The sequence below is a fragment of the Saccostrea cucullata genome, unplaced genomic scaffold (assembly GCF_032062105.1).
Source record: "Saccostrea cucullata isolate Sc308-1 unplaced genomic scaffold, CSIRO_AGI_Scuc_v1 ctg15, whole genome shotgun sequence".
Lineage (NCBI taxonomy): Eukaryota > Metazoa > Mollusca > Bivalvia > Ostreida > Ostreidae > Saccostrea > Saccostrea cuccullata.
Window position 1 is genome coordinate 646,100 of NW_026938676.1, and position 123,901 is coordinate 770,000.

At 33.2% G+C, this 123,901-nt stretch overlaps 9 protein-coding genes across 11 annotated transcripts in view; 4 read left to right on the forward strand and 5 right to left on the reverse strand.

Annotated features, from left to right (window-relative positions):
- Nucleotides 1-11,539, forward strand: part of LOC134250854 (uncharacterized) — an 11,850-nt gene extending 311 nt beyond the window's left edge. Inside the window, exons 1-3 of one of the 2 annotated variants that reach the window (XM_062733195.1) lie at nucleotides 2,543-2,636; nucleotides 2,986-3,226; nucleotides 10,507-11,539. In XM_062733195.1, the coding sequence (XP_062589179.1) occupies nucleotides 2,597-2,636; nucleotides 2,986-3,226; nucleotides 10,507-10,546 (321 nt within the window). In that variant the 5' untranslated portion in view covers nucleotides 2,543-2,596 and the 3' untranslated portion in view covers nucleotides 10,547-11,539. Of the gene's footprint in view, nucleotides 1-2,542; nucleotides 2,637-2,985; nucleotides 3,227-10,506 lie in introns of those variants that run through there. The other variant, XR_009988618.1, reaches the window with a different exon arrangement.
- A 1,743-nt stretch (nucleotides 11,540-13,282) lies between these two features.
- Nucleotides 13,283-16,947, forward strand: LOC134250888 (uncharacterized). Its single transcript, XM_062733247.1, has 4 exons — nucleotides 13,283-13,561; nucleotides 14,198-14,411; nucleotides 14,529-14,662; nucleotides 16,177-16,947. The coding sequence occupies exons 1-4, from the start codon at nucleotides 13,501-13,503 to the stop codon at nucleotides 16,470-16,472; spliced, it is 705 nt and encodes a 234-aa protein (XP_062589231.1). The 5' UTR covers nucleotides 13,283-13,500; the 3' UTR covers nucleotides 16,473-16,947.
- A 9,431-nt stretch (nucleotides 16,948-26,378) lies between these two features.
- On the reverse strand, nucleotides 26,379-87,551 carry LOC134250873 (universal stress protein in QAH/OAS sulfhydrylase 3'region-like). Of its 2 annotated transcripts, XM_062733224.1 has the most exons (5): nucleotides 87,393-87,550; nucleotides 87,001-87,084; nucleotides 86,263-86,354; nucleotides 83,963-84,168; nucleotides 26,379-26,388 (listed from the first exon to the last, which is right to left on the reverse strand). In XM_062733224.1, exons 1-4 carry the CDS (start codon nucleotides 87,505-87,507, stop codon nucleotides 83,968-83,970), a joined length of 492 nt encoding a protein of 163 aa, XP_062589208.1. In that variant the 5' UTR covers nucleotides 87,508-87,550; the 3' UTR covers nucleotides 26,379-26,388; nucleotides 83,963-83,967. The 2 variants fall into 2 exon arrangements, with proteins under 2 accessions (XP_062589208.1, XP_062589207.1); XM_062733223.1 differs by lacking the exon at nucleotides 26,379-26,388 and having other exon boundaries at nucleotides 82,969-84,168; nucleotides 87,393-87,551.
- Nucleotides 33,080-33,910, forward strand: LOC134250856 (uncharacterized). The gene is made up of 2 exons (XM_062733197.1): nucleotides 33,080-33,233; nucleotides 33,594-33,910. The coding sequence occupies exons 1-2, from the start codon at nucleotides 33,080-33,082 to the stop codon at nucleotides 33,857-33,859; spliced, it is 420 nt and encodes a 139-aa protein (XP_062589181.1). The 3' UTR covers nucleotides 33,860-33,910.
- On the forward strand, nucleotides 45,454-63,044 carry LOC134250869 (plasminogen-like). The gene is made up of 6 exons (XM_062733216.1): nucleotides 45,454-45,552; nucleotides 54,425-54,664; nucleotides 57,690-57,929; nucleotides 58,264-58,491; nucleotides 61,172-61,273; nucleotides 61,543-63,044. Exons 1-6 carry the CDS (start codon nucleotides 45,498-45,500, stop codon nucleotides 61,806-61,808), a joined length of 1,131 nt encoding a protein of 376 aa, XP_062589200.1. The 5' UTR covers nucleotides 45,454-45,497; the 3' UTR covers nucleotides 61,809-63,044.
- LOC134250870 (fibropellin-3-like) lies at nucleotides 70,660-74,348 on the reverse strand. The gene is made up of 9 exons (XM_062733217.1): nucleotides 74,328-74,348; nucleotides 74,062-74,176; nucleotides 73,413-73,532; nucleotides 72,822-72,935; nucleotides 72,303-72,413; nucleotides 71,415-71,525; nucleotides 71,139-71,249; nucleotides 70,947-71,037; nucleotides 70,660-70,837 (listed from the first exon to the last, which is right to left on the reverse strand). The coding sequence occupies exons 1-9, from the start codon at nucleotides 74,346-74,348 to the stop codon at nucleotides 70,660-70,662; spliced, it is 972 nt and encodes a 323-aa protein (XP_062589201.1).
- Nucleotides 87,552-91,439: 3,888 nt separating the features above from the next.
- Nucleotides 91,440-95,461, reverse strand: LOC134250875 (universal stress protein MSMEG_3950/MSMEI_3859-like). Its single transcript, XM_062733225.1, has 4 exons — nucleotides 95,311-95,461; nucleotides 93,482-93,592; nucleotides 92,858-92,949; nucleotides 91,440-92,013 (listed from the first exon to the last, which is right to left on the reverse strand). Exons 1-4 carry the CDS (start codon nucleotides 95,366-95,368, stop codon nucleotides 91,810-91,812), a joined length of 465 nt encoding a protein of 154 aa, XP_062589209.1. The 5' UTR covers nucleotides 95,369-95,461; the 3' UTR covers nucleotides 91,440-91,809.
- Nucleotides 95,462-96,731: 1,270 nt separating this feature from the next.
- LOC134250882 (universal stress protein in QAH/OAS sulfhydrylase 3'region-like) lies at nucleotides 96,732-99,742 on the reverse strand. Its single transcript, XM_062733239.1, has 4 exons — nucleotides 99,553-99,742; nucleotides 98,372-98,455; nucleotides 97,964-98,055; nucleotides 96,732-97,840 (listed from the first exon to the last, which is right to left on the reverse strand). Exons 1-4 carry the CDS (start codon nucleotides 99,608-99,610, stop codon nucleotides 97,631-97,633), a joined length of 444 nt encoding a protein of 147 aa, XP_062589223.1. The 5' UTR covers nucleotides 99,611-99,742; the 3' UTR covers nucleotides 96,732-97,630.
- Nucleotides 99,743-110,459: 10,717 nt separating this feature from the next.
- Nucleotides 110,460-116,917, reverse strand: LOC134250883 (uncharacterized). Its single transcript, XM_062733240.1, has 4 exons — nucleotides 116,761-116,917; nucleotides 114,051-114,131; nucleotides 112,468-112,559; nucleotides 110,460-111,160 (listed from the first exon to the last, which is right to left on the reverse strand). Exons 1-4 carry the CDS (start codon nucleotides 116,816-116,818, stop codon nucleotides 110,963-110,965), a joined length of 429 nt encoding a protein of 142 aa, XP_062589224.1. The 5' UTR covers nucleotides 116,819-116,917; the 3' UTR covers nucleotides 110,460-110,962.
- Nucleotides 116,918-123,901: the final 6,984 nt, after the last annotated feature.

Sequence of the window (123,901 nt, forward strand, 5' to 3'; positions counted from 1 at the left end):
TTTAATGCAAATATTTTTAGAAAATATTTTATATTACTAAGAGTCAAATAAAAAAACCCAAAGAACCACAAGAAGACTTCTTCTCAAGGGTCATGTTGCAGATTTTTATTAGACTGAATATTCCACACATAGCGGCGCATGATAGCCTAGAAAAGCGGGAGGGTATTTACTATTTATATAATAGTGTTGCATTATGCATGTACTATGCCTAAATAGTAGGCAGGGTTTGACACATGGTGCACGAGCCGGAGGCGAGTGCACTATGTGTCAAACCCTGCCTACTATTTAGGCATAGTACATGCATAATGCAACACTATTGTTATTATTATGCTGACTGTTGTTATTATTTATGCGGCAATCCATTTGATTTTTTCCAGAAAATAATGGTGGTAACACAGCGCACTTGCAAAAACTCATTCAAAATCTTCATGCTTAAATTAGTTGTATGCTTAGTTATTTTGGTTACTAGTATTTTCTCTAAATAAGTCAGATATTTTCTGTCCCAAAGATACTCATCTTTATTTTCCGTTTTGTTAGTAAGACTGATTTGTTTACAGACGTGGATTCTCATTGATAATTTTCTTTTACATCCTTCAATCAAGCGCTATATAAAAAAGCGTTTTAATGACCCCATGATATCAATTCATCTAACGATCTGTATGTAATTAGTTTGAAACTTTGTTGTACACATTTATCTAAGATTCCTTAGAATAAATATAACTGTTTTCAAATAATATTTGTCTATTTTCTCCTTCTTCTGTCAATTGTGTAAATTAAGTTTATATATTTAATAAAATTCTCCCAATCAGTGATCGTCTCTGTGGCGTAATCAATAAGGCATCGGACTGGCAACCTCATGGTCGTGAGTTCGATTCCTGGTGTGTGCAATGAAGAATTTTATTCAGAAAAGAAGACCGTGCACTATTTCGGCATAGTATGCTTACGCTATATAAATCCTTAGACCACTATGCGAGAATAGTAGGGTATGGGTTATATAGAGACAAACTGACAGGAAGCATAATAATCATTTATATTTACATATGCATTATAATATCTGTTAAAGCACCAAATGATGCGCTAAATAAATCTGGCCCCGAGGTTATAAAACTTTTTGGAGTTCAAATTCGTACTCAAACTCAAACTCCGTACTCCAAATTCATACTCATACTCCAAAGTCGAGGTTATAAAAAATCATTATACTCGTACTTAAACTCCAACGGAGTACAAACTCAAGAATTTTCAAGTATGCTCCAAACCAACCTCAGAGTCAATCTCAAATGTCATGTATAGGGTTATTTCACCCTATCTACCGGCTTGCATGATCCGTTTGCACCATGATTCTTTTTCGCCATACAGATTACCCCATCATAAATATTCTATGTCTACATTATCATTGGATTTAAGTTTTTTCTTCTTTTTTAATTAATATAAGTTATTGAAATGATATATGAACATGTAGGTTTAACTGTTTAGTTCAGTCGTTTGAGCAGTTGCGAATTGAACCACAGGCCTGACGAATGGGTGATGTAACCCCCCCCCCCCCTTCCCCCCGAACCTGAGAATAGGGTCAATCTCCAAATCTTACCAGAAGCGTAAAATGATAGCAGATATTGAAATATAAGAATGATAGAGTAGGAAATCATGCATTTTCGATAAGGTTTTGTAACGTGTATAAAAAAATTCAGAAGCTGGGGGAGTGGGGTGGGTGGGGGTGTTACACCATCCATTTGTTAGGTGCCTGTGTTCTAAACAGGGAACCGATTTGGCGATGCATTAGATATATGATGACATTATTTCAAAATCTATGTTGCAGCCTTTGTCAAAGGGTTTTTTTTTAAAGAATATTTTACTCTCACTTTGATCTCATATTTATAAATTAAATTACTTAAAAATTGTTTATAAATAAGAGTATCACATCGATTACTTTACTGGTGTTTTCTTTTATTTATACTGAATGTCAGTGAATGGTAAAGTACTGTATAAGAAATTAAAATACATGTATAAACAAAAAATCTTGAAATTCAATAAAATAAAAGAAGTCGACCGTGCATACAGTTTTCAATGAGTGAACTTAAAAAAGAATATTTTAATGATTTCGTATATTAAAAATATGCATGAAAGAAAATTATTAATGTTTTTTATGTGTTTCTTTCCATTTGTGAATGACAGAATGAAGCAGGTGTTTATTTACATAAATTGCCCTCATATGGCGTATACTGCGTACTAGCGAGTGCATGTACCCTCATTTTAATATGTAAGTTTACATAATTTCTACCTCCAAAAGCTAAAGATTTCCTTTTCCAGAGTTTGAGTTTGTACTCCAAATCCGTTGAGTTTGACTCAGTGGAGATTGCACTCCAAATATTTATAACCTCAAATTTAGAAACGTACTCAGTGGAGTTCATACTTGGAGTTTGGAGATTGAGTTGGATTATGAGTACAGTAAAAGTTTTATAACCTTGGGGCCTGGAAACGTAATTAATCTTGCATACAGTTTGATGTGAAACGTTCAAGATCCTTATTTGAATGAAACTTAGAGGTACTTCGTCAGTACGGGAGCCCTGTATTGCAGTAAACTAATATTTTTCCCGATGTGATGGAATACTTATCTGGAGTGATGGCTTTGTTTTCATTAGGTATGTTTCGTTGAAACGTGATTTTTTTGTAGTCAAATTTCTTGCATGGATTCTTTAAAATGATATTTGATATCAGTTACAGTGAAATCTCAAATAATAATTAAAAAAAAGAACCACAAGCTATATAGAAGACTATTTTTCAACGGTCATGTTGCAGATTTTTATTTGACTGAATATTTCACACAGATCGTATTGTAATCAATTTCAGAGAACAAAGAATATTTTAAATTTCTTTCAAATACACTGATTAAGGTCTTTTGGAGTTATTTTATCGTAAATGCCAACTTAAAAACTGATATAAAAACTAAGTAAACACATCTCTATACCCTAATTCAGCAATTGGATTCAGTTTTTGTAGATGCAGAATACTGCCTGTATTACACGAAGTCCTTGGATTGGACCAGCTTGTTATCAGATGAGAACAACACCTCCCTCTCTCCTCGATACAAATCTAAGTCGTTCACAGTCTACTGTAGCTATGGCGAGTACTGCTGTGGAAAGGCCTGCTGTAGGAACAAAACTAACAACAATTATTATATCAGCACTGACTATGACGATACTCACTACACGAGATCGCACGAGGACGGACTGTAAGGCATACTTTTTTAAAAAAAATCTTAAATTCAATAGGAAGGTCTCGTAGGAAGATTGTTTTCAAAGTCATTCACATGTAAAGGTATTAATGAAAAATGGAAATCAGACATTTTGTTGTCACTGTATATAGGAGACTTTATAGATGCAATATGATATATCAATTAATTAGCGTCGATATAAAAAAATATTTTTAGTTAAGAAAAGAGGACAATTAGAATTGCAGAGTTGGTAATTGTGCACATTAGTAATTTCAAGATAATGCTGTATATAAAGTACTGGCTAGCATATTGTCAAATTAAATGTTATACTTCTCTCTTTTCTGTATATAGGTCCACCGGTGGCACGTTTGGTTTGGTGTTTGCTCTCGTTTTGGCAATTTTAGTCTGTGCTTTATGTTGCAATGCTTGCTGCAAACAAAACGGAAACGCAGACTCACCCTTACCAGTCAGATATGTGCCGGTGTAACGACGAAAAGTGACCCACGTAGAATATTGACCGGGGGTCATTTTTCTACGTAGAAATTTGACCCCCTGGTCAATATTCTACGTAGAAAAATGACCCCTTTTTCTGTAGAAATCATGGCCTAGGGGTCAGTTTTCTCCGGGTGCATTGTAGAAAAACGACCCGTAGAATAATGACCCCTTGTCATTTTTTGATGTAAAAACAATTCGTTTTAAAAGTAATATTCTTGTTTGGCGAATGCATACGGGTAATTTCAAGCTGCCTTTTGCAATGTGTTAATTTCTGAAAGCTTTGAAGCTAAAATAACGAAATCAAAGCTATAAAATACCTTACTTTAATGATACATACAGTTTTATCCCCACTAAAGGAAAACGATATCAAAATGTTCTAACTAAAGGCTATACGAGGGTTGTCCCGTAAAATCGTGGACAAAGCGTATTTCTCGAAAAATAATGGACGTATTAAGCTGAAATTTTCAGTGAATGTTTATTTATCATATTTAAGTTAATTATAAAGTTTTGGATAAAATATACACAAAAATATAGACTTTATAATGCTTGAATGTGCACAGGGTAAGGCCCTACGGCGCACGGTCAAAAAACGAAGGTTTTATAAGAGAATACAGGAATATTGATTTGAAACAAAATATTTAAATAGATAAGATTAGGGTAAAAATTATCCTTATTCAATTCCACAATTTATTTTGTTTTCTTCTTAAAATTTTCAATGCATTTGGTCAATTTTTGACAGTTTCCTGGGCATTTGAAATGGGAAAGTGGTAAACACAACATACGAAAAATGGTGACGTTTGGTGACGTTACGGCGCACCGGAGATCAGTTCGCTATGATTTAGATGGTGTAATAACGCCGTATAAAACTTTAAATGAATACAGAAGAAAAAAAATCCCCCAAAATTTCCAGATCTTTAGTATATAAATGAAATGGGAGTTTTCTGAATAAAGTCTTTCTTGATGGAGTACCGAGGTAGTACAAGACATACAGACAAACTAAAATTGTAATAGCTAAAGACGCTGTCAATGTTGACCGCGTCAATATAAGATTGTTTATTAGTTGAATGATGTTGGAATATTGTCCCTATCTTACTAATAAATCATCAGAAGATCGTACATTTGTGCCAGATTGGTTCCTCAATTGTTTATGGAAACTTAAGTATGTGCTTCAATGAAATTTCGAAATTTAAAAGGGACTTATCCAACTTTATTTTTAGCGCAAAGATGAAATTTGAGGTACCTGACGCTGTTTTAGGCACTTTGTCGTTATCATCCGTGCGCCGTAAGACGATACAATACATAAATAAATATAAAATCTCATAATTCGTTTATTTATGCATACATCTATTTGAAATTTTCTATATTTATTAAGAAAATATGTACTAAGAAGTACTGAAAAGGTTCATTCTCTATAAGGCCATTTTCCGGCCTACGATAAAATCATTTTAAAATGTGATTTTATATTACCTTAATCATTCTTGTTCATGATTTTGATGTTTGTTTTTCAACATCGATCATCTAAGTCACGTGATTTAGAGATAAAAAATGGCCGTCAGTGAAAGAAAAATTGAGGGTAGGTGTATTTAAATCAAGCTTTTATGCATGTTTCTGGATGTAAATAATCAAAAATTGTTTATTTATGTCGGAAATACATCAGACCAAAGTAATAAATTCAAAGATTTTTTAAATTTAAGGTTTAAGATACTTTTTATGACAAGAATTCCCATGCATCCACATTTTGCATATTTTGAACGTAAATCTTTACAAAATTCACACTGAATACTGCTGAAAAAGTTTGATTTGCAATTTATTGAAAAGTATTATATCATATATAATTATATTGTAATTGTATATCATTTCTATAGATGTGGTACTTATTTTACGCATAAAATAACCATGTTAGAAATGAGGTTTCTAATGTTCTTTTGAACTCTAAGAGTTATGTATCAAATGTTGAAAGAACTGAATGGATTTTGATTGTGATTAAATAAAACTGAAGTAGTAATTAAGAAAAGAAATTCAACAATTGCCAAAAAATAAAGAATTAACAGCATAAGAATATCAGTACAAGTACATGTTGACTATCCATACACATGTAAATAGTCAATACATATAGCAGTTGCATTAAAATATACATCTCTAAGCTAAATGAAATAACGTTGTGAAAAATGGCTTTGCTTTTATTTAATTACTCGTGTTGCCATTATATTCAATTAAAAATGCCATCTAAACTTTATGTATTTACATGCATAAAAGTTGAGACCCCCCCCCCCCTTTGGTCTAACGGCACAGCATAAAATGGAGCAGAATTTTAACAGTTCCTTCAACTGTGCATATCTGATTCTGAAGTTTTAATTTCGTATATACTAGTGTACGGACTTAAGAGTTCTACAACATCACAGGTACAAAATGGACCTTTGGGGTTTTATTCTCCTTTCCCACTCTTGAAACCTGTTTGGTTGAATTCAGCCTCTTTCCCAGTGCAGCGTCAAAAACTTGTTTAGCACGGATAGTGACAGTGCCATACCTTTAGTCATTAGCATTAAAATTAAATATCATCGGTCTTTTGGATATAATCTTCTTTTTTTAAAAAAAAAAAAAAGGGCCCATCCCTTCGGTTATTGGTTATTAATGCAACTATGCATTTATAAACACTTGACCTTAAGTGGATGATTTCTTTATCTGATTGAAAAATCCTTAAATGGGGTAAAGCAACATTCAATTATATCGATCACATATTACATTTAGGAATCCCTCTCCTCTTTACCAGTTTATTATACCCCCCGCTTGAAAAGCGGGAGGGTATATAGTAATCGGTATTTCCGTCCGTCTGTACGTCTGTCCGTCCGTCCGTCTGTCTGTCCGTCCGTCCGTCCGTCTGTTACGCTTTGGGGTACCCATCTCTTATCCGCAACTCCTCTCATACCACTGAAGGAAATTTAATGAAACTTTCACAGAATCTTTATAACATATTCCGTGTACACCTCCTATTTTACTTTTTGATCTGACATATATTTTGGATTTTCCAGAGCAAAACATGGATACTGCCAATATATTCATATGGGAGGCGGGGGGTATCATTTAGTGAGCTCATCGCTCACAGTACCTCTAGTTTTCTAAGACAGGACTATCGTAACTTATATATCGATGCAAAAAATTGAACCTTGTCCATAACTTTAGACTGGGTAGGACTATGACTTTCATATTCACAGGTGAATTTGTGTGACAAGACCTTTTTTATGTACAATCAATTTTGACCTTTTGACATTGACCTTGGAGTTTGACACACCTTTACACAAGAAGGATATGGAGATACGAACAGTAGTCAATATCAAAGTCCATAAAACAATACAAAATAGGAGCAGAGCAAACACGGACCTCTGAAACTTCAGAGCTGGGATCAGGTGCGATGGAGGAGTGATCATCCCCTGCTGACCGGTCACACCGGTCGTGTACTCTTTGACATGATCAAGAAATAACGGAAAAATCCGCCGTCAATTCAGTATATAAATAATGAACTAACAATTATCATGAAAAACGTCAGTCAGCATTTGACCCAGTGATAAATTGTATTTGCTTACAAGGTCATTGTATCGACCATAGAACTTACAAAATGATTACTTTATACGAAACTGCTGATATTCTTGTTTCATCAACTTGCTTGTCAATAATTTACCTCGTTTTAGAAATTGTTCATACGTAGAGCATGCTATGGCATATCGAATCAACTGAGATATACCGGTATACATTCCATATGCAGGTGATGTAGGTATATCGCTGCATAAGCAAGGGAATTTGTCGATAGAAAAGTTATCACATTTATCATATAGCTTGGTTGTTAGATTACCATTAATGTCTTTTTCAAGAAAAATATCTAAGAATGAAAAAGATGTGTCAGATTCTGTGTTATCTTTCCTCTCATGCTCACCAGGATATATCGTATCGACGTAGGAATGAAATTACCATTGTTAATTGACAATACGTTGTCGATAAATTTAAATGTTGAGTTGAAGGCCACAGCAAGTGTTTTCTTCTTTTCATGCATTAGAATTGCACAAATTCGGCTTCATATAAATATAAAAAGAGATCTGCTAATAACAAAGCATAATTGCTACCCATGGGAATTCCAATAGATTGTTGAACTACCTTGTCTTCAAAAACCACATAGATATTGTCAATCAGTAACTCAAGCATCTCTTTCATGTCAACTGCAGAGTACTTGTGTGTGTAATAAGAATGGGTTTTAACTAAATAATTTTGCAAATGCCCAATGACCAGGTAAATAAATTTAAGAGTTCCGTTTTTATTTAAAAAAAAAGCAGCTGTCAATGATGTAAAAAAAATCCTGGTTCACACCACTTTTTGAATATATTGTTGCGCAGTACTCTTGAAGTTTTTCCTTAACTACTGTCAATATTTTAGTGAGGAATAACGAAAGAGGTTTGGTTGAACATTTACTGGAACCCGCAATGTGTCTTTGTTTGGAATCCAATATATATATAGGATATTTCAAATTCATTTTGGCTCTTTGGAATATTAAAAATATTTAAAACTGACATATAATTTTGAAGAATTTCTTCCTTAGAAAGGGATGTATGAGTATAAGTAAAATTACCACTTGTAAATTAAGTCCAAGTTCTTCTAAAATACAATTTAATGAGCCTTACGAATGAAGACAATGTTGTTACCTGGTTTGGCGGCAGGGACCAGTAGGTACTGATCATGTAATCTTTCTAATCTTTTTTCACTTCTGGATTATGTAACACAACATAGGTGGTTTCATATTACCCTCAATCTTTTAATACGCGGCTTTAACATGGATCTGATACATTTAATACATTCTGGAAAAAATCTACAATTCCACACTTTTACTTTTGCATTAACTTTTAGACGATTTGTGCTAGGACTGTGGAAGTAATGGCATGACTAAGACTTCCTTAATAATTTGCAAAGGTAGTGTCTATAAAATCTCAGAAGAAAGGGGATGTAACAGCAACTTCTTTTTTTTAATTTATGGATATCACTGAAGGTTGAACTATTATTGACTCAGATGTATTTTTTGTGTGTGCCAGTTTTGGAGGAATTTTTAATATCATTATAAGAACGTTCTCTATGAGTATGATATTTCCTATATATACAGGAGAAGTAAAGTACTATATGTAAAGTTGTTAAAAGTGTATATTTTAAAGCAGAATTAATGCATACAGATGTATATGTTTTAAGGTAAGAGCTACGAAAATTGGATTTATATAGTTAAATAACGTTACTTTTCTTGCTTCTGTGCTACGTTTTTGGATTTGTAAAAATTTTCAAAGTTTATAGTTATCAGAAACATATGTCATTTTTCGGAATAAAACCTTTGAATGATAAAAAAACACCCAAAATATAATCATAAATTTATGCTCCTTAATGAATAAATATTCATTGGGATTCTGCAAGCCAAAAATAAATCCATACCAGATAAATTGATTGTGATGCTACTTTTAAGATATGCAATTGAATGTATGTTGGAAAGGATTAAAGTACATAACAAAATTCCCCTTACTTGCATTTGAACGTATGAAAATATCAGGAGACACATATACAAGGTTTTATTGTATAAAAAAAATAGGGGGTCGAATTTCTATGGGGGTCATTCTTCAACGTGTGTGGAGTCGTAGAATCACTGGTCTGGAATGTTTTTCTACAGTCGAAAAATGACCCTACTTGCCGTAGAATATTGACCCAGGGTCATTTTTCTACGTAGGTCAATATTCTACGGGGGTCACTTTTCGTCGTTACACCGGCCATTGCTGCTTTTTCTTCGAGTACGTGAAACATGCTTTTATTTTGAAGAGTTATCTTGTGTGTTCATTATCATTGATTAAAAAACAAGCAAAACTGGAAATATCAAAACTAGATTTAATTTTATGGTTCCCCTCATTCTGACTAAAATGGTTCTCAAAACTTTCATTAAACTTCAAGGAAACACTATTTTTCTCCGTATATTTACCTACTGATACATTTTTAAATCTGGAATGTGTTTACTTAGTTTTGATATCAGTTTTTAAGTTGGCGTTTGCCAACATAAACGTTTGTTGCACCAATGCATGAACTAGAGTCGGCATGTCGCCTGTACAGATTTCTTGATCAGTGGCTGTTCCATCAATGAAATGCATAAAGACGTTTGCATCATTAATACAATAATTAATCTTTTTAATCCTACTTTATATGATTATTTAAATAGATATAAATATAAACAATAAAATGTCTTTCTTTGTTTTATTGTTTAAAGGTCATCATGAAATTGCTGGTATTAATGATGCAAACGTCTTTATGCATTTCATTGATGGAACATCCACTGATCAAGAAATCTGTACAGGCGACATGCCGACTCTAGTTCATGCATTGGTTAACGCAATGGGTTTTCTTAAGAAATAAAGGAGAAAATATTCAGCGGATGTAAATATAATTAAAGTTCAATTTCAATTTTAAGATAACGGTTGCAACACTCAGTATATTAATTACTTGTTACAGTGTTATGTATACATGTGAAAAACGTTGTGTTTTCTCATAACAAAAATTTGGACCAAGTTATGACAGACAAACAGACAGGCTAAATGACAAATGAATGAGATGAATTGTAACATTACATTTGCAAAACCAGGGGAGAAAATGGTCAATATATACTCTCAAATAACTTTGATTTTACAAATTGATATTGCAAAATGAGAAATCGGTTATACTCTCAGAGTTATCTAAGGCTATATAACTAATGAAAATTCATAACACCATGGTGTTTATTTGTTAACTTTTATTTGTAGACAATGGAACAGTGATCGTACAACAATCGCCAGTAAATGATGGAAACTGAATCAGGTTAACGACTACCTCAGACAGAGGACCGGGGCATTCCGCACCATCCACGGGGCGAATACTTAGTCATACACATCCCTCACCATCCACGGGGCGACTGCTTAGTCATACACATTCTTCACAAGAAATTCAAACTTCACGGTTTCCTATAGATTCAAATAAATATAAACAATGTTTAGATCTTACAGCTCCCCCGCCATCTTATGATGACGTCATTTCACAAAATTATCCTATATTGAATGAAAGTGAAACTTACACATCAGTCAGCTGATATTACTTGCCACATATTATGTTTATATAATGCAAAATATCAGCAGTCTCGTTTAAAGTCATTATTTCGTAGGTTCTGTGGTTCTTCAGTGACCTTGTCAGCAAATGCAAACGCAGTTTATCATTGAGTCAAATGCTGACTGACGTTTTTCATACTAATTGTTAGTCCATTATTTATATACTGAATTGACGACAGATTTTCAGATTTAACTTATTTCCCCGATCATGACAAGGAGCACACGGCGGGTGTGACCGGTCGGTAAGGGATGCTTACTCCTCCATGGCACCTAATCTCACCTCTGACGTTTTTGAGGTCCATGTTTGCTCTGCTCCTGTTTTGTATTGTTTTATGGACTTTTGATCTTGAAAACTGTTCGTTATCTCCATATATTTCATCCAATAAATTCTTTTGTAAAACAAAATGATAACAATATTTGAAGTTTAAACTTTGAAGTAAATAATTATGAATAGATAATTTTATCAAATAATTGGTTGGATTGCATATACATATATTTGTACATGTATACTCAGTATGATTTTATTGATATCTTTTGACAGACGTCAAGCGGAGATATACATTATTTAAAATTCTATCAATTAATCAGTAAATAAAATTGTGAAGTCTACAACCTGTCTGTTTAATGTTTTTAAAAGTAAATTTAGCTGTTAGATAGTTGACAGATAAATAATCATTTGATATGCTAAGTATTAGTTTTTTTGCTATGCTCGCACAATCAAAGATTTTTGGGAATTTAGTTTTTGCCCTGTCTGTCTAGCTGTCTTTTTGTCTGTCTGTCAGCGATATCTACAATCTTGCGCTATGAAATGATCGAGGCAGTGACTTTCATAATTCACATGACTTTGTGTTTTTCTTGTGACCTCTTGATCTTGAAATTAAACCCATTTTACCAAAATTAACCATGGTCATGATTATTGAAAAGTTTGTATTAGGGCTTGCATAAGTCAATTCCAACTATTCCAACTAACAATTGGACTTATAGTTCTTAGGCTTTCATGTTTTACAAATGGATTTGTTGTGATAAGACTTTGTCGTGCATACCGGCAGTTTTGACCATTTGACCTTTCCATGAAGGATGATAATTTTTTTAACCTTGGCAATAACTTTCAAACCGTTGGTTCTACGACTTCCATATTTCACGCTGTTTCTCCTATATATGTTAAGGTCTTCCTCTCTAAAAACAGTTTTGACCTTTGGCTCCTCACCCCAAAGTTTGACCTACTTTACAAAAACATTACTCTTGTTCAAAACTTTTGAACAGTTGGCACTGAAGCTTTCATACATGCATTTCATGTGTGTATTTTTGGCGACAAAAACGTTTTTGGTACTATTAAATTTGACGGTTTGGCTTTTACGTATTACTTAGTTTTGAAAAAAATAACTTTTCAACAGTTGGTATTTAGCTTTTAGTATATTTTCGAAAAAAATAAAACTACATTTCATGATATCACGATGTTTAAATTGGTGATATCACCTTTTCTATTTTAATTCGAGAGATGTCTTACAACATTAAACAAGAAAACATTGATGTAACCATCAATTGTCGCCCGGGAAATATATAAAGTAAACAATGAAAATGAGTCTTGATCATCAAACCGCTTCAATATGTGTGAAAAGGCATACGTCCAATTGATGGAGACGATGGTCGCGAATATTTTGAAAAGTTGTAGTCGGATAAAAATCAATCAAAAACGATACCACTTTAAACTTGATCAAGTCCTCAAGTAAATCTTGGCTGCATAAAATATAAATTGAAGTTAGACACACGCATCACCTATATCTAAAATGTATCAATTTTCAATTTTAGAATATGAAACACGAACTGTGCAGAGTACGTTTTTATCCGAGAAGTAAAATTCGATGTTCTAAAAAAGGGGACCTGTCGTTTTTTCGATAGTAAATGATAAGCAACTTTATGTATTAAATATGAAAAACATATATATTTTTACAGATTCATTTTATTGAAGTATATATATTATTCATTTCGTAATTTATAAATTGAAAGAACATTATGATTAACAATCTTTTCAATGTTTAGAAAACCTTTAATTCTAAATAACTACTCCCACCCAAATCCCCATACACCAACACTTAAACATTAAATAATAACGAATAATTCCTTCCTAAAGATAATCTAGCTTAAATTCAAAATCATGGATGAAATATCAAATGAGTTTTAAAGAGCAATTTTTATAGCATTGATTTTTAGACTTTTTTCTACTCATGCGGTACAGAAAACGTTTATCCTAAACTCTTAAAGAAGATTCAATAAACTGATACTTTAACAAATTAATATCGGAGGGGAAGAATAAAGCAATTGCAGTATCACAGAATGTATTTCCTGAAAAGTCTTGCTGCCATGAATGTGCATCAAAACAAAACATTAAGCTGTATGCGTTTTATGAATATTTGTCGGCTATAGCGCGCCATAAAACTTGACTACATAATGAATGTGAATTGTGTGTATAACTGTATTATTATAAGAGGTCAAGAGGTAATTTTTAGTGATTGAAAATCCTTATGTTACGATGTACGAAGAAAAAAGAACTAGTTTTAAATACTATAGGTTCACGGACTTATCAATCTCAATGGGAAATTCTGAGATATGATACTTAATTGATACAACTCACTGTGACTAAAAGGTCAAAGAAGTATGGGAGCCGTAAACTGCTATTATATATTGGTGTGGTGGATATTTTTCATTCCTCTGCTTGGTAAGCATTGATCTGTATAATTTGTACTGATACTATTTATAATGATGTTAATAAAACTTTATCAGTAAACTTTTATTCATGAATACCGTATAACGAGTATTTTCTGCGGTAGGATAATTTTGCGGACTTTTGCTGATTAAAAAAAGTCGCAAAAATTACAATCGGAAAAAAGAGAAAAAGATTCTTTAGTATTTTTAAAGATATTTTATATTTGTATTTTATGCATGTTAGTCTATTAAGTGGCGTAAAAGTCAGTGAACGTATTAAGTAGTTTAATATTATTTGACTTCTTTCTTAAAACGTGTATTAATTATGTAGTACAAAAAAGAAGTATGCTTAAGAATGTTATATGAAATGGATTTAAAAAGAGATTACGATACACTAAAAAGTAAAATATTTCGTACTAACATCAACATTTCTTCAAATTAATTCATAAAACGTAAACACCCTTAGAAACTGGTCCTGTTAATAAATTTTGCGGTGTAATGCAACTGCAAAAAGTGAAAAACTGAATAAAAATCATTCAAAACACAAATTAAACAGTGCTTTACTCAGTGGAGTTAATAAAAACATACTATTATTTATTTCACATACCTACAAAACTGTTAATATTTATACATGTATTTGTATTTTTAGATGCTGAAACGTGTTACTTCTACGAAAAAGTCATGGATAAAAATTTGAATAGTTGGAGTACTTTCTATTCTATGAATGAGAAAGATTCCAGAGTTCGTTATAAAATTCAGCAATCCTCGTTTTATTGCTCCTTTAACCAATATTGCTGTTGGAAGGACTGCTGCTACAAATACCAAAACGAACCAGAGGAAGACAGCGAAGATAACACAGCCTTGTAAGTGTGTATGATTAATTAATTACGTTTGATCCTTGTACGTGTGTATGATAAAGCAAGTGTTTTTTTTTCTTTTTGTTCTCTGTGAAGAAATTAAATAACTTTTCTTTTAATCAGATCTACGGCCTCTGTATGGGGCATTATTATCGGTGTCGGGATGGGAACATGTGTGTGTTTATTCTGTTGTGTTCAGTTATGTAAAAGTGACAACGCAGCTCAAACATCTATACCGATGACTGTCGCTCGTTCTGGTAAGTCACTACATTGTTCTCTTACAAAAAGTAATATTTAAATATTACTGGTTGAATTGGCATTTTTTTTGTTCACAAATAGAAAATTTATTATAAATAAGACAAATTGTACATTGAACAGACAGTTCTTTTGATAATAAATGTGATATTATTTGAATTTTACTTGTAATTTAACTGGCTTTTAATGTCATTTCTAGTTGATGTAGAACAAGATTTTTGACTTGGAAGACATCATAATTTAGACTTAATTTGAAATTTGAATTCTTATTTTCTATTTTTTAATGTATGACGAAAGGTTTAGTATCCTTGCGTGTACAGTAGTCGTGGACAATTTTAAGGTCTATCCACCCTCACAATTTTAATGGTTTAAAAATTGATTTTTTTTTTATTTAATAAAGTTTAAATTTACCAATTATTGTCAAAAATGTAAAGGTTGCCATATTATTTAAGATGGGAGACGTAAATAAACAGAAGCATATGTCAACATAAAAAATCGTTCATTTGTTGTAAACAGTATCATAAATATTATGTAAAAACTGATTCAAATGCATAATTCTGATGCTGAAAGTTCCTAAATATTTGCTACTTATAAGATATTTTTGAATTGTGAATATCAGGAAAACTATTTTGCATTAGGAGTACAATAAAAAAATGCCCGAATGAAGCTATCTGAGCAGGAGTTATTGCCCTTGTCAACATTTTTTAAAAGATTGATTAATTGATTAAATAATTAAAGAAAATATGTATAATTTTTTAAAATCATTTTACTTGACAATATTTATCATAACACATATGGAATATCATTCTTCCAAAATATATTGTTCTTTTGGGTATAAATTTAATTTAATAACAGTTTTTGCAAAAACCTATGACATTATAGGGTTTCTTGCCGTACAAATGCCTGGTTCACGTATTTCAAAGTTATTTTACATGTAAATAAGATTGATTGTCAAAATCAAGATTGAAGAGTTTGCTCTTCAACAAAGTTTTAGTAAGCTAAGTTATGCCTAGGAACTTGAATAACATACATTTATACCTACGATAGACCTAGGCATAAATATTTCTAGAGTTTTACCACAACATTGTGAAACGTTACGAGCCAATGGCTAGCATAATAATAAGTAAAATTCACTAGCTATTTTAATTGTATAACTGGACCAGGCATTATAAAAGATAACTTTATGTTGAATTGATATTCCTTAAACTGCATGGAAGACATCATTATTACGTAGGAATACAATTGCAAAGAAACTGATCATTTTAACTGAATAGAAAAGACGTAAGCACTGTTAGTTTGAATATGAGATGGAATTACCTGGATAAGCTCATTTAACTGTAATATTTAGCAATTTTCTTGAATCCCTAATCGTTATATGTGTAAAAGAAATAAAGTCTGACTTAGTAAGAAGTAAAAAAAAATTAGAAGTTGAAGTTCATAACTGGGAAGAAGTGATTTACAAATTACACAATAGCATCTCAATAAGGTATTTCTCAGTAATTTGTTATAATTGTAGACAATGGAACAGTTGTTGTCCGTCAGAGAAATCCGGAGGAATCTGATGCTGCACCTTTAACGCTTCTCTTTCCCGACGGCCAAAACATAGAGCCACCCACGCGATCAAGTCTGGAGCCTGAGCGTGGAGTTCCTGGCAATCAGACAGACCTTGGATCGACTTCATCTCCAAATGAATATAATAATAGTTCACCTCATACCATAGACTATACACTACCCCCACCATCATACGAATACGTCATGTCACATAATTTTCCTGGTAGTGAGAGTGTGCATTTGAATAAGCAAGCAGATTAAATGGGAATATGCATGATTTATATTAATGGTTACTTTCATTCATATGTCGATTCGATATATCCTAGTGAACTTGATATGAACATACATGTAGTCTGTTTCATATTTGGATATTTCATTGATTAATGACAGTAAGAGCAAACATACAGCTAAATTGTTTGACAAACGAGATGATTTCAATTTTTCTTATTTACAGTAAATAGATATTTCGCTATCACCTGCATATAGTGTAAACATATTCTAATGTATTCGATACTCAAGAGTATGGACTGAGTACGATTAGCTTATTTAGAGTGAAACAGACTTCTGCATAATGTTATAGAAATTCCAACACCCGGTTAAAATCGTCATTCAAACATTCTGTGGTCGCAACAATTAATAGCCTGTTAGCAAATATAATACAAGAGGCCCATGGGCCACATCACTCACCTGAGCACTAAGGGTAGGAAAAAGTAGAAAATAGCTTTTTAATTGTAAAGTTTAAATCCAAAAGTAGTCCCATGACCAATCATGGATTTGCTATTTTTTAGAAAATGAATTTTAAAGAATTTTCCTATATATATCTTTAAAAACTTTGGTTGGCCATTTTGGCCCCGCCCTACCCTTGGGGGTCATGATTTGTTCAAATTTGAATCTACACTACTTGAGCATGCTTCCATATAAATATGATGAATTATGGCTTTGTCATTCTTGAGAAGAAGATGTTTAAAGAATTTTCCTATATATTTCTATGTAAAAGTTTGGTCGTCCATTTTGGCCCCGCCCTACCCCCGGGGGTCATGATTTGAACAAACTTGAATCTACACTACCTGAGCATGATTCCATATAAATATGATGAATTATGGCTTTGTCATTCTTGAGAAGAAGATTTTTAAAGAATTTTCCTATATATTTCTATGTAAAACTTTGGTCGGCCATTTTGGCCCCGCCCTACGCCGCTTCCATATAAATATGGGGGTCATGATTTGAACAATACTTGAATCTACACTACCTGAACATGCTTCCATATAAATATGATGAATTATGGCTTTGAGCATGCTTTCAGATAAATATGATGAATTATGGCTTTGTCATTCTTGAGAAGAAGATTTTTAAAGAATTTTCCTATATATTTCTATGTAAAAGTTTGGTCGGCCATTTTGGCCCCACCCTTCCCCGGGGGGTCATGATTTGAACAAACTTGAAACTACACTATATATTTTTAAAGAATTTTCCTATATATTTCTATGTAAAAGTTTTTTGGCCCCGCCCTACCCCCGGGGGTCATGATTTGAACAAACTTGAATCTACAATACCTGAGCATGCTTCCATATAAATATGATGAATTATGGCTTTGCTCCCATATAAATATGATGAATTATGGCTTTGTCATTCTTGAGAAGAAGATTTTTAAAGAATTTTCCTATATATTTCTATGTAAAAGTTTGGTCGGCCAATTTGGCCCCGCCCTACCCCCGGGGGTAATGATTTGAACAAACTTGAATCTACACTACCTGAGGATGTTTCCCCATAAGTTTCATCTTTCCTGGCACAGTGGTTCTTGAGAAGAAGATTTTTAAAATATTCCACTAAATTTTCATTAATTCCCAATTATCTCCCCTTGAATGAGGGCGTGGCCCTTCATTTGAACAAATTTGAATCCCCTTTACCCAAGGATACTTTGTGGCAAGTTTGGTAGAAATTGGCCCAGCGGTTCTTGAGAAGAAGTCGAAAATGTAGAAAGTTTACAGACAGACAGACAGACAGACGAACAGACGGACAGACGGATGCCGGACAAAATGTGATCAGAAAAGCTCACTTGAGCCTTCGGCTCAGGTGAGCTAATAAATATGAATATTGTTTTTAGCTAAAACGTCGGGGATATGTATTTGGAATTGAATATCATATACTTCTTTTCAAGTATAATGTTTTAAAACATTCGCATATTACGGGGCAAAATAAGAACCCATTGATTAACAAAAATGTTTGAAGATCAGTCCTCCGTTTACCATCTAAATGAAAGCTTCAGCTTCTCTTAAATATCAGCCTTTAAATAATTGTGTATAAAATCATAATGTTTCTATTATCAAAATAAGACTGCAATGACAAGGTATGCAAATAAACCGGTTCTATTTCAGGTGAAATGCAGATACATGTATATATGTATGATATTATTAGTGTCTTACATGTATTTTTTTACGATCTATTGTGGAAATTGTTGTTAAATATATTTAAAAAAATTTGATTGCCGCTGATTCTAAAAGAATCTGGGTGGATTAGGCGAGTCATATGCCTACGCACGGGCAGGTAAAATATCGATTAAAAAAATTCTTGCAAATTCCACTTTTTGTTAAGTTTGGGAGTTATTTATAACCATATACATACAGTAAAGATAAAACCTGATTCAAATTACTTACAAAGTGATTGTAATTCACCCAACAAAATGGTAACACGCTTTAGTAACCATAAAAATGACAGAAATTGAATGTTAAAAATGTGTTTTTTATATAGAGTGGGTCTTCGTACCATTTTTTTGTAAACAAATATTGAAAGGGTATGGATGGATGTATCTCTCGCCATTTTCAAAAAATGGTACGAAGACCCACTCTATATTAAAAAGTTAGTTTTCCTACTTAAATTTCGCATCATATTCTCAAAAACCCCAAGTCCAATTGTGCGTTTGCTATACATATAGAACTATTTGCTATTTAAAGGGCAATGTATGTGCGACTTCGTGGCTCAGTAGTCATAGCGGCGGTGTTGAAACACCCAGTTATTTGTCGCGAGTGTTCGAATCACGAGGTTTTTAACGTTCAGGTTGAAATTTAGATAAATTTATTTTTTCACTAAAACAGAATGAAAAGATAAGATGATGAATTTGTTTACGGTCAATTAATATATTTCCTTTAATAAACAAGTTTTCAAGCTACATGTGTATATAACATTTTGAATGCGTTCAGTTGAAGACTACATTACACGATTGAAATGTAAACAGTCAGGGGTAGACCAGCGCGATATGGCTGTTCTGTATGCAAAAACAGTTGAAAGGAAATTAAGGTAAAGCGTACTATATCTCCCAAACCCTGAAAACATATTTGAAATAACAACTAAGACGCAATATGAAAAGCATCAAGTTTAAAAATACTGTAACGATAACCGCAAGGTTTAAAAAATAGATATTGTCATTTGGACAGCGCTGTACAAAGTTTAAATGTTTCAATAAATCGTACAACTGTGAAATTTCCGAAATGCTTACAGAGCGACAAAATCCGTGTGGGCATATGACTCGCCTTATCCCCCCAGATTCTTTTATTCTTTTATTTTCTAAGGTGTTTTTGAGTTATTTAGCAACCGTATCTGGTTAACACCGTTTCTCAAATAAACTTATTTTTTGTACAATACTCTTAATGTTTCTCCTTCACTGCTGTTAATATTTTCGAGTAGCGTTAATAAAGAGGATTGGCAGATTTATATATACTCAGAATCTGTTTGTTGTTGGGAATTAAAGATATTTGAAACTAAAAAATGATTTACGATTTGCATGTGTTATTATTGAAAAATATATATTTATAAGGTTTCAACAGGATAAAGTCCTTGGATCAAATGCAGTTAGTACGCCTCTACTAACCCCCCCCCCCCCCCATTGAATCGCTTTTTAAGAGTTAATCAGTATATTTCATTGTTACCTAATCTACTATATAAATTGTAATAAGCCATTATAAACTGTTTCCTGACTCATTGTAATGTTTTTGCATATCATGCAACAGTTAAAACTAACTGTTTACCAGGCCCCAAGACCATAAACTGAGAACAGACCTGAGTCAAAATTTCAAAACAGTATAACTTTTGAAACAATTTTGATAATGAAACAAAGTTTTCATCAAATCTTCAAATCTGAGTGTTATACAAAATTGCAAACTTTAAAGCAAATACTTTAAATAAAACTCAAAAATCAAAATTTTGGCTTAAGTCTGTTCTCCTTTATGGTCGTGGGGCCTGGTCACAGTTTACACTTATCGACATTCAATTTGAAATTATCATCTTAAAAGTAATTCCAAATACCCATACAAATATTATTCAATTACATTTTATTTAAAAAGGAGGCCAAGAACACCTTTTCTGAGGGTTATTAAGGAGGAAAGTAGGCCCCTTTCACTCATTATAGACTGTGAAGAGGTTGTTTTATTTTCTGTATATATTACTTTAATTTTATTCTAATGGGTTTCCACACTTTTGAGACTGTTTGGTCACTAGTATATAAAGGGACCGGTTTTGTTAGTTTGGTGAGAGCTAGTCTGGTGTCCGGTAGCGTGACCAGCCGGAGGTGTGCCACGTTTGCAGTTTCCCCGGCATGACTTATACAAATGGCGATTATTTTTCGGTGATATATAGAACCGAATGTTAACGGGTAGCCACATAACCTGCCAGGAGGATTATTGCAGCGTGTTTGTACAGTTATAGCCGGTAAGAGTGTTCGGATAATATATTCGTTGGTTTGCTGTTATATATTTCTGGTTTCAGTTGTATTTTAGGTTAGGTTTTTGTAAATATAAATTAATTTCTGTGCGTAAGGGGCTTGGAGACGAGTTATTGATCTATGGGCGTACCGAGGGTCGGTTGGCGAGGTTTGAGGCTTATTGACGAGTGTTGTATCGAGGGCCACGTGCGTCATATCCAATGTTGACACTGTTAAGGGCGTGGTAGGATAACCGGAGCGGGAGGCTAAGACCCGGTGCTCTGCGGATAAGGAACTACTATTTGTGGACCACGGAACTTGGTGTGACGTAGACGTACTTGTATGGCGAGAGCGCAGTGGTGCATTTTCTAGAACACGTGTAGCTGACCTCAATTTGTGAATTTTGCAAACTTTCAGTAACTTTCAGTAGCAAATAGCAAAACACGTTTAAGTTTTGAATATATATTTTATCCTTTTTGGAAGTCAATTGAGCTTTTTCTAAATATCAATTTTTAAAGACAAAAGTCGGTGAATTATTATTGGATTTAAGATCTGATACTAACTGAATTAACTTTGTTGCTTATAATATTAAACGTTGTTATGTAAAGTATCAGATTTGGTTAAAACTGAGTTAACAGTTCATATCTATTTCATTTCTGGTATGTGAGCTGGTATGTGAGAGTGAGTGAGTGTTATTGAATATAATTTGTTTTGTTTTATTTGTGTTAATAAACTTATTTGTTATTTCTGATTGATAATTGTTTTCCTTCTCAAACATACAAAATCTAAAACTCATGACATAGACCTTTGCCTTAAACATCCACTTAGAGTGTTATATTCAAACCTTCAATATGTTTTGTGAGAATTTGATTAATTTAAATCTTGTTTAGTTTGGTTTCAAAAGATTTATACACTTTTGTCGATATATTTTAAAATCTATTGATAATAATTTTAGGATGTCTATTTCATTATTTTAAGAAATTATACAGTAGGTTAGGTGATAAAATACTTATTTCATGACAACTCGGGAAACTTTTGCCTTCAATAATGGGGAAGTCTTTGGAAACTGCTGCCCTTGGCCTTCTGCCTCTGGCAACAGTTTCTCGGGGCTTTCCCATTACCTTGGAACAATAGTTTGACTGTTTCCCTCGTTAGTCATGAAATAAGTGTATACATAGCAGATTCCCTGATAGCAAACGTAAAAAACTTAAGTGCTAGTTTAAAGAAATTATGAAACCAACCCCTAAGTATTATAAAAAATTCAAATTTGATAAAAAATATTTTTCATGCTTCAATCTCGCTTATAAAGAAGTGCCTTTACAAACTTGTCACGATTAGACTTCCATTTGATCTTTTAGTGCACTTTCGACTTCTAATATTGCCAACAGTCACTGTCGTACTTTTTCACTAACTTGCTCCAAAGCAAAAATATGTAAGTCATGTTCGCCTTTTCTCTTTGCAGAAATAGATAATAGTGCAGGTTAGCATATCTATTGATAGACGAACTGTTTGTAACACCATTAGATATATTGATTATTACATCCTTGAAGCAGATGAAGTCTTAATTATTGCAGTAATATTTTCTATTGTGGTGAATTAGCAATATGTTCCAATTTCTTGCTAGGATCAATGTATACATGTATGTTAAATAAAAATAATTTCTATTTCTTGAAGAATTTTATTCCAACATAAACGTAATTGATATGCCATTGTTGTCTTATGTGAAAGAAAATGACCTATATAATTTAAGCTAATCTTGGAGAAAAATGAAAAGAAAATGTCAAGTGGACTTTTCTACCTTAGATATTGATGCTGAAACATGGAACTGTCCTTCAAAAGCATATGTCATCACAATAAGCAAACGATTGTCTTCTCTGTTCCTATCGCTCGTATTATTTCATTTCCTGAGAAGTCATTTGAATAGCTGTCAAAATTTCGGAGACTTGTTTTATTTATCAATTATGAATAAATGTAAATAAATTGCCCACGAAGCAGTAGTATCTTAATTGCAAATTACAATTTAATTTGATAACTATAAACGAGCACTAGTGTAATATTATGACTTTATAAGACTGCGCAAAAATAATTGAACAATTAATATTAACAGAATTATCATGAAATGAACTACATTGCTTATAATATTTGTAATTTTAACTTACTTGTAAAACATGTTTTTAAAAGTCCCTTTTCTTTTTGTGTTACAACCATTGCTAGATATCTTAATATAAACGAGCATCGTACAGATAAGCCTTGACAGCTTATTGGGTGAAACATATGGAGATAACGAACAGTATAATTCAAGATCAGAAGTCCATAAAACAATACAATATATGGAGCAGAGCAAACACAGACCTTCAAAATATGAGAGGTGGGGTCAGGTTCCATGGAGAAGTGAGCATCCACTGACGACCGGTCACACCAGCCGTGTGCTCCTTGTCATGTTTGGGAAATAACGGAAAAATCCGTTATCAACCCAGTGTAATAATGGACTAACGATTACTATGAAAAAAGTCAGTCAGTATTTGACTTGATGATAAAATGTATTTTTTTTTTTCTGACAAGATCATTGTGTCGACCATAGAACTTTGGGTACAACCTAAAATAATCTCTAAAAAGAGTGAAACTAATACAAACACAAATTGCTTTAAAATTCCCATTGAGGTTGTCGCTGTTACGTAGTTGCCGTTCAATCCTTTCCAATCCCAGTAATCAACAGTTAATTTCCATGAAGTAAACGGCAGGTCGTGTCTTACTCTGTGACATGCATTGATTATTTCTTATGGCCTTGGGTAACAATGTACGGTTATACACAATGGCACAAATTAAGGTCACATTGTTATAATGCAAAATTGTGTAACGTGACAACAAGATATATCTTTAAAATGATTCTTAAGTTAATTTTGATCATATTTCTTTACTTTAAACAAAATTCACACATAATTGTTAGGATTTTTATATGCTCTTGGATGATATATTATGAGAGTTTCCAAATGGTTTTTTCATGGTTTCTCGTCAAATGCAACCGTCTTTGTATTCGTTCATTATAAATTAAAGCATACTTTTGCCTTGCCTTCATATAGAAACAGTGCAGTTCATTTAACTTCTGTATTTTCTGTACATGAATATGACAGTAATGCGCAAGATGATAGAAGTATTTCTCATCTGTTCGACTGCTTTCCATGTTAAAAAGGTGGCATTTTTTCAGGTTACCTTCCTGAAATCTAGCATCACGAATGGTGCCTTCCAACGCAAAATTTCAAAGTTTCAGACCATAAATGTAAAAGAGTTTCCTTTTTAATGTTTTCAATTTACTATGTTGAAAGATAAACAATACTTTATTATCCTATCCTTTCACATGATTTCTTTATTCAGTTTTGTCATTTTTCGGCGCTGCAAAAACCATGACAAGTATGGAAAATGTGCATTGTGCCTGGAAAAATACTCATCTGTAAGAAGTAAATTTGAACATTTCAACCAAATAGTGTCAAAGAAAGTTCGATTAATTAATTTGTAAATACCTATGATATAATCTTATACATTTTGTTATCATACAATTTATCAAAAAAAATTCCCTTTTAGAACATTGACTTTTAAAACTAAGATAATGATTTAAGAGAATATGCACATTTAACATGAAATATTTAATAATATAATGGTTATGTCTCATACTGAAACTCGATAATTTTAAGTTTTGTTGCAAGAAAAATGTGGCTTTTATTTGTGCGAAAAACCATGTGAATTTAAAAAGTGCGTTGAGCTGTATATACGTACATATTTGGTTTGTATGAAATGAATTGAATAATTTACTACTGGAAAGATAAATGTCTTTTTTTTTTGAGAAACTTGATTCTTGTAGCTATAAAATTATTGAAATGTCAATTTATTCGTCACTGAAGAATGAATACCCTTCCCCTAACATTGCTTGAAAAAAATGCTTAGAAGAAACGAAAATTGAATTTTAGACATATAAATGCTTTACAAATAAACATTGATGCGGTTGCGATTTTTAATTCATAAAAATATAACAAAGAAAATTCTCATGTGTTATATACATACTGAGTGTATCATATATCCAGATTATTACTTATATATAAATGAATATATAATTGAACAGGTATATATAACAGTTTTCATATTTCACTGGCCTTTGACGTTTTCTGTCAGTGATAAGTGACTGGAAATCGATAGATGCAATGAGATATAGCCATTGAACAAAATTGCTATAGTACCTTCTGGTTTGTGACAAATCGTGTTGTTAACACTGGCGCTTCTATTTATTATTACAATAGCACTGTACTATGTAGGGACAGACAAAATCCTATGTCAATGCTGGCTTTCAAAGGACATGAGGTTAAATTCTGACTATGTAAGTATATGATTTTGAAATGTATAATGTGTATGGTTGGCTAATACTCTAGTTTGAACATTGAGGAGAAAATTCTCCGAGTTTAAAGGAGTTCAAGAATTGTCCTTTCTTGAAACCTCATCACTAGAAGTTTTTATTATTGAAATTTCTTTTTTAAAAAATGTGTTTTTTTTAATCTGTATATCAAAAAGTTTGTTTTTTATCTATATTAGGTAGAACATTTTTCATTTGCTGAGAAGACGTTTTTGTTTCAGCTATTTCATTGAGAGACCCTTTAATATTAATTCTGTTTAATTCATTTGAATTTAAAACACATATATTGAATAACAATTTATACCATCACATGATTAAATAAACCACTTTACCTGGTTTTTCTTAAGCTCTATAAAATACGAGCAATACATACATATATTGCTCTTGAAGATTTATACACTCAATGAGGTCCTTCGTTTTATTTTTTTTTAATTCATCATCGCTTCTCATTTTAACGACCTTCACCTTGACTAGTATAATCTTTTTTATTTTAAAAAAGATCTTCCCTTTTCCAATGCAGAAAACATTATGAAGTTCACTTATCATTTGTCAAGCCAATTTCTTCAATTATCAGAAGCAGAAAGATCATTTCATTGCTTTATTTAGAAGACCTTCATTACTAAAGTCTCTTCATTTAGTTGGCTTCATCGGATTTGGAAGAGAGGTCGATATCCTTGCAAAACATGAATATAGATATACAAAAACGAGTATGAGATATACAAGGGGAATAAAATATGCAAATCTTTGCTGTTGTATTCATTAAACATTAAAATAATGTTTACAAATGAAGGTCCTTTTGTAAAGCTTGTGTCACTTTACCCTTTGCTTCTCTATATTTACATTCTTGATTGAGTCATTATTTACAAACGAAGCTTCTTTTGTAAGTCTGTGTCACTCCAGTCTTTATTTCTCTATGTTCAATTCTTGATTGAGTTAGTATTTACAAATTAAGCTTCTTTTGTAGGGCAACCTAATAATAACATATTTCTCGTACCGTTCTTGATTGAGTTCATATTTACAAATGAAGCTCATTTTGCAGGGCCTGGGTCGCCCTTATCTTTGGGTTAATTATCGCCGTTGGAGTCTGCTTGATATGCCTCTTGGTCTTTTTTTGTATGCGATGTTCGAATGATAATACTGGGAGGGAACAAAAAGAGCGGGAAATCTCTATAAATACGTCACAAACAACGATAGCCTTCCTAGCCACAACAAGTAAATTAACAACAATTCATTATTTTTAAATACCAAATTAAGGTCAGACGAGACGTTCCTCAAAATCTGTTTTGTATATCTTCGTAATGTATGAAAAATATTCAAAATTTGAGTTACATTCTGTTTTCTAAACCAGTTTCTAAACGTCTTTAAAGAATCCAAACACTTAAACGTTTGAAACTGGAAAATTATTTTTCCTCCCAAAAGGATTATATAAGAAAAACTACCCCTGGTATCTTGCAGAAATGCCTGGTAAGGTACCTCAAATTTTTGTGAGTAAACATGTTAAAGTAGCAATACTTCAATGACAAAATCTTGGAAAATTTTATCTATTATTAAGGAACGTCTCGTCTGTCCTTAACCTGCTATTATTCATTAACACTTTGAAAAGTATTTATGAAATAGTTACTTTGTAATTAATAAATTAAAGATAGGAGTGGTTTCCATACTGTGTATATTGTAGTTGATTGTAATGGCTTTTTTCTTATATACCGACTGTTCATGTACTTATTTATACATAATTTTTATTCACAAAAAGTAAATGGAATTGAGCAGTAGGCATAGCCTATTTCAGTTCTTTCCCTAATACTCTATTGTCAAGATGGTACAATATTACAAATAATTATATGCACTCTAATTACAGGTCACAAAACCTTTCTTTTCGATGATTCCCTGTTTGCTTTGTCCATCCTTCCTAATGCTGGTAATAAAAATGAAGACAATGATTATTCTGACTATGAGGATAACGATATAAACAAAGAAAACGGCGTCCCATAGTTTTAAACATAATATTAGATTTTGAAATCTTCATATTTATTTCTTTTGGGTTTTTCATATACATATTTTATAAATAGATCTAAAGTTATTAAATTTATTTTATTTGTATTTTTTTGTATAATTATACATGTATATTTTTTGTATGTAACTAGGTAGATAGATATTTACAATATATTTGAGTAACAGTACATTAAATAATGAAAGTGTCAATGTTTTGAACTATTTGTCTATGAAGAAATAATAAGGCATACTTAGACTATATGTGTTCTTTGAGTGGTTAATTATATATACATATATACATGTGCAGAAAACAAATTACTCTTTATATTGAAGAATAGATTACTTCCATGGAGTTTGGAGACTGATCAAACTCTACATAAGCGGAAGTATATTTTCTCACAGTATTTCTATTACGATTATCCTCTTGTATCACCTCACCACAAGATCTTTTTGTTTGAAAAAAAATCTTGCACTTTACTTTCTTTATTTCAAAACTGAAGAAATAATAGTTAACTTAATAGATACTGAGGCATACAAACTGTGTTTAATAAAGACAATGTGGTTATACGTGTACACAATATACGAGAGCAAATAAATATCAGTATTTCTGAGAAAAATCCAATAAGCAAAATAAGTAAGGTCCATTTTTTGTAAATGACTTCTTATTAAATTTAAAGTGTTATAAATTTCAGATAGCGATAGACATTATTGTTAAGGATATCCGATGCTCAGCCAGGTAGATTAACTCCAAAAATTAATATTTAATTTGAAATGCATCAAAATGAAGCTTGAAAATGAATTTTTTTCATAAAACAATTTTCATTTTATTCATCTTTTTAAGATTCAAGGTTTTTGTAAGTCTTATAAAAGGTCTCATAAACGTTGACATTTGTACCTTATAAAAGGAAAAAAAATTAATACATTAATACAGTATTAGAGAAATACGATTATTTTTAAATCCAGCCTTAGATACCAATGTTTATTAGCATGATATGAAATAAGAAGTGATTTGTGGTGTTTTGCAGTGATAGCAAATGTATTACAGAATACATGTCGGAAATAGAAGACAAAAAATACCAAATAAGTATAAAAATCATGACAATTTCTCTGAATGCCTGGATACCTATCGTTTTTTAAACCTAAAATATAATAGTTGATCAATTTGCAATTAGAAATGCATTGCTGATATTCCAATTCGCTTTTTCTGCAAAAATATTGGAGATTTGACAATTTTCCCTATATAATATGATTAACTATAATCTTAACTTTAAAGAAATACTGTGGATACATTTACATAACTTTGTGGATTCAGAGATACTTTTATGAGTATGTTTGATTACTTAACTGATAATTTTATAAACCTGAGGATCGGACTACCTTAAAGAAGAGACCTATTCTGATAAGTCTCAATACGGCTTATTTTGTCACTATCATTACCTAGGTTACCATTCGATCTTCTTCACAGCCTGGTAATTGACGTCCGTATTCCAAAGCTCGGAATCCAATTTATATTATCCATAAATTGATTCATATTTTTCTTTGTGAAAGAAACACTTTATTTGTTATCATCAACTGCTACAATATGAATGTTCTCCTGCATATGGTTTCCCTTCTTTGTGATGGAAGAAATTGAATCTCATATCATGACCAAACTCTACATCAAAGGAGTAATTAAAACTAAATATAATTGTATCTTTTAATTTCTTGAAAATGTTTATAAAAATATTAATACATATATTTATCATGGGTCGACTTTTTCCGGAAATTAAGGTTTTAAAGCTTTATTTTCTCATTCCCTATACATGTAAATAGTTTTGTTCAACTTTTTCAACCTAACTTGTTAAAACCTACAACATTGGACTATGATTTGAACGGATAGAAATCAGTACCGACAGGCGATGGTTGATTTTTATATTATAAAATTTGACAAATTTTGTTCCCGGATAAGACGTATTAAAATTGTTTTGCTCTATATTCTCGTGTAAAACATTGATCTCCCATAATTGTACCCCTCTTCCGATCATGGTTTGAAATTCGTATTACTGATTAGTTTGCGATGCTTTTGCATTCATATACTTAATCCTTGCTATTTTTTATTGTTTAGAAGAAAGTTTTTAACGTTCTCCCCAAAATAATCCCATTTGAAACATTGATTTCCTTTTGGGGACCCGTCTTATCCCAGCAGACAATAAATCTACGTCAGAGAAAGGTTACTTTTTCATCTGTTCCAGCCCTTTTTTTTATTAAAAAAATCAACAATCTGCCCGTCTTGATTTCTAGAATTCCCTGTAAGAGAAAAACAAGGATCACAAATTAAACATTTGTAAATGTTCTCCCTCAAAAGAAACCTTGTGGTAAGGTCTGTTTTGTGGTTCCGGAGGTTTGTTAAATAAATGGACAGGCAAAAGACGCTTGATCACGTGAGTTTTCAATCCAGGTGGGCTAAAGTGTCAATTTTGGAATTATTATAGCCATCTTTTTATGTAGTTCTACCATCTATTAATTTTTCTTTGAACATAAATCGATATACCTACAATGAAGCTATTGAGAGCTTGTTTGTCGTACGTAGCGAAATCTTCTCCAGTCAATATTCTGTGTATTGTCAGAAATTTCGGTTGAATAGGAGAAAATACCCAAAATCTCCCAAAGGAAAATTTTCCGGTATATATATTATTTTTCTATATCCTTGTTAGTTTCGATGTACAAAACATGTCTTCCAAAAGAGTGCTTACTTTCGACTTGAAATTTTCTGACGACTCCAATATTTCAGATAAGGGGTAATATGATGTATACATTTTTCATGCTATTTACCGGTAAGTCCTTTTTATGAACATATGGATTTCTTACAGATTTTATTCTCATGATTTTCTTTTTATTATTTTTAAGAATAAACAATTGATAGATTATTGTACAAAGGGTATAATTGTTATTACAATGCCTATCAAGAAATATAAATATTTTCTTCAATAATTCGAAAATGATAATTATTACTTTATCAAGTGTGTTTTTTTAATCAAAAAAGTGAGATCTGTTTAAATAACCAAATTTATATTTGACCAACTCATATAGATTAGCAAAATACCGGATAAATATATACCGTATAAATTAAAAAGTCCAATGCGACGTTTGGAAAGTTTAAGAGATATGAAGTTGTGATATGTTAGGTTTCTAGAAGCATTTTCACGAGCTTCTTCTTAAATTTTACCGTTCACGGTAGCCTAGTGGTAGAGCGTTCGCTTCGTGATCGGGAGGTCCGGGTTCGATTCTCGTTCCCGGCGCCGCGTCAAACCTAAGACGTAAAAATAGGTAGTGACTGTTCCTTCGCCAAGCGCTCGGCACCAGAAGTGAAAGTCACGGGTCTTTCGGATATGACCTTAAAAACGTAGGTCCCGTGTCACGGTAGGCGCTGGCACGATAAAGAACCCTCACTGCTCAATGGCCCTGAGTGCCGAGTATAAATATAAATTTGAAGCCCAAAACCGGCATACGGTGACGTCTCCATATGAGTGAAAAATTCTCAAGAGGGACGTTAAACAATATACAATCAATCAATCAATCAATCTTAAATTTTAATTAATTTAAATTTTCCGAAATAGATGCCAATAGAAAGAACCCACTTTGTATTGAAGATCAGAGAACTGGATCGTGATTTATCTCTTCATTTTGTTTATGATTGTAAAAGGGGAAGATAACGAAAATCGACCCCACCCCCAACCCCAACCCCCCCCCAGTGTGTAAAAAAAAAAAAACTATAAACAATACAAATATATTATAAGAGGACACAAAGCACAGCAACTGAAAATACCACAGGTAGGAAGAGTAATTGAAATGCCGTATATGGAGATAACGAACACTATTCCAGCTCATAAGTCCATTTAAACTAAGCAAATCAGGTGCAGAGCAAACACGGTCATCTTAAACTTCAGAGGTGGGATCAGGTGTCGTGGAAGAGTGAGCTTCCCCTGTCGATCTGTCACACATGCAATGAGCTCTTTTTCATGATCAGAAAATTACGGAAAATTCGCAAACAATTCACTGTGTAATAATGGCCTAACAGTTACTGTAAAATCATTTATTTTCATGAGGTTATAATCAACAATTTTTTTAAGTTTGAGAAAGAAATATTGGTTTGTGGGTACTTGATTTCAAAGTTAGAGAAGTATTGAGTAATAATGCATAATTATGAAATTTTACATTTCGAGGTAATCATGAATTCGACGGTTTCTCCATACCTCGAAAACAAAGATAATTAAACTCCCACGAAAATTGTGATTTCAAATTAATATGAAAAACGTCAGTTAGCAATGGACCTAATGATAGATTGTGTCTGTTGGTAAGGACATTGTATTAACCATAGACCTTACGATAACTTTAAACGAGACTGTTGATAATCCTGTTTCATCAAATTGTTTGTCAATAACTTACCTCACTTTAGAAATTTTTCATACGTAGAGCATACTCTAGTGTATCTAATTAATGCGAGATGTCAACCTCGTATGTATATGATAAGGATATATTGCTGCATGACTGCTGAAAAATTAAAGTCATTCCGTTCATCATAAAGCTTGTTTCTTGGATAACCATTCACGTCATTTTCTTATAAAATTACAAACAATGGAAAGCATTCAATAGTAATTAAAATTTTAGTGTTTACTATATAGCTAAGTATGTTGTATTTTCCTTCTTTCCTAAAATTCTGTCATCATTTTTCTAAAACATGAAAACTTGAATAATGTATACTGGTGATCCCATGCCCTTCATTTTATTATACATATAAACAAAGGAACGCTTATTATGGCTTCATTATAATTTTAAAATTTAAAAATTAATATGATGTAAAATATATCAATAAAAATATAAATCTAACATTTTGTTATTTGCCTTATGTAGAGAAATTTAGCATTCTTTTGTATATTTTGGAAGACAAAAGTTTCAGCAAGGACTGTGAGTGGTATGAAAGAAAAGGCTACTACGATAGATACCAGGGCAGAGTGGTATATGAAATTTACAAGAACACCAAAGAATGTATTGATAGATACACCTGTTGTTCACCTAGCGGGAAATACTGCTGTATGGAGTTTGATGAAGGGCCCTACGTTTTCAGCTCAGATGTGGAAGACGACGAAAGAGCGTAAGATTGGGCTGTCTTCTCTTTAGTTTATTTTAATATATAATGATATGGTAAGTGCACTGTCTTTTCTTGTCCATCATCCAAATTACCCCACGTTTTCGACTACCGTTGATGCCCTGTCATACTCTACTAACTAGACTGATTCCTTATTTTCAAGATTTCATTTCACTCTATTTATATACGATGATGAAAATAAAAATATTAGCACTTGTTTTATAGGGGAAACCTGTTCTTATTCTCAAATCACATCAAAATTATAACCCATTCAATTGTGAAATATAGTTAAAGGAACTGGAAGTTCCTTTTTAAACCGTTTGCATTGTCCAAAACGACAAAATTGACAAAAAATTATTTTTCTAAAATCCAAACTCATCCATTTATGTACCAATAGTGTTTCTAATAATTAAAAGATATACGGAAAATTAAGCTTAAAGGGTTATGAATCAGTCGTTCAAAATTAAATTTTCAAACAGACTAGACTCTTACAGCTTTTTTGTAGGTATTATTAAAACAAATTAACAATAAGTTGTCATTATCCGTCAGCAGATTAATGCTGAGTTTTGTTAAAAATCCCAGCTTTTTAAACAGTCATATTATTCTGATTATGAATCTACTACTGGATATAATACACAATATTTTTGAACTTTCGTAGCACTATGGGCCTTATCGTTGGAATCACGCTTTCCATTGCTGCTGTGCTATTTATGTGCAGTGTGTTCGGAAGAAAGCTATGCAGGAAAGTACATGCATCTGCAAACAGTAGCAACACTTCCGGTAGTGACCAAGGACTTGTGACAAGCAGTGATAGAGGTTCCAATATTTTTGTATAAGCTACATATTTATAGAATACAACCCACACCTGAAATTCGAGGATTCTTCTTATTATTTAAATCACAAACTTGACTAAAATTATTAGCTTAAGATATTCCCTTGCATTAATGTTAGTAAGGTTGCTTTATCAATCCTTACAAGATGTACGTTTACAAAACTTTTTTTCATATAAACAATAAATACCTCTCAATAATAAATTCAGAGAGCATACATTGAACAATATTCCAGAAGTTTTTATAGATGTTCAAATAATATAGTACAATATTTCCTGGCTAATTTCATATAATACAATACATTCTGACTTATAACATATAGTACACTATTTCCTGACTATTTCAGATCATGGCAGTTTTATTCTACAGACCTCGCCGTCTGTGTCATCAGATTCATCGGTTTCTGATGACGTCGGATCTCTAACAAGCAGTGGTAAATCTCTATTACATACACACGATGACTGCAAGACATTTCTCACTCTACTGCATGCAAGACGATACTACCCTAGTGAGCCACCTCCAGCTTACCATTATGTGATGAGAAACTCAGAAAAATATCCACTGCGCGAAGATATGTGTCAGTCTTTTGGGAAGTCTTATGATAATTTATAGACTTCTGGAGCAACAATCGTACAGTTATTGATTAATTGTTTCTAAAAGTACGTGATCGAATGAATGGAAAGTCGTAAATAGACTTGCCTGATCAACAAATGGAAAAGTGCAACATTTAATATTGTATTATTAAATATATGCCTTTTTGATATTGAACTAGTCGCCGTCTCACGATAGATTAAGGTGGCTCATTACATCCACAGTTTATTTTAGATTTCAATACAGCACCACTTATAATGTAGATGTCAAATATCCAGATGGGGGTATTGATATCATAAATATTTTTATAGAATTTTTTAGTTTTTGTTTTATTTTAGTGAAATGTTTTATTTCAGGTTTATTATTCACAGAATTTCAGAACTTTCAGTGTCAAATGATGGGCATCTTCTTAAGACAAGTACACAAAATGAAAATACCTCATAATACCTAATAATAATTTTATTAGAAAAAATAATTTTCTCCTAGAAAACAATTAATGTCATTATCTTTTTAATCTATGCATAAAACATTTTAAAAATGTGTTCTGAAGAGACAAGGAATGTATTTCAATGAATTACATGTGTCAAATTGAATGAAGAAAGTTTAAACGAAATAAAAAATCCAATTTAAAAAATATTTGGTATAAAAAGTCCACTTTTAAGAGTTATCTTTCCTAATTAGCAAAGACTCAAAACTATATGGAACGTTTGACATTACATCTAAAATTCAGAATAAAGCTTTAAATTGCCAGAGTATACATTTAAATCAATAAAACAAATATATAAATTAACACCAACACAGTAAATAGCGCAATTAAATAAACTTTTAATTTCAACAAGGTTGTAGATTTTAACTCGAATTTCCTCCATACATACATGTCAGTGAATGATAGAGTTCACTGCATGCATGGCTATGAAATTGACATTACTTGTTTAGCGAAGATTTGACTGTTGCTTTCTTTTGTTTCTGCCTAAAAGCAATTCTTCTTGGTTTGTGCATAATGAATCCTTTACTTTGTTTTCACTGTTTACAACACCGCATGTTTCATCTATTTTTAAAGTGTTTTAAAGGTCAGGGTCATATTATAGAGGTACCTACACAACTCGTCTCCTGAGCAAACCGGTCGACACAATGGAGGATTTTTTTTTGTGTAGTACGTCATCAAAAAGTGGTGTAATGAGCCTCCTTAATTTCTTTTTTCCGAAAACAGAAAAAAATAATTTTACTCTTTTCTTTATACAGAATGTCTTGGAATACATTTTTTATCAGATGTTTATTAAATATAACTTACAGTCATTATCGATAATACATCGTTTTCAAATGCAAGCAAGTAAAAAAATTATTTATTTCAGTACTATGTGTTATACAATACAATAGGAAACATTCAATGCAAATTTAATATTCAAACACTCTAACCATGTAGCCTATATGTCACGTTTGCAAAAATAAATGAACAACACTAACATTACATAAAGGAATCCATTTAATGTTACTTCATCACCCTCACGCAAATTCCATTGTGTCATACAAACTGTGGGATGTTAAGCATTTGCACGTTTACGTCTACTTGTTCATGTAAACCTAGAAGTGATTTTACACGTACGCGTAGCTATCATCGTGTTCTGTTTAACAAATTGCAAGTGCACCGGTACGTGTAAAACGTCAGTCCAGCAAGGCACTTTACAATTTATTTGTATCAAATAAATCTATGACTTGTAATAAAAGAAATACATTGGGTGTACGAAACAAATTCTCAACTTCATACGAAACACCGGCTGAAAAAGATATATTCTGTAGTTTGGGATTAAAGGTGAACACGATTCGTTAAAGGAATGTGTCGGCCATTTTTGTTCGGAGAATCGCTATGCCTGCAGACCCATATATAAAGGGCATGACTTATTCTCTTTTCAGTGTAATCAGTCGACACAGGTGTAGACGTGCGTATGCTATACAGCACTCGGTAGCGACAATAATATCGTAATACTTTGTATAATGCAGAAAAGTAAAGGAACTTACAATTTTAGTTGTACAGGTCAGTGCAGTATACAAACAGACACGTTTACACGTAACTGCAATAAAATGCGAACAAAGGTAATGCAAGATAACCAGCTCGAACATTGGTCGCTATTCCACACCGATATTCGTGACAATAAAGCAGTCAGGTGTGTAAAATCTGAAAAGTATACCCTGGTGTTGATGTATCGTAGATAATGGTATCGAAAATGGCGTATGCCTATTTACGAGTCGTGTTAAGCTTTAGGAAGCTACAAGTTCTCACTTTCGTGTAATTACGAATTTAAACGTAGTGTACAACTTGTAGAAGTACACAGTATGCAATACTGATGACGTAAATCGCATCAAATTAGGGGATTTCCCTAGCTACATGTACACATAGATGTATACGGTCATCTTCCTAACATCTCATTTAATTATACCCGCACTTTCTAAAGAAAGTTCGGGTATATTGTTGTTACTCATGTCCGTCCGTCCGTCCGTCCGTCCGTCCGTCCGTCCGTCTGTCACACTTTGCTTCCCTGAACTCCTCTTACATTTTACACAGTAGCCTAATCATCTTTGGGGAGATGGTTTGTGGTGTCATGTAGATGTGCAGTAAGGTTTCGGAATTTTGATTTTGCCCCAGGGGGTCAAATGGGGGTCGAAAAATGACGTTTTTTTATGCAAAAAGCCCCGTCTTCCCTGAACTCCCCTTACATTTTACAGAGTAGCTTAATCATCTTTGGGGAGATGGTTTGTGGTGTCATGTAGATGTGCAGTAAGGATTCGGAATTTTTATTTTGCCCCGGGGGGTCAAATGGGGGTCGAAAAATGACGTTTTTTATGCAAAAAGCCCCCTCTTCCCTGAACTCCTCTTACATTTTACACAGTAGCCTAATCATCTTTGGGGATATGGTTGATGGTGTCATGTAGATGTGCAGTAAGGTTTCGGAATTTTGATTTTTCCCCGGGGGGTCAAATGGGGGTCGAAAAATGACGTTTTTTATGCAAAAAGCCCCGTCTTCCCTGAACTCCTCTTACATTTTACAGAGTAGCCTAATCATCTTTGGGGAGATGGTTTGTGGTGTCATGTAGATGTGCAGTAAGGTTTCGGAATTTTGATTTTGCCCCGGGGGGTCAAATGGGGGTCGAAAAATGATGTTTTTTATGCAAAAAGCCCCGTCTTCCCTGAACTCCTCTTACATTTTACACAGTAGCCTAATCATCTTTGGGGAGATGGTTGGTGGTGTCATGTAGATGTGCAATAAGGTTTCGGAATGTTGATTTTGCCCCAGGGGATCAAATGGGGGTCGAAAAATGACGTTTTTTTTGCAGAAAGCCCCGTCTTCCCTGAACTCCCCTTACATTTTACACAGTAGTCTAATCATCTTTGAGGAGATGGTTGGTGCCAGGTGTCATGTAGATGTGCAGTAAGGTTTTGGAATGTTTAATGTCTAATTGTGGCCTGACCTAGCCTTTGAGGTTATGATTTGAAAAACTAGAAATATGTCTATAGGACATGAATGTCCCACTGGATGTATATTACTCATGCTACAGGAAAATTTGTATTAGCGTATTAAGTTTGTTGAAAATATCTTGAACAGTTTCTTTAGAATTGAAACTAAAATCTAAATAAATTTGATATAGATTATAAATCCTCACCAAATTATGTATTATAAGTGCATGCTAAACATAAAAATGTCTTAAATTATTTCTTTAAAACTAAGCGAAATACAAATTAAAAAGGATGGAGGTCAAGGTCAGAGGAGTGTGCAAGGTTAAGTTTTTGATGAAGTTATCAGCATATTATGTTTGATAAAAATATCTTGAATGATTTAATGAAACTGACCTCAACACTTTTTCTAAGAAAAGAGAGGTCAAAGGAAAGGTTAGGGCCAAAATGTTAATTGTTGCAGTTGAAAAGCTTACATCAGTATGAATTTACTATTAGCATATGAAGTTTGATAAAACTATAATTAATGGTTTATTTAAAACTTAGATAAACACATATTTTAAAAAGTGAGGTCAAGGTCAAAGGAAAATTCAAGGTCAAAATAAGTTGATGTATTAATAGCTATAAGCAGTATGTATCAGCATATGAAGTTTGATAAATATATTTTGAATTGTTTACTCAAAACTGATTTAGACATTAATTTTAGAAAAGTGAAGTCAAGGTCACAGGAAAGGTCAAGGTAAAAAAGAGTGAAGTATTGTAAAGCTTACATAAGTATGTATTATCATGTAAAGTTTCATTACACAACTTGAATGGTTTCTTTAAAATAAAGCTAAACAGTAATTTAAGGAGGCTAGGGGGTCAACAAATTATTTTTTTATTAACCACCGGTTATAACTTAAATTTGGGGATATGATATCTTAAGCCATCAACTATCATTTGGCAAAAAAAAAATTCATAAACTTTTGTTTTAAAATTTGATCATTTTATCATTTTTATTATATCTTTATATGGAGCTCTTCTTCTAAAGGAGATCAAAATAGTCTAAAAATGGCTGCAACCACCCAGCCTCTTTAAAGAAAAGTTACGTGAAGGTCAAAGGAAAAGTCAAAGTCAAAAAATATTGCTGCAGTTGGATATTTACATCAGTATGCATCAACATATGAACTTTGATAAAAATATCTAGAAAGTTTCTTTGAGCCCAATGGAAAGACAGATGGAAGGGTGGAGGACGGACATGACAAAAACTATACATGTATTCCTAATCATGGTGTGGCATAAAAAACTTGAATCTACATTATATGAGGATGTTTCCATCTATCAAGATTATACATTAGCAAATTCAAAGAATTGTGGTCCTCTGCTTTCTGTGATTTAGTGAATGGGATGCCATAATTTATGGCATATTATGTCATTGAATATGCACCCATATCATATATCAATTTTTGAAAATTAGGTCAAAGGGGTAAAATCATAGCATGTTCTGAAACATTTTGTTGCAGGTAATGTACATGTCAAATATAAAAGTCATATCTCTTTTGAATCAAAATTTATATATACAATATAATATTTTTGAAAAGTAGGTTAAACTTCTAGGTCAAGGTCACAGAGTCAAAAGTAATGTTATATTTAGAAAAGTCTTTTCACATGTAATAAACATGTATAATTTGAATGCCCTTTCTTTTCTCTTTCAAATTGATCAATTTAAAATGTTATTTTTTGGAAAGTAGGTAAAACTTTAAGGTCAAGGTCTCACTTGGGTTAAAAAATCATAGTATATTTAGAAAGTTTTGTGGTAATGTACATGTGAAATAGGAAAGCAGTATCTCTTATTATTCAAAAGTTATTACCAAGGTTAAATTTATTGTGACAGATGCACATACTAGCTGTCAATAAAATGGACAAACTGACAGACAAATGAGATTTAACGTCCCCTCCCTTTCCCCAAAACGGGGGACAATAATGCCCTTGCTGTTCTTGAGAAGAAGATTTATGATGGAAAAAATCCCCTGCATATTTCTTAACGCAAATCAATATTGTGTTTTTATGTCATTTTGTTTGTTATTAAACATCCCTCTCAGGAATTTTTCACTCATATGGAGACACCACCACTTGAAAAATAATGAGGACAAGTTAGATTTGAGGTCAACATTCATTTTAGGAGTTTCCAACCATTAAGACATAAAGAAATATTAACTCGATCCTTCCCCTCACCCCTTCCCAGACCCCTGTTTGTTTATGTATGCAAACTACTACTTGTATTACATTAAAAAAAAATTATACAAATAGTTTAATGTGGTCCATCTCTGAATGATTTTCATTCCTATTCTAGGCCGCCGCCAGAAGATAAGTTGACACAAATTCATGAATAAAATGTCAAGTAATCTTATCATTGATGCACTTTTATTTAATTTAATGCAGTCATATTGTGAACATTTCCAGCTCATTAGGAGTGGGAATGACCTCCAGGGGTTCATAACCTTTATACCATTTAATTTACATAACATAATAACACAAGAAACAAAATTATGGAGAGTCAAATGGAAAAACTTTCCAACTGTTTAGGAGTCACATAATCATTTGTCATTACAGGGACAGGGAGTGGATTGGCTGATCGCCATCTCAACCTCCCCCTCCCCCCCCCCCCCCCTTGGAATTTGCAGGACTATAATATATACTGGAGGAAATAAAAATGACTTTGTATGCCCTAAGTGTCCCTCCACCTTAGAAAACAGACCCAAACATAACTTCTTTTTTTTTTAGCTTCTCAGGAAATTCTGGTCTGGAAACCCCCCTCCCTCCCAGTCCCAGAAAAAAATTCTGGATCTTGTAACTGAATGTAACGTTGATAACGGGGGATAACTCTTCAGAATGTCAAAGCATCGGATGACCTTTGATCCTTTAAACTTGAACCTAGAACCGTTTGCATTTCAGACTATTTTACCCAAATCTATACCAAAATTTTGTACTTACCGATTGTCATTATTTAGGTCCTGTAATCTTCATGAAATATAATCCAATTAAAACACAAAATGAAATAATTCCTATATGCAATGATGTGTATACCACATTAGTAGCCTACTGCACGTGCAGTGAAATCTAAAAATGATAATGCCAATGGTAAAACTAGTACTTAAGTTGGGTACGTGACGGAAGCCCAATGTGATGCAGGTGTTCAAATACATGTATAGTGCAAGAACAAATTGAAAATTATAATTTACGAAAGATGTTTTATCTTAACTTTCCATCTAGGCCTATTTCCAAAAACAGGCAAATTAGGTGTGTTTGTGTGTGTGTGTGTGTTGATGGGAGAGGGGTGGGGGTTGACTAAATTGATTGTGTATATATGGCAGATTTCAAGAAGTTTAGAACTGCCTTGTCAAATATAAATAAACTTTGCACATTTTGAAAAATTCATCAAAAACTCTTTACACTAATTTGAATAATATTATTTGTTGATTTACAGATATGAGGAAATAGATTTAAAAAGTTCCAATTATGTGCCAAAAATTTATAACCCCCCCCCTTTATCAAACCTTCTTTACATCATTAATTAGTTGTGTTGTTTATTTCAGACTAGTGATGAATTAAGGATATGAAATACTTATTAGATGGAGGCCCATGGGTCACATGGTCACCTGAGCATATTATGCTCAATTTGATAAAACATGTAATATGTAAATTATTGAATTATATTGACTTTTTCCTTGGTAAAGCCCAATATGAAGAAGTGTGCATTTAGAGGCAAACACCTTAGTGCGGGTATTACTGTCTCATGACAGCATCTAGTTGTAAAATTCTGTCTTTAATGTTCAGTAACATTAATACTTAGCTACCTTCTAACTTAACACGATGGCACATTGCATGCAAAAAGAAATTACCCTTCTAATGACCCCTACATCAATTATCATGTCATACATATGAGAACTAAGTTGAAGGACAATGTCTCTTAGTTTTTGCATTTGACCAATTGTACGTTTAAACTGATATAGAAGGGCATTTCAGAGACCCTGTTGACATTCAGCTTTCTGTAAATTTTTTGATCGCTCAATGATCTAATTAGCAGTAATAAACCATCACTCGGTCACGTTTTGGATGTTGTTTTTCGTCACAGTTGTTTCGCTTTTGTTTCTATACCAAAGAATGGGTGGACTTAACTGGCCAGAAAAAATGCTGTAAATTTAAGTTTCATAAAATGTTTATTTTTTTTTCCATCATATAAACCCCCGATATCTTAACTGTGTATTCCTGGTACGGATGTGAATTTAAAGCACCCTTTTCGAGGTAAACTAAATAAATATCGAAAGCATGGTGCCTGAAGATTTCTTGAATATCAATAGATAATCAGGGTCACGCGTTTTACATCGTCTGAATACATAGTCAGCACATGTTTATCGGCTGTTCTTAAGAAAACTGTAGTTGTATATTGAACAAAATAATGTTATATTAAAAGGAGAAGAGCCGACAAAAGTGTGCTCATACTTAATTTAACAAAAAACATGTTCAAAACAAACTTCTCGCCTCCATTGAAATGTCTTCGATTGACCTGTTAAATATTACAATTCGTCACGTGATGACCACCTGCGCGTGTACTCGTGAAAACAGTTACATTGTATTCTTCAACCTGACCTCGATCTAAATCATGTCTTTGAGCGTGTTTTATTGCCATTTTCAGAATTTAGCAAATTAAATATTGTTTTAATTTTTCGTGTCATCACATTTTAAAAATAATTTCATATTGACATCGCTGTAATATGCTAAACACGTATTCGAATTTTTGGAAAGACAGTTAGATAGAGAGAGAGAGATGTCAACAATGACACCGATCGATAGCCCTGCCTCCTATAAATATTGATTGTGTGACATAAAAACCAGTCCGGGTACATGTCGAATTCCGGAAGACGACACTCATGTATTGTTGCTTCAATTTTGATACACGACAACAAGGCATTGTTTTTGCACAAATGTTCCTAATATAACCAAGTATATGTTGCTCTTTCCATTGCTCATAATTTATTTTGGATTCACTTCATTTACAGATTGTTCGAGGAGTCGCAAAAAGATCCAAAATAGGGCGTTAAGTCCACCCATTCTTTTCTCAACCTTACTACGGTTAGACGTTACCGCTCGACAGGGAATGCTTACTCATTTGCGGCACTTGATTTTAACTTTGGAATTTTCTGACATAGGATGTTTGTTTTATGTCATGTTCCAAGCATTATCAAAATATCAAATTTCTCAAAAAAAAAAAAAAAAAAAAAAAAAAAAAAAATCAAATTCAGAGTAATTGAATGTATAGAGTCAAATGATTTTTATCGTAGTAATTTGGTCATGGTCAAAAATGTAGACTTGTTTCGTGTGCAACAAACTTTGTTGATAAAAACATGTTTTAGACAACGAAATCTATTTCATTGACTACTCTTTGAATGTTCATAAATATTCACAAATAACCTAAATTTGATATATATTTTAGTTTAGTGAAATAAGTAAATTAAATTACAAAAGAAATTAAAGATGATTCAATTTATGATGCAAGGAATAATTAGTTACATGATTAAGTTGGAATCTTATGTTTAAAAACATATGGAGATGAGGAACAGTATTCGAAATAAAAAGTCCATAAACAATACAGAATAGGAGCAGAGCAAACACGGACGCCAAAAATCAGAGGTGGGATGAGGTGCCAAAGAGGAGTGAACATCCCTGCCTACTGATCATACCCGCTGTGTTCTCCTTGTCATTACCGGTAAATCCGTCGTCAATTCAGTGTATAAATAATGGACTAACAATACGTATAAAAACCGTCAGTCAGCTCAATGATAAATTATACTTGCTGATAAGGTCATTGTATTGACCATTAAACGTACGAAATGATGACCTTAAACGAGACTGCTGGTATTCTTTTTTCATGAACTTGTTATTTAATAATTTGCCTTGTTTTAGAAATTATTCATACGTAGAGAATGATATTGTGTATCGAATCAACTGAGATGTGTAAACCTCCTATACAGTTGATGAAGGTATATTGCTGCATAAGTAAGGGAAGCTGACGATGGTTAAAGTCATCCCGTTTTTCATAAAGCTTGGTTGTTAAATTACCATTAACGTCATCTTGAACTAAAATATCTTAATATTAAACAGATGTGTCAGACTCTGTGGTATCTTATCTCAAGCTCACCAGGATATATCGTATCGACATAAGAATGAAAATTACCATTGTTAATTAACAGTACTTTTGGTATGAAAGAATTGCTACCAACCACATTCCATCTTGATACTAAATATAAATTTACTACGTTTGACCTGTCAAAATATATCAGACCACAAAGGTTATAATAATATATTGTTTTGATCCGTTGCAGATAACCGTTGTCTTAATAAATCAAATATTTTTTTCTATCCAAAACCCAATCATCGTTATGTTTTTGATAGTGTGCCTATAAATAAATGCTAACATCACTGATATTTAACATGTTCGAAAAATGACTTATTAAGTTAAATACGAAATATGTCCGACATTTTCGATCGGACTCTCGCTATATCTGAGGACCTCAATATAAAGAGGTTGTCTTAGTCATTGTTCAATGTAATCAGTCGTCACCGATGTAGACGGATGTATGCTATACAGAACTCGATAACGAAAAAAGAACCTATATGTACTTCTTCTAATGCAGGAAAGTAAATTTTCAAAGAAATGTAAAATAGTTGCACGGGTCAGTGCAATGTAGAAACAAACAAAAATAAACGTAAATGCATTAAAATGTAAAGAAGGGGAAGGCAAGAAAATAGCTATTCCACGGCATTCCATGCCAGTGATATTAAAGGAATCAGGTGTATCGAATACGAAGAGTGTACCCTGATGCTGATAGTGATATTGAAAATGAAGTCGACGTTTTCTTAATTAGTGTTCAGCTTTAAGTGGAAGAAATAAGAACCACAACTTTAAATTAAGAGTGAATTTTGAAATTCATTTCCGGTAGTTGAGTGTGGTTGCTATAATACTACATGACCAATATTTTCAATAAATTAATCTATTAATGATTTAGATTCCAATGTTCAGAGATAAACAACTAGAGGTACTGTGAGCAATGAGCTCACTAAATGATATCCCCACCTCCCATAATGTCCATGTTTTGCTATATATTGTTTTACGGTAATGTGTAAAGAGGAATAACTCGCCGTATCAAATGTTATTTAGAAGCCGCCATATGTGACGTCATAGGTAAGAATATAGTGGCAATGTCTATGTTTTGCTATGGGAAACCTAAAATACGTGTCGAATAAAAATAGTAAAATGGGAGGTGCACAATGGCAATATGTAATAAAGATTCTGTGAAAGTTTCATCAAATTTCACTCAGTAGTATAAGAGGAGTTGCGGATAAGAGATGGGTACCCCAAAGCGTAACAGACGAACGGACGGACGGACATAACGATTACTATATACCCTCCCACTTTTCAAGCGCCGGGTATAATAACTAGACGTTTCAAACCGTACGCTCACCAACACTCTCAGTGCATCGTCACAGTCTTTAATATTTTAATATATTTTACGCTGTGATAGTTGGGCTAAGCGCAGGTATACCATTAAATACACAGTTGAAACATTGAACAGCTACTTCAAACATCAAGTGGCTCGATACATGTCTACTAGCTGTGACGTCAAGTGAACTCGTCAGAGCTCGTCGGACCTTACGGTGTCTTGTTGAAACTATAGACCTAGTTAGGCTTGTTCAAAATTTGACGAAAGATATTGTAGAGCATTTTCTTTTTGTTTCTAATATTTCTACAAACAGAAAGCCTTTTATTTTTTTATGTATTCATTCGCCATTATCACATGGAATCCTGGTAGCTTAGGAATTCTGGGAAGGTTTTACACAAAAATTTGCCTAACGTACATGTATATACAAAGTGCATTCCGAATTTTCTCTGCTCTTACACGTTGGTCTTTTGCGCTCGCCTCATATGCGTGTAACACTCGCTGCGCTCGCTTATCTTCTTTTTGTTTGAGAAAAATAGACCCCTTTTGTCCTGAGCGCAATCATATAACGCTTCCTATTCCTGAAATGGTTACAACAAACATTCTTCTTTATTCACCACATGAGTCGATCATGTGACACCCTACAATTACATCTTTAAATATACAAGCATTCTGTTTAAGCATCAAAAACACCCTTGTTTTTTCTGAAGACAGGATAAAAGAATCATTCAATATGGCAACAATAATCAGGATAATAATGTTTCTTTCAATGGGGCACCTGTCCTTGGGTAGGTAAAATACAGTGATATTGTTACTTAATTTTCAAGCTACAAACTGAAAAATTGATAGCAGTTGAAAATTCATCATGTCTATTATAAAGCTTTTTCTTAAATTACCACTTCATGTCAAAATCCCTAAAAGCCAATACGAGGGTTGATCCAAAAGTAATCATTATGTCACAGTCTCCATATCTATTGTATTTGGTGTCATATTTTCAAATACAATATACCAAAACAAGCACATATATAAATATAATTAACATTGAAACTTTTGTCTAATAATGTTAATATTGTTTTAAAGCAACTATTTTCACTTGATTAATAAAATTAAACAAATTTTAGAAAGAACAGGCTTACAAAATGTAATTACAATTTTATAGAACTGATTTTTTAACCGATTTTGAAATTGATATGTAGGTTGACGTCGTTATTGTGTGTTTTTGACGTTATGTTAAACTGCAGCTCTTAAGAAATGGATAATAAAAATGTTATTAAAGAAAAAGTAATTAATATACGCTCTTGAAATTTAAAACATAAAAATTTAAGAATATCTCCAATATTTTTATTATGCTTTCATAGAAATCTCTTGTGCCCGTTATATTTTGTAGTACATTTTTTTTTTTGCATTTTGAGATGCCCCCTCTGGTAACAAGACGGTAGAATTTTGTGTATCTTACATATAATGCACAATATAGTATTACTCATCATACATAATAGTTTTAACAAAAAGTCTATTGTAATATTTGTATAATTTGCTTTAAAGTGCTAAAAATTGGCTTTTTCCTGTATATAATCCTATTGTAAATGTACCTGTATTTTGAGACCTGTCCCTTAAGACTACCTGGACGGTAGATTTTTCCCAAACTTGGCATGTACGCTGAAGTTAATGTAAGTTATATATGGTATAAAAATGAAGAGTTTCGCTATTGTAGTGTTCACACAATAAAACCACAGACGGCCCCCTTAAATCAAATTAGTTTTATAGATGTTTAAAACATCGGGCATAGGGGGTGTCACCGCGTCACAGGTGAGAAAGACAAACATATTAAAAAACATTTCAAGCGTGTCTTATCGCCCAGAAATTTTAAAATTACTTCTAAAATACAATTCAGACAAAGACAATGTTGTTACCCGTACCTGCTTTTTCAGCAGGAGCCAGTGACCAGTCGGTAGATCATGAAAGATATCTAATTTTTCTTGAGTGAGAGAGGTACATGAACCTAGTTTAGCAAAAATATTTGAGGTTTGGATAAAATTAAATTGTGTTAATTAGCCTTCAATCATAATATTGTTAATTAGCCATGAAATCAGTATTTTTTAACATCAAATATTCTGTGTATTTTATAACAGAATGATATCTTTAATACGAAATCTAATCTTACATAACTAAAACCGATAGGTAAGGACATCAACTTTTATAAATATTTAATTAAAACTTTGAATTAAAAAAATAAATCATTTTGTAGCAATATATCTGAATGAGATGAAAAAAAAATATAGGGTGATTCATAAGAAATATTTTGAACATATGTTTTACTTTGCTTGGATCTTGTGAAGTTCATTTTGTGTTACGGTCTAAGACATACTTAAGTAAAACTTAGACAGGGTCTGAAATTGTGCCTAAAATATACTTATGACACTATGTAAGTCAAAAACTTAGCAAGCTTTATGGTTCAAGCCCCTGGGATTCGTAACATAAAGCTTTCTAAGTTTTTGACTTAGATAGAGTCGTAAATACGTTTTAAACACAATCTTAGAACCTACCTTAGTACTGCTTAAGTACTTCTTAAACCGTATCATAATTAAAGCAATTTTAGCTAAGTCTTAGCTTAGTCAAACTTTATATGTTCAAAGTATTTCTCATGAATCACCCTATTGTTTTATTTATGTATTTCTGCTAAAAATAATTCAGTTAGGTATTTAATTAACCCAATATTACAGTTTCCTTACCTATCGGTTTCAGTTAAGTTAGATTAGAGTTTGTGTTAAAAGTATAATTTTCTTATAAATTACATGTATTCTGAATATTTGAAAATAAATACTGCAAGCACGGTCACAAAATGGCAATTAGTGGTTCAATGTAGATACATTGCTATTGTTTATCACTCAATTGTGCGATGTTTTCAGTTTACCGTTTGCTGCTCTTTTGACAAATGGTCACTTGCATGCTTTGTTTTTCTCGCAGACATTTCAAGAGAACGAAAGGTTTATCTTCTTGAAATCGAAACTCTAAAAAGTACAAAACATTTTGAATTTTTTTCCATGTCAGCAAGCAAAGACAGTAGATGTTTTAAGATATATTGGCTATACTCATTTACAATTTGATCAAGGATGGGAGAAATGTTTTTCCCGATCTTTCAATAGGCCAAATTCTTTTTTTTTAAGGGTATGTGACGGGGGTCCTCCCTGTCACTGGCACTGGTAATTAATGACGATTGTTTTTATTTACATCGTTTATTTACATAATTACAACACAAGATATATTTATAAGAAATCACAATGTTCACAATACAAAATACACGTCCACACTCGTTGACTTTCAGACTTGTTCTCCTCTCTCTCTCACTCAGGTTCCCAGGGCCCACTTTTTCACACAAATCAATCTAGTGCTCACTTTCATCTCTCAGAACTCTATCACGCACAATAAACAACGATAACAGAAATGACAAATAAACAAATTATAAATTCATGCTTGTCCACTCGCTTTCTCTCTAACTAACTAAAATTACACTCTTGGGAAACAGAGCTACAACGCCTGCGCCGCGCACCTGCAACCTATCACTCACTCATTTACAATTAATTAACTAAAATCGGGCGATTGCTCTGTGACATACCTCCCCTCTTAAGTGTGGCGTCCCGACACACTAATAACATTACATGTAGTAGACTGATAATGACAATTTGATATCGCTTACAAGAATCACACATTCATAGATAAAAAGACCTTACTTACACACAGAAATAACAAAATAGTTTAACATGCATACACATTTCATGTTTTACCTTTTTTTTCTTAAATTTTTGATTTTTATCTTAACATTTTTTTTAAAACAAACGTTCATTTCAGAATTTGAAATACATTATATACATAACCTACGTATATACACTTCAATTATTTATTTCTTTGACTGTATAAAATCTTGTACAATCCTAAAGTCTTTGATTTCATTTTCACCTAACCACTGGGTGTGTCCGTTCTGAAACTGTACAAAATAACGTTTCTCCAACCGCTTGGAGTCGTTTCTAGACTGCATCATATCTAATACTTTGACAATGGGACCGTTGTCATCGGCCGTCTCGTCCTCGTATTCAACGTCCTCGTCCGGGATGTAGTCGTGATCAGGGCGGTCATTAGGATCAAGATACGGCTTCATCCTGTTAGCATGCGCTGTCAAAGTTTTTGATTTGTGATCAGAGTCCTGTAGTCTGTAGGTAACATTAGATAATCGCTCGATGATCTCGTATGGTCCGTGCCAATTGTGAGTAAGTTTAGGAGAGAGTCCAGGTTTAGTCGTTGGCGTGAATAACCATATTTTGTCACCTTTAATATAATGAGTCTCTTTCGCTGCGCGGTCATGATGTTCCTTCTGGTTTTGTTGACATTTTTGTAAGTTTTGTTTGACAAGCGTGTAGGCCTCTTGAAGACGGACTTTTGCCTCTTCCTTATAGTCGTCTGCTACAGCGTAAGAAAATGTTGGTGGACAGAGCGCGGCTTCAACGGGTAGAACAGGATCTCGCAAATGCATTAGGTAGAAGGGTGACTCTTTTGTAGACTCGTGAATGGCGGTCCTATATGCAAACAGTATGTATGGTATAAATGTATCCCAGTCGCGCTGATGTCCAGACACATACATCGACAACATCGTTGTGAGTGTTCCATTGAAGCGTTCCACTAGGCCGTTGGTCTCCGGGTGGTAGGCAATAGTAAAAGTTTTCCTGGTATTTGTTAATTTGCATATTTCCTTTATCAGGTTTGATCTGAAGTTCTTACCATTATCTGATAGTAGCTCTCTAGGCGCTCCATGACGACACACTATTTCCTCTACAAAAAGTCGCGCAGTCGTTTCTGCATCTGCATTGTTTACGGCAAATACTTCAGGCCATCGAGTCAGGTAGTCACTGAACACAATAATGTACTTATTGGACTTGTAGGTTGGCGGGAATGGTCCAAGGACATCTACAGCTACTCTGTCGAATGGTCCGTTAACTGCCGGTAGCGGGTTCAATGGGCACTTTGGTCTGTTTTTCGGTGATTTCTTGGTAGCACAGTCTACGCATGATCTACACCAAAACTCTACATCTGAATACATACCCTTCCAATGAAATCTCTCTTGGACTTTGTCATACGTTTTCTGGAAGGAGAGATGTCCTGCTGTCAGGTCGTCGTGACAGGCATACATGACTTCATCTATCAGGCTCCTTGGAACAGCTATTTGGCGTCTAATAGCTTGACGTCGTCTATGAGATCCAGGCTGCCAAAGATGATATAGCAGACCATTGTGTCCGAGTTCATAATCACCAGATAATATAACCGTTTCACGGGCTTTTGAAGATAATTCAGGCAACTCTCCCTTCTCTAAGTAATTAATGATAGCGGCTAGGAGAGGGTCATTTTTCTGACGGTCGCGGATGTCCTGATATGACCTTTTTGGTATCACATCTGCGTCTGCCTTAGCACAGGTGGCTGCTATAGGGGATTCGGCAGGAATTCGAGATAAGGCGTCTGCGTTTTGATGAACCTTTCCAGGTCGATGTTTTATGGTTATGTCATACTCTTGAAGAGTTAATGACCATCGCGCAAGGCGTCCTGCTGGATTCTTAATGTCCATAAGCCACCGTAATGGGTTGTGGTCAGTTATCACAGTAAATTTCCGGCCGAATAGATAGTGTCTAAAGTATTTCACACTCCACACAATGGCTAATGCCTCTTTTTCGATAACTGCATAGTTCTGTTCATTTGGTTTTAGACTCCTACTCGCGTACGCTATTGTCCGCTCACTATCTGGGCCTTCTTGGGCTAATACGGCACCTATACCAGTGTCACATGCATCCGTGTACAGGATAAACGGAAGTGAGAAATCTGGATATCTAAGAATAGGAAAGCTGGTCAAAGCTGATTTGAAGAATTCAAAAGCACTTTCGCAGTTATTGTCCCAAATGAATTCGACACCTTTCCTTAAGAGCTTGTGTAAGGGAGCAGCCTTACTTGCAAAATCCTTTACAAACTTACGGTAGTAAGAGATGAGTCCCAGAAAGCTTCTAAGTTCGCTCACATTTGTTGGCTTCGGAAAGTTGTGAATTGACTTTACTTTCTCAGTGTCAGGTGATATTCCGTCAGCTGAGACGTTGTGTCCAAGGAACGTGACCTCCGTTTTTCCGAAGTAACACTTCTTCGCTTTTAGCTTTTATCCCGAATTTTCGAATTTTAGCACTTCCTCAAGTCTTTTGACATGGTCGGAAATAGTTTCCGAGAAGACAATTACGTCATCTATATACACAAGACACGTGTTCCACAGTAATCCGGAAAGCACAGAGTCCATAAGTCTCTGGAATGTTGGCGCACTGTTACACAATCCGAATGGCATATAATTATATTCATAATGCCCTCCAAAGAAGGAAAACGCAGTCTTTTCTCTGTCACATTCCTTAATGGGAACTTGGTGGTATCCTTAACACAAATCTAAGACACTGAAGTACTTGGACTTATTAAGTGCATCCAGCATTTCGTCGATCCTAGGGAGAGGGTAAACGTCCTTTTTGGTGACTTCATTTATTTTACGAAAATCGATGCACATGCGAACTTTGCCATCTTTCTTCGGCACCAAAACAATTGGGGCGGAGTACGGACTCTTAGACGGTCGCACAATTCCATTAGCGCACATTGTTTCTATCTGGGATTCCAGTAACATCCGCTGGCTGTGAGGAATCCTATAAGGCCTCAAGTGAATAGGTTTACTGTCCCCTGTATCTATAGAATGTTCAACTAAATCTGTCTTCCCTAATTCATTATCACTGAAAGCAAACACTTTTCTATACTTATCTAATACCTGAGTAATAGACTTGCGTTCCGTTTCACCTAAATCACCTGATACATAGAAATCATCTATCTCTTTCTCACCAGACTCAACACTCTCACTTATCTCAATCCCATTCAAGTTCTTGTAATTACATGCATCTTGCACACTTTCGCTAGTCGAACTTGCATCAGAAATAAATGAGATACATTCATCATTTATATATACAGAATCATTTGCAACATCAATATAGCATGCACAGTCCTTCAAAATGTCCAAACCTAAAATACAATCATACGGGAAATCACGAGCAACAAATGCATTATATACAACATCGGTTTGTTCACCAATTCTTAGCCTAAAGTCACACTTTCCAACAATATCGACACGGTTTCCCGTTGCCGATGTAACACTAACTCCTCCAGCCGGCACCATACCACTCTGGTTTGCGAATGCTTCATTTATAATCGTGACACTAGATCCGGTGTCGACCAACATCGCAGCACATTTTTCATTCACATATCCTATAATTTTGGCGGTACAAAATTTAGGATTTAACTGACAAGAAACAATATTTTCACATACATTTTTCACATTTTCAACACTTTTTTCACTACTTCCGGAAGAATTATCCTCTTCTCTTTTACGCAACCGGCTGTGTCTAGGAGGGTATTTTAGATCCTCTAGCCCTTTACCTCCACACAAAAGGGCGGACTTTAGTTTTCCGAATTGGCGCTTTTTTGTTGCTCATTACAACGGACTGCTATGTGTCCTACTCTACGACATTTGTTGCAGATTGGTCTCCCGTCTGTCGTCCTAAGATTTCGGTCCGGTCTGGGGCGGAATCCGAATCCTCGGCCTCTTCCTCCTCGGCTTCCTCCACGGCTTTGTCCTCGAGACGGAGGAACAAATTGCTGTTTAGATGCGAATCTACCGATTTCAGTCGCCATTACTGACACCTTGGCGGTCAGGTCTGCGAGTGACTTCTCCAGCTCTTCCGTTCTCGTAGGAGCGTTCGACATAGATGCCACATTTCCACTGGCCATCGGGGCATCTGCCAGGAAGTTGATACACTCTTCCCTCTTCGCATGCCTAAAAGCTTCCTCAAACGTCTTAGGGTTAGAAAGTAACACATACCTCTTGATTTCGGGCCGCAATCCTTGCACGAAATGCTCTTTAGTGAGGGTTTCCTTTTGCCTCCCAGGCATGTCCATATAGGCACGTGTAGCAAGCTTCGTTATGTTCGCCGCATAATCTTCTACGGTTTGCATCTCTGCCTGTTTGTATCCGAACAAGTTGGAATAATACAGTGATTGGAGTTCTTTAGGAATAAATCTTTCCCGCAGAGCGTCACAAACAGAACGATAGTCATCTTTCACATCGTCGTCATAATAATCTGCAGCTTGATCTCGGAGGAATGCAGGTATCGTTATGCATTTTCTTGGTTCGGTCCAGAAATTAGCTCTGGATATCCGATCGAAGTTCTTAATCCACGAATCAAAGTCCTCGTCGAGTTTCCCATAGAATGGGGTAGGCTTTATCAGGTTGGACGACTGTCTAACTTCAGGCATGGCTTCGGGAATAACATCCTCAATTGGCTCCTGTCTCTTCTTCCGTGGCATCTTCACAGTATTTGACCAAGAGTTAATTTTCCAAAGTATATGTTGACATAGTTAAGATAATCTAATCCGACCGCTGGCCACCATAATATGTGACGGGGGTCCTCCCTGTCACTGGCACTGGTAATTAATGACGATTGTTTTTATTTACATCGTTTATTTACATAATTACAACACAAGATATATTTATAAGAAATCACAATGTTCACAATACAAAATACACGTCCACACTCGTTGACTTTCAGACTTGTTCTTCTCTCTCTCTCACTCAGGTTCCCAGGGCCCACTTTCTCACACAAATCAATCTAGTGCTCACTTTCATCTCTCAGAACTCTATCACGCACAATAAACAACGATAACAGAAATGACAAATAAACAAATTATAAATTCATGCTTGTCCACTCGCTTTCTCTCTAACTAACTAAAATTACACTCTTGGGAAACAGGGCTACAACGCCTGCGCCGCGCACCTGCAACCTATCACTCACTCATTCACAATTAATTAACTAAAATCGGGCGATTGCTCTGTGACAGGTATAATGGAAAAAAGAACAATATCAAGTGGAAAATGAGTGATAACTGTGTTCTAAATTTGATTTTTCTTAAAGGAACGAATATATAATCTAAAGAGAGAGAGAGAGAGAGAGAGAGAGAGAGAGAGAGAGAAAGACAAAGAGGAAATAAGAAAACCGGAAAGCTTGGTTAACAATAAACGGCGAAAAAGAGAAAATAATTTTTAAGAATTTTAGAAATAAAATTGAATGTTTAGATAGCTTAAAGTGCTTGAAATAACCAAGTAATGATATATTACAACACTTTTTGAAATCACATTTTTCTTTTGATCCATTCGAGTTGCTGTTGGCGTAATTGTTATGAAAAATGTATTCTTGAGACATAAAATATTTCTTTCGTAAGAGAGGCATTTCAAGTTATGGGTAAAGAAAATGTTTTATTATAACTTTTGAGATAAAAAATAACTGTATTAATTTATTATAATAATGTTCTGTTAAATGATAAACAAGGCTTTACAGGACTTTCCGAAGAAGGGATAATATTTAAATAAGTTTCTATTGATGCATTAGATGGCCATTTTATTCATGATAATTAATCAAATCAGTTTTCTTTCCCTTTTATCATGTATATTGCTTATTTAAAATAGTACAAAACCGTATTTAAATGCAGATATTCAATCAAAGCAGTTTTGGCTGTAAATGGGTGTCGATACTTTCTTTCTATGCTCTATACTAGGACAGCGGGAGTGCAAAATGACAACACTGGGTATGGAGTATTTTGGAAACGTGGATCAAACGTTGTCTGGGAAAGAATGTCAAGCCTGGGTCTCGCAGTTTCCCCATAAGCATAAGTATAACAATACCCTAAAGAACAGTAGGAATTACTGCAGAAACCCTGACAGAGAACCACAGGGCCCTTGGTGTTACACTACGGACGAGGAGAAAAGATGGGAAAACTGTGGAATACCACTATGTCGTAAGTTATACATGCTTTGTTATGTTGTTTAACGTTTCACTGAGAATTTCACTTATTCAGAAACGTCATCTGCTGTTAAGATCTTGTTTAAATGTTCCTTACGCTCGCAGCAGTGAGGAATATTAAAAATGTCATCCCAAAGATCTGCAACTGCCATTCAAAGTGCTGGACTCTTAATAAGAAACAGTCGCAAAATGTTCCTTGTGTTCAGCGTTTTAGCCTTGTCACAGCACATATGGACAGGGATCAGACTCAGGACCTCCCAATATTCCCGATCAAGGTTCAAACATGTATGATGTTACTGTTGAAATCACTTTTCTTTTGGGATCAAATTTTCGAGGTTTGAGGAAAAATATTTGTTTGTAAGGATTCGATTTCGTGGTCGGTTTTTCTTTGGTAATGATGCAATGCAATTTTGTGGTGGTCATTATATTTGTATGAATCAGAAAATATCTGGACGCTCTTACTTAGTAAAAACGAGTAAAGTGAAAAGAAAATGATAGTAATTATGTTTTCTCCCTTGTTATTGTTGTTAAGTTTTCTGACATCGCACATTTTGATGGTATTTTAAAGTTTGAATTTGTTTTCCTACTTTTCTATAGGCCGACAGAATTTTAATTTTAACGCTTAATTAATAAGGGAGTATAAAAATAGGAACAATATCAGATTGACAAAGAGTTATACTTGGATAAGAATTAACCTTAAATGATCGAATAAAATATCTAAAAAGAGAAAAAGAGAAAACAAAAGACACAATGGAATAAGAGAAAAGAAAGCTTGACCGACAAAAACAGAGAATATATAAGAATTCTTTGGGAGGAATTTTGAACAATTAAATGGAATTTTGATAGCTTTAAATGCCTGTAGTAACCCTTAGCACTAATATGACACAAAAACTCTTGTAAACTAGAGGTACTGTGAGCAATGGGCTCACTAAATGATACCCCCCGCCTCCCGTATTGTAATAACGGCAAAATCCATGTTTTGCTGTGGCCGGGAAACCCAGAATATAGGAGTGCATAATGGCAATATGTAACAAAGATTCTGTGAAAGTTTCATTAAATTTCCTTCAGTGTAATGAGAGGAGTTGCGGATAAGAGATGGGTACCCAAAGCGTAACAGACAGACGGACGGACATACCGATTACAGTATACCCTCCCACTTTTCAAGCGTACCTAAATATTCAATGTTGCTATAAAAGTAATTTTTACGAAGAAACTTGAAGAAGTGTTTCTCTGGGATATATATAAAATATTTCTGCAGGAAAGGAAATCCTCTTTCACCTGATTTTAAAAGAAAAGTCTACTTTTGCGTTAATTAATGGCTTTGTTTATCTATTTCATCGCAAATTTGTTTTTTTCAAATGATAAACAATGAATTATAGGTTTCCTTAAGAATGAACACTGTTTAAATATGCCTCTATTGTAGCATTAGATGTCCATTTCATTATACCCTCGCTTGAAAAGTGGGAGGATATACTGTAATCGGTATGTCCGTCCGTCCTTCCGTCTGTTACGCTTTGGGGTACCTATCTCTAATCCGCAACTCCTCTTATACCACTGAGTGAAATTTGATGAAACTTTTACAGAATCTTTATTACATATTGCAATTGTGCACTCCCATTTTACTTTTTGATTCAACACATATTTTGGGTTACCTGGCCACAGCACAAACATGGACTTTGTTCATCAGTTATAACCATATGGGAGGCGGGGGTATCATTTAGTGAGCTCATTGCTCACAGTACCTCTAGTTGATGATGAAATGATGAACAAAAAAGATTTCTGTCTTTTATAGTGCTCACATAGTTCAAAACATTATTAACAAGAGGGTCAGGGGCCACATCGCTCACCTGAGCACATTGACTAGGAAAACGCACAAATCAGATCAGAACTGAAAAGTTTACCGGGGGGGGGGGGCTTGAATTTTAAAACTTCTTGAGAATGCCTTCATTACAATTCTGCATATGACTTTGTGAGATAGTTCTTGAGAAAAAGATTTTTATAGATTTTTTTTTAACATTTTGTTTGTATACATGTATATTACTTTGTTATATTTGAATTTGACTCCCATTCATTTCCCTCCCTACCCCAAAAGGTACTCATGACTTGAACAAATTTAAATCTTCAATACATGAGGATGCTTACATGTCAATATGACTTAACATAGTTTTTCTGTTATCATGGCTTTGCAGTAATTGAGAAGATATTTTTTAAAGATTTCCCTATTTATTCCTATGTAAAGATTTTATCGGCCATTGTGGCTCCGCCCTTGCCCTTGGGGCCATAATTTGAACAAACTTGAATGTACACTATCTGAGGATAATTCAACATGAGTTTCATCTTTCCTGTCCCAAAGGTTCTTGAGAAGAAGATTTTTAAAGATTTTCCCTATATCTTCCTATATGAAACTTTGATCGGCAATATTGCCCGACCCTACTCCCCCCCCCCCCCCGGGTCATGGTTTGAACAAACGTAAATGTACACTAGCTGAGGGTGATTCAACATGAGTTTCATCTTTCCTGTCCCAACAGTTTTTGAGGAGAAGATTTTAAAAGATTTTTTCTATATATTCCTATGTAAAACTTTGATCGGCCATTGTGGCCTCACCCTTGACCGAGGGTCATGATTTGAACTAACTTAAATTTACACTACCTGAGGATGATTCCACACGAGTTTCATCTTTCCTGACCCAGTGGTTCTTGAGAAGAAAATTTTTTAAATATTAATTTTTCAATAATTCATAATTATCTTCCCTTGGAAAAGGGTGTGACCCTTTATTTGAACAAACTTGAATCCCCTTAACCCCAGAATACTTTGTAGCATGTTTGGTTGAAATTGGACCAGTGGTTCTTGAGAAGAAGATGAAATTGTCAAAATTTAACAACGACGACGACAACGACAGACAATGGACAAATTTTGATCAGAAAAGCTCGCTTGGGCCTTCGGCTCAGAAAAAGCAGAAATAGATACATCATAGTTGTTGTTAGTAGGTGTTGATAATTTTGTTCTTTACTCTCTTCCAGGACAAAGGGAGTGCAAAATGACAACACTAGGAATGGAGTATTTTGGAAACGTGGATCACACCTTGAGTGGAAAAGATTGTCAGTCCTGGGTCTCGCAGTTTCCCCATAAGCATAAGTTTAATAATACCCTAAAGAACAGTAGAAATTACTGCAGAAACCCTGACAGAGAACCACAGGGCCCCTGGTGCTACACGACGGACGAGGAGAAAAGATGGGAATACTGTAGAATACCACTATGTCGTAAGTTATAAATATTTCGTTATGTTGTTAAACGTTTCACTTGTTTAGAAACATCATCTGCTGTTAAGATCGGGTTTGAATGTTTCGTACGTTCGCAGTAAGAAATATTAAAGTTTCATCTCAAAGATCTTCAACTCCATCACTAGTGCTGTACCCTCAGTAAGATAGAGTCACTAAATTTTCCTATGTTCAGCGTTTTAGGCTTGTCGCAGCACATGGACAGGGACCGAACTTAGAACTTTCAACATTAAGAAATCAACTCCTAATCTACAATATTTGTATACCTAGAGTTATTGTTGTGATTTTTATTTATATTTCATTTTCCTTTATTTAGCCATTACAAATGATGATTGTTATGAAAAGGGTAGCGGATTTATGTACACGGGAAAAATTGCTGTCACAGAGACGGGTTACGCATGCCGACGTTGGGATTCAGAAGAGGCTTATGCAGTTTTTGGAGAGTTAGAAAACTATTGCAGATCGCCGGATGGGGCAGAATTTCCCTGGTGTTTGTCTACAGCTCCCGGTAAAAGATGGGAAAGATGCAACATACCTGTTTGTGGTAAGAAGTGATCATATGCTATCCTTTACGCATCAAGAGACAGAGTAACGTATTAACTGCAACACATCTATCTTTTTGATTAGGAAAATAATTGAGACAATCATACAGATTTTTTTTAGTAATTTCAGATAAGTGAACACGCCTCCTAACCGCAAGTTTTACGACTGGAAGTTTCTTCTAATCCCTGATTGGTTGCTCGTGCAACAGACTTCTTCCGTGTCAATGTTGATAATATGAGTTGACCATTCACACAGCGGGATGTGAATTGTTAACGCTGGATGAATCTGTCGAAAAAGATCCTGACGTAATGCCAAACTTCACACTTAACTGAAATTACTAATAAAAGTCCTCCATACAATCTAAATAAATTCAATTCGCAGAAGGAATTCGATCTACATTTATTTTGAGCATTTATTATTATTACTACTACGTATTATTACATTACTATTTATGTATATTATTATGTTTCTTTGTATAAGTTATTCTGTATATTAATAGCCATTCTCTGTAACCACTTAAACTTCGTTGCCACGCATGGTCACCGATTTTGATGAAACTTCACCCATGCTTAGTACTTGACACCAGAAACAAATATCAAACAAAATTTCGTTGCTATGTGTCTCGGTTGCTATGGCAACAGCCAGAAAAGTTTGAAAAATCGAGATTTTCAGCCACTTTAAATCTTGACCGTGGCTTAATAAAAACTAGAAAAAGCATACAAACCATTCTCACAAAAACATGACACCTTGATGTCACTTATACTGTAAAGAAACTGTTTAGAATATATCTCTAAGTAAGTGGTAACCAAGGGTACATTTGGTATACATTTAAAATGCTGAAATATGCTGCAAAACACTCCGTATTCACTAATGGTAGGTGTTACATGCTCAAACTCAATCAACGACTTAAGAAAAACAATGAAAATGTTTGACCTTAAGTATATAAGTATGAGCAATATTATTCTCTAAATAACTTTCATGGTTGCCATGGTAACACAGTGTAACCATGCAAAACCAGTAACTAAGATTGGGTTAATGATACTGTCTTGAGGAAAAACATGAAAATTCAAGATTGGCAAATATGCATCCTTAGGACCTTGCAATACCAAAACCATAAGAAAAATTGGGTATAAATGCTACTTTGCAGTGTTACCATGGAAACAAAGTACCAGTGCTTAAAAGTGAATTATTTTTCGCTGCATTAAGAATTAAATTGCCATTTAATCAAGAAACAAATTAAAGGACTCAGCTTGAAAAGTACTTATCTGTTAGAACTGAAGTTGAATATCATATATTGATAAAATTTGATGAATAAAACAACACTGTTGCTATGGTTACCAAGAAGGGAAAATGTTCGATTTTGTGAACTTTATATCAATATTAAACCCTGTGTGCCAACTTCTTGCATCCACTTAGAGATTGGATGACAGTCAAAATTAAAAGTCAAGTTAGCTGTTTATAAATATCAATCATAAAAGTTTTGGGAATCTACATTTAAGGGTACGTATCCAAGGAAAGAAAATATTTTTCAGGTTTTTAAGCATATATTTTCTGCTTATTTCCATAGCAACACTCTATTTAAAGAATCTAATCTGAATTTTTTCAAATGGGAAAACTTGGAGCACACCAACATCTTATAAAATTGATCATTAGTTATGAGGAAATGTGCTTTTTTTTTAAAGATAGGATCAGATTTAAACATACAGAGTGTTACTTTGAAGGCTCCCTGTGGTATAAAAACCTTGGCAACCATTGCCAACCAAAATGAAATATCATATTTTGTTCTTGGTATATGTTTCAAGGCTTTTTTTCTATTATTTGGTAACATTTCATCCTATAATTGCTTTTTATTTTTACGTGTATGACTTTATAAAATTCAATGAATATTTTTTTTTACTTTTGAATACTTTGTTACCATAGTAACGTATGTAATAGTTGATTTACCAAACATGTTCATCATGCATTTGAGACATCTGACCTTCAACTATTGGAAACAGTCACTGCCAATTGTTTGCTTTGCCGCAAATGTTAACTGGGGGGCTCCAAACATGTTAAAAAATGCCATTTTCCGAACTTTAAGACATGTTGCCATGGTAACTATAAAACATAGCAACCAATTTTTGCCTGATTTCAGTTTAGGGTATCAATGACTTTTATCATAGAGAGTCTGGAGAAATTCTGAGACTATGCGTGCCACAGCTCCTATATAAAATTTCAAATCATTACAGAGAATGGCTCTTAATCTTTACATTAAAGCGCATGATTCGAATTCATAACTGTGAAGATGGGTATGATCTCTGTTGTGCATGTCATAATTTCATGCATTTGACTTTAACGAGGCCGAGTCTAATTAGACTGCGAATGCCTTTGTGCAGCTTTTTGATTTGATGCAGTCGTAGGTACGACATAACACCTTTACGGTTTCGGAATTTTTATACAAAGCTGTTATCAAGACAATAATTTAGGAATAAACGTTGAAGTGGCACTAACGACGTTACTGTTTTACGGTTCTTTAAGCAATGCATGACACTAAAAATGACAGATGATTCGCTAGAGTATTCAAGACGTCCTTTGACATTTCACATTTCACTTAAAACCTCTTTCAGCATAAAAAAAGAATGTAAAATGACTTCTTGTCTTGAATTTTTTCATATTATTACATACTTTTCAATTTGAATCAGGGCAATCAACAACAAATAAACCAAAAATCTCAACAACTGCTCCCTCAAGCACCACATCGTTAACATCTCAAGGAAATCCCGAAATAAAGCCAGCAATACAGGGTAATTGACTACCTAGTTCAAAGTTGAAAATTGCAACATGGAAAATGAACAAGTTAAGATTAAATTTGGAGTTTCCAAAGTGAAAAATATCACGTGATACTACATGTATTATGCTTACGTAGCTTAGACAAATACAATGCAAAGAATGCTTAAAACTTATCTGTCAAAATTAATTAAAAAAATGATCACTTTTTTGTTTTCTTTCAACAATATTTAATATTAGACTGCACCATTCCAAAACTTTTAGGTCTTTAAATTTCTACTTCTAGGCCATCTTCTGACAGAGAACATCTGCACTCAAAACAGCAACAACAACAATAGAAGCTTAACCGCCGACCTAGTCATCGCAGTGTTTACTCTGATTGGTGTTTTAGCTGCTGTTTTCTTTAGTCTGTATAGTGTTATTGTCTTAAAACAGCTAAAGCTGCAAATCATGAATCAGAACTCTAACAGAGAAAAAGATGTATACACGGTAGATAACGCATATATGACAGGATTTTCCGATATGCAGCCCATAGTAGAAAGTCGTACATAGTTAAAGTGCTATCAAAAATACTGGACAAAATGTTATAGGTGATCCATTTATATAATATGTTTTACATACACTTTATCTTAGAAAACAAAATATTTTAGTATCCTATTTTATATTCAAAGTTTGAAAATCAAACATTAGATGTGATAAATTTGTTTGAAAACTTGCTACGAATTCTTCATTACGGTCAATCTAAAATTCACCATGTTGGGTAAAGACCCCATGATAAGATTTTTTTCAGAAGAGTAAATTCTTGGCAGCAAAATGATTGCCAGCATTCTGTAACTCTCCGCGAGACAATAAGGACCCTACGGTGGAGACCCACGTTGGCTCTAAGGTTTGCAAGGCTATCCCGAGAGATCTGTTGTCATTCCTCCTGCAACGCTATGTGAACATCCTGTCGATTCTGGAGAAGTTTCAGACGACATGAAATGCGTGGTTTAAAATGTCCTATGCAGGTCAATTAGGTTTAGGTACAGATATAATTGATTACGATTTAGACTTTTTGACGTCTTGCATTATCGTTCATTATAATGATAACTCCACAAAGTACCTGCAGTACGTATAACAATAGTATGAGGAATATCATCCCAATATTTTAAACCCATCAGTTAGCCTTAAATAATGTACAGATCAGTTTTGCAGTCTGACATCAAGGAGGTAAAAGAAATCGCAACTTGCCTCAGGAGAGAACAGTACGCTATTGGTAATTTTAGTGTTCTGTGATACACGAATTTTTAATACAGGACGTATGGCTCATCAACAAGTCTTGAGATTTTTCATGAAGTTTGTTTCAAACTGTCTGGTTGAAATCCGTCTACCAATGGCTCTCTAAGAGCATTTTGGAAGCAATGCTCTTTGCAACATTGGCTAAATGCCGATCCTCATAGCCTGTCATACACCTGATACGTTCAGAATTTAGCCTTCTTAAACAATTTCCTGTCTGTAAATATCTGAGTACGCTTTGGAAAACTTAAAATCTTTCTGCAACGTGACGTTGCATTTTGCCAGCTTCTAAGATTCCTACTGCGCTGGAGCAATTGTCAATGCTCAATTAATTGTCTCTTCATAGCGTCTTTATATCAGTTCTGGCCAGAAATACTGAAACTCTCTTATGTTCACGAAAGAAAATCATAGTTCCACTTACGTTTTAACACTAAGTACTTTCTTGAGCAATATGCCACAAAACTCATCAAATGCATGTTAGTTAACAATAGAGTAGCATAAATGACATGTTTTTATTTTTCAGCCTTATTGTCACAGAAATTCAAAGGTATGAAAAAATGTTTATAAATACAATCCCCTATCTTATTTTGTCAAGTTTATATACTTATATTTAGTAGTTTATAGTGTCAATACGTTTATATTAAGCTCTCCACATATCTATAGTTATACATTTTTAATTCCGGTATGATTTCTTAATTTCTCCATCAATGATTGCTTTATTTCACGATTTACCTATGAATGTAAAATGAAGCTTATGAATTCTTTATTCTTGAATTTTTTTTATGAATTTGTTCATGTAAATAATTCCTTCTTGAATAGATACGCAAACAATTGGACATTTATTGCTTAAATAAGTATTAACTTAATCTTGAACTCAATCTTTCATACATGCTACGATCCTTAATTGAATAATTATATTTTCTTTTTATAATATTACATTGTACATCGTAAGAACTGACTTATGTAAATAGTCTTTTTTTATTTCAGTTTAAGTAAAGTTTTCACAAAATGTCTAAAAACTAATTATGACTACTAGTTTTTAAAAATAAGAAATTGTCAGCAGTCCAAAGAGTTTGGGTTGACATAATCAGTCTATAGGGGCGTATCCCCATGTGTATCTGCTCAAGCCACTTATACTTCCATGGGACCGTTCCTTGGTCTTGTATGGTTTTTGTATTGTTCGTATAATTTATCATGAGTGTAGGTGATGTTTTGTCGGGTCCAGCAAATGATCTACCAAGCTACTATAATTTACTGCCGTATAAAGAAGAACTTTAGAAGTATAATGCTAAAGCATTATATCGATGTGTTGTTACTCATATAAAAATTCTAAACGAAAAAGCTACAAGGGACTTTACAAAATTTAAAATCGCCAAATTATCATAAATCAAACAATATCAATACGTCCTAAATTTATGCTCTTTTTACAATAATCCCCAAAGGCACTGCAATAAGCTAATTGAAATCACCTTAACAAAAAACACTATAATAAACTAAAGTTAACTAAAGTAAACTAACTATAGTACCAAAGTAAAAACTTTGGAACTTTGATTTACGATAGTGAAAACTTTGGAACTCTGATTATCTAAAGTGAAAACTTTGGAACTTTGATTAACTAGGCCAAAATAAAAAATACCTTTGTTTCCCCTAACGCGACCGACCCAATTAAATCGTGCCGACCGAAAAGATTTTTTAAATAAGATGATTCAAATATTTTTTTACTGTTAACCAAGTTTTATAAAATGCAATATATCATCAAAATAAGTTTTTATCAAAACGGCCGACATTGTTCTACTGTGATTTTCAAGCATTTATTGGAAACGAAATGACGTCCAGATGTGATTACAGGGCATTAGCTCTTCATAAAACAATGGCGACGTCTCAATCTTATGCTTTTAGCTAATCGGAATTCTTCACTCTTAAAACAATTCGATAATAAAATTTACCATGACTAATAAAGAGTGCTTCGGAGGTGTCTTGGCGTCTCATTGTGAGTGAATAAATTTTCGAAAGAGACGTTAAACAACAAATAAACAAACCTGTCTTTGAATTCAAGGTACGTAATACATGGTAAGGCCCGCCTCATGAGTAGATGAGGGGCACACCTAGTAAACACATCATTCAATTTCACTGCATTTTATTTGAGTTTTGATCTTAATAACCAGTTCATCTGTGTTCCTATGTTTACTATATGACAGTATGGAACCATAGGAGTTGTTGTAAATATGTCTGCATATTCATGCTGATAAATATAATTCAGATGTCCTTTCTTCATGCCTTTATTTAGTGGTTAAACTTCGTGACTATGACATTGTATATAGCATTTTTATCATTTGTAGATTCGGTTTGGTTTAGTAAATATTGTTAACATACTCTTTCCAAATAGTTTTGAAATCATGATTCAGTTTCCTGAGACGTCCAGTGTATTTTTCTTTAATTTGGCCCTTGAAGATTAGTTGTTTCCTTTTAATCCCTTCGAGATTTGCTAGGACGACATTTAAACATTTCCCCATTGCTCCAAATTTAGACGTACTGAGCACTTGTTTGCCATTAAGCAGTGGGGGATCTATTTTGAGCCAGCATCTTCTGCGACACTAGACACAAGTTTTTATGGTCCCCTTTAAAGGACCGTTTTCAACGTTACTCACTGGGATTTGAACCTGCGATTTAAGATTAGCCACTTACTTCATAACTCCAAAGCAAAATGCTCCAGAACCACTCCAAATCTTATGGCCGTCAAAAAAGTACATTGATCGTCTATAAGCTCTGAAGGCTGATGGAAGGTTTGAAAAAATATACTCGAATGTCTGGTCTTTGCGTATCTAAGAATCTTGTCTATTTTATTCAATTTATATAGATGTAATGGGGTGAGATATTTTACAAGTTCAACAAAATAACAGTTGTGAATTAATTAATCATGAATTTTGCTTTTAAACGGCATATGTACGATACTTAGCATTTTGTTCACAAATCGCTTTGTTTTGTACTTTTCTTATTTATAAAGGTAATTTTCCATTAAATTTTAGAATGTATTTTCAAATCTGCGGTCAGAAAATAAAATTGTTTACCTAACTACCGACCCAATTTGAGAATTTAGGGTCGGGTTAGGGGAAACAAAGAAATTTTTAATTCCGGCCTAAGAGACATGTTAATAGATGGTTTCAGCAATTTTGGTTGGGCAAGACAAGATGACCGAAAGATGGGAGATCGGACGGAAACGTTCAATGGTGTCTGACGTTGTCAAAAAAGGCAGACGTATAGGGTGACATGTGAATTTTTAAGTTTTTCTTATGCTACCGTTCAAAAAATTTTGACGGAGGGCTTAATTATGAAAAGAGTAAGTGTATAATGGTACCAAGAATTTTTAAAGAAAGTGGAATTGGTCAAAGTGTTTGCGAATCACAAAAGGGGAAACGCTTAAAAGAAACACGTTGTGTATCCGTCAAATGACGTTATATTTAGGTGTGGCGACAACCATAAAAGCGCATTGTTTAAAATCCGATATTTTGAAAAGTATGCATCATATTCCTTTGAATTTTTCAGGTCACAATTGAGATAAATAATTAAAAGCTTCCAACATGTATTATTTTTTTGCTTTACGTCGATTTATAGCAATTTTATCAAAGTTGTGACGTTACTTTTGGATCAACACTTGTAAATCAAAGTTTCTCAGGATTTTTTTTTAAACATAAATTTAACAACTCAATATTTTTTTTATCATTTACTTAGACGTTTTGAGGGAGTGGGAATACTGCGGGTTTTTGTTGTATAATTTTATTTAAATATACAAATTAGGTCATTCAAATGCAATATTTACATTTATAAAATTAAACAAAAACATGTTGATTGAAGCTAATGAAGCTGATATTTTGATTCTAAATGACGCAGATTTTATTTTAAAGTATATTATTTTTGTTCTCCATCAATAAAACTAATGTTAACGCTTCATAACCTTAAAATTACTTAAATTTAGATAAATACTGCTTATTTTATATAATTAGAATTTAAAGAATGGGAATTAAAACACTTATTTTCACTGGTTTATGGTCCTTAATCAAAGTTTCAACGTTTTTGCGATATTTAATCAAAGTTCCAAAGTTTTTACCATAGTTAATCGAAATTTCCAAAGTTTTCACCATAGTTAATCGAAATTTCTAAACTTTTTACAATAAAAAATCAAAGTTCCAAAGTTTTCAATATAGTTAATCAAAGCTTCAAATTTTTCAACATAGTAAATCAAAGTTTCAATATTTTTATCATAGTAAATCAAGGTTCCAAAGTTTTCACTTAGATAATCAAAGTTCCAAAGTTTTTTTACTATAGTAAATCAAAGTTCCAAAGTTTTAATATGAGTAAATCAAGGTTCCAAAGTTTTCACTTTAGATAATCAAAGTTCCAAAGTTTTTACTATAGTAAATCAAAGTTCCAAAGTTTTCACTATAGTAAATCAAAAATCCAAAGTTTTTACCATAGTAAATAAAAGTTCCAAAGTTTTCACTATAGTTAATCAAAGTTTCAAAAGTTTTCACCATACTAAATCAAAGTTACAAAATTTGGAAAGAGTATGTTAACAATATTTACTAAACCAAACCGAATCTACAAATGATAAAAATGCTATATACAATGTCATAGTCACGAAGTTTAACCACTAAATAAAGGCATGAAGAAAGGACATCTGAATTATATTTATCAGCATGAATATGCAGACATATTTACAACAACTCCTATGGTTCCATACTGTCATATAGTAAACATAGGAACACAGATGAACTGGTTATTAAGATCAAAACTCAAATAAAATGCAGTGAAATTGAATGATGTGTTTACTAGGTGTGCCCCTCATCTACTCATGAGGCGGGCCTTACCATGTATTACGTACCTTGAATTCAAAGACAGGTTTGTTTATTTGTTGTTTAACGTCTCTTTTCGAAAATTTATTCACTCACAATGAGACGCCAAGACACCTCCGAAACACTCTTTATTAGTCATGGTAAATTTTATTATCGAATTGTTTTAAGAGTGAAGAATTCCGATTAGCTAAAAGCATAAGATTGAGACGTCGCCATTGTTTTATGAAGAGCTAATGCCCTGTAATCACATCTGGACGTCATTTCGTTTCCAATAAATGCTTGAAAATCACAGTAGAACAATGTCGGCCGTTTTGATAAAAACTTATTTTGATGATATTGCATTTTATAAAACTTGGTTAACAGTAAAGAAATATTTGAATCATCTTATTTAAAAAATCTTTTCGGTCGGCACGATTTAATTGGGTCGGTCGCGTTAGGGGAAACAAAGGTATTTTTTATTTTCGCCTTATTTACATTCTTTATTCTGTAAGTCTGATTGATTAACAAAAATGTCGCTAGTGATGATTCCCATATTTTGAAGCAAAAATGCATTACAACTCGTCGAGCCTTTTTCCCCATTTCGACAATTCCTTTGTTCAATTCAACAGATTAAAACAATAATGTCTATGATAACAAATACCAATGCCGTCATTTAATTTTCAGTTAAAAGCTAGAAAATGACGAGAATTGTGTCTTTCAAAAAAAAAAAATGGGAGATTAGGTGCTTTTTTCAGAATCTTTTTAATGTGTTTGTCTATATCGTTTTAAGAAAAAACTACACTTTAAAACGTGAAGTTCCGCTGTGACGCGCCAACACCCCCTATACTCTATGTTTTGAACATCTATAAAATAAATTTAAAAAAAATGCATTAAAATAAAATTTCAATGTTAATTAGATTCATGTTTATGCATCTTTTGGTATATTGTATTTGATAATAAGACGCCAAATATAAAACATATGGACACAGTGACATTATTACTTTTGGATCAACCCTCGTACTATAGAAAAAAAAAATTGGAACTTTGATTTTAGTATGGTAAAAAGTTTGGAACTTTGATTTACTATGGTAAAAACATTGGGACTTGAATTTATTATACTGAAAACTTTGGAACTTTGGTTTACTATAGTGAAAACTTTGGAACTTTGAATTACTAAAGTGAAAACTTTGGAAGTTTGATTTACTATAGATAACTATAGTTTACTACAGTATTCTTTTTTGTTAGGGCAGAAACATCAACTCAATAAATAGTGAAACTCAGAAATTTCTATAATTTGTATTGTTCATCAAAATTAAAGAATTAAAAATACTCAAATTTTAAACAAAAGTATTTTGAGTGATGATTTTAAACGTATGTTGGAGTTCCTTATTGAAACCATTCACCAGGTATTGTCCGGAGACAAGGTGATCCAACAACTACATGCACGATACCAAATTTATGTAAAAAAACTTCATGAGAAGAAGTAAAGTACAATGACCTTAAACATTCAGATATTTCAAAGGCATTTATCACTTAAGGTTAAACGAGATGTTTCTGTTTTCTATACTTTTGCAATGTATAAAAATGTGTAACATCATAATTACCCTATGACTTCTAAACTGGTTTCTGATTGCACCTGATCCCACCTCTGATGTTTTGGAGGTCCTTGTTTGCTCTGCTCCTATTATGTATTGTTTTATGGACTTTTGATCTTGAAAACTGTTTGTTATCTCCAGATTTTTAATTGTCTTTATAAAAATCAAAATGTTCATATTTGTAAATTTTGGCAATTATAATCATTTCGAAAAGGACTATAAAACACAATAATCTGGTATCTTGCACAAATGCCCAGTAAGGTATCCAAATTTTTGTCATCTTCGCTAGCCAAGGTTTTCTGATACGCTACTCTCCTCAAAATCCCTTGGCATACGGTGTTGATAGAAGTTGGGTTTTCTTCTCGAGTTCTGATTGGGATTCGGTACACCCGGTCGACCAATCGGCAATAGTTTTTGTAAATGGCGATATTTGCGTTCGGGATACTTCTTGACTCTTTAATCTCGGAAATGAAAAACGCAAGTAAACAACGATCCGTAAGAGAACATGCAATTCTATGAATAGCTATGGTGTCATCCAATATCTTCTAAATATATGATTAAGAATCTATATTGAAGCTTCAGATTTGTACCATAAATATAAATAAACATAACTCAATTAAACTTTGATAAATTTTTTTTTTTGAACACGCGTCTTTATTTCTGTCGATGACGCAATCTGTGCGCACCTGATATATTCGAGATCACGTGACGAAAACAATTCCGTCTTTTAACTTCACCGTATGCCAAGGGTTCATGAGGAGAGTAGCGTATCAGAAACCCTTGGCTAGCGAAGATGAATTTTTGTGAGTAAACATGTTTAAGTAGCAATGCATAAACGACAAAATCTCAGGAAAAAATATCATTTAGGAACTATCGTTTGTCCTTAACAATAGATACTAGTTTTCCATCCATATAACAATTCGATATACATGTATCCAAGTGAACTTTAAAAACAAGAAGACACACAGTGCAAGAATCGATTTTGAATGTAAAAGTACTCTGTTTATACTAAATATGTCTATTTGGTGATATAAACAGTTAGGGTAGATGATCTGTACTGCACTGTACAAGTCTCTCTTCAGGTACAAGTATAATGTAGGCCAACTCTCTTGAGTTCATTGTGTTCCATTATCAAATTTCAAACAATAGTAAGTGAGGAAGGTTATCATTATCAACATTTTTATCAATGGTTGATCAGAATATAAATAATTTATTGTCTGAGTTCAAACGCGGTCAGAAAAATTTATACATCAGGAAGCAAAACGGTAAATTTCCTAGTTTCAAGCTGTAGTCTTATTAAATGTAAATGATGTAAATGTTTTCCTATTTTGCTGATGTCTGAAATTATATCTTATTGATATTAAAATCTTATTCACGTTTCTTACTTACAAAAGAGAAGGGAAATACATTTTAATGTATTACACCAAAAAAATCTAAGAATTGTGAATATTTTTTTTTTAATTTTTGTGATTTTTTTAAAAATTTCAAATGAATAAAAAATTATCATTGCAAGGAGGTTTCTGGATCCAAAAACCTGTCTTTCGATTCAACATTGTGAATGTGAATACCTACCCCCGATAATGCTTGATTGTTACAATTAAACAAAATTCTTTAAAATTATCAAACATTTCTCTTCAATCAGTAAACATCAGTTCCCAATTACTTAGTCACAAGTAGAAATCTTTTTATGAAGAAAATTGCTGTTTATCTGTTGCTGCAGAAATTTACTTTTGACTGTCCAAGATTTCCATCCGGAAACAAAACCGGATCTGGTTGCGGGATAGTATGAACCACTTGTACTGCATTGCGAGAAAATTGGGTTTTCGTCTGTCCAAGTTTCATGTTTCCAAACGGAAAAGGTGGTATAGAATCTATCTGCTTTCTATAACGAAATGGTGTACACATGATTTACACATAATGGGTGCATCTAGATTCAGCTTATAACATGTAATTAGTATTGCTTGTTTTAAAACAGAATTTTTTGGTCTTACTTCTTTTTTCTCCACATGACATACAATCCGAGCATAGTCGCCACGATTCCCAATATCCCAAGCAATATGGTTATTAAATATGTTGCATTCACTAGAAAATAATTAGTAAAAGTTTCATTTACTTAACAAAGAAGGAAATTAAAAAATCGTATTCACAGAATGAATTATAGATTTTTTCCGTCCAAATATTACCTTGCTCACAACGATTTCCAACGAACAAAATGTCACAGGTACACGTATATTTAGCGATTTTGTCAACACATTCGCCATAAATACATGGTGAGCTCACACATTCGTTGATTTCTATTTTTTAAAATAATTTTTAATAAATTGAATACTATAGAATTATTACTACTATAGATGATTACTATTAAAAGTTGACAGGAATTAGGGAATTTATATGTACACCAGGTTGATATTTACTTTTCTTTTTAACTTAATATGTAGTTTAACATTTAATTAATTAACCTGTTTCACAGTTAACTCCTGTATATCCAGGCTGGCACTCACAAGTGTACAAGTTCACGTGATCTGTACAGTTTCCGTGAACACATGGTGAACTCTGGCATTCGTTGATGTCTATAAGGCCAAAACAAATGAATATTAATTACATTTTGATATACGTGTACATGTATTTGATATTTTTGAATGTTCCTTAAATGTAAAAATTTTTCCTGCTATGAGAATTCAGGAGAAAGAAGATGAAAATAACGACCACAGATCAATTTCATAATTCAAATCAAGAGGAAGGCAAAACCATGGTCTGCTGGAGATGCCAGATGTGGGGTCAGATACCTTAATTGGCAATTAAGCTATAGACTTAAATGTGCATGAAATTTCAATCGAACTCAATCAATATTCAAGTAGCCTTTAGGAAAAGAAATTCCGAAAAGTCAGGACCTATAAATTAATTATTGGAATATGTGACACGGAAATATTAATATGAATACTTGCATGCAAACAATATGATGTCATGAATTTTTAAAATATTTGATTTAAAATAAGCGCTCGTGGATCTCAAACTCTAAATTTCCTTTACAAACAGCATCCTACTCAATCTTGATAGAAGAAAGGAAAAACTCCATCGTAAAGTTTTCAATGCGGCAGACAAAAATGGGGGGAAAAACAAACGAAAAAGTCTTAATAATTTGGATCATATTTTAATAGAAATGAATTCTATTGATGCTATTTAATGTGGTTCGAATATTTTCATCTCTGCTCTGTGCTTTTCTGATATGTAACACTAAGTGACGTTTTCTAAAAATATGTTTGTTTTAAGCTCTAACAAATTTCAGTAACAGTAAGTCAGGTATACAGTACAATAAAAGGCAATATGTTTGAAGCAAGATGACTCACCCGTTTGACAGTTTATTCCAGTGTATCCGGGGTCACAAGAACACGTGTATTTATTGACATGATCTATACAGCTACCATGAATACACGGCGAACTGGCACACTCATCTATATCTAAAAATGGAAAAATGAGTCAAATTAATATCTAGATTATTCCTTGATGTTAACACAATTATTTTTCCATCTTCATACAAAACCCTCATCAGCTGTTCTTCTTGCCGGAAAAGCAATTGCATCCTTATGTTTGTGAAATTAAAATTATTTAAACATAGGAGCACTTAAATTTAAATAATCCAAATTTTAAAAAGAATCGTTTTGCTAACTTATTTCAATAAACAAATTGTATGTATTTTATCTAAACTTCATTTTCTATTATAGATAAGAGCATTTAATATTCACGTTCCAAATGTTAAAAACGGATTTTCAAATATTTAACTTTTTAAAAAGTTCTATGGAAAAACCCAAATTATTACCAGCATAGCCTCCGTTAGAAGCGAGTTGTCTTGCTAAATGGTACTTAACTGTTTTCACAATGGACACCATTGTATCCTGACAGACAACTACAGGTATAACCATTTAGTCTCGGGGAACATGACGCTCCATTTTGACATGGATTGCTTCTACAGTAGTCTATATCTGTAATGATTTGTTGTTGAGAATACTGACATGTTATAAAAACGTTTGCACCCTCGTTTAAATCTTCATTTCTTCAGATAAAGGAAGTCTCTTTAAAGATAATAACCTTTGAATGATTTTAGTTTCTTTGAGATTTCATAAGGTCTTCAAATCTCTAAATATTTAAAATTATCTAAATTAGAAAATATATTGTTTAATTTTTTCACATTTATTATTCATTTCATTAAAACGTATTTAAGGGCAAATTGCTGAAATGTTTAAGATGGCTTAAATGTAAATGAAGCAGCATATAAAATGAACGAAATCAAAAATATAACTCTCTTTTCCTGTATAAACGAGATTTAAGACATTAAACTAATGGACAAAAGCACAATTCTCTCACATTTAATTGTGGTTTGGGATTTATAGAATAGCATAAATAGAAGCTGCGTACTGTACGTAAAAAGTGAATTGCCTTGATAGATAAAATTATATTACATGATCTACAATCTGTATCCGGATCATAACCACTTAAACAACGACAGTTATATCCTTTGACAGATGAGTCCAATGTGCATGCTCCTCCATTCTGGCAAGGTTGTCCGTAACAAGCATTACCTAATTGAAGTTAATTATAAATTAAGCTTTTATACATATATTTTTGTCATTAACTAAAGTTGCATGCTTTCATCAATATTTACCATACTGTAAATCACTTTTTTATTTGTGCGAACTTTATTTAAGCCTAATTAAAATGAAGTATCGCGAAAAAAAGTGATCTACAGGATAAGAAAGGAGTCTTAACATTTAAATTTGATAAATAACAGTGCAGAAGATTTACGTATATTTATCCACAACCAATTAGGTTCACATTTTGTTTGTCGTTTGATTGCAAATAATCAATAAATGGGATTACAAATGGATATATTTTTTTAAATGGGAAAATACTCAGTTCTCTTTACATATAAAGTATAAAAGTTTTGCTTGAGGTTTTAACAGTAAGATTGATTGTATGTTGTTTAACGTCCCTAGTATTTCACTCATATAACTTCACTTCACTCATATAAAGACGCCTTAATTTAATGTAAGATTATTTCAAGTGTTAATCAAGAGATTATTCTGTTTTTGAAGTAAAGATGTTTCATACTTGTGCACCCAGTCCTGTAATGTGCTGGACAAGGAGTTGAGAGGTAACAAGTCTGTCCTGAGGTACATGGATTATTTAAACCACAGTAGTGTTCCCTGGAATTCTCGTTGTGTTGCTTAAAAAAATGAACAAAATTTGAGTCTCACTAGTACTTCATCACTTAAAGTATCGCTATGTCTTACTTTTAAAAATTCATATAAAATAAAGAGGTCAAAACAACTGGTTATAATACTTGTATTGATCATATCAAAACATTATACATGTACTTTGTAACTGAAAAATATCATTTATGTATGATACCTCAATGAAAATGTAGTGGAAATTAATAAAAAAAAATCAAAGAGCTAGTCAGACTAAGTTAGGTAAGTTTTTACTCACCATACAACTGACTTTGTTAGTTTCACAGTAAATCTCATCTCTGTTACATCTGGGGTCACTACGCCTATATCTATTTAAGAACTGATTGGCAACATCATTTGATATTTCTCCAGGTACAGTAATAGCATCTTGGCAAAAAAAAAATCAATATGCATAAAACTATTTTATGTAAAAAAAGTTTTGCCATATGCAATTTTACTTAATCTAAAATAGAATTGCAATATGGTAAAACTTAATATGAACGTTATAACTAAACTGCTTGGATTTTTTTCCTTTAAATTTCAATAACCATGTAACATGTAAGAATTGATTAACAGGAAAATGTACTTTATACAGTAAAACATTTCCGCCTTGAAAACCTCTGCAAAAAATATAAAGATATTGCTGCCTTAAACTTACCAAGGAAGACACAATGGGTTAAGAAAAGTACACTTGCTGTTGGAATCAAATAAATGGTTGTCATTTTAAACCTAGTAATTTGAACGTACTACAGGTGTTTGAGACTTCGTAATTTGCTTCCCGTTTATATGTGCTGATAGGTAATACTTGAAAGGGTAAACTGACCAATCAGAGCTCATTGTCAAAAGAGACTCAGTGGTGTAGATACATTGTAATATAAAGAAGCAACAGAAATGGAAGAGAAAAAAAACATTAAAAAAAAGCATCACAATTAGACGGATTATATGAATCTGTTAACCCATTTTTTCGAAATAAATCCTTTAAGGAAAAATCTGCATAGGCTTTCGTTGAATAGTATGTGAAATAAATCAAAATTAAAACGAAGAAATGTAAAAATTCAATTTTTTTTAAGTATCAATAAATCAATTGAATGTATAAACAAAAGATTAATGTGTTTAACTATCCTGTAAAAATTATTAGTTCTTCGGAGAATGTTTTTTTTAAATCTCTCCTCGAACAATTTAACTTGATAAAGATAAAATAAAAATCAATCAAATTTGTGTACATTCCTTACTATAAGTAATTGATTTTGAAGACGTGCTTTTTACAGTATGAGATAACACCCTAAAATGTACATCTACATATAGCAGCATATAACAACTTACAGTATTCATACTCCAAAACAACAAATATCAGTAGCAAAACAAACATGGACGTATGAAACATCGTAGTAGAATGAGGTGCCATAAAAGAGAAAGCATTCCCTGTTAATAGATTTCGTCGTTTAAAAAAAAATTGTTCACACATACAGCATGCTCGTGAGTATCGAGTCAATTGGGTGATATACATTTCATTTGCAGGTGATAAGGAATATTGCAACATAAGTAAAGGAAGTTGACGATAGAAAAAAATGATTGATTGATTGTATGTTGTTTTCCGTACCATTCGAGAATTTTTCACGCATAATTCACTCACGTTTGTCAATAGAGACGTCACCATATACCGGTGAAGGGCTTCAAAGTTTGCTCCTTATTTGGCACTCTCGGCCATTGAGCAGCACTAGTTCTTTATCGTGCCAATGCCTGCCGTGACACGGGACCTCGGTTTTTAAAATCTCATCCGAAGAGTCGCAACTTCCACTTCAAGTGCCGAGCGCATGGTGAAGGAACAGTTGTTATCCGTTTTTTATCGACTTGGGTCAGTCGCGGACGAAATTCGAACTCACAACCTTCTGATCATGAAACGAACTCTGTGCCGACTGAGCTAGCTTCCGTGAACGGTCTAGAAAAAAAAATGTTATTATGTTAATCATTAAGCTTTTTCTAGTATAATATCCAAAATATAAAACATATGTCAGACACTGTACTATCTTTATTTCAATCTCACTGATATATGAATCGACTTGACATATGAATGAGTAACCATTGTTACTTAATACTTCGATTAAGTATTAATCATTAATACTTCATCGAGAAACATTTATTTCCGAGTTGAAGGCCACAGCAGCATACTGTGCATATCTTAGAAAATCCGATGTCTTCGAAAGGACAAGATACCTGATTTGGAAGTCTCTGTGAACAATGCAAAAATTCACTGTGAAAAACATGTCATCATTGTCACAAAATAAATATTTATTCTAAGTTATGGAACTCAAAAAGTGCACAGGTAAGACAAAAAATATGTCAGTTTCCGAATTTTCTGATTTTAATGCAAATTAACATCTATTTCAAAGCACATTTTGTTTCAGAAAACAAATAGCACAAGTTTGCCTGTCTACTAAAAAATATATATCTTTCATGTACTAGTATTAGATGCATTTTGCATATAAAAATCTCAGATAAAGCTTGTGCTCTATGTTTCCCGAAGTGAAAAGTTTCTGAGATTAAAGAAATTTGAGAAAAATCAGTAAAATGTCCTACTTTGGCTATCTCTCTCTCTCTCTCTCTCTCTCTCTCTCTCTCTCTCTCTCTCTCTCTCTGACTCTATGCTTCAATGCTTTGAATGAAATTAATGCTGGTTTTAAAAAAAGGTTGATTTAAAGTTCTTAACTGCAGACTATCATAATTTTAACTGTGTTTGATTTTTGCATCATACAAGGGGAGAAATTCGGTTGTTACCATGATTTTTCCTTTAAAAGAAACGGCAAAGATACGATTTTTTTTTAAGAAATACCTTATTCAAAATGCATATGCAAGGTAGTATTACGCTGCATGTATAGATTAAAAATAGCATATTTTAATATAGGATATTTGACTAGGAAAACAAAACTAAGAGATTGTATTCATTTTTATGCATTCAATTCGACGACGTTTTGTCAATTAACAATGGTAATTTCCATTCTTATGTCGATACGATTTATCCCGCTAAGCTTGAGATAAAAGATATTACAAAGTCTGACACATCTGTTTCATATTTGGATATTTTACGTGAAAAGACGTTACTGGTAATCTAAAAACTAAGCTCTATAATAAACGTGATGTCTATCGTCAGTTTCTATCGTCAACTTCCCTTACTGGACTTTTACAAGAAGCAATGACTTCTACAGTTGACGGTTTACATGGACATTTAAACTGGTATCATGTACGGAGGTACAGAATTGATAATACATAAGAAAACCTTTCTAGTGGTCAAGGTATGGTTTTAGGGGCACGTAAATGTGAAGGCCGGGAGTTGAGGGTAGGGTGGTTGTCGTTTTCTTCAAGAACAGCTTATATGTGCATTGAAATAACCCGTTATTTTCGTTTATGTTGAGCTAAATATGTAAGTATATCGTAAAAGAGCCATCATACTTTGTCCTTGTGTAAAAGTAAGCCGTCAGCTGTAAAAGTCAGCGCTCCTCGTAAAAGTCCACTTATGCAGCAATATACCTTCATCACTTGCATACGGAGTCTCAGTTGATTCCATACGCAAGAGCATGCTCTACGTATGAGCAATTTCTGAAAGGAGGTAAATTATTGACAAACAAGTTGATGAAATAAGACGTTCAGCTTTCTCCTTTGAAGTCATCATTTTGAGTTCTATGGTCGATACAATGACCTTGTCAGAAAGTACAATTTATCATCGAATCAATTGCTAACTGACGTTTTTCATACTAACTGTTATTCAATTATTTATACACTGAATTGACGACGGGTTTTTTCCGTTATTTCCCGATCATGACAAGGAGCACATGGCGGGTGTGACCGGTCGGCAAGGGGTGCGCACTTCTCCAAGGCACCTGATCCTACCTCTGAGGGTTTGGAGCTAGGCCCGTGTTTTCTATGCTCCTATTTTGTATTGTATTATGGAGTTTTGATCTTGAATACTGTTCTTTATCTCCATATGTTTCATACGTAACTGTTATTTTCTTCAAATTAATATTTGCAATTAAGACATTAACTAGAAGCTACGTACCTATACTCAAATTTCAAGTCAGTTACTAGTAGCCAGTTACTTGTAGCTTACTTTAATTACGTGTCGTAGCCAGTTACTAGTAACCAGTTTCCTTTGCAAAGTACATTACTTAATACAAATGTTTTAGATATCATTATTTCGAGTAAATATATGATTGTACAGAAATGATAAAACGTAAAGACACATCGCAAAACCTAATTTTTTAAATTTCAAATAAAGAAAAGATTTAAAACCTAAGAGCACTATAACAAGCACTGAAGTACACATATACGCCCCCCCCCCCCCAAAAAAAAGAAATAAACACCTCTTCTGGAAACATACTGGTTTAAAATTGATATTTAAACAAATAATGTCATAGAAGGAAGAGAAAAACGAAAAAAAGGTAAATTCCCTTGGAACTTTGAACAAATAACATGCAATATACATGTTAAACATAGGCCTTTTTAAAAGCTTATTTCTTTTTAATATATTTGACCAAGTAGTCTTCCTTATTCGATATATCCAATCCGTTTGATTTTAGTTTTGAAGACCAAAGTTAAATGCTTTGATTTTTTTCTTCAAAAGATTAACAAATATCGACAACACGTCAAATGCAGACACTTGTTCCTTATCTCAAACGTCTCCTTAATGTCAATTGAAAAATATTTGTATTTAAGAGCATTAACAATGAAGGAAGTTCATTGTAACTGTAACTGTAATTTTCAACAGAAACCCGTCTATCAATTGAAAAAGAAAACCGTTTTAATTATTTTCCCAACATTATGTAAAATTTGTTTATTCTAGGATTAACCTAAAGTTTTTGATACTTTTTATCCTTATTGTTCCTCTCATAACAAGTGTGAAAACATTCCTATTGATCATGTAAAACTCAGTTTGCGACCGTTAAATCAGCATTAACGGTCGCAAATTCCAAATTAGAAGATAGTTATTCCCTAATTATCAATACCTTAACAATAACAAGAACTGATATTGAGAAATTAATTAGACAAAATTACACAATTTATTCGTTTTCTATATACAGGTGAAAATGTTTGCAGATATTAGAAAAAATCCTTAAATGTAATTGAATGTGCATTTTGTATAAAATATTTTATTCTTTTTCAATTTTTTTTCTGAATATGATGACTAGGTACTGTCAAAAGCCAGTAATACAAGGATTCTGCCTCAAAATATTCTCTTCGCAATAGTTGGTTAACCAGGAAAGATACAACAATAATTCTTTCATTTACACAAACTGAATATTTATACTCCTAATTTACCCCCACCCGTGTCATCCCGGTTTAAAACGGAAATTTCAAACTTGCATTTTGTATAAAATATTTTATTCTTTTTCAATTTTTTTTCTGAATATGATGACTAGTTACTGTCAAAAGACAGTAATACAAGTATCCTGCCTCAAAATATCCTCTTCGCAATAGTTGGTTAACCAGGAAAGCTACAACAATAATTCTTTCATTTAAACAAACTGAATATTTATACTCCTAATCTACCCTCAACCGTGTCATCCCGGTTTAAAATGGAAATTTCAAAACTTAAACGTACATCTTCAGGATACCAAAAACAAGTTTTTTTTTCTGCCACTTTGAAAAGTTCAAGAAGGGTACAGGAGCCGTGTTTTTCTTAATGTCTTTTTTCATTCTTATCTCCCGTAGGGAGAGGAAAATAAGAACTATAGAAATATTTAACGTTTACCGGGCTTTTTAACGATTGTGATATTTTCCATACCAGGAAAAGTCAGAACCAGTGTAAAGACAAATAAAAAACCCCATCGAATAATGACCGGGGGAGTATTTTTCAACGAAAAAAATTACCCCCAGGTCGTAGAAAAAATCATTTGTTTAGCAAAAGAGCCCCGGGGGTCGTTATTTTTTATGTGAGTTCTATAAAAAATTGACCACCGTTGAAAAATAACCCCTTTTAAAGTATACGTAATTTAAAAACAAAATCTACAAGTTTAAATCGATGGAAAGCATGAAGTCGGCCGCAAAAATATATCATTTTAGCATTTAAAAAAAATTTCCACAACGAATCTATAGGAAAAATAAAAATACTTGTACCATGCAGGGTATATATCTTTATTTAATTTTCAGTATAACCAAACGAAGTAAATTAATACATGTTTATAAGAAACAACATCCTCGCAAACCATAGGTCCTGAATCAACACATTGCAAGTGGTCCAACGTCAACGTTTTATCTTAAGTCCCCTGGCTTGCGAGGATGAAGATAAGATAGTATCATCATAGAATTATTGAATCAAAAACAATAAATAAACATAAGTATTAAACATGCCTAATTTAGAATGTGTGAATGCTGACAAAAAAGGACGTGCAACATGCTAATATCGTGGATCTTTGTTATGTTGTGTGACAAACCCAATGTTCTACCAAAATAGAATTTAAAAAATCGTTGTGTCATTTGCAACTGTAATAATTAATGTTTACAATTCAATATTTACGAAAGTCATTTTCTAAAAAAAATTCAACCGTTACTTTCAAACCTTTTAATTACAAAAAAAACTTTACATGGCCTGGACATCGAGTATCTGAAACATAATCCTCCATTGTGTTCATGTTCATCTTACCATATAACTATAGTCCTGATGGACACGTTATTACAGGTGACGTAAATAAAGTTAATAATGAAGACCATAGATCACTTATTTTAAAAGGTCCTAAATATAGGGAAACCCAATCATATAACTGGCGTCGGAATTTCATAAACATTATAGATACTGTTAAATTACGCAAGGCATGGGTCAGATATGAAAAAGAAGACATTGACACATTGTCAGAATAAAAAAAAAGTATCAGATCTAAATTAAAAGACTGAATGGAGATATGAAAACCATCTATTCTTCTGTATTCAATAATCCAGAAGTGAAAAAAGAATTAGATAGATGATTACTCGATCAGTACGTACTGGTCCCTGACAAAGCATATACATGTAACGATATTGTCTTCGTTTGGAAGGCTCATAATATAAATAGTATTTAAGAAGAACTTGGATGTAATTCTACAAGTGGTTGTCCAATTTATAGTCAAAGTTCCCTTTCTAAGGAAGAAATTCTTCAAAATCATGTGTAAGTTCTGAAATTTTTTAATATCTCAAAGAACCAAAATGAAATTGAACTACCATATATATATTGGATTCTGAAACAAGAATCCTTACAAACAAATATACATAGCGGGTTCCAGTAAATGTTCAACCAAGCCTCTTTCTTTACTCCTCACTAAAATATTAACAGTAGCTATATAGGCATACTCAAAAATTACAAAGAACTTTTGGGCAATTTGAAATCGCAAGAGCCTACCAAAATCAACAGCTTAAAAATATTTGACTTTTCAACTTTATACACAACCGGACTCCACGATAAATTAAAGTCTAGGCTTTTTGATATCATTGACAGCTACATTTACAATAAAAAATTGAACTCGTTAATTTACTAACCTTGTCATTGGTCATTTACAAAATTATTATGATTGTACACACAAGTACTCCAATGTTGATATTAAAAAGATGCCTGAGTTTCTAATTGACAATATCTATGTTGTTTTTGAGACCAGGTCTTCAAACAATCTATTGGAATTTTCATGAGTACAAATTGAACCCAGTTATTAGCATACCTATTTCTGTATTCATATGAGGCAGAATTTGTGCGAAATCTTATGTATGAAAAGAAGAAAACACTTGTTGTGGCCTTCAACTCGACATTTAGATATATCGAAGACGTATTGGCAATCAGCAATTGTAATTTCCAATCTTACTGAGATAAAAGATACCACAAAGTCTGACACATCAGTTTCATATTTGGATATTTTACTTGAAAAATCAAATTATTTTACATTGTGTTGTACAGTTAGAATGTTTTAATGACATGTTAGAATGACATAATTTTATCAGTAACCAAGAAAAGAGAAGGAAACTAATTTGTTCATTTTCATTAAGAAAGCAGCTGTTGATGTCAATGAGATGAAGTCAAAAAGTCTGGAACTCAATATACCGTGGAGGAATGGTTTAACAAAGTTTGATAAAATTGTGTGATTTTGAAAATTGAAATATAATTCTTTAGAGTTTTTGATTATTTTTTCTTATTTAAACCACTTCTTAAAGTTTAACACTACTCCATACGTTTCTTCCTCTATGTTGTAAATAATAAAGAAAAAAGCTTTTTAGAACATAAACATTACCATTCTTATACTGAATGAATTCGTATTCTAGATCACTAAATTGATTGTATTTTGTTTAACGTCCTTCTCGAGAATTTTTCACTCATATGAAGACGCCATTACCACTTGTCGGTGGAGAGCTGCAAATTTTGTCCTATACTCGGCACTCAGGGCCATTGAGCAAGGATTGAGGGATCCTTTTCTTGCCAACACCTACTGCGACACGGGGCCGTGGTTTATACGGCCTCCTCCGAAGATACGATATTACCTACAATGGCCTATTCAATACTTCATTGAGTAGGGCTTCAGAATAAAAAAAAATAATATGTATAAAAATATTTCTCTAGTATATTTGTTGAATTGAAATCTAGTATACTTGTGCCCATGCATATTTAAAGAAAATACTAGTAGTTCAATTTTAACTTGAATAATCATACGTATCATTGATATTTTAATTTCATAAAAATACTTATAAATTGAGACACACCGCAGGATCCAGAAAAACTGTTGTAATAAAACTTCATTTTTTCTTGAAACCCTTGAAATCACGAATAAAAACTCGAATAATATTCGTAAATAAATCAAAATAGTTTACTTGTAAAATATAGATTTATAATTAGGCAATCCATGATTTCCAACTTCACCTGATATATTAATATAAAATATGAATAAAAAGACATGATGATGAATAGTAAACAATGATAAACACACTCGTACCTCAGGCGATTGTGAAATTATAGATCAAATGTAAAATTTTATGAACTTTGTGTGTTAATGCTTCTAATTAAAAAAAACTACAAATATATATTGCCTTGCAAAACTTATCTTTTTTTTTAAATCTGCTTATGTTCAAACGTGCCACTTTTGAGTTAAAATAGGTATTGCGCAATATGCAGATTCAATTTTATTGTCATTCATTAGTTATGAATAATTGTTAATGCTTCTAATTAAAAAAAAACTACAAATATATATTGCCTTGCAAAACTTATCTTTTTTTTTAAATCTGCTTATGTTCATACGTGTCACTTTTGAGTTAAAATAGGTATTGCGCAATATGCAGATTCAATTTTATTGTCATTCATTAGTTATGAATAATTGATTACCAACAAAAAGAAGTTTGAAGATGACTGATATTACGAACAACTGTATTCCCAAACATCTCAAAATCGGTGACATAAAATGTAATTAAGAACAAAATGCAATAACTGTATACAGACATATTTAAAATGCTGATAGAAAAAGAAATTTCAAAACGCCTTGTACTTCAGATTACTTACTTACTTATCCTCTCTATGCCCGGAGGACGCATGAGGCCGTTTGTGCTTCATATAATTTTTTTTTTAAATACTACTAAGTTACGCTGATTTTCTTTCGTATTATATGGAAAAAATATGAAGGAAACTTGAATCATTTACTATTCTGTAACACAACTAACTGCCTATTCGTCAATGTTTTTAGAATACTAATAGAAAATTAAAGAATCAGTATTAAAAATCGCCGACACCTATATATCCATTTCAGGTGCTTGAAGTTTTAGCGAGGGTTTTTATACATAAATAATAAAAGATTTAGTCCATTTTGCAAATGATGACTGGACAACGAGCATGATGCATAATAAATTCGCTGGTACTTCCTAGAATGGTTCTCCTTATAGCTCCCATCCCTCTAGTTCCTGTTACGATAAATTTGGCATTTTCTTTATTTGCCACATCTACGATCGCATGTTCTGGTTTCGTGTCCACTATCTCAATACGTATCTCTGGATTTATCTGTTTTAAAAATAACAGAGTAACGTTTATTTAAGTATTAACCAAAACTATTAAAATGTCTTTTAAATGAACAATTGTCATTTGTCTTGTATCTATTTTCTAAAGTGATCAATATTTTTTACGAAAATAATTTATAAATCTTTGGTTTACTATTAAATCCTTCTTTTACCCAAGTAATACTTATTTAAGGATTCACAATTAATTGGGTATGTCAGGGCATAAACGATAGTTTGAAAAGTGAAATAATTTGCGTTGATGCTACCTGATATATCCAACAAACTAGCCAATGACAGTGATTCTTCATATTCATATTTAATTGTGATGTCTCCTATGTATTGGAGTTGGATATGATTTTCATCCGATGAGTTGTGTGTTTCATATCCTCCAGCATTGGCTAGGGGATTAAAACACGCAATGAATTGGATCAAAACCCTATCCAACTACAAATCATGGGAGATTCTTTTTATCCAAAATGAATGTTTCTTACTTTAAAATTTACAACCAACGTTTTACATTGTGTTACATAGGACTCTTATTTTACTTCATCACGCTTTAAGCGCAAAAAAAAACCCACCATTGTGACGTCATAACTGCATGTATCTTTGGGATTTCAAAACAATATCCTTTGAGTCATATCCACGGGATAAAGGGGGTAAATATAGGATCTAACATGATTTGTAGTCGAATATGATTTTTATCTAACAAGTTGTGTGTTTTACATCCCCGAGCCTGGGCGAGAGGATAAAAACACACAACGCGTTGGATAAAAATCATTTCAAACTATAATTCATGTTAGATTCATTTTATTCAATGTTTTACATTATACATATATTACCCTTGGCGAGGGCAGCATACCAGAATATTTGCCCCCGAGGTGACAGGAAAGCCCTAGAGTGTTATGTCGCCCGATGCCGAAAGCAGAGGGCGACATAACACTCCAGGGATTTCCAGTCACCGAGGAGCAAATATTCTGGTATTGCTGCCCGAGAATTTAGCCATGTAATATATGGTATAAAACATTTTTCAACATATCCAATTTCAAATCGATCATTGAACATATTTATTAAACACTCTGTACACATGTATACATATCTCAAAAAAAATCATCGAGTATAATTCCGAAATATTCCGTCCTGTTTCATGGCAGAATGTTGTCAGTATGCTGACACTTTTGTTGTATTTAAAGAATTTTTCTCCTCAATTAAATTATATTTAGTGATTCCTTTGAATTCAAATGAACAAGTCGCAGACGTTGCCCGAACATTTTTATTTTCGCGGAACTGAAATGTGTTCACCAGGTCACGTGATCCTCACTGACGCGACCTCTAAATATAGAATGGCGGAACTGTTTACGTTTGCTTAGCAACTGCCCCTGTGAATTTTGAACCCGACGTATTTAATATAGGCAATATAACTGTTTCCAGTGAAATATAACGATATCCGGTGTAATTCAGCAGTTTTTCAGGGCATATGGAGAAAAATATCATATATATGATATAATAGGAAAAATTCTTCAAAAATGATATATGTTGTTTTATACGCCACAATCAATGTTTTACATTGTTTTTAAACAGGACTCTCTTTATTTTACTTCATTACGGTAACGCGAAACCCATTGTGACGTCACAACTGTGGGATACAAAAACGATATCACATGACCTATATTCACGGAATGAAGAGGTAAACATGGGGTAAACTTAATTAAAACATTGTTTAATAGATTAAATAAAAAACGAGGTCTACAACGTCAATTTTAATATAGTAATAGACCAGCCTACTGACGTCAGACACAAAGTACTGCCGCATGAGATTATCATGCATTATAATGCATATTAAACCATCTTTGCTTCCGACCATTCGCTTGGCGAAATTTACAATTCGGTTAGATTATCAAGAACTCATCTCATTTAACTTCAAAGAGTTTTCACAAAGAAAACAAACAGAAATAAAAACGTACCATAGTGAAGTATTTTTATATTAGAAAAAAAAATGAAAAGAATCTGCATTTGAATTCTTAAGATTTAATAGTTTCGGTTCTTTGTTACACTCTGTTACCGATATACATGTATCCAAAACAAAATAATAAATTGTTACTTTTAATTCCTGTGCAAGTTTTGTGTACATTTCCCTCAATGCAGCTGTCTTTTTCTCGGTTCTCACATTGAACTCCTCATGTCGACCTGGACCTAGAAATGCATAAATTCAAATATTTTTATTAACATAGTTTTCGTTGACTTACACTAGTTATGAATATGGTTGAATATTTTTAAATATTTATCTGGATTTCATAAACAAGTCCATTTATTGCCACACTGATCAAAACATTATTTTAATATTCATTCCAAAATCAAGTATTGTACAGGAAGACTGTAAGGTTTTCATTTTCACAAAAATGTAGCGTCAATTACTACTCTAGTTTGCTCATTTTTCGTGGATTGAAATTTTATCTGTTATCTGATGTAGGCATATGTAGCTATCAGTACTTAAATGTGAACAGTCTTTTCCTGAATTTTGAGTTTAACCTTTCGTATCTATATCGCCTCATATTTAATGACAGTGCATTATTTGGAAGAAGCAGATACATTACTGGAATAGCCATGTTTTTGGGAAATAACTCTATATTCTAACAAAAGAAAAGTCTGTTAGATTATAGAATTATTTCAAAATCAAAAATATTTATTTCGTTAATATTTAATTTTTTTATTATATAACAAGCATTAGACAAGCATAGTCTTGTTCCATACATTTTTTTTTCAGTACAGTATTCTTAATTCATAATTAATATTATAGTAATTAACACAGGTAATGAAAATGTTTCATAATAATTCATACCCATCAAATCCTTCATGAACAAATTTTCCAAAGCGTGAAATAAAATTATCCTGTATCCGTCCTTGTGAAGGTGTTCTGCATACCCTAAAATATAAATGTCATGCAATATTTCCTTTGCGAGGTAAATAACATAATTTATTCTAAATGTAAGAAAATTAACTCCATGCACTTAACCACACTGTTTAACTTAGCATTCAATTGCATTTTTACATAGTATGACTAACCGGATACATGTACATAAAATAAAACAGGATATTTTTAGATGAATCTAACATGTCGACGTACTGCAATCATCATTTTAGTACAAGTTCTGAAAACCTCGTTGGCAAATAGATAAACAAGTTCAAAATATTTCAAAATGTAATCAAAAAATCAACGAAAAATGCACTTACATTTGAATGCAAACTGTGCGAATTTACTTTCGTCTATGGCAATAACGATCGTAGCCATTTTGTAGAACTTTCTGTCGTCACGGATGTTGAATACGTACAATTTAAGTGCACCCATTTAAAAAAAAAAAAAAGACACGAACTGGTTTTTAGCCTCTTTTAATTACATTAAAAAATTCCTGTATTGCGTGTTGTCGATAGTTGTACTGTGTTTTAAATAGTTCTACACTTGCGTAAATTTTTTGAGAATATCAATTTACATTTGTATGTGTAAAAGAATTTTACACAGAAGAATCTATGATGTAAAAACCAATGAAATTTTGAAATTCCTCAAAAGAATGTGTCGACATTTGAATTGAATATCATGGGAAATAAGTCACTCCAGTCATGAGATAAAATACGTATAAACAGCTGTGAGGGAGAAACTTCAAGAATATACTGTATACTTATGTACAACAATATACAGTATACCTGGGTATATATGTGAAATCGTGTAGATCAGGTGTAGAATCAGATCGGAATTACAAAAGTTTAGTTAGAACAATAGTATGCAAAAGGCACGAAGATTTAACATTCTATTCAACCAATTCTCCCTATATCAGAGTCCAATTCACATGCTTTTTAAAAGAATTTTTATCAACTTAGATACTGTATAACTGTAACTTCTTTTTCAAAAAGATACTTCACAGTTATTATATTTACATCCACTGAATATTTTCTCCTTTATTTCTTAAGAAATCCCATTGCGTTCATCACTGCATAAACTACAGTAGGCATGTTGCATGTACAGATTTCTTAATCAGTGGCTGTTCAATCAATGAAACGTACAAAGGCTTTGCATCATTAATACAATAATTAATCTTTTTAATCCTACTTTAATTGATTATTTAAACATATATAAATATAAACAATAAAATGTCTTTCTTTTTTTGTTATTAATGGAATGAACGGTCGCAGCTATTGCAGAAAAAAATTACATAACCCGCTTACGCGGGTTATGTATTTTTTCTGCAACAGCTACTTCCGTTCATTCTAGTAATAACAAACAAAGAAAGCATTTTATTGTTTAAATAATAACAATTCGAGATTTTAATTCACAGCATATGTAATATAACCGAAGAAGTTAAAAAAAATGATGACTTTTAACGAGTATGCTGATATTCTTGTTTCATATACTTGTTTGTCAATAATTAACCATTTAGAAATTGAACATACGTAGAACATGCTCTTCGGAGTCGATATCGAATCAACTGAGAGATATACAATCCGTATGCATGTGATGACGGTATATTGCGGCATAAGTAAGGGAAGTTGGCGATTGAGAAGTTAAAGTCGCCACGTTTATTATAGAGTTTGGTTGTTAGATTATCATTAACGTCTTTTTCAGGTAAAATATCCACGAATGTAAGAGATGTGACGCTATGGTATCTTTTATCTCAAGCTCACCGGGATATATCGTATTGACATAAGAACGGAAATAATCATTATCATAATATTGACAATACGTCATTGATTTAGCTAAATGTAGAGTTGGCCACAACAAGTTTATTTCCCAATCAAGACAAGAAACACACGGGGTGTGACTGGTAGGCAGGGGATGTTCACTCCTTCATGGTACCTGGTCCCATCTCTAATGTTTTGGAGGTTCATATTTGCTATGCTCCTATTTTGTATTGTTTTATGGTATTTTGATCTTGAATACTGTTCGATATCTCAAAATATTTCAAAGATATTGTCAATGAGAAACGCAAGCATCTTTTTAATGACAACTTCAGGGTATTTGTGTATACAATCAGAATATTCTTTTTAAAGGAAATAATTTTGTCAATGACCAGTGACAATGTTAGTTAATCTTCGAGATCCAATTTCATTGAAAAGCAGCTGTCGATGATATCAAGAAGCCTATACTTTAATTTATCGTATAAAATGGTTTCGTATAAAGTTAAAAAGTCATAGGTTTTTTAGGCTTCTGATTTTGGTAAAATTTTGTGATTTCATATTCCAAAAGTTCGTTGGACTTTTTAAGTATCCACATCTGATTATATATGTTGCACAGTACTCTTAAAGTTTCTGCTTCACAACTGTTTAGATCTTAGTGAGGAGTTAAGAAAGAGGCTTGGTTGAAAATTTATTGCAACCCGCTATAAATCTTTGTTTGTTAGGATGTTTATGGCGTTTTGGAATCCAATATTATAGATATGATAATTCAAACTCATTTAGGTTCTTTGGAATATTAAAAATATTAAAAAAATGACATGTGATTTTTAAGAATTTTCTAATTAGGAAGGGAACTATATGAGTTTAATTTGGATTAAAATCTGCAGAATTAAATCCAAATTCTTCAAAAATACAATTTTTTGATGAGCCCTACAAACGGAGGCAATGTTGTTACCTGCTTTATCAGCAGGGATCAGTATGCATTGATCATTTAATCGATTTAATTCTTTTTTCACCTCTGGATTATTGAATACAGAAGGATGGATTGATTGATTGATTGATTGTATATTGTTTAACGTCCCTCTCTAGAAGGATGGATGATTTTCAAATTGCCCCTCAATCTTTTAATACACGATTGTTACATAGATCTAATATATGAATCATATGGAGATAACCTTGATTTCAAAATCAAAAATCCAATCTGATAAAGTATCAACGTCTTCTTTTTCATATCTGGTCCATTGCTTGGTATAATCTTCGACAGAATCCATAATATTTATGAAATTACGACGATAGTTGAAGGATCGGGGTTCCCTATATTTAGGACTTTTTAATTTAATTTATGAGTGATCTACATGTAATGTCCTCATTTTTAGCTTTTCTTATGTTACCAGTAATAAAGTGTCCAGTAGGACTATAGTTATTGGGTGAAGAAGAACATGAACACGATGGAGGATTATGTTTCAGATATTCGTTATCAAGCTTCTTTTAAGTTTTCTTGTAATCAAAATATTTGGAAGCAATAGTCCTTGTATATCTTATAGGACATATTAGGTGTAGTCTATAACTTGAAATATGGTGGAATGCAAGACTGGACCCTTTTGCGATTAAGAATATTACTTATATTAATCGCGTAAATTCCTTATAGTTGGCATATTGAAGTTTACAGAAAATATGAATTGTTTTAAGTATTTTCTTCTGTAAAATGTGGGGATGTAAAATGATTTGCAATATCCAGTATCACAGATCTGAGCCTATATACAATAAATGGACTTTCCTTGACCTTATCAAGAAGACTATTCAAAAGTTTCTGAGAGACAGATCAAAATAAAAGAGACATTATTATATGTTCCTCCGAATGGATTTGAAATCGTGTCCTTTGGCGTGTAAATTCAAGTAACAAACTTTTGTTTGCCCGATTCCCTTAGATGCCTTATATCAAAATGGATGGAAATTAGTTTCATAGTTCCAGATTATATGTTCAAAATAATCTTCAAATATTTACGACAGATCACAGACCTTCAGATCGCTTAAATATCTTTTTTTACACAAATAATCTTTTTAAGTGATCCAAAGGCCTGTGCGACAGATGGACAAACGAGTGACAACGTTTGAAACAGATGTATAGGTCAACTGAGCGTTATAAAACGACAGTATGAGGGATGATAAGCGAAAGGAAATTCCATTCTTCGTGAAGACTTGTACATAGAGGACATTACAGTTATGTTTTTTAAAGGAATAACTGTCTTATTTTTCGATTTTTATTAATGTGATCAATCGATTGGCTTGTCGATGGCTTTTATGCATGAAATTGTCACGCAAGCCAATGGATTGATCATCGTCATGAAATCGAAAAATCTGACAGTTATTCCTTATATTTACATGCATGCTCTTGATTCTGCCAATCCGTGTTATATGCCCCGCCTCTTGTCTCTATCTTTCCCGCCCTGCACGCGATTTTCTTTAACCGCGCCTATCGATGAAACAGTACATTGATGAGGAAATAAAGTACATTAACTATATTTGTAATTTTATCTCAGACAAAGACATTGGAAATGTATTAACGTCATACTCAACATGCTCCAACGGGCTCCATACTAAATATATACAAAATACCGATTCTCAGTATTTTATTTGTTTAATCGTTACACAACATACATCGCAGCATAAGATTTTAGTAAGTCTAACAAGATTGAAGTACCCTGAATAACTATAAAGAATGTTTACGCGTTTCTGACTGAAATAAACTCATTATAAAGAAGATAAGATAATTAAACACAGAATACATGTGCAACAAATGAATTACTTCAGATGTACAGAATGAACAGTCTCTCTATTCAGTGAAAAGAACAGCTTTTAAGCATGATATGCAAAATCCTGAAAAACAAAAGTAATGCCTTATTGAACACATGATATTAACTGGGCTGAAAACAATGAAACTTGATTTTTACGAGCGGCGAAGGAGGTGATAAAATCTCCTTGTTTAATCGTCCATTTTACACACGACAACGGGACAGCTTGAATGATGAAGAATAAAATCACTCGTGCTGCCTAGAATGGTTCTTCTTATTAGACCCATTCCTCTACTTCCGGTGACTATGCAGGATGCATTTTCTTTGCTAGCTACGTCCACGATGGCATATTCTGGTTTACCGTTAACATGTTCGATTCGGATTTCAGCATCAATCTGTTTTAAATAATAGAAAATTCGATAAATCTAATCAGTACCTAGTGCAATTAAAGTGTCAATTTTCTTTTAAGATCTTTTTCACTGCTTTGTAGATTTATGAAATACACAATTTGTGATTAAGAAGGGAGGTGATTTTAGATTTGAAAATGACGAAGAGGAAACAAAAAACTGTACTTTTTTATTACTGTCCTAAAACTGAACATGATTCGCAATTCCTAGTAAGTTCCTGTCTACTAGTCTATAGCGGCAGGAGTATTTAGTGTATGCATATAAACTTTGTCTATTTTGATGTCGTTTTATTTCACTGAACTGTGCAATGAAGAAAATAACACGTATAAGTAACACAGGTTTCCATACGATATGTTAACAAAAGCTTCCTTTCATTAATGGGTAACTTTTTAAAAATCTTACGTCTAAATTTCAGCCATACTTAAAGAGGAAAATTCACTAAATTAGTCTTCAAGATCCTGTTCATTGAGTAAATATAGGCTCCTGCATACCAAACCATTTTAATCATGACCATCATGTTATAGTAAAATGATCGACAGACTGATGGTGCATATTAATAATTATTTTTCTCCTTGTGTACAAGTACAATGTAATATTTTTCTTATTTTCTAAGTAAAAATAAATTATTATAATTACTTAAATAGTAAACTGACAAACACCTACATGTATATGGCCTAATTATTCTTGAGTAGGCAAGTTCTAAGTTTTGTAACATGCTGAAATAAATATGGGAATACATGAATTGCGCTACAATAAGTTGTTACAATTAATTTCTTTTTTTCTATTCCTTTAAAGTTAATGAAATGGCGAGACAAGGCAACTAATTATTTACCCCAAGACCAGCAGCCATTACTGCGTACTTTTCTTTTAGTTTTGCCGCCTTTTCCTCAGCCTCTTTTTGGAGTTCTTGTATTCTTCCGGGACCTGATCGTATGAATTTTAAAAAAAATATCATATAGAAGCCACTTAATTTTCAATTTATGCAGATCACACAGTGTGACAGTATGTAATTTTATAAGAATAGATGTCTGCATAAAGTGCAAGTTTCAAAATCTTTCTTGTGCATAAATCTTCAAAGACCTTCAATTTATGAACACTTAAAAAGGCTACACATGTATTAGTTGCGTCTAACGTCTTCAGACAATATATACATACGTAAATTATGCATTGTGCACATATTTCTCGTTGACCCTGTATCAAACTTTTTGTTCTATTCATCATCAATCAATGTACTTAGCTTTATACGCTGTTTTCAAAAGTATATAGACTATGTTGTGGAACGGAAAATCAATAACTGAACAACTAACACAAGAGTAAACAGGCGATTTTAGTCTCCGTGGTAAAGGCAATTGCTTCAGTCTGAAGGAATTGCTTACCATTTCTCTAGACTTGATGCCATTGGGAATATTTTACAAAGCGTGCACTACAACATTAATTTATACGAAGAAATAATTACTCATTGTAGTTGGGAATGATGAATTTTTCACCATCTCGGGAAGCAAGATGTTTTCCATGGCGTAAAGTAAAATTACTTTGTTCGTAGGTTTATGGAGATGGGCTGCGTACCCTGAAAAAGAGAGAAAACGGGGGTGATTTTTTTCCGATTTTGTTTTCATAAAAAAAATTTTAATTTTAATTTTTTATATTTCTAAATGTTCTGCTGCATGACTTCTTCAAGAAAATCACAATTTAGAATTCATGTACAGATTAGGAAAAGTATACGAATTTAAATATTGACATTCAGGTCTATAGGCCTACCCAAATGTTCTATTTCGAGGTAGATCTAGTCATATTAAATGCAGCTTGAATAAAAATACATCTTTGCATGATACATTTTAAAACAAGTAAGCTAACATTACTCACTGTCAGGTATCCGCGCGGGTTGTGACATGTTTGGATGCAGTGAAAATGGCGGAGTCAATCAACCGCTTCGACTCATCGAAAGGTTTTAGTCTTATTAAATGGGGTCTGTAGTATGTGATTTTACAATTAAGAGACAGCCGGTGTTTAAAAAGTAATTATTTATCCTTTAAATCGTGTGGAGGAAAAGGGATATTCAACATTTTTATATGAAATCAACTGTTACAGTAAAAACAATGTTTGAAAAAGGGAAAGGTGGCTTCTTTCAACTTTCATATATGTGCTTGTGAAAAAAGTTGTATGAATTGGTACTAATATATATGTTATCATAAACGCCATTTCCTTCATGTAAGGGTGTATTAAACAAGCAAACTGGTTCGCATAGCTCTACAGGATTCAGAAATTTGAAACTATGGACTGTCCAAACCGTAACATGTAGATGTTGAATTTGCATCCAAACCAGAACACTCCCATCATCCAAACCGTACTATATTTGTTACGGGTACATAAAATAAAACGTTTTTTAAATACATTTCTTGTATGGGACACAAATTACACTTTCAATATCTTATTTGTAAAATGATTTTTCTTTCTTTTGGCTGCTTCAGATTTTAAATATATTTGATATTATTTTAACAATCACGAATTAAAACTTGCTAAAGGGGTAAGAATGTCATGTGCATCGATAAAAAATTGCATCAACGAGTTATTTAAATGAACTCTATAAACAGAATTGAAACACATCATTTTGATTAACCAGGTATCTATAAAATTTCAATAAAAAAATGAGAAAAAAATTAATATTTACCAAAATATAGACCTGGAAAAGGTACACAGAATTCACCGTTTGTACATTTTACGCCATTTTCACTGCATCCAAACAAGTCACAACCGGCGCGGATACCCGTCAGTGATTACTCTTAGATTCGAAATAAAAGTTTTTAAACGTTATTATATTAATAAGTCTACATTTGCATACAAGATCATGATTGTACTTTCAACACTATTGTAAATATTATTTTCCAAGACAGAACAGGGTGAACTTTATGTAAAAAAAAAACATTGAATGGGTTTAATTCGAACGGTTTTTCCAACTAACTCAACTTGTTCAAAATGAATCTCTCTCTCTCTTAATTATTGCCTTAAACTTGAAGTACGCAATTTGCTGTTCTTGACCATTTTGACATTTTACAACTAACATCTTTCTCAAGTAAATGATACGCATCTTACTATATATTATAAATTCATCTGGCAGTCTTGAATGAAAAATTTCATTGTGTTAATTTAGAGGGAAATAACACGTATTACAAGTCACGGATGTAAATAAACCAAATGGAAGTTTCGAGACGTGCAAATTGTATCCTTTCTAAATAATCTAAAAAAAAAAAAAGGGCACAGCCAAAAGAAAAGAGGAACTGTACTTACATCTGAATGCATTCTCGGCAAATTTACTTCCATCTACAGCAACAACAATGGTAGCCATTCTCGACACAGTCTGATGGCGTCGCTGATTTTTTTTTATTTTTTATTTTCTCAAGATCTATAAACAATGTAGAGTTATCGTTCTTTTGTTCCACATCCTTCTCAGTGCATGTGGATCCAAGATTTTTATTTCGATTTACATGCTATTTGTTACATTTTACAGCTACAAATTAACGTCCAATTATAGTATTTTTTGTATTAATATATTATTCTCAGCTACAAATTAACGTCCAATAATAGTAATTTTTGTATTAATATATTATTCTCAGCTACAAATTAACGTCCAATAATAGTAATTTTTGTATTAATATATTATTCTCAAATAGTCATTGTTTATTTTAGGCTCAGACCACAGGCACTTGTTTCGGAAATAATTTTTTAACCCATAGTACATGTATAATGATATTTTATTATACTATGGTTTAAAAAATTATTTCGAAACAAATGCCTATGGCTCAGATACAGGAATTTTTTCAGGGGAAGGTGGGACAGCGGGGTCCATCCCAGTCAAAAAAAATTAACCCAGAAATTTCTTGACAATGATAAAAAAAACCTTAGCACATTTCCCAAAGGTTCAAAACCTATTTTGTGCAAATTCCGGGGGAAGGGGGTTGTCCGGGCACCCGACCCACACCAACGCCCTCTAGATCCGCGCATGTATTTACAAAAATCACGTATCACAATTATATTATTTTCATCATTTATTCCAAGCTCTCTGATTGGCTCAATCTTGATCACATGATTAAGTATATATAACAGCATAAAGACTTGAGTTACTTTTTTATAGAATCTGAAATGAATATCGACTTGATAAAATGGAGATTATTTTTTGTAAAACAAAAATAGTACTGATTTCACAATTATAGCTAATACAGAGTTTGACTTGATTTAAAAAAATATATATCTACCACAACTTGGAGTATATTTTTTCATGTGAATTATAAGTAAATCCTCTAAACTATACGCCATCAATATAAAGGAAACACATTTAAACTAACATTTAACAGCTTAATTCATTTTGATCTCTAGTCTCTAAGAGTTATAGAGAGAAAACTTGTGCCTTAAGCTTGTTTCCATTGGTTTCAAATTTTGTTTTGTCGATCTATGAAAAAAAATAATACATGTATATAACAAATGCAGCCCTTTAATTCGATCAAACCATAGATATGTCGACTTCACAAAAAAGCATAATTATCGATCTCGCACTTCGTGCTCGGTCGATATGCTTTTCTGTGAAGTCGATAAATCTATGGATCGACCTTATCAAAGGGCTATATTTATATAGTATTTCTTCGAAACTAAAATAACTTAAATTTATATTAGAGAAAGACTGTGAACTTCTTAATAAATGCATTTTATTTTTAATCACGTGAATATACAGTACGAATACAAGATATGTCGAAGGAGTGATATTCAAAACAAGGTGAAAAATATATACTATAAAATATACATGATATATAAAAATAAAAGACATCTTGCGTCAAACGTGTATATTTGTTAATATCAAGCATTTCAAAATATATTAAACCTGGTCTTTCTATAAATATGATGTACATGAATCTGAATGTAATAATTAGATATAATAACTTTAGGTATAAAACAATCAAATGAATAAGGCACAGATAAAACAAGGGTTAACAGCAGAGGTACTTATTGTAAATCTCAGTCAGCTACCACTCATACAAATCTGTGAGTTGTGACAAGGCATATTCTCTAATATCATTTATTATAAATACAGTTTTAAAAATATACACCAAAATAAAGACAACAACAGAGGAGTGATATTTTTTTTCTAGAGTTAGAATAATTATAAATTTATACAAATACTAACAGATAGAAATACAGACTTGGCGCAAATTTTTAAAATCAAATCAGATCCATGGAAGTTGGGGGGGGGGGGGGTAAAAACGAGTAGATACTACTTAAAATTAGCACCCCAAAAGGGGGACGTCTTTTTCTTGCTTGTTTACTGGTTAGTTAAGTATTGAATGCACGTCACAGTTTTACCCTGATATATAGTTTGAGTCAATACAAAAAGATGTATTATATTTTTCTTTTATTTTAAATTTTCAATTTAAAGTTGAAAATGATTACATGACAAATTTATCATGCACTTTCAACTTTAGATTGAAAATAATAAAAGACACCATTTATGTACTGGAGTCCGAGTATTACAAAATAATGCTTTACCTCTTTGAAATGAACAAAAATTCTAGAAAAATTGTTGCAAGTTTGCAAGTAGAAAAGACTTTCAAAATGTAAATTACATGTTTTTGTTTTCCATTTTGTAAATAAAAACTGGGCACTTGGCGTGGTGAAGAATGAAGTCGCTCGTACTGCCGAGAATGGTTCGTCGTACAACTCCCATTCCTCTACTTCCGGTTACTATAAATGTCGCCTTTTCTTTATTTGCCATTTCCACAATTGCGTGCGCTGGTTTTTCCGCCATCTCCACTCGTATTTCCGCTTCCACCTGAGTCACAATAATTCCTCATTAAATATTCGCTTTTAAGGTTTTATGTTCATCTTTTTAAAAATTAAACAGATATTTCGTTGCTCTATATAGCATGGTTTTTAAATCTCAATTTATTCTTACCCCAAGTTGTTTTGCAATTGCTGCGAATTTTTCCTTTAAGGTCTGTGCTTCTTTTTTGGCTTCAGCTTGTAGCTCAATAATACGCCCGGGGCCTGAAAATAATATATAATTTCCGGCCTTGTACCTGATGCATTTCTTGCAGTATAACTTTATTTTTTCCCACTTCTTAATATTAAGGGTTCAAACAATTTAATATCTTGGGGATATTTCAAAATTTTGAATGTGGATTTTTTTTAGCTGATAAAGGTCAAGTATCTACAAGATTAAATATTATTTAATGAAAAATTGTATCAATATCTTATTTTCCGTATAATTTCAGTTATAAAGTTTTTTTGTCAATCAATCATCTTCAAAAAAATTTAAAATTCTTATCCAAAACAAATGAGAGTCTATACAGCGGACACATACTCATGTCCCTGTAGTCAATAAGATTCTCCACTACGTGTAACAGCACCACTTTGTTCCCTGGCCGATGGAAGTTTTCTGCGTAACCTGAAATGTATTCAAATTTGTATCCAAAATGCATTCATACAAACTACAATGTTTCTAAGAAAATTGAGAGCTGTGCAGAAAATACTCCATCTGCATTTAAACTTATAAGATTCAGTGTAAATTAAAAAGAAGAATTTCGCATATATAATTCTTGATACTTAATTAAAATATATCCAATGTAAAAGACAGACATAACAATCAAAGCAAAACAGTTACTATTTGTATATAATTAAGTTTATTTCAAAAAGATTTTTCACAAAAAAAAAATAAAAAAATAAAAAAAAAAAACCACCACAAACAAACAATAACAAATCCGTTGGGGGAATTAAGTAAATAACACATATAAACCAAAATTAGGCCAGAATGTGAATTTTAGTGATGTTCAAACTATATATGTGTATGTCATCTTCGCTGGCCAAGGGTTTCTGATACGCTACTCTCCTCATAATCATGAGGAGAGTAGCGTAACAGAAACTCTTGGCTAGCGAAGATGTGTGTATGTCGAACAACACGTTTTTATACATGTAGTGTAATTACAATCTGATAAATTACATATGATAAACACTTAGCTTCTTCTCAAGCTTAAAAATAACGCATAAGCATCATTCAAAAATATAGCTATATTTACAAAAATTCTTTGGAGCGAGATATCAAGGGTATTTATCAATGATAGTATTATATATTGCCAATGTTGATTTCTGCCTTGCTTCTGACTTGAATACGTTTTACTTAAGACTGTTTACAAATACGCAGATGTTTAGGTATATAACCCAAAGATTCGTAATAAATTGCACAAAATTAAGTGCATGTGTGCCACATCTTTACGATCTTATGAGTGATGCATGTTAACTACGTCTTCAAAAAAGTTCATACTCGTGCTGTTTGTATAACTCTTATGTACGGGTAGATTGAATTTTTTCATAGTCAAACATTTCTATTCTACAATGAGGTTGTCGACCTGTTAACCTTTCGCTATCTTTCTCATGGTCTGGTGAACATTTTACCTGTAACCCCAAATACAGGTGACTTACTACATCATTCATATGCATTTAACGCGATTTTAAAACAAACAAAAAATCTAATTAATGTGTACTTACATTTGAAGGCGTTTTCTGCAAATTTACTATCGTCTATCGCTACAAATACTGTGGCCATGTTTGTCTTTCTCTTCTGTATATTAAAGCGAACTGCTTGGATAGCAAAATATTTTGTGTCTATTCAACTTTGCAGGGTCGCAAGTGTGGGAAAACATTCCATTACTCTTATGGCGTGCTCTAAAAACTGGACTAGCTTTAAATATGATTTTAAAATCAATATCTTTTAAAATAATACGGCCTTTAAACATATCGGTAATTAAAACTAAAATAAAAGACATTAAGATAAAATAATGATAATAATAATAAAAAACCATGGAAATGTGCAATTTGAAAAACTTGGAACATCTCGTTACATTTTGCTATTAAAAAAGGAATAAGAGGCGATCTATATTTTGTAAAAAATTTTAATCGAAGGAGAAATATGTTCATGATAATGATATAATTATAAAGAATGATGACATTTAAGGAGAAGCTCAAGTTGGCAAAATACCTCTTCCACATGGAGCAGCGCAATTGTCCACAAGATACCGATAAAGAAACAAAGAACGGTAGAGCTCAAGAATAGATAAAGTCCGTTCACTGTTTAAGGTTATATTGCCAAAAAAAGGTTGAAATTCTTGAAAACAAAACATTTTTTTTACTTGTGCAAGTGTTTAGCTTTATTCGCAAAACATTTTTTTTAAGCTAATATGATTGGATCATTTCACATCAAACAACCCAAATTTGTACAAAATCTTAAAGTCGTTTATACATGTACTAATGTCTAGGCTTTGTAAGAAAGGTAATCTGAACTGTGACCCCAAGTCACTTTTGGTTCAGTGAATTAGGGGTGACAAAAACCTTAAAAGTTCCTAGATTTATCGTACACTGAGATTCTTCCAACTGCAGAATACAGTGAATGTTAAACTTTCATTTTTATCATCGAAGTTGACCAGCAAAGGCTCCCCCACCACGTGTGTCGCAAAACGAATCTCACTCGACCCATGCATCTGTTCCTGAAGCTTCAATTTGCAAACAAAAAGATACATAGAGGGTTCCCGTAAATGTTCAAGCAAGCCTCTTTCTTTACTCCTCACTAAGTAGTGAAGGAGAAACTTCAAGAGTACTGTGCTACAATATTTTCAAGAAGTGTTGTAAATCAGATGTGGATACTTAAAAATTCCTAGGAACTTTTGGACATTTTGAAATCACAAGATTTTACCAAAGTCAACAGCCTAAAAACTTACGACTTCTCAACTTTATACACAAACATCCCTTACGAGAAATTAAAGTCCATGCTTTTCGATATCATTGACACCTGCTATTTCAATGAAAATGGAACTCGTATTTACTAACCTTGTCATTGGTCATTAGCAAAATTATTTTCTTAAAAAACATTCTGATTTTACACATAAGTACTCTGAAGTCGACATCAAAAAGATACTTGGGTTTTTGATTAATATCTATATTGTTTTTGAAAACCAGGTCTTCCAACAATTTATTGGAATTCCCATGGGTACCAATTGCGCAACGTTATTAGCAGACCTATTTTTGTATTCATATGAAGCGGAATTTGTGCAAAATCTTATGAGTGAAAAGAAGAAAACACTTGCTCTGGCCTTCAACTCAACATTTAGATATATCAACGACGTATTGTCAATTAACAATCGAGATTTCCATTCTTATGTCGATACGATATATCCTGGCGAGATTAAGATAAAAGATACCGTAGAGTCTGACACATCTGTTTCATATTTGGATATCTAACTTGAAAAAGACATTAATGGCAATCTAACAACCAAGCTCTATGATAAACGTGATGACTTAAATTTTCTATCGTCAACTTCCCTTACTTATGCAGCAATATACCTTCATCACCTGCATACGGAGTTTATGTATCTCATGATCAGTTGATTCGATACGTATGCTCTACGTATGAACAATTTTTGAAAAGAGGTAAATTATTGACAAACAACTAGATGAAAAAAGAATATCGGCAGTCTCGTTTAAAGTCATATCATTTCAAAAGTTCTATGGTCGATACAACAACCTTGTCAGCAAATATACTGACATGCAAAAGAAACGCAACACCCTTCTTTAGGGGGAAATAGTTATGTAAAGTAAAAAATTTTGTATCTTAAAATTATGAATATCTTCAATTTGGTAAAAATCGGTAATTTAACGGTTGAATGATTTCCAAACCATAACCGGAAGTCAAGATTTAGTCTGCTTAACAGAAATCAAAAATTGCATGTTTAACAATACATTTGGAATTATTATGGAGTCTTAAGGGTTTTTTACTGTTCATCATTAGTAATGCAGCAATACTTCAAAAAATAAACTCTCCTTTCGTTTCCCGTAACGATGCTAAGGCTACTTGAAAATGGCTTATGTACGCATTTCCATTGCTCTGGCTGTAAAATTTCAATGTAAAGGTGATGGAGAATTGCTGATGCGAAATTTCACTACATTACGCCTCAACAGGGTCTTGCGTATCATATGCAGTAAGGACAGTCCTTGTACCGGAAGTCCAAGGGTGGCTACACTGCTCTAAGTTAGAGAAAATTCGACCTCATCATCTGAATAACGGGCATTTAAAAATGCCAAAGAAAAATTCCTTCGCTCAGATCTCGATATTAATGTCATTGAACATATTGTATCGTAGAAATTAAGCTGCAATTGTTGTTTAGGGCAGTCTTGCACGTTTTACTTAAATGGCTAGGAGGGGGGTGTTTTAACAGTCATATTTTACTTAGTAAAGTAAACAGACAAAGATTTAACATTTTTATCAAATCTCTGATGTTCTGAAAAGTGAGTTTAGCCTTACTTTATTCTTCCTCAGATAAAAAAACAAACATTTGTAGATTACTACTTGTTGCGTTTCTTTTGCGTGTCAGTATACAATTTATCATTGAGTCAAATGCTGACTGATGCCTTTCATACTAATTGTTAGTCCATTATTTATACACTGAATTGACGGTGGATTTTGTCGTTATTTCCCGATCCTGACAAGGAGCACACGGCGGGTGTGACCGCTCGGCAGGGAATGCTCACTCCTCCATGGCACCTGATCAAGTGATGACTCTGATGTTTTCAACACTTTATTCACTCTGATGTTTTTGGAGGTTCGTGCTTGCTCTGCTCCTATGTTGTATTGTTTTATGGACTTTTGGTCCTGAATACTGTTCGTTATCTCCATATGTTTTATTTGTATATTTGGAAATATACTTAACTTTATAAAACGTTCAATTATGCACTCCACTGTAATTCAAATTAAAGTATACACCGTGCATTTTCTACTGATATTGGACAGAATTTCACTTGGAAATACCACGGTATATCAAATATTATGCCAAACGTTTGTCTAAACATAGAATAAAAGACCCGCGCGAACACCACATGATCAAGCTCAACAGACAGGGCTTGTAATATCGTATATATAGACGAATTGTTTTAAACTTTTTAACGACCATCCAATATGTGAGTTTGTCCGGATTCCTAATCTATTATTAGGGTAGGACAAAACACCCGAGAATTCTATTTTAACCCATTTCTTAAACATAGGTTATCAGAGATTACAGAGCTCACCTCAACGAATGTTGTCTTTAAGTAAGGCAAAGTCACACAATTAACCAACAAAAAGTATACATTCCAAAAATGAAAATATTTTTAAAAGCAATTTTGATCTGATACTTTGAAATAGACCTACATAAAAAATTTAAACTACTTCTTCTTCATGAAAATGTAATGAAAATCCAGCATCTGAAGCAAATTTGAGAGTTTTCATCTCTTGATGCAGCATTTGTGCAAATTTGGTTTATACAATGTTATATAAGCCTTATAGTTTTTGGTAATAGACCTGCAACCATAACTTTTACCTTGTCTATTATCCGAAAAATGTATGTCCAATTCAGCATCCGAAGCAAGTCCATTAGTGTGCATCCTTAGATGTATCATCCATGCAAGTTTGCTCATTATAGGGCTCATAGTTTATTGGAAATGAAACATGCATCAAAACTAACATTTTCACTCATCCACAAAAAGTAGGTCAGATTCAGCATCCGAAGCAAGCCTAGAAGTATGCATCCTTAGATGTATCATCTATGCAAGACTGGTCATTAAAGAACTCATAGTTCCTTGGAAATGAAATCTGCACCAAAAACTTTTAACTATTCACTCAACCGGAAAATGTAGGTCAGATTCAGCATCCGAAGCAAGCCTGGTAGTGTGCATCCTTAGATGTTTCATCCATGCAAGTTTGGTCAACATAGGGCTTAAAGTTACTTGCAAATGAAACCTGCACCAAAAACATTAACCTGTTCGCTCAACTGGAAAATGTAGGTCAGATTCAGCATCCGAAGCAAGCCCGGTGGTATGCATCCTTAGATGTATCATCCATGCAAGTTTGGTCAACATAGGGCTTATAGTTACTTGGAAATGAAACCAGCACCAAAAACTTTAACCTGTTCACTCAACTGGAAAATGTAGGTCAGATTCAGCATCCGAAGCAAGCCAAGTAGTATGCATCCGTAGATGTATCATCCATGCAAGTTTGGTCAACATAGGGCTTAAAGTTACTTGGAAATGAAACCCACACCAAAAACTGCACCAATAATGTTAACCTGCTCCAAAAACATTAACCTGGTAATTCCTTTGCTGAAATTGCAGCATCTGAAACTTTGTCTGGTACAATAAAACACACTAAAACCATCTTCCATGCATGTCTAATCAGTATAGGACACAGAAGTAATTAAAAAGAAAACTGCTCCAAAAAAGTACGTAAGGGTTGCCCGCAACCCTGTGTCTCGCCTGCTGTCGCTGTGGTTAGTAAGAAATGATTGTCTGATAAACTGAAGCATTTATTGACATTTCAGAAGGAATAACTCAAAAAGTGGATCGAGTCATTTTGCTGGTTTTTAAAGAGATATTGTCATGGACTTAATAAGAACTGTAAAACGTTTCTATCTGGACTGACTATAGGTATATTTTATATGGATTTAATATATAACTTTTGCATACTGATGAACACAACATTTTCCTCTTAGTCAATGTGTAATGCACTGCATATGCCAACTGGTAAACAGAAAAGTAGGTAGGATCCAAATGCATCATGTAGGTTAAATATCTTCTGTACAGTTTAAAATTTCCATATTTCATATTATTCACAAGAGTAGGTAGGATCCAAATGCATCATGTAGGTTAAATATCTTCTGTACAGTTTAAAATTTCCATATTTCATATTATTCACAAGAGATAGATTGTTTTTTGTCCACTTTAAGTTTCTCCGAATAACTGCTGGAAATACTATGTACACTTTAAAAACACTGTATCATATGTTTGTGTTAGTAGTTCATAGCAAACCACAATGGTTTACACAACGTGTTATGAGTCGCAATAATTTGAACTTGCATTTTGAAATCAAATCCACTGTATATGTATCAAGTCATTCATGCAGAAAATGTAGGTGAAGATTACCTAATTATGGTACTGATATTGTTGGTTACCTATGATGTGTAGACTGACAAATTATCATGCCACTATAAGTTATAGTTGCTGAGATATGGACCTCCACCATAAATTTATGCAAAGTCACTCATGCGGAAAAATGTAGGTCAAGATGACCTAATTCTGGTACAGGCGTTTGTGGTTACCCATGATGTATCCACTGACTAACTATCATGCCACTATAAGTTATAGTTGCTGAAATATGAACCTCCATTATCAATTTAACCAAAGTCATTCATGCAGAAAAATGTAGGTCAAAATGACCTAATTCTGGTACTGATGTTTGTGGTTACCCATGATGTATCCACTGACTAACTATCATGCCACTATAAGTTATAGTTGCTGAAATATGAACCTCCATTATCAATTTAACCAAAGTCATTCATGCAGAAAAATGTAGGTCAAAATGACCTAATTCTGGTACTGATGTTTGTGGTTACCCATGATGTATCCACTGACTAACTATCATGCCACTATAAGTTATAGTTGCTGAAATATGAACCTCCATTATCAATTTAACCAAAGTCATTCATGCAGAAAAATGTAGGTCAAAATGACCTAATTCTGGTACTGATGTTGTTGGTTACTTATAACCTGTACAATGACAAATCATCATGCCCTAATTCTGGTACTGACGTTTGTGGTTACCCATGATGTATCCACTGACTAATTATCATATCCCTATAACTTATAGTTGCTGGAATATAGGTCTTCACCATAAATTATCATGAAAAAACTAAGTCCAACTTAAGGAAAAAATACGGAAAAATTTGAATTTTTTTTTTCAAAATCATACTTGGGATATAAATTTTTATCCATACTGAATATTGTGTCCAAATTTCAAGAAGACTGAATAAAATTTGAGAAAGTTATTGCAGTTTATAAAACTTTGACATTTGGGTTAACCAAAAGTTGGACGCCGACGACGACGACGACGACGGAATCTATGGTCGCTATGTCTCGCTTCGCGACATTCGTCGCAGGCGAGACAAAAACTTAACCTTAACCTGGGACGCCGACGCCGAGGGTATCACATAAGCCCCCCCCCCCCCCAACTTCGTTGAGGTGAGCTAAAAATTACTGGAGGAAAAAAGAATAATATTACTATATTGACAACAATGAATGATCCCTGAAAGAAAAATAATAAGTTTTGGCATATTTGCGTTATATTTTGTGAAAAAATCAGAGAATCCTATATATTGGTCACTTGGGACATTTTGGAATGTGTTTACGCTATCTAAGTGCAATAAACAAGCATGTAACAGTCTGTTATAAAATGCAGTGCAACTTTTGTTCCATAAATAGTAGAGGGGAGATATTTGGACACATATATAAGGAGTCTCCATTCTTCATGTACTACAAATTTCAAGGTCATATCACGAGGTCAAAGGTCAAATATTGTGACGTCATCTTCTGAATCTTTCATTTTTTTTGCCATTGAATTTTTTTTAATCGCCAAAATATCTTAAACCACCGGTTCAATTTTCTTTATTTTTACACATTTTACTCTAGGACCCGTTTGAATCATTCTGTTGATTTTTTGTAAAAATTGAATCATACATTTTCTCTTAAGAAAACATAAACTGTCGGATATTTACATGTGAATGTTCAGTTTCTGATACAATGTATGTTCTATTTTACTTAATATTTTACCCAAATTTCCAGTATCAATGTGACTTACTGATTTAAAGTAATAAAAAGGTTATCTTTATTGAAAGTATTACACAAATTTGCAATAGATCAATTGAAAATTCTAAAATAAGGCTCATTCTCAAGTCGAATATCTGATTTTGCAATCTTCTTACAGGGGTCTGATAGGCCATATTTCAGACTATGTGGGCAAAAAATGTGCGGTTGAATTTCTTTCATATCATGTATAAAGAGAGATTTTGTATCCAAGAACAAAATATCAAAGTTTCAGAAAAATTGAATTTGAGGAAAAATTTCACCTATCTATTTGGTCCTACCTTAAATAAACTATAATTATAATAAACTATAATTATAAAAATCTGTACAAACAAAGCTACATTGCCGGGTCCAGCAAATGTTCTACAAATCCGTGATCTTTACTCCTTACAAAAATATTAACTGCTGAAAAGGAGAAACTCCTTCAAGAGTACTGTGCTACAGCATATTCTAGAAGTGGTTTAAATCAGATGTAGATCCTCAAAAACTCTAAAGAACTTTAAAAAACATTAAAATGGTAAACAATCACCGCGAGACGCTTGATTTCTATCGGTGGTTAGCTGTGCGTTTGAATCCGATGTAAACGATGGCGTCGCGCTATATCACTTGGACGGTACCTCAATTAAAAAAGGAATTGATACACAGGGATGCAGCTACACACGGGAGAAAAACTGATCTGATTGAAAGGTACACCATTGAGATCAATATTTTCACACAAAAATTAATTCGACTTTTCAACACTTTATTCAACCAGTCCTTGAAGAATACAATAAAACTAGTATTTTTATATCATCTAAGACAACAGCATCTTCAACAAAAGAGAACTTGGAAGTTTTTATATCATTCTAGTGATTGGTAAGCAACAAAACTACTTCGTTAAAAATCATTATGATTGTACACATAAGAACTCTGAAGGTGATGTTTAAAGAATGCTGTAGTTCAATTTGACAACAATTATATGTAGTTTTCCGGAGACCAAGTTTTCCAACATACTGTTGGATTTCTGATAAACACCAATATTTCTCTTTTTTTAATATTCCTACGATTCTGAATTTATTTTAAAAAAAATATTAATACGAGAAGAAAACACTTGCTGTAGCCTTCAATTCGACAATCAGATACATCGATGATGTTTTATCAATTAACAATACACTGTACATGTAGTTATTTTCATTCTGTTGTCAACTCGATATATCCAAATAACTTGAAATAAAAGATCTCCCAGAGTCCGTCACATCTGTTTCTTATTTAAAAGTTTTACCGATTATAGACAGTAAAGTCAACTACCAACTAAATCTAAATTGTAAGACAAACGAGGTGACCCCAGCGTTTCATTTGTATTTATGCAGTAATATCCTATTCCTTGCATATGGTGTTTACTCTACCATGCAACTTATTCCACACACTCAAGAACTTGCCCTGAGTATGATCAATTTTTTAAGCCAAAGCACAGTACTGTCTTTTATTAATTTTCAATCTGAAGTTGAAAATGATTACATTCATTTTCAACTTCAGATTGAAAATTAATAAAAGACACTACTCAGAGGTCAGTTGATGTAAATGGGATTTTACCAATCGCGATTAAAGTCAGGATATCATACATGTAAATTCTATGGTTGTTATAAAGTGGCCTTGTTCGACAAATTATCACTGGGTCGTATTTTGGCTGACGTGTTGCATACAAACTGTAAGGTCCTAGTTTCTACATTAAAATTGACTATGAAATGTATCCTTGACCAATACATAGGGCCCTGGGAGGTCGTAACCGGTCAACAAGGGATGTTTACACCTCCTCGGCACCTGAATCCACAATTGGGGTTTCCGGAAGGTCCGTGCTATAACATGTTTACAGATTTATATTTGATTGTTGTTGGTATCGATCGTTGTTGTCATCTTCATCTCTGATCCCACATCTGATGTTTCGGAGGTCCGTCTTTGTATTGTTTTATGGACTTTGATATTGAATACTGTTCGTTATCTCCAGTTATTTCACCCTGTAACCTAGCTGCAGAACTGTAGCTCTCCGAAAATATATATATTATTGATAGACCGGAGACTGTCAAAATATTTTTTTCGGAGAGCTACAGTTCTGAACTACCTGTAACCCATTTATCTCCTATAAAGTCCTCAAATACACTGTAGGTTTTCGTTGTCTAAATGATTAGTTTGTAATATAGAAGTACATCTGGAACGATTTATTATATTACTAGCCATGCATCCTGCATAATATTTTTACATTTTCCAGTTTTCAAGTTAAAGTCAGGTGCATGCAGTTTGCCCGCAGTTGTGGCCATCATTCAGAGGGAATTCTAGGGTTAGAGAAGCTAAGCGAAACAGTAGCTAATTTAACTACTATTGAATTTTAAAATTCAGATGGAGTGACGAACATACTTCACAGAATTTTACAGATAAAATTTAACGTCGAAATCCAAAGATAATAAACTGCCTCTTTAAACCACGCAGTCATGGTCTCGAAAGCGCACAAAAATTTATTAATGGTTGACTGACTTTTAAAAAAAACTTAAATCTATACTATTCATGCTTTCCTATCCGTTTCAGGACAAAGGTTCACTCTGTATAAACTTTTATTGGACTAGTAAACTTTAGGTATGAGATGTCTGATTTAGAGCACTTCACTTTTGTACATATATATGTACTCGTATATTGCTCGATCAAGAGTTGCAAAAATAAAGAAAATGCATTTCCGTGAATTGAATATTGCAAAATATTGATTATCAACAGTCATTTATACCATTTCTTCGAAAAAGCAATTTCATCTAACATTACTTTATTGAATTAGAGGATTAACTCTATTTTCGATGAAAATGATTTGTTCATTCAATCTCTCCATCAACAACTGATTAACGAGAAATAAAATAAAGTGTCCTTAACAGAAACGATCCTTAATTGGGCCCAATTGCTGGGGACTTTAAGTATCGATGTCTTCTGCAGGACAATCGAGACATTGCAGTTGCTGTCTTCTAGAATTAAGTGTCCGGTCTAGGGCCTTCCATGTGATCAATGTCCCCGGGATCCTGAGTGTAGAGAAAGCGATATGTCGGGTAGACGTATTCATAAAACGTCCAGCTATTTATCTAAAGCACAAGGTTCATTCAGGTGTCATGTTTGTGTTTGTTACTAGTGAATTAAATATTTTTGTAAATGTAATGATCTTTTGTATTTGATATATATCGTCGGATAGAAAGAAAAAAAATACACTTTAGAAAAGGCAATTCAGTTCACATTTATTAAAATGTATTAGATAAAAACAAAATATCATTGTGATTGAGTAAATATATTTGATGGAGAACAATTTCTTCATACATATAAAAAAAAGTTGAAAAAAAAGAAAACAATGTAAAGTTCGTCCTTGACATTTAAATGCAGTTGACTAAAAACAAAAAAAAAAAAATGTACATTTAAACTGCATGTTTACATACAACCCACAAAGCTTGGTCAATTTGAAAAAAATTTTTTTTAAACAATTCTTTGACATTAAAGTTGAAACTTCCTTTGAAATGCTGGAATGACAAAGTTGTGAAAGTTCTATACGGCTTCTTTGAATTAACAAGATATCAAGTATTTTTACACTTTCAAAAATAATCAATTCATTGCTTCTGAATAAATTTGGTATACTGGTATATGTTTACACAAAATCTAAACTAAAATATTATGATGATTTGACATTGTCAATATATTATGCCATAACAACTACTACATGTATAGTACTTTACATATCTCCAAACAATGAAATGTCTAAACAACCATTTGTTTTTAACAAATCCATTAATATGTAAATGTATATGAACACAAAAACTTCTGTATCTGATCTAGATGCAGATCTGTATTTCACAACACCATATCTCAATGTTACTATGCTTGCTCATCTATTACTTCCACTCCCTTAATTTGAAGTTTTGAATTCAAAAATAATAGTTTAAAAGGAAACAGCACAGTTTTTCAGTTTTTGTGCTTGGCATATCATAACATAAAATAAAGTAAAATAAAATGACAACATTATTTTTTTAAAGCATTTTATGCAAGAATTAAAAACGTGTGCATGCAAATTTCATTCTCTTCTTTTTTTTGAAAGATGACACTAATTCTTTTCAAGCATTCCAAATGCTTAGCCCATATAACAAAATACATGTATAGCACACATAATTCAGATTTTAACTCCTACATACATCTGGATACATAAGCTTACAATACAGATGATTACATACAAATGGATTCTGATTTACTGGCTCTTGCAGATTAGAACTGGGCAGTGGGCGTGATGGAGGATGAAGTCGCTGGTGCTGCCCAGTATTGTCCGTCTGATTAGGCCCATTCCTCGACTTCCGGAAACTATATACGTCACCTTCTCTTTTTCAGCAATGTCCACAATGGCGTGCTCCGGTTTGTCAGATGTTTTGATTCGGATGTCGGCTTGAAACTGCAAAGATTTCTTAATTAAGCAAAGTATACGACAAGTATGATCTGTAAATATTTACATTCACTGAATGTTATTTAAGGGAATATTTACAAAAATATACATACGGGAAAAAACACATGGAAACGTTTATAACTACCATACACATGTAGTAGGCAGAATAGAAAAATCATACAAAGAGCAAAATTACATAGGAATTTGCGTACTGACAACGAAAGAATTTTAGCTGAAATATACATGTAGTATAGAGACATATACCAAACCAAGTACATATGTAAAAATATTGTATATATATATTTAAAGCACTACTTTTGTTTCATTAAATTCCGTAATCGGTAAATCTAAATATTTAAAAATGATAATATGATCTGAAATGTCATTTATCTAACAAAAAATTCTAAACCCCATGTTTGCATTGATAAACAGTATGACATTGCTTTGTCCTTAAGAAATTTTCTTTGTACACTAGGAATGTGCATCAGCCTGAATACCATAAGTAGGTCACATGTGTAGTGAGATAAGACATGGCTGTAAAATCCCTCATACAACCGTAAAACAATACGAAATCATCCCTTTTCAACTGAAACAATACAAGGCCACATCGTCTTTAAAATACATGCTAAAATCAAAATGCTCATAGCACCCATTAACCAATTTTTTCACTTAAAAATACATATTCTTTTTAAATTTTCAAAATGATTAATATTTTTCAGCAATTCAAATATATGTCATTAAATAAACAGATATTTTTGTCCCCGGCTTTTACTGAAAGTTGGGGATATCAATTTGGGTGTTTTAGTTAGTCAGTCAGTCCGTCCGTCTGTCGTTCTATCTGTAACACTTTCGTTTCCGCGCTATATCTCGAGGAGCCTTTGAGTATTTGCTATGAAATTTTACATATGAACAACTCCCTGTGGCCTGAAAAAGACACAAGTTGACTTTTAGGTGCAAAGGACAAAAACTCATTCATTCCTTGTGTAAAACTTTAATTCTTGGACAATATGTCAGGTAGCTTTGGAGCTCTTGCAATGAAATTTATACCTTAACTCCGTTTGGCCCCACTTGCCCCTCTGAAAGTGCCCCCTCTTTTGCCCCCCCCCCCCCTTTCCAGATCTGTGAATGCTAAATTTTTTTTTCTAAATCGGAGACACTGTCTCTAAATTACCTTATTTACGTGTTTCTTCTCTTTTGTCAGTAATAATATGCTTATTACAGATACAAAAAGTATTCAATTGCAATACATATATGTACATGTATATAATAATAATACTAATAATACAGGTTTGCTTAATAAGTTAACCATACGTTACCCCGAGTCCCTGACACATGGCGGCGTATTTTTCCTTCAGGGCCTCGGCTTTTTGTTTGGCCTCCCTCTGTAACTCCATATACCGGGCTGGACCTGTAGAGAATAACTTACTCTCTTTCTTCTTGTCTCTCATGAAATCATACTAATGTGTTTATTGTTAACAAAAGGAGAAATTACACCGTAGCCAGGTATAATTAAACATTGTTTTTGTTGTTGTTACCGTTATTCAATAAAAGATACGAACTGTGTTAATATTCGATCGCTCTAGATTTTCATAAAAAGCTGAAAAGACACACAGTTGTTACACACTGAACATGCTAACATGCATAAAGTTGCTATAAACTTTAAAATGTTTACATCTTGTTGTTTCCAAATTTGTTGGAGAAAGAAAGTGTCATATTGTATTTTTTTAGTTTACCGGGTGTTAGTAAATACAACTGTTATAGATGTGTTTGTGAAACACGATGCGCACGGCGGCAATTAACAAAGTTTGAAAAAAAAGGTTTTTGCATATATAGGTCACAATCAAGTTCAAAAGTCATTGACTTTGGTGTCATTTGAAAGAACTTTATTAGTGTAGTATGCATAGCAAATATGAAGTCCCTATCTCTCATGGTTCAAAAGTTATGGCGAAAGTTCGAAAAAGCTATTTTTAGCATGAAGGTCACAGTCAAGGTCACAAGGTCATTAATCTTGGTTTTAATGGAAAAAGCTTAATTTGTGGAGTAAGCATACCAAATATGATGTCTTTATCTCTCAGACTATCACGGTTCACAAGTTACGGCGAAGGTTTAAAGTTGACAGTAGACAGACAGAGAGACAGACAGACAAGGCAAAAACAATATACATGTCCAACCCCGATAAATCGATCCCGGCGCATGAAAATTACAATATGACACGTGTATAATAGCGAGCGCAGCGAGCGTCGCGAAGCGACGCTCGTAACTGCGACCTCTAACGTCAAAGCCTGGGCGAAGAGAAAATTTGGACTACTGCACATTCACTTCATAGAATTTTTTTCCGCAGTAATTTTGACCCACAATGCATCGCTTCGTACACAAACGCTTAAGTCACGTTCTCGCCAGAATAACGACAAAGTTAAAAAAATAATAATAAACTTGCCTCGATTTAATTAAGTTATCTGTTTATTTCAGAAAAATAGTCATAAACTGATTGAAATCAGCCTTGTTCAGGCTTTGGTTTGGTAAAGCAACATGCAAACGACGTCGTAACGTCAGAGTCTTGTACGCACCGAATGTCACGGGCGGTTTGACGAGTCCGATCTAAATGGAAACTGGATAAGTATCTGCGCACGCACTAACGGTCGCACCGTCAACATATGAACGGTTGTAATTTTATAGTGTCCAGAAAAAAAATATAGCGTCATGACATAGGCACCTGACGTTACTTATTTTTCTTTTAATGAAAAATATATACCCATACCTAATACACATGTAATATTATTAGATATGGGTACATTTTTTTTAATAAAAGAAAAATAAGTAACGTCAGGTACCTGTGCGTCATGACTGTTTAGAGTAGAAAGGCTCACATATTATTAATAAATACTAGTAATTTACTTACTCATGTCCGTAATTCCAAGGTTCTCAATGACGTGTAACAAAATCACCTCGTTTTCAGGTTTGTGAAAGTTTTCTACATACCCTGAAAAGAAACGAAAGCAACTCCTATTATTTTCACACACATTACCTCAAATGTAAAATCATGTAAATGATTATTTCGAGAGGAATACGAAAATTTTTCCTATACGATATTTTAAAGGCATTTCAAAGCAAGATTAAAAGTTGTCAATAATACACATTTTCAATGGGATTTTTACAAAGTAATGTAACGTGCAACGCGGCCGAGCTTGGTGTGTGTTGATATGACTTGTATCACCAGGCGTTACACTTAGGTTCGTTAACCTGTTAACTCAGATTTTTGTTGACCAAATCCAATATATACAATTATAGTACATATAAACGGTTTCTTCTTGATTGGACAACCACTAACTGTTGTCAACGGGTGTCTCCCGCAATGAATTTCTCTGGTCCTGTCACTCTACATGTACTGCTGCTTCCTGGCACTTCCTCAACTTCTGTGGCATGCCACCTCTCCCATTATTAACCTACTGCCTTATACAGGTCTTATGTATAAGCGAACGTTACACCCTTTACCGCCTATCCCCCGCAATTGTGTGCCTTATTCAGGTCTTATCACAATATTTAAGAGCATAAACAGACAAGGTTTCACAACTCTGTCACCAGAGAGGTATCCTGAGCATTTATTTATACAGCATGTATTAGCTCAGTGCAGTCCCAGTATATTGGCAGTTTCCTACTTCTTGTAATGATCGTAAAATTAATATTTTTTAGTGTAGAATTTAAATAAAAACGTAGGTCTAACGTTTTATACGAAACTAAACAACCATTTCCGTTTCACTACCCTCCTCTCAAGATTATATGCGCCCCGCATATGATTAACTATTTACAATATTTACATCTTTACAAATCTTTGCGATGACTGACAAGTGTTATCCCACCGCTGCCACTAAATAATGTAACGTGCAACGCGCCGAACTTGGTGTGTGTTGATATGACTTGTATCATCAGGCATTACACTTAGGTTCGTTAACCTGTTAACTCAGATTTTTGTTGACCAAATCCAATATATACAATTATAGTACATATAAACGGTTTCTTCTTGATTGGACAACCACTAACTGTTGTCAACGGGTGTCTCCCGCAATGAATTTCTCTGGTCCTGTCACTCTACATGTACTGCTGCTTCCTGGCACTTCCTCAACTTCTGTGGCATGCCACCTCTCCCATTATTAACCTACTGCCTTATACAGGTCTTATGTATAAGCGAACGTTACACCCTTTACCGCCTATCCCCCGCAACTGTGTGCATTCTTCAGGTCTTGTCTCAATATTTAAGAGCATAAACAGACAAGGTTTCAAAACTCTGTCACCAGAGAGGTATCCTAAGCAGTCTTCAACACAACATGTACTAGCTCAGTGCAGTCCCAGTACACTGGCAGTTTCATACTACTTGTATGATCGTAAAATCAATATTTTTTAGTGTTTAAGAATTTAAACAAAAACGTAGGTCTAACGTTTTATTCGAAACTAAACAACCATTTCCGTTTCAGTATTTTTTTCATCATCGAAATCTATTTATGGTGAAAAATATCACACTCAAATTGATACAATCTCTACGTTGAATTACCCAAAGACATACATGTATGTCTAATTTCATGTATCAACAAATATACGAAACATGCAAGTTTGATGACTGGCATGAAAGCGACCTCAATTTCTTATAGCTTTACCATTACTTCAATATTTTAAAACATTCGAACAGAAGGACAAAGAGACATCTTAACTGAACCCAATATGATTGCATACATCGCTGTTTTAATTACAGCTTTGAAAAATAAAATTACTATACGACTACATAATGTATCAAGTTTTACATTATTTAAACAAGATGTGTTTGTGAAACACATACCCCCGTACATGTATGCACTTGGAAATATTTGGTAAAAGTAGATCAACACCATGATAAACATCACGAGGTCAAATAAGGTGATACCCGAAAAAAAGGTCTTGTCTCAATACACAGGTGCTAGATATGAAAGTCAAAGTCCCATTTTTTTTTTTCAAAAGTGGCTAAGGTTAAAGTTTTGCGGTCAAACAGACATACATGCAGGGCAAAAATTATACGATCCCGAATCGTGGATGACAAGACAAAAAAAAATCAGTAATTACATACATCATTCAAATTGGATCAAAAACACGTGCAAACTACGACCTAAATAAACTACGCACTTACTACAGGGTGCACAAATTTAAATATTACCCCTGCTCAGAATCGGGTCTTTAACATGCATGAGGCGTAAAATGACTTACAGTACTACACCCAATTTACATAAAACACCGATACAAAGGAATAAAGCAAAGACCGAATGAAGGATACAATTTGCAATAAAACTCAGGTATAGGACAAGAAAGCGACTTCAACTTTCAACATGGAATTAGAAGACAGCTGTTAGATTGTATTAATGAAATACTAATATTTCGATGTGTCAAATGCTATGTAGGCCCCTATTTAGACATTTTTCCATGCTTTGTTTTTCTACTCGATGAGTACATGTATTTTGTTAGGTTAAACAGCTGCATGACAAAATGCCATCATTAGATTATGGTTGCGCACCATGGATCATTAGATCATGCCAAACAATATTGTAAACATCTGCATATTTTTTTCGCTGTAGACTAAGTATACTTACATTTGAAGGCATTTTCTGCAAACTGGCTCTCATCTATTGCAATCAAAACCGTGGCCATTTTCTATAATATAGTATAAATCCTTCTTACTGAAAGCGGTCAATGACTGAAATCGAGAAAATTCGGCGTGGCACTGTTTAGTGGGCGGGTAACTCTAGTTTACTTGTTTATTAACATTTCACGGCACACTATAAAACATAAACTGGCTTCATTTTAAAAGGTAAATGTTGGCTTGTTTGTGACAGGTAGAGACCACTAGATTTTCTGACGTCAGAATAAATTTGCATGTAAATTAGCTATCTGTTTACTTTACCCACTGATGAATGAGTCGCAATGCATTGTGGGCTATTACAAGTACTCAGCTGTGTTGAAAATGAAAGCCAACTTGAATTGTCTCTTGGAAACTTATTTTCAATTCTTTTTTTGAGATTTATGGAAGAAATATATAAAATGATGTATAAACTTTAATTTCTTAGCTCACATTTACAAAATTTGCTTTATAAAGCCTTATGTATCAACTTATATATAATGCATCGGCCTAAACCATTGTTCGAAGAGACGTACATATAGGTGCTGTCGTGTCGATTATAAAGCATTGAGTTTTTTTCACGTGATATACGTGTACATAGTTTTAGACAGCAGCACAAGGTGCGCTATTATTATTTAACCCCTAAATATTATCAAAAACTTTTTAATGTACATGCAAACATCAAAGCGTTTGCACATTATTCGAACTTTCGAAGCAATTATTAATCGTATAAAACAACACCAATATTAAATGTGAGCATGGAGCAATGTCTTGGGAAGGTAATCTTTCAACTTCGAACTTAAAAAGTGACAAAGAAGCTCTACGGTTTTTCCGGTGACGACGTGAATATTATGCAGAAACCGAAGAAAACCACGTGTCGCCATTGAATCGTAAACACGTAGTAGAGTGTCATGCTTTCGGACTCATTTACTTGACTGGCGAACGGGTGTGACGAAGATATCGTCACATGTTGAAAGTTGCCTTCCATATAAGGTAGTGGTCTCGACCTGTGTAAGTTATGCCCCCGTTAACGAAGTTTCGGGGTATATACATGTAGTTTTTATCATGTCCGTCCGTCTGTCTAGCTGTCCGTCTGCTGTCTGTTTGTCCGTAAAAACTTTAACCTTGCCCATAACTTTTGATTTAATGAAGCTATGATTTTCATATTTCATATGTGTATTCCTTGTGACAAGACCTTTCCTTGGGTACCACCAAATTTGACCTATTGACCTTGGAGTTTGACCCACTTTCAAACAAAAATTCCAATTTTTTACTTTGGCCGTATCTTTTGAACAGTAGATACCAGGACTTTTATACTTCATATATGTATTCTTTGTGGAAAGACATTTCATTGGATACCAACAACTTGACCTTTTGACCTTGGAGATTTCCGTACTAGTGAAAAAAAAAAACCTTGGACTTAACTTTTGAACCGTAAGGGCTAGTGCTTTTATACTTCATATATGTAATCTTTGTGAGATGACCCTTCATTGGATACCAATATATAACTTTTACCCTTTGACCTCGACCTTGGATTTTGACCTATTTTTAAAGGGCAAACCTTGACCATAACTTTTGAAGGGTAAGGACTACTGCTTTCCTGGTTAGGGCTAGGGCTTTTATACTTCACATATGTATTCTTTGTGGCAAGACCTTTGATTGGATGCCAAATTACCTTGACCTTTTAACTTTGACCTTGGAGATTTCTGTACTAAAGAAAAAACTTTAACCTTGGCCCTAACTTTTGAATTTTAATGACTAGTGCTCTCATACTTCAAATATGTAATCCTAATGAGAAGACCCTTCATTGGATACCAATAACTTTTACCCTTTGACCTTGACCTTGACCTTGGAGTTTGACCTACTTTTAAAAGGTAAACCTTGACCATAACTTTTGAAGGGTTAGGGCTAGTGCTAGTGCGTTAATACTTTTCATATGTAATCCTTGTGACAAGACCTTTCATTTGATATCAAGAATTTTGATCCTTTGACCTTGGAGTTTGACCTACTTTTGAAAAAAATTAACCTTGGTTATAACCTTTGTAATGAAGGGTAAGGGCTTGGGCTTCACATATGCATTCTTTGTGGCAAGATCTTTCATTGGATACCAATTACCTTGACCTTTTGACCTTGGTGTTTTCCGTACTTATGAAAAAAACTTTAACCTTGACCTACATTCATAGTTTTCAATTGTATTTCCAGTGAGAATACCCTACTTTAGGTACCAATGTATTAAATTTGCATTTAAGAAAAGTTTAATCTTCACTGTTTTACCACGGGGGCATCAGTGTTGTTTTCTGAAGTTCCTGTCCAGGATTTTTCACTCATAATATGTTTTACTGCGTGACCGTTGGGGCGAGCGTAGTTATACAACAAAAGCACGCTTGAAATATTGATCAGTTACTTCTTGAACATCAAATCGCACGAGAGATCTTGGCTAGCTTTGAGGTCACATAACGTAAAGTAGCTGACAGGAGCTTACGGAGACAGCCAGGCGTCCTCTTAAAACTATAGACCCAGTGTAATTTTTGACGAAAGACTTTATTGAGTATTTTCTTGTTGCTTTTTTAAAGATTTCTATAAACTGAAAGCCTTTTGTTTTCTATGTTATCTATTTATTCGCCATTATCACATTGAATCCTGTTATCCAAGGAATTCTGGGAAGGTTTCACACAAAAATTTGCCTGACGTATTAGTCTGGTTCCATGTCCTTGTATAGCTTCATACACTCCGCGTCACTTGGCAAGGATGAGACGGGAGAACAGGCTACCTGAAGTATGTACAGATTTCATTCCGAATTTCCTCTATTCTTACTCGAAAGTCTATTATTGAGCGTCGCTTCCCAACGTTCGCCATAATAAAGACACCACAATTTCTTATTAGAGGAAATGTTTACCTATACTCGAAACTCGTGGGCCAATTCTGTTTTGTAATTGAAATAGAAAATGTCATCACAAACTTAAACAAACATATCTCGATCATTGACAAAAACACTGAAAAATGTACACCAGGATAAGTTTACTTGATCATGTTTCAAAAATACAGCATACTTGTATATGCCTTGATGGAATACATGACTGTGCGTACATACGTAACTTACACGAGAATTTAAATCTCAGAGTAAAGTAGAATCAATAAAACATTGAGACTTCATGACTTTGAAGCTAGACAACGAGGGCTGTTCAATAAATAATGTCCTGAACTCTATGACATACAACGTAGAAAACATAACACATTATGCTTGACATTCACTCAATGAATCTTTAATGAATTTAAAACATTTTACGTGACCACCTTTCGTCACATATTTTCATTGTGAAAAGCTGGAAAACAAGTGCTATTCGGGACATTGAATTAAAAATGAATGGTAAAGAATCAATAAACGCGAGTGAAATGAAACGCTTCATTAAAGCTGCTGTAAAACTTGTTAAGGGTCCCAAAGAAATTCTATTTCGTCATAATTACTTCCGGAATTATGTGAGATAGTAGTACGCATGTGCAACCTCAGTGTGGTACGAGTTATGAATGAAGAAGGACGTGGCCCTTCAATTAGCAACTTCAGTTCGTGTCTAAGTTAACATTGTTAGCTATTTTTTCGTTTGACACATTGATAAGATATACTTAATTACAAAACTCGAGGAGTTTTGTTTTTTACGACTATTATCTACAAAACTCAGGGAGTTCTAATTTGTGTTTACGACTACCATAAAGCGGTAGTTCGACTACTTTATGATAAAGTCGTAAAAATGGCGGAACAGTTGATTCAAAAGAAACAATTACGGAGTACTGCTTGCTTTGAAGAAGAAGTAGACATAGAAACATGTAAAAGTAACGATGTTACTAAAAAGAACTCTAAAGTTGAGGCTCAGGGAACAAAGACTAAGAAACATGGTAGTTCTGTCGGTAGTACGGTAAGCGCTACAGGTACAAGATCCAGCGGAACGAAAAAACCTGTGAAAGTTGTGGTCGATGTCCATATAAGCGGTAGTACACAAAACGATAATCAAATTATGTGTATACTGAATACAATTCTTGAAAATCAGAAAAAACAAGATGAACAGATCGGTTCATTGAACAATAAGATCAATATGATAGAAAACGAATTTCAAGAATGTGATGATTATGAAGGTTACGATGATGATCAGACATACGACGAGAGTTGTAGTAATGTTCAGCGTACAGATGATAATGTTGAAAATTCAGATAATGCTTCTGGGAAAAGGAATAGTGATCATTTGGACACAGAAGTTGTTCAAGAAAATTCAAGTCGTTTTAAGAACATGAGTAAAAGATTTAAAAGCAGAGAAGTGTGTGATGTGAAAATAGATGAGACTTTGGCTACAAATATAACAGATTTGTTTAGAAATGGAATGAATGAAGATCAATATTCAGATATGATTAAAGATGAAAATAATGCAAGACCAGAAAACTGTGAAGGTCTGAAAGTTGTGAAGACAAACCAACTCGTTTGGGATATTATATCTCAAGAAGCTAAAACCATTGATAGGAAAATGCAAAACATAGAAACTTCTGTTATTAAAGGTTCTGTCATCCTGGCCAAAATTGTGAACAAGTTGGCAAATGTGGAAAATGAATTAGATGATACACAGAAAACGAAATTGGGAAAAATTATAGATGAATGCAAAGACAATTTAGCTCTATTTGGACATGCAAACAAACAAGTAAATATGACAAGACGTGAGCTTATAAAACCAGAAATAAGATACGAGTACTTGCATTTGTGTGCACAGACTGTACCTTACACGTCATGGTTATTTGGCGATGATATCTCAAAAACTGCAAAAGAAATTGAAGATTGTAGCAAGATTGGTAATAAGCTGACAGAGGAGGATCATTCCGAGGGAGAATGAGAGGACGCAAGACTCAATAAATGATGAGGTTAGCGAGTAAAATGTTGAATTTTATGCAGGTAGATTGACATATTTTTCCAAAGAATGGGAAAAAATTACATCAGATAAAAATATATTACAGACACTTGAAAATTGCAAAATAGAATTTGTAGATAATGCAGCTCCAACAAAATGTAGTTTGTATGAACCTGTGTTTAACTCAGTAGAATCTGAAGTGATAGATCAAGAAATTCAGAATTTATTAAAAATAGGAGCTATTGTCGAGGCAATTCCTGGACCAGATCAGTTTTTTTTATCTATTTTTGTAAGACCAAAGAAAAATGGAGTTATCCTCAATTTGAAAAATTCAAATGAACATGTAGTATACCATCATTTCAAGATGGATACTTTCGAATCTGCAGTCAATCTGCATGGCCAAGGAAAATTGTTTTATGGCATCAATTGACATGAGACATGCATATCATACAATACCAATAGCAATTGAGCATCAAAAATATTTGAGATTCAGATGGAAAGGAAAAATATTTCAATATACCTGCTTACCATTTGGTTTGTCATCAGCACCTAGAATATTCACAAAAGTTCTCAAACCAATTTTTGCTAAGCTTAGAACATTAGGTTATCTTAGTATGACCTACACTGATGATGTTCTACTGTTTGGAGATACTATTGATGAGTGCAGAATAAATATGAACATTACAAGAGAGTATCTTGAGAAATTTGGTTTTGTGATTCATAGAAAGAAAAGTCAATTTGAACCTCAAAAATGTTTCACATTCTTGGGAAACAGAATAAATTCTGAGAGAGTGATTATTGAACTGACCGAGGAGAAGAAAGACATTATTTATGAAGAATGTAAGTGTTTAATGAATCAAGATCGAGCAAAAATAAGAACTGTAGCTCGAGTCATTGGACTGATTAATTCGAGTTTTTCAGCTACAAAATTGGGACAATTACATTACAGATTGCTGGAAAAAGAGAAAATATAGCATCTAGAAGAAGTTAAAGGGAATTTTGATTCATTAATGCCAATTACTGTGGAAATGAAAAAAGAGGTAAATTGGTGGTGTTTCAACATTCATTCTCAGATCAGATTTATTTCTAGAGGTAACCCAGAAATTACCATTCAAACTGATGCATCTTTGTCAGGTTGGGGAGCAATATGTACACAAGATAATATCTAAACTGGTGGAAGATGGAAAGAAGAAGAAAAATCAAATCACATAAATTACTTGGAAATGCTTGCAATTTACTTTGCTTTGAGATCTTTTGTGAATATTGTGAAAAACAAATATGCAAGAATATTATCAGATAATACTACTGCCATTAGTTATATTAATAATATGGGTGGTATAAAATCTGAAATGTGCAATAAACTTGCAGTGGAAATATGGGAATGGTGCATTGAGAGAAACATTTGGTTGAAGTGTTCTCATATTCCAGGGAAAAATAACATAGAACCAGACAAATTAGCCAGAGAGTTTAATGATTAAGTGGAATGGCAATTAGATCATGATATATTCTTACAAATTTGTCCAAAGTTAGTGTTTCCAGATATAGATTTGTTTGCATCAAGACTTAATACACAAGTTGAAGTGTGTTGCTCATGGAAACAAGATCTAGAATGTAGTTATGATGATGCATTTTCATTGAATTGGAGAGATTTTGATTATCTTTATATTTTTCCACCTTTCAGTCTGATGGGCTTGTGCATCAAGAAGATTCATAAAGACCGGGCAAGAGGAATTATCATTGCCCCATTATGGCCCACTCAGACTTGGTTCACAGGATTAATGAAAAGTATAGTCAAGAATCCAATTTTACGTCCGAGAAAGAAGGATCTACTTCTAAACCCTCACAAAAAAGAGGCTCATCCTTTGTGGGAAAAAATGACCTTGATTGCATGCCAAGTGTCCGGCGAACTTACAGAAATCTTGGATTTTCAAAAACATTACCTCCATTATTATGGCATCATGGAGAACCGGTACTAAAAAACAGTATCAAATGTTCATTAAAGGATGGTTTCAGTACTGCTTTGAATGGAAAATTACTTTTTGATAATGGAGTTACAGCTCTCTCAATACAGCTCGAGGGGCTTTGTCAGCTTTGGGCATAAAGTTAGATGGAACCAGTGTTGGATCCCATGCTCTTGTTATCAGATATATGAAAGGTGTTTTCAATATTAGAACAACTAAACCCAGATATTCTGGAACATGGGATGTATCCTTAGTTCTACATGTATAA

Excerpts from the sequence above, each read along its gene's own strand:
- LOC134250882 (XM_062733239.1), bottom strand. The coding sequence starts at position 99,610 with ATGGCCACAGTATTTGTAGCGATAGACGATAGTAAATTTGCAGAAAAC. Across the intron at positions 98,056-98,371 it reads TATTGACTACAGGGACATGA|GCCCCGGGCGTATTATTGAG; the intron begins GTATGTGTCCGC and ends TATTATTTTCAG. Across the intron at positions 97,841-97,963 it reads CAATTGCAAAACAACTTGGG|GTGGAAGCGGAAATACGAGT; the intron begins GTAAGAATAAAT and ends ATTGTGACTCAG.
- LOC134250875 (XM_062733225.1), bottom strand. The coding sequence starts at position 95,368 with ATGGCTACCATTGTTGTTGCTGTAGATGGAAGTAAATTTGCCGAGAAT. Across the intron at positions 93,593-95,310 it reads TGCCGAGAATGCATTCAGAT|GGTACGCAGCCCATCTCCAT; the intron begins GTAAGTACAGTT and ends TCTCTTTTTCAG. Across the intron at positions 92,014-92,857 it reads TAATGGCTGCTGGTCTTGGG|ATTGATGCTGAAATCCGAAT; the intron begins GTAAATAATTAG and ends TATTTAAAACAG.
- LOC134250873 (XM_062733224.1), bottom strand. The coding sequence starts at position 87,507 with ATGGGTGCACTTAAATTGTACGTATTCAACATCCGTGACGACAGAAAG. Across the intron at positions 87,085-87,392 it reads CGCACAGTTTGCATTCAAAT|GGTATGCAGAACACCTTCAC; the intron begins GTAAGTGCATTT and ends TTTATATTTTAG. Across the intron at positions 86,355-87,000 it reads GTTCATGAAGGATTTGATGG|GTCCAGGTCGACATGAGGAG; the intron begins GTATGAATTATT and ends ATGCATTTCTAG.
- LOC134250883 (XM_062733240.1), bottom strand. The coding sequence starts at position 116,818 with ATGGCCACGGTTTTGATTGCAATAGATGAGAGCCAGTTTGCAGAAAAT. Across the intron at positions 114,132-116,760 it reads TGCAGAAAATGCCTTCAAAT|GGTATGTAGAAAACTTTCAC; the intron begins GTAAGTATACTT and ends GTTTCTTTTCAG. Across the intron at positions 111,161-112,467 it reads CCATGTGTCAGGGACTCGGG|TTTCAAGCCGACATCCGAAT; the intron begins GTAACGTATGGT and ends AAATCTTTGCAG.
- LOC134250870 (XM_062733217.1), bottom strand. The coding sequence starts at position 74,348 with ATGATATTTTTCAGTTACAAA. Across the intron at positions 73,533-74,061 it reads TTACAGGACTGGGTGCACAA|GTAATGCTTGTTACGGACAA; the intron begins GTATGAAACATC and ends AACTTCAATTAG. Across the intron at positions 70,838-70,946 it reads GTCATGTGGAGAAAAAAGAA|AAAGCAGATAGATTCTATAC; the intron begins GTAAGACCAAAA and ends ATTTCGTTATAG.
- LOC134250856 (XM_062733197.1), top strand. The coding sequence starts at position 33,080 with ATGGGCCTTATCGTTGGAATCACGCTTTCCATTGCTGCTGTGCTATTT. Across the intron at positions 33,234-33,593 it reads TGTGACAAGCAGTGATAGAG|ATCATGGCAGTTTTATTCTA; the intron begins GTTCCAATATTT and ends TGACTATTTCAG.
- LOC134250888 (XM_062733247.1), top strand. The coding sequence starts at position 13,501 with ATGGGAGCCGTAAACTGCTATTATATATTGGTGTGGTGGATATTTTTC. Across the intron at positions 14,412-14,528 it reads AGCGAAGATAACACAGCCTT|ATCTACGGCCTCTGTATGGG; the intron begins GTAAGTGTGTAT and ends TCTTTTAATCAG. Across the intron at positions 14,663-16,176 it reads GATGACTGTCGCTCGTTCTG|ACAATGGAACAGTTGTTGTC; the intron begins GTAAGTCACTAC and ends TTATAATTGTAG.
- LOC134250869 (XM_062733216.1), top strand. The coding sequence starts at position 45,498 with ATGGCAACAATAATCAGGATAATAATGTTTCTTTCAATGGGGCACCTG. Across the intron at positions 58,492-61,171 it reads ATGCAACATACCTGTTTGTG|GGCAATCAACAACAAATAAA; the intron begins GTAAGAAGTGAT and ends AATTTGAATCAG. Across the intron at positions 61,274-61,542 it reads AATAAAGCCAGCAATACAGG|GCCATCTTCTGACAGAGAAC; the intron begins GTAATTGACTAC and ends TTCTACTTCTAG.